The sequence below is a fragment of the Moschus berezovskii genome, chromosome 4 (genome assembly GCF_049115385.1).
Source record: "Moschus berezovskii isolate FMDL1 chromosome 4, NW_MosBer_1.0, whole genome shotgun sequence".
Classification (NCBI taxonomy): domain Eukaryota; kingdom Metazoa; phylum Chordata; class Mammalia; order Artiodactyla; family Moschidae; genus Moschus; species Moschus berezovskii.
Window position 1 is genome coordinate 116,439,112 of NC_142463.1, and position 135,434 is coordinate 116,574,545.

At 48.6% G+C, this 135,434-nt stretch overlaps 11 protein-coding genes across 38 annotated transcripts in view; 4 read left to right on the forward strand and 7 right to left on the reverse strand.

Annotated features, from left to right (window-relative positions):
• Positions 1–7,059, reverse strand: part of F11R (F11 receptor) — a 23,990-nt gene extending 16,931 nt beyond the window's left edge. The window contains exon 1 of the mRNA XM_055402552.2: positions 6,882–7,059. Coding sequence (XP_055258527.1) covers positions 6,882–6,942 — 61 coding nt within the window. The 5' untranslated portion in view covers positions 6,943–7,059. The remainder of the gene's footprint in view (positions 1–6,881) is intronic.
• Positions 7,060–27,326: 20,267 nt separating this feature from the next.
• TSTD1 (thiosulfate sulfurtransferase like domain containing 1) lies at positions 27,327–28,906 on the reverse strand. Of its 10 annotated transcripts, none has more exons than XM_088835956.1 (5): positions 28,452–28,906; positions 28,246–28,368; positions 27,960–28,044; positions 27,616–27,876; positions 27,327–27,519 (listed from the first exon to the last, which is right to left on the reverse strand). In XM_088835956.1, the coding sequence occupies exons 1-5, from the start codon at positions 28,762–28,764 to the stop codon at positions 27,468–27,470; spliced, it is 834 nt and encodes a 277-aa protein (XP_088692082.1). In that variant the 5' UTR covers positions 28,765–28,906; the 3' UTR covers positions 27,327–27,467. The 10 variants fall into 10 exon arrangements, with proteins under 10 accessions (XP_088692082.1, XP_055258986.2, XP_088692088.1 ...); XM_055403011.2 differs by having other exon boundaries at positions 28,578–28,890; XM_088835962.1 differs by lacking the exon at positions 27,960–28,044 and having other exon boundaries at positions 27,605–27,775; positions 28,578–28,880.
• A 57-nt stretch (positions 28,907–28,963) lies between these two features.
• Positions 28,964–36,645, reverse strand: USF1 (upstream transcription factor 1). 3 transcript variants are annotated; one of them, XM_055403007.2, is made up of 11 exons: positions 36,444–36,645; positions 32,933–33,025; positions 32,232–32,281; positions 31,954–32,069; positions 31,502–31,603; positions 31,069–31,264; positions 30,731–30,818; positions 30,538–30,596; positions 30,300–30,394; positions 29,923–30,051; positions 28,965–29,718 (listed from the first exon to the last, which is right to left on the reverse strand). In XM_055403007.2, the coding sequence occupies exons 2-11, from the start codon at positions 32,938–32,940 to the stop codon at positions 29,629–29,631; spliced, it is 933 nt and encodes a 310-aa protein (XP_055258982.1). In that variant the 5' UTR covers positions 32,941–33,025; positions 36,444–36,645; the 3' UTR covers positions 28,965–29,628. The 3 variants fall into 3 exon arrangements, with proteins under 3 accessions (XP_055258984.1, XP_055258982.1, XP_055258983.1); XM_055403008.2 differs by having other exon boundaries at positions 36,491–36,638; XM_055403009.2 differs by lacking the exons at positions 32,933–33,025; positions 36,444–36,645 and having other exon boundaries at positions 28,964–29,718; positions 31,985–32,069; positions 32,232–32,282.
• Positions 36,646–38,463: 1,818 nt separating this feature from the next.
• ARHGAP30 (Rho GTPase activating protein 30) lies at positions 38,464–53,744 on the reverse strand. Of its 4 annotated transcripts, none has more exons than XM_088835964.1 (13): positions 53,296–53,744; positions 48,422–48,524; positions 46,614–46,758; positions 45,353–45,435; positions 45,102–45,209; positions 44,194–44,321; positions 43,833–43,913; positions 43,553–43,724; positions 43,370–43,470; positions 43,214–43,291; positions 42,539–42,940; positions 40,932–41,197; positions 38,464–40,839 (listed from the first exon to the last, which is right to left on the reverse strand). In XM_088835964.1, exons 1-13 carry the CDS (start codon positions 53,390–53,392, stop codon positions 39,223–39,225), a joined length of 3,381 nt encoding a protein of 1,126 aa, XP_088692090.1. In that variant the 5' UTR covers positions 53,393–53,744; the 3' UTR covers positions 38,464–39,222. The 4 variants fall into 4 exon arrangements, with proteins under 4 accessions (XP_088692090.1, XP_088692091.1, XP_088692089.1 ...); XM_088835965.1 differs by having other exon boundaries at positions 41,103–41,197; positions 43,370–43,473; positions 53,296–53,741; XM_088835963.1 differs by having other exon boundaries at positions 43,370–43,473; positions 53,296–53,738.
• Positions 53,745–54,440: 696 nt separating this feature from the next.
• On the reverse strand, positions 54,441–70,783 carry NECTIN4 (nectin cell adhesion molecule 4). 7 transcript variants are annotated; one of them, XM_055402471.2, is made up of 9 exons: positions 70,407–70,781; positions 61,609–61,968; positions 60,085–60,375; positions 58,875–58,995; positions 57,791–57,939; positions 57,407–57,566; positions 56,943–57,018; positions 56,504–56,578; positions 54,441–56,163 (listed from the first exon to the last, which is right to left on the reverse strand). In XM_055402471.2, exons 1-9 carry the CDS (start codon positions 70,480–70,482, stop codon positions 55,939–55,941), a joined length of 1,533 nt encoding a protein of 510 aa, XP_055258446.2. In that variant the 5' UTR covers positions 70,483–70,781; the 3' UTR covers positions 54,441–55,938. The 7 variants fall into 7 exon arrangements, with proteins under 7 accessions (XP_055258446.2, XP_055258445.2, XP_055258447.2 ...); XM_055402470.2 differs by having other exon boundaries at positions 57,407–57,584; XM_055402472.2 differs by having other exon boundaries at positions 57,407–57,563; positions 70,407–70,780.
• A 10,235-nt stretch (positions 70,784–81,018) lies between these two features.
• On the forward strand, positions 81,019–82,752 carry KLHDC9 (kelch domain containing 9). The gene is made up of 4 exons (XM_055402163.2): positions 81,019–81,539; positions 81,825–81,984; positions 82,076–82,274; positions 82,531–82,752. Exons 1-4 carry the CDS (start codon positions 81,019–81,021, stop codon positions 82,695–82,697), a joined length of 1,047 nt encoding a protein of 348 aa, XP_055258138.2. The 3' UTR covers positions 82,698–82,752.
• A 257-nt stretch (positions 82,753–83,009) lies between these two features.
• PFDN2 (prefoldin subunit 2) lies at positions 83,010–92,377 on the reverse strand. The gene is made up of 4 exons (XM_055402173.2): positions 92,235–92,377; positions 84,140–84,228; positions 83,916–84,039; positions 83,010–83,311 (listed from the first exon to the last, which is right to left on the reverse strand). The coding sequence occupies exons 1-4, from the start codon at positions 92,307–92,309 to the stop codon at positions 83,135–83,137; spliced, it is 465 nt and encodes a 154-aa protein (XP_055258148.1). The 5' UTR covers positions 92,310–92,377; the 3' UTR covers positions 83,010–83,134.
• On the forward strand, positions 92,327–95,311 carry NIT1 (nitrilase 1). Of its 2 annotated transcripts, none has more exons than XM_055402164.2 (7): positions 92,327–92,460; positions 93,025–93,123; positions 93,391–93,645; positions 93,757–93,860; positions 94,068–94,201; positions 94,374–94,499; positions 94,768–95,311. In XM_055402164.2, coding segments are annotated over exons 1-7 (987 nt in total). In that variant the 5' UTR covers positions 92,327–92,458; the 3' UTR covers positions 95,035–95,311. The 2 variants fall into 2 exon arrangements, with proteins under 2 accessions (XP_055258139.2, XP_055258140.2); XM_055402165.2 differs by lacking the exon at positions 92,327–92,460 and adding an exon at positions 92,597–92,631.
• Positions 95,312–96,282: 971 nt separating this feature from the next.
• On the reverse strand, positions 96,283–106,562 carry DEDD (death effector domain containing). Of its 5 annotated transcripts, none has more exons than XM_055402170.2 (6): positions 106,270–106,344; positions 104,697–104,729; positions 98,275–98,663; positions 97,967–98,074; positions 97,525–97,671; positions 96,283–96,759 (listed from the first exon to the last, which is right to left on the reverse strand). In XM_055402170.2, the coding sequence occupies exons 3-6, from the start codon at positions 98,597–98,599 to the stop codon at positions 96,383–96,385; spliced, it is 957 nt and encodes a 318-aa protein (XP_055258145.1). In that variant the 5' UTR covers positions 98,600–98,663; positions 104,697–104,729; positions 106,270–106,344; the 3' UTR covers positions 96,283–96,382. The 5 variants fall into 5 exon arrangements, with proteins under 5 accessions (XP_055258145.1, XP_055258144.1, XP_088692094.1 ...); XM_055402169.2 differs by lacking the exon at positions 106,270–106,344 and adding an exon at positions 105,116–105,226; XM_088835968.1 differs by lacking the exons at positions 104,697–104,729; positions 106,270–106,344 and adding an exon at positions 106,427–106,562 and having other exon boundaries at positions 97,967–98,056.
• An 18,563-nt stretch (positions 106,563–125,125) lies between these two features.
• Positions 125,126–129,023, forward strand: UFC1 (ubiquitin-fold modifier conjugating enzyme 1). Its single transcript, XM_055402250.2, has 6 exons — positions 125,126–125,483; positions 127,298–127,365; positions 127,598–127,661; positions 127,965–128,041; positions 128,294–128,384; positions 128,583–129,023. The coding sequence occupies exons 1-6, from the start codon at positions 125,361–125,363 to the stop codon at positions 128,661–128,663; spliced, it is 504 nt and encodes a 167-aa protein (XP_055258225.1). The 5' UTR covers positions 125,126–125,360; the 3' UTR covers positions 128,664–129,023.
• A 148-nt stretch (positions 129,024–129,171) lies between these two features.
• USP21 (ubiquitin specific peptidase 21) overlaps positions 129,172–135,434 on the forward strand; it is a 6,613-nt gene continuing 350 nt past the window's right edge. Inside the window, exons 1-12 of one of the 3 annotated variants that reach the window (XM_055402234.2) lie at positions 129,172–130,073; positions 130,656–131,276; positions 132,066–132,125; positions 132,257–132,377; positions 132,602–132,713; positions 132,897–133,052; positions 133,563–133,627; positions 133,933–134,036; positions 134,218–134,304; positions 134,592–134,670; positions 134,915–135,022; positions 135,127–135,241. In XM_055402234.2, the coding sequence (XP_055258209.2) occupies positions 129,984–130,073; positions 130,656–131,276; positions 132,066–132,125; positions 132,257–132,377; positions 132,602–132,713; positions 132,897–133,052; positions 133,563–133,627; positions 133,933–134,036; positions 134,218–134,304; positions 134,592–134,670; positions 134,915–135,022; positions 135,127–135,241 (1,718 nt within the window). In that variant the 5' untranslated portion in view covers positions 129,172–129,983. The remainder of the gene's footprint in view (positions 130,074–130,655; positions 131,277–132,065; positions 132,126–132,256; positions 132,378–132,601; positions 132,714–132,896; positions 133,053–133,562; positions 133,628–133,932; positions 134,037–134,217; positions 134,305–134,591; positions 134,671–134,914; positions 135,023–135,126; positions 135,242–135,434) is intronic. The other 2 variants (XM_055402236.2, XM_055402235.2) reach the window with 2 other exon arrangements.

Sequence of the window (135,434 nt, forward strand, 5' to 3'; positions counted from 1 at the left end):
ATGAAATAAATTTCATTATTGCTCCCACCTTACATATGCATAACTGGAGCACAGAAATAAGTAATTTGCTCAAGGTCTCAAAGCTAGTATGTAGAGCTAGGATTCTAACCAGGTAACCTGGCTCCAGGGTACAATAAATTATACAACTAAGTAAAAACAAACAAATAAAACTAACCATATTGCCATGCCAAAAGTTAAGGTAGATCAATTTATTCAGAAAAATAATCCTAGTATACACGTAAATGTATCTCCAAGAATAGATTCCAAACCCTTGACAGTGCATATTATCTGAGAGGTGAGAACACAGGCAACTTTTCTATGTTCTACATTTGTGTAATGGCCAAGTATGTATTAAATATTTTAAGTTAAAGAAAAAAAAATGGGAAATGGGAGTTTAAAAGGAAAAAAAAAAAAATCAGATCACAAGAAGCAAAGAAAAATAAAACATAGCCAGAAAGGGGAGGCAAAAGCAAAGGCAAAAACAAAGGAAGAATGATCAAGAGTAATAAGAACACACTAGGAAGCCCAGGATGATGAAAGAAAACTGCGAAGGTGAAATGAAGCGGCAGATGAGCAAGAAACAGGAGACCACAGGAAGATCCGGTACATGAGTCTGATACATTTCAAGGACAGAAAAAAGGCAGGAAGAAATGGGAGAACATGCATTGGACTGTCTCATTAAAAATGTTTCGAAGAGAAAGAAAACAACCTTGAAAGGCAAGTATTATTGTTATCATCCTACTTTATAGATGAGAATACCGAGGCTTTTTCATAGCTGTCCAAATCAGTCTGCCTGATTCTGAGTCTCCGAAACTACTGTACTACAGTGTCTCCAGCAGAGAAGCCAGAAAACACCATTCATCCTTCAAGATTCTGGTCCAGTGTCCCTTGATCCATTATACCTTTCCCCAGTCAATCTCTCTCCAATTCTAGGAATATAACCTAAGAAAATAATCAAAGGTAAGCTTAAAGATGTATATTCAAAGACAATTTAATGTTATACAGCAAAAAAAATAAGTGCTCAGCAAAAAGTGAACAATTAAGTAAATTACAGGATAGTCATACAGTATAATACTATCGAATGGATTTTATTTAAAGCATTGCTTGCTTGGAAAAAAAAAAGGAAGAAAGAAAAAATACATATATGGCCATGGTTTGAAATAAATACACTACCATCACAGAACACATAGAACATTTATGTTCCTGTCCTCTGTCATGGAGGTAGTCACCCATTTCATTTAAAACTGATATTCAGTCATTAATAATCTAAATGAGAAAGGATCTATAATACAGTTTTGTTTATTCCCACTGGAATTCCTACCTAATCTGACAAACTGGCCATAGCTCAAAGTAGTTTAGTACACAACTTGGCTTAAACACTGGTATGTATGGATTTCTGTTGAGCTGGTGTGACCTAAATGAATATCTGCCCACAGGGCCAAGGCTTAAGGAAAAGTCAATGGCATCAAACAGCCATTTCATTTTTTTCCAATAGATTTTGCACAGTTCAGCTATACCACATATTAATCATAGAGGAAAGATTAGAATAAAACCAGCAATCAGTGTTATCGCTAGAGAACAGGATGGCATGTGATTTTATTTCCTCTATATCCTTCTGTTTTCCCATTTTCTGCACTGAATATCTATCATTTCTTAATAAAGAATTTATCATTTCGAAAAGTAACTCTTTTCCTACATTCCCCACACATTCTGTACTTCAATGACAGCCCCTGACACACGGTGCTCTGTATTCTACTTAGTAAATACATGTCTATAGCTCCTTAGAAACAGAGAAAAGAAGACACATTTGTATCCTCCCCTGTTCTTAGAGCTGTGCTTTGCCACCAAAGCAGTGCTGTGTTAATAAGAAGGTGGTCACAGAGGGTGGAGGCATCCAGATATCTGACAGAACCCACCAACCCGTCCCTGAAAACATAGGTCAAGCCCGCAACTGAAGAGCTACTTCCTTCTACCGCTGTATTAAGAAAACCTTGTTTTCGCTATGCGATCCTGTTAATAATTAGAATTTTCCTTACGGTGTTTTCATGCACTGACTTTGTTTTGATCCATTTAAAAACAAACAAACACAGGAAGGACGGAAAAGGAGGGAAGCAGGAAGCCAGCCAGCCAGCCTCTGGTTTTCTCTAAGAATTCAGCCAAACTTCCCCTCTAGGCAGATGAGCCTCACAGGACCCACCAGCCTCAGAATAAGCCAAAGCCTCGGAAAGCCCCCAGACACAGCATGCTCAGTTTACCTAACACCAGCTGTTGGCTAATGGTTACAAATACCTGACTGCCCTCAGAGTTTCTTAATAGCAGAGGTTATTCATTTTTTAATCCCTAATCTCAGCACAGTGCTCAGAACATAGTAAACACCAATGCTTGTTGGATTAACCATTGAATTTGACATTACAGTGCAATTAGAACCTGGACCCAGGGTTTCCACCCCCGGTTTGCTCTTTCCTTCCCACCACTCACCCTGTAGAGACTGAACTCACTCTTGGGGGTTGAGGTGGGACAGATAAGGAATGTGTGGGCAAGAGGAAGTCTGTGTGACCCAAAGACTGGCTAGGCTAAGTCTAAACAGTCAGGCTTGGCTGTACCTTCAATGACGTGGGTCAACTGACACAGCCCTCTGAGTGCAGCAGAAAGTGGTGATGGCTCTGCAGGACAGGAGAGCTTTCACTCCATTGCTCCCTCCAGCCCTATCTCAGCAGAATTTCCAGTTCTACCAGCTCGGCTCTCCTCCCCGCACCCATCTACTCATTACAGAGCAGGCTGTGCCTGCCTACCCAGGGCTCACTCCAAGGGCCTGGCATCAGACTTCTGGCCAGCCAGCTGCTTCCTCCCATCTGACCCTCACACTGTAAAACGAATGACACCAGACGGACTTTAGACAGAAACCCTGCTTATCAGGGAGTCCCAGGCAGATGAACTCTGAGTTTTCAATGCCTGGAAAACCCCAGTGTGCATCCACTCACTTTATTTCCCACAGCCCTCTGACAACACTGAAACCTCTTCCACAGTTATATTTGACAAGTGGCCATGCAGCTCTTTCCTGAACCTCTAGAGAGGAAGCTGGGCTGAGTTTAGAGTTCCCCAAGGTCTGCCCTCAATGCTAACAGAAGTGAAAAACAAGCCCAGTTTTTTTCCTAATCTCTCAAATAAAATGGACGTAGCTTTTAGATCTATCCCTGAGCAGGAGTGTCAGTCACTTCTGAACCCACAGAATTGATACTCCTTAACCCAGAGGACTTGGGGAGGAGGTGGGGAGAGGGGTGGAATATTCTAAGAGCCAAGGCCACACCAACAATATGAAAAGAACTCCAGGGCATATCAAATGAAATAAACAAGATATAGGATAGAACAGAATGTATAGAGGGTGCCTCCTTTTGTGTAAGGAAAGGGAAAAGAAAGCAATATATATTTATATATACTGATATCTGTATAACAAACCACTGGAAAAATACACAGGAAACTAGGGGAGGTGTGGAATGAACAGGAACCAGGTGGGAGTGATAACCCCCTCGTTTAATATTATTTTGATTCTCGAACCACGTTAATGTATTAACCTCTTCTAAACAAACATTGTTGTTTGCTTTTTAATTACAGCAGCTCCACCCCAAGCCAAGACTAGGCTGGAGAGGCCAAGCAAGCCCAGATCACAGGAAACTGAAGAGAAATGTCACAAAGTGGAAGTGTTCTGGAGCAAGGAGAGAAAAACTAATAAGACACTGGAATTCCACCACCACTCACTTCCTTGTTTCACCTTGCAGCGTCACTAGTTTCTAGGCTCTGGTTTCGAGGGAACAATTCTTTCAACCCCCCGCAGAGGGAGGGGAAAGGAGTGACTCACCAACCTACAGCTTAAGGTAAGTCTAACCCCAAATAGGAAAGCTAGAAAGGCTTGAGTCCAAAATATCGATATGAAACAGCCAGACTCACAGGTTGACCCAGAGGTCAGCAGTTTCTCCCTCCTGGAATGCCTCAGTGCAGACACTTCATGAAGGGGTGTGTGTGCAAACACCAGGGTTTCAACCAGGTTTCCACTTCCCCTGCGGTCACAGCAAAAGTCATCCTAGACACACACCATCTTGCTAAACAGAAATGCCTCTTCCTCCCTAGGAGACAGCTGGAAACTTTTTTAAGCACGGGCTCTCTAGGGGGTGGGAGGCTAGTATTCTTGGTCACCAGTTTTTCTTTTCCCAGGCCCAGTTCTCCCGGTGTTTAGTCTCCAACCCTGTCCTGGCAGGTTCAGGCCTTCTCCACTAGATTCCCCAGGCAGAGGCTGGGCCACTAATTGATCTTTTCTTCTTCCTCACTGATGACAGAGTCCACATGAGGAGCAAGGACATGCAGGCATCCTATATAAGCTTCCAATATCCCAAGGGCAGAGGACAGACTAGACAGGCACGAAAGCCCCTACTTTTTTGCTCTAGCCATTTGGAATCTTGCAGGGTCTCTCCCTGCTTTCTCTGACCTGCTCTACTACGGGCAGCATTCTTTCACCCTCACAAAATCCGAAGGGGGGTAATAGCTGCCCACTAATAATTGCTTTCATGTATGTCATGTAGCTATTATCCCAGTTGATCCTCAGGATGAGGTTAGGACAAGTATTATTACTCCTGTAATACTCTTGTATTACAGATAAAAAGACTTGAGTTACTAGACAATGATCACAAGTAAGCCAGAAAGTCAACCTAGAACCCAGGTAGGGGGTGACCTGGTTGTTATTTCCATTCTCACTGTGCTAACCAAATAAAATCTCCCAGGTCTAGCCCTATTTACATATGACAAGGTCAATTCCTCCATCTCCTGGACATGTTACTTCCCAGGATCCACTGTCCTGTCAAGATAATACAATATCATCTCATGTTCCCTCTAAAACACTGTTTCGGGGTTCCCTGAGCAGACTAGAGGACATTCCCAAGCTCAGAAGGGTGACATCACAAGGCTTTCAGTGTCAATCTGTGATAATATATTGTGGGGTTATTATAGAAAATGAGGGGGAAAGCGGAAAAGGGAGAAGGATGCAGTTCTAGGAGTCTTACAAGCCTGACAAATACTGTCACCAATACAGTTCTGACTCAGAAATTTCTAGGTTGGGCGGTGGGGCGATGAGTACGAGGGTTGACGGGACTGGTACCACAGACAAGAAAATGACTATGGGTATCAACAGCAGTTCTAAGGTACTGCTGCTGCTGCTACGTCGCTGCAGTCATATCCAACTCTGTGCGACCCCACAGACAGCAGCCGACCAGGCTCCGCCAGATTCTCCAGGCAAGAACACTGGAAAGGGTTGCCATTTCCTACAGACAGAAGTGGAGAAGAATGGGAGGGAAAGAACGGAAACTGAAGGGGGGAAACAGAGGAGTGGATCGAAAGGCAGAAGTGAGAAAAGGAAAACTTTAGTGAGAAAGAAAAATTGAAAAAGGCAGGTGAGATAGCGGACTCTGGAGCATCATCCCAAACTGGTGTTTTGATATGCTGGTTCCTGTGTCACAGGGTGCCTGAGATGGGCCCAGGAGTAGAAAAAGGAGAAGTGAGTCAGGAGAATTTGGTTCCAGTCCCAGGTCCTTTTGTCAGTCTTATCAAGTCATTTCCCCTCTTTGTACCTGTTTCCTGATCTGTACAATAGGGGGAGGGAGGATCTGACTTGTTACTGGTCCAGTCCATCCCAAGGGTTAATGTTTTCGTGATAAGAAAAAAAGGAGACCTCAGTCGTCCATCTGTCTAAGAGCACCCTTCACACTAAGCAAAGTGAATTATCAAAAAAAAAAAAGTGAATTATCTTGTAACCACCAATATTGGTCTTAATTGTTCATCTCTTCTACATTTCCTAAAATAGGGATCTTGAGGAGGAAGTGGAGATTCTTACAGACCCCCTGCCAACACAACTATTCACAGTAGCACACACAGACACTCAAGAATCAGATAAGTGTACAGGTGCTGACACGGGTAGACTAAGGCACAAACCATAAGCTCAGTCACAAACACAACTATAGACAGAGGCTTGCCCTAGCAAGTGAGCCTCATTGTTCCACAGGAAAGGGAGTTTACAAAGGACACAAAAACTCTCAAACATGGCCAGGGGGGCGGGCAGAGTTCTGGCTCTGAGAAGGAACCAGCCAACCAAAAAACAGGACCTTCCCCTGGGAATGGTCTCTCAGTCAACATTTATTAAGGACTCCTGAAGTACGTTATGCTAGAAAAGAATTTTGAATGCTGTGCTAAGAAATTTTAGATTTCAATTTCATGTATTTCCTTAAAAAAAAAAAAAGTTTTGCAACTGAACACTTTTCCTGGAGCAACCATGCAACCCAAAGATTCAGGGAAAGCTAAAACGACATTTCAGCAACAACCAGGGAAAGGGACTTGCACTCCAGTCGGCCTCCATTAGATTTTCTCCGAGGAGCCTTCAGGAGTAAAACATCCCAAGAGAGTCAGGGGACGGGAGGCTCCCGACTGATCTCGGATGGTTCGTGGATGTTGGAGGGGCAGGATGGCCATTCCCAGATGAGTTATCCCGGCTGGGCAGAGCCCCCGAGCCCACCAGCACTCAGCAGAAAGTGAGAATGGAGGAGAGGGGAACCAACCTTTCCCCGTTATTTTTGGTAAAAGTGCGGAAGAGGCAGCTCCCTCCGGGAGGATGTAAGAGGGAATCCTTATTCATAAATGTGGGGGAGGGGAGCCAGCCACCCACCAGGGGAAGGGGGAAGGGAAAAAAGAGGGACGAGTCTAGGGTGGAAAAGAGAGGACTAGGAGGGTGAGGCGGACTGATTTCAGAACCCCTCCCCTCTCGCGAGCCAGAGGTGTGGGGAGCGCCTCCCTCCAACCTCTGATCAGACGCACAGATTACTCCGAAAACTCCGGGAACTTACACAGGATCATCGACGTGAAGAGAAGCAACTCTGTACTGCCCACTTTCGCCTTTGCACCCATCACGATCAAGATCCCGATGCGACAGCAGTCACTGCGACCCTAGAAACAGACACAGCTTCGCCCACAGCAGCGCGGGGACTAAACTCCAGACGCCAGGTTGAGCCCAGCCCGGCCCTTCCCTTCACGCCCGATTGGTCGGCACCGCCCCTCTGCACTTTCCGATTGGTGGAGGGAGCCGCCGCTCCTCTGAATGACTCACCGTCGCCAGGTGCAGTCCCGCCCACTACTCCCCGGAAGGCGGATTGGAGCCTTTCCAAGCCCGATCCGCCCCTGATTGGGCCAGGAGACTGTCGCGTACGGAGACCCAGGCCTCACCTTCTGCAGGTGAGGACTCTCTGATTGGGCGGCGTTCCTGAAGTAGGGACTTTTTGACTGGCTAGGTTCTGAACTGGAGCCGGAAGATTAGAGGAACACCTTAAAGGAGGTGGTCGAATGGCAGTTGTTCTGTGGGACTCGAGAGAGATAGGCCTGGTTTTGTTTGTTCGTTTGTAGTGGTTTGTTTGTTTATTTGGCATGTAAGTTGGTCCAGTCCTTTGTCAAGTGAAAACCACGTATATTAAAACGTGAGGGTCGGGAGAGAAGCCCCTCAAAGTGTGTTCCTCTGTCCACTCCATTCGCAGGATTCAAGGCTGCGCTAGAGGAGGAAAGGGAAAAGAGTGGGAATGAAGCCCTCAGTTCAGTAGTGGGAAGGGCAGAATCGAAGCACCAAACACACCCAGATAATGCAAACTGACCTACAGACGCTCTATAAACATCACTGTGAGTGACTGTGGGTATGTCCTTTACACATGTTTAATCAGTCAGCAGAGGCCTGCATTTCAGCATTACTTATCTTCTCACTGTGGATAATTGCGTGCCTGCTAAATCCTCTTTCTATAGGCTATGTTGATACTGTTAATATTTATAGTTACATCCTTTTTATTTGAAACCCATTCTCAACACCTTTACTATTTCTAGTTTCTAATGTTTTACAATGATTTTACATTGTGATCGTAATACTTTTTTTTTTTTTTTTTTTAATTTTTTGGCTGCGCAAGGCTGCGTTCGGGATCTTACTTCCAGATCAGGAATTAAACCCACGCCCTCTGCAGGAAAAAAAATAGGGAAAGTCCCTATTTTTTTCTTAGTATATCCAGGTTGCCTGTGGGAAAACTTCCTGAACTTTATCTCACTGCAAGTAAGAAGTCCGTAGTGAAGTGAAGTTGCTCAGTCGTGTCCGACTCTTTGTGACCCCATGGATTGTAGCCTACCAGCTCCTCCATCCATGTGATTTTCCAGGCAAGAGTACTGGAGTGGGTTGCCATTTCCTTCTCCAGGGGATCTTCCCCACCCAGGGATCAAGACCGGGTCTCCGGCACTGTAAACAGACACTTTACTGTCTGAGCCACCAGGGAACATACTACTGCTGCTAAGTCGCTTCAGTCGTGTCCGACTCTGTGCAACCCCATAGACGGCAGCCCACCAGGCTCCCCCGTCCCTGGGATTCTCCAGGCAAGAACACTGGAGTGGGTTCCCATTTCCCATGAAGTTAAATACGACAGTAAAGAGAAGAGAGAAGAGCTTAGAAAAGGGACCAGGCACTCTGGACTGTGATTGTCAGAGAAAATTTTAAGATGGGCTAACTTAAGCAGGGATTTTATCTATTTACATGTACACACTGTTTTGTTGTTGTTTAACCCCTGAGTTGTGTCCTGCTCTTTTGTGACCCCGTGGACTATATAGAGCCCATCAGGCTCCCCTGTCCATGGGATTTCCCAAGCAAGAATACTGGAGTGGGTTACCATTTCCTTTTTCAGGGGACTGTCCTGACCGAGGGATCGAAGCTGTGTTGCCTGTATTTGCAGGCAGATTCTTTACCACAGAGCCATCAGGGAAGCCCTAACAGTGCTTTATTTATTTATTTTTGGCTGTGCTGTGTCCTTGTTGCACACAGGCTTTCTCTAGTTGCAAAGAGCAGGGGCTACTCACTAGTTGCAGCCAGTGGGCTTCTCACTGCAGCAGCCTCTCCTGTCTTGGAGCACAGGCTCTAGGCACACAAGCTTCAGTTGTTGCATCATGAGGGCTCTAGAGCGTGGGCTCAGTACTGCAGCTCACCAGCTTAGTTGCTCTGCGGCATGTGGAATACTCCGTCCCCAGGGACTAAACCTGTGTCCCCTGCATTGGCAAGCAGATTCATAGCCACTGGGCAAAGGAGACCCTGAAGCAGGGATTTAAAGGAACTCTGGAACTGATCAGTCTTTAGGTAGAAGAAATGTCTTAAAGGTCATTTAGGTCACTTTCTCACCCTTCTCAGAAAGGAATTCAGACAAAGTAATAGGTAGTAGATCTATTTAGGGAGAAACACTCCACAGTATATGGGCCATCTCAGAAGAGGCTCTGAAATAAAATGTGGTTAGTTTTTATGGGCTGGGTAATTTCATAGGCTAATGACCAGGAGGATTATTTCAACTATTTCAAGGAAAGGGCAGGGATTTCCAGAAATTAGGCCGCTGCCCTCTTTTTTGGCCTTTGATGGTTAACCTCAGAACTCTCATGGTGGGTGTGTCATTTAAATGCTAATATATTACAAAGGCTTCCTTGGTGGCTCAGACCATAAAGAGCCTGCCCACAATGCGGGAGACCAGGGTTCAATCCCTGGGTCGGTTAGATTCCCCTGGAGAAGGAAATGGCAACCCACTCCAGTATTCTTGCCTGGAAAACCGCATGGGTAGAGGAGCCTGGCAGGCTACTTTGCAGTCCATAGGGTCGCAAAGAGTTGGACACAACTGAGCGACTTCATTTCATATTACAAAGAATGTATAATGGGGCTCAAGGGCTTCCCAGGTGGTGCTCAGTCAGTTCAATTGCTCAGTCGTGTCCGACTCTTTTTGACCCCATGGACTGCAGCACGCCAGGCTTCCCTGTCCAACACCAACTCCCGGAGCTTGCTCAAACTCATGTACATTGAGTTGGTGATGCCATCCTGTTGTAGCCACATGTTCTGGGAAACAGACTCACTCAGAAGGACAATGCAGATAGTGGAGTGCAGTTTATTACACCTGTGGGCCCAAGGAAGAGTCTCCTCTTAGCCAAGGACCCCCACCAGTTTTTGTGAAAACCTTATATACCCTAAGCATCCTGCCCAAATCCACCTCCCCAAATTCCCTGAAACTAGTCTGAACAAAGGAAATTAAAAAGATTTAACCTGTGATTCATAAGCCTTAAGCCTAGGTAGTTAACAGTGGACAATTATCAATAGGCTTGTGGTCATACCCTAATAAGCATAATAGAATGTATGATTCTATTTGGTTACACAGATAATTAGGGTATTCTTTTAGGTGATAGAGAGCCCTGGGGCTCTTCCTTCTGGGGGCCTGGTTTTCCAGTGGTATGTCATTTCCATCAATATTGGGCTTATAACTCAAAGTCCACAGTCCGGCCCAAGCTAGAGTCCTGCTTTCAAGATAGAGCCTGTTCTGTTTCCTCCTTCAATCCAACCATCTCATCCTCTGTCATCCCCTTCTCCTGCCTTCAATCTTTCCCAGGTGGTGCTAGCATTAAAGAATCTGCCTGCCAATGAGGAGACACAAGAGATGCAAATTCCATCCCTGGGTCAGGAAGTTCCCCTGGAGTAGGAAATGGCGCCCCACTCCAGAATTCTTGCCTGGGAAATTCCATGAACAGAGGAGCCTGGGGAACTACAGTCCATGAAGCCACCAAGAGTCGGAGATGACTGAATGACTGAGCACTGTCCGTCTGTCTGTAATGGGGCTCAAGGTCCACTGGAAGTCAAATTTTCCATCTTGGACCTTGTGGGTTCTAATCAGTTTTTGTCAGGGCCGATGTCTATATCATTCTTTTAAAGGTTGTTCCCTGCCCCCTTCCTTCCTGTTTCATTTCGGATAGTCTTCATATTGTTACCCTAAAACTGGGTTCGCCTCTTGGTATCATACCAATAGACAGCAAAGCCAATGATCAGGAGAAGGAAGAATTTATGATCACCAGCAGTAAGTAAGGAGAACACTGGGGATTTTTCCCAAAGCAGCATCTCCCTGAAAAGCAAAACTGGGGAACTTTTAAGCTAAAAGTACACATATATTCAGGAAGGGGCTTGAGGAGAGAACTTAGCATAGAATTGGGGCAAAGGCTGACAGAGTCAGCCAAACTTTAGTTGATTGGAGTCTAAAGGGTCAGCAGCATCACTCCACCCTCCACCTGTGTGGAGGTGTTAGTTCCACACAGGACCTGTTATTCTGTACACCCCTTGAGGAGGAGCTGGAACTCTGCTCTTTCCTTGTTCTATTGTTTGCCTTTTCTGTGTTAGTGCATTTCTTTGTTCCTTAAGATCATTAATCACTGAGACCTGTTCAAGGGTAAGCATAGCTCCAGGCTTAGATCACAAAACGTCTTAGGCCAAGATGACTTCTCTTATAATAAGAAAGCCATTAATTGTTCTCTTTCTCCAGAGATTCCCCTAACTTACCTGCTTACAAAATGGCACAGATTCACATGTCCCCCAGTTAATCTCACTCCTCTGGATAACCCCTTGTTTATTATTTTACCAAGAACTGAACCAGGCGCTAGAGAAACTGTCTCTCTAAGGGATAGACAGATCTCAGTTAAAACCCAGTTCCCCAATCTAACTATCTGTCCTTGGCCAGCTCACATTTCTCTGAAATGTTCTCCATTCAGAAGGCAGTTATGATGATGGCAATATTGTCCTTTTTCTATTCTAACCTCTTAACAATATGACTTACCTTAGGACAGGGAAGCTGTCATGCTGCAGTCCATGGGGTCGCAAAGAATCAGATACAACTGAGCAACTGAACAACGACAATGGCAAAATAAGAATTAAATAATATAATAGATGTACTATGTTGGAGAAGACTCTTGAAGTCCCTTGGACTGCAGGGAGATCCAACCAGTCCATTCTAAAGGAGATCAATCCTGGGTGTTCATTGGAAGGACTGATGCTAAAGCTGAAACTGCAATACTTTGGCCACCTCATGCGACGAGTTGACTCACTGGAAAAGACTCTGATGCTAGGAAAGGTTGGGGGCAGGAGGAGAAGGGGACAACAGAGAATGAGATGGCTGGATGGCATCACCAACGCTGTGGACATGAGTTTGAGTGAACTCCGGGAGTTGGTGATGGACAGGGAGGCCTGGCGTGCTGTGATTCATGGGGTCGCGGAGAGTCGGACACGACTGAGCGACTGAACTGAACTGAACTATGCTTACTTAGCACAAGGCCTGGTACATTTTAAGAAATGCAATGGTAGTTATTTTCATCACTCTTATTTTCAGTCTAAGAACACATTTTCAACCCCATAACTATGTCAGTTAATCTACAACAAAGGAGGCAAGAACATATGATGGAGAAAAGACAATCTCTTCAATAAATGGTATAGAGAAAACTGGACAGCTACACATAAAAGAATGAGATTAGAACATTTCCTCACACCGTATTCAAAAATAAACTCAAAATGGATTAAAGACCTAAACATTAGACTTAGAAGAGAACATAGGCAGAACACTTTTTGATGTAAATCATAGCAATATATTTTAGATCAGTCTCCTAAGGCAAAAGAAATAAAACCAAAAATAAACAAATGGGACCTAACTAAACTTAAAAGCCTTTACACAGAAAAGTAAAAGACAATCTACTGAATGAGAGAAAATACTTGCTGATGATATGATCAATAAGGGGTTAATAGCCAAAATATATAAACAGCTCATATAACTTAATATCAATAAACAACCCAGTTTTATTTATCTTTTTGGCTGCACTGGGTAGCATGTGGGCTTAGTTGCCCCCAGCACATTGGGTCTTAGCTGCTCCACCAGGTCCATGTCCCTGCTTTGGAAGGCTGATTCTTAACCACTGGACCACCAAGAAAGTCCTTATTTTTAAATTTATTTTTAATTGGAGGATAATTGCTTTAAAATGTTGTGTTGGTTTCTGCCATACAACAATGTAAATCAGCCATAGGTATATATACATCCCCTCCCTCTTGAACCCCCCTCCCTAATCCACCATCCCACCCTTCTAGGTTGTCACAGAGCACCAGGCTGAACTCCCTACACCCGGGTTTTAAAACAGCCCAGATAGACAACCTTCCAAAGAAGATATACTCATGGCTAATAAGCACATGAGAAGACGCTCAACATCACTAAGTATTCAGTTCAGTTCAGTTCAGTCGCTCAGTTGTGTCTGACTCTTTGTGACCCCATAAATCTGTCCATCACCAACTCTCGGAGTTTAACCAAACTCATGTGCATCGAGTCGGTGATGCCATCCAGCCAACTCATCCTCTGTCATCCCCTTCTCGTCCTGCCCCCAGTCCCTCCCAGCATCAGAGTCTTTTCCAATGAGTCAAATCTTCGCATGAGGTGGCCAAAGTATTGGAGTTTCAGCCTCAGCATCAGTCCTTCCAATGAACACCCAGGACTGATCTCCTTTAGGATGAACTGCTTGGATCTCCTTGCAGTCCAAGGGACTCTCAAGAGTCTTCTCCAACACCACAGTTCAAAAGCATCAATCCTTTGGCGATCAGCTTTCTTCACAGTCCAACTCTCACATCCATACATGACCACGTGAAAAACCATAGCCTTGACTGCTGCTGCTGCTGCTGAGTCACTTCAGTCGTGTCCGACTCTATGTGACCCCATAGACGGAAGCCCACCAGGCTCCCCCATCCCTGGGATTCTCCAGGCAAGAACACTGGAGTGGGTTGCCATTTCCTTCTCCAATGTGTGAAAGTGAAAAGTGAAAGTGAAGATGCTCAGTCGTGTCCGACCCTTAGCGACCCCACGGACTGCAGCCTACCAGGCTCCTCCATCCATGGGATTTTCTAGGCAAGAGTACTGGAGTGGCTTGCCATTGCCTTCTCCATAGCCTTGACTAGATGGATCTTTATTGACAGAGTAATGTCTCTGCTTTTTAATATGCTATCTAGGTTGGTCATAACTTTCCTTCCAAGGAGTGTCTTTTAATTTCATGGCTGCAGTCACCATCTGCAGTGATTTTGGAGCCCAAAAAACCAAAGTCTGACACTTTTTCCACGTTTCTCCATCTATTTCCCATGAAGTAATGGGGCCAGATGCCATGATCTTAGTTTTCTGAATGTTGAGCTTTAAGCCAACTTTTTCACTCTCCTCTTTCACTTTCATAAAGAGGATTTTTAGTTCTAATAGTTCACTAAGTATTAGAGAAATGCAATTCAAAATCACAATGAGATCACCTCACACCTGTCATAATGATTATCATAATGTCTATAAACAGTAAATGTTGGCAAGGAATTGCAGGGAAGGGAACCCTTGTATGCTGTTGGTGGTAATGTGAATTGGTGCAGCCAGTATGGAAGTTCCTCAAAAAACTAAAAGTAGAACTACCATATGATCCAACAATTCCACTCCTGAGTGTTTAGCCACAAAAACAAAAAACCTAATTTGAAAAGATACATGCATCCCAATATTCACAGTTGCATTATTTACAACAGCCAACATATAGAAGACTGAACTGAACTGAAGCATCCACCAACAGGTGAGTGGATAAAGCAGATGTGACTGATACACTCACACACACACACACATGCACACAGGGGAAAGAATGAAATTAAATTTAAATTAAACCATGAAAAATAATGAAATTCTGCCATTTGCAACATCTTGGTGGACACAGAGAGTATTAAGCTTAATGAAATAACTTAGAAAGACAAATACTGTATGTTATCATTCTATTGTTGTTGTTCAGTTTTTCAGTCATGTCCAACTCTTTGCAGCCCCATGGACTGCAGCATAACAGGCTTCCCTGTCCTTGACCATCTCCCGGAGCTTGCTCAAACTCATGTCCATTGAGTCGGTGATGCCATCCAACCATCTCATCCTCTGTCGTCCCCTTCTCCTGCCTTCAATCTTTCCAGCATCAGGATCTTTTCCAATGAGTCAGCTCTTCATATCAGGTGGCCAAAGTATTGGAGCTTCAGCCTCAGCATCAGTCCCTCCAATGAATAGTCGGGATTGATTTCCTTTAGAGTTAACAGTTTGATCTCATTATATATGGAATCTGAAAAAACAAATGTATGTAACAAAACATAAGGGCTTCCCTGGTGAATCAGCTGATAAAGAATCCACCTGCAATGCAGGAGACCCCGTTCAATTCCTGGGTTGGGAAGATTCCCCTGGAAAAGGGATAGGCTACCCACTCCAGTATTCTTGGGCTTCCCTGGTGGATCAGATGGTAAAGAATCTGCCTGTAATGTGGGAGACCTGGGTTCCTTCCCTGGATTGGGAAGATCCTCTAGAAGGTGGCATGGCAACCCAGTCCAGTATTCTTACCTAGAGAATCCCCATGGACAGAGGAGCCTGGTGGGCTGCAGTCCATGGGGTCACAAAGAGTTAGACATGACTGAGCAACTAAGCACATGTAACAAAACAGACTCACAGATATAGAAAACAAACTAGAAGATACTAGTGGGGAGAGGGAAGACGGTCAAGATAAGGGGCATAGGATTAAGAGATGCAAATTATTATGTATAAAATAGATAAGCAATAAAGATATATTGCGCAGCACAGAGAAATACAGCCATTTTCTTATAATAACCTTAAGTGGAGTATAGTCTATAAAAATATTGAACCACTATGCTGTACATCTAAAACTAATACAATATTGTATATCAGTTCAGTTCAGTTCAGTCACTCAGTCGGGTCCGACTCTTTGCAACCCCATGAATCACAGCACGCCAGGCCTTCCTGTCCATCACCAACTCCCGGACTTCACTCAGACTCATGTCCATCGAGTCGGTGATGCCATCTAGCCATCTCATCCTCTGTCATCCCCTTCTCCTCCCGCCCCCATCCCTCCCAGCATCAGAGTCTTTTCCAGTGAGTCAACTCGTCCCATGAGGTGGCCAAGTTATTGGAGTTTCAGCTTTAGCATCAGTCCTTCCAATGAACACCCAGGATTGATCTCCTTTAGAATGGACTGGTTGGATCTCCTTGCAGTCCAAGGGCCTCTCAAGAGTCTTCTCCAGCACCACAGTTCAAAAGCATCAATTCTTCGGCGATCAGTTTTCTTCACAGGCCAACTCTCACATCCATACATGACCATGGGAAAAACCACAGCTTTGACTAGACGGACCTTTGTTGGCAAAGTAATGTCTCTGCTTTTTAATATGCTGTCTAGGTTGGTCTTAACTTTCCTTCCAAGGAGTAAGCGTCCTTTAATTTCATGGCTACAATCACCATCTGCAGTGATTTTGGAGCCCCCAAAAATAAAGTCAGCCACTGTTTCCACTGTTTCCCCATCTGTTTGCTTGAAGTGATGGGACCAGATGCCATGATCTTAGTTTTCTGAATGTTGAGGTTTAAGCCAACTTTTTCATTCCCCTCTTTCACTTTCATCAAGAGCCTCTTTAGTTCTTCTTCATTTTCTGCCATAAGGGTGGTGTCATCTGCTTATCTGAGGTTATTGATATTTCTCCCAGCAATCTTGATTCCAGCTTGTGGTTCCTCCAGCCCAGCGTTTCTCATGATGTACTGTGAATATAAGTTAAATAAGCAAGGTGACAACATACAGCCTTGACGTACTCCTTTACCTATTTGGAACCAGTCTGTTGTTCCATGTCCAGTTCTAACTATTGCTTCCTGACCTGCACACAGGTTTCTCAAGACGCAGGTCAAGTGGTCTGGTATTCCCATCTCTTTCAGAATTTTCCACAGTTTATTGTTATACACACAGTCAAAGGCTTTGGCATAGTCAATAAAGCAGAAAAAGATGTTTTTCTGGAACTCTCTTGCCTTTTCCATGATCCAGCGGATGTTGTCAATTTGATCTCTGGTTCCTCTGCCTTTTCTAAAACCAGCTTGAACATCTGGAAGTTCACGGTTCACGTATTGCTGAAGCCTGGCTTGGAGAATTTTGAGCATGACTTTACTAGCATGTGAAATAAGTGCAATTGTGCGGCAGTTTGAGCATTCTTTGGCATTGCCTTTCTTTGGGATTGGAATGAAGACTGACCTTTTCCAGTCCTGTGGCCACCGCTGAGTTTTCCAAATTTGCTGACATATTGAGTGCAGCACTTTCACAGCATCATCTTTCAGGATTTGAAACAGCTCAACTGGAATTCCATCACCTCCACTAGCTTTGTTCATAGTTATGCTTCCTAAGGCCCACTTGACTTCACATTCCAGGATGTCTGGCTCTAGGTGAGTGTGAGTGATCACACCATCATGATTATCTGGGTCATGAAGATCTTTTTTGTAAAGTTCTTCTGTGTATTCTTGCCACCTCTTCTTAATATCTTCTGCTTCTGTTAGGTCTATACCATTTCTGTCCTGTATTAAGCCTATCTTTGCATGTAATGTTCCCTTGGTATCTCTAATTTTCTTGAAGAGATCTCTAGTCTTTCCCATTCTATTGTTTTCCTCTATTTGCACTGACCCTGAGGAAGGCTTTCTTATCTCTCCTTGCTATTCTTTGGAACTCTGCATTCAAATGGGTGTATCTTTCCTTTTCTCCTTTGCATTTCACTTCTCTTCTTTTCTCAGCTATTTGTAAGCCCTCCTCAGACAGCCATTTGGCTTTTTTGCATTTCTTTTCCGTGGGGATGGTCTTGGTCCCTGTCGCCTGTACAATGTCACGAACCTCCGTCCAGAGTTCATCAGGCACTCTATCTATCAGATCTAGTCCCTTAAATCTATTTCTCACTTCTACTGTATAATCATAAGGGATTGGATTTAGGTCACAACTGAATGGTCTAGTGGTTTTCCCTACCTTCTTCAATTTAGGTCTGAATTTGGCAATAAGAAGTTCATGATCTGAGCCACAGTCAGTTCCTGGTCTTGTTTTTGCTAACTGTATACAGCTTCTCCATCTTTGGCTGCACAGAATGTAATCAATCTGATTTCGGTGTTGACCATCTGGTGATGTCCATGTACAGTCTTCTTTTGTGTTGTTGGAAGAGGGTGTTTGCTATGACCAGTGCGTTCTCTTGGCAAAACTCTATTAGCCTTTGCCCTGCTTCATTCTGTACTTCAAGGCCAAATTTGCCTGTTACTCCAGGTGTTTCTTGACTTCCTACTTTTTCATTCCAGTCCCCTATAATGAAAAGGACATCTTTTTTGGGTATTAGTTCTAGAAGGTCTTGTAGGTTCATAGAACCATTCAACTTCAGCTTCTTCAGTGTTACCACCAGAGAAGTCCCAAATAATTTTTTATTCACCAGCTTCTTTTTCCCATAAATTGATGAAATAAATAATTTTAAATTTTTGTTATCATTAACATTTGTTTTCTGTAGTCTTTTAAGAAAAAATAGATTTTGTAATCTTCAGATTGGTGAGTTTGTTTGCAAAGTGGAAAATTCTGGAAGGAAATATTAAATATAAATCTTGATTTGTCATCCAGTATATTAGCAGTTGAACCTGAATCTGTATTATAGGCCAGTTTCATAAGCATGCTCTCTCTGACCCAGTTCAAAAAGTTTTTTAAAAAATATGAAACAAAGGCAGAGTTGAAAACAGAATCCTCAGTGACCTCTTTCCAAGCTGGCAGAGTACACTGATCACACTCTAGCTATTGATTATTTCCAGAGGTTCCTGTTGAGAAATGCTGTGCTTCTGTCACATATTGATTGTATAGATACCTTACATTTATAATTGATCTTGTTAGTCATTTTCCTTTAATCTCTAGGAAGAGCAAGCCCAAATTTGCAATCCAAATTCAAATATTGACATGCATTCCTCATTTCTTCTGACTTTATCCTGACTTCATCTATGTTATTCAATTTTCTCTGCCCTGAGATTTCCTTCCCCTTCTGTCCTTTTTGGAATGTAGGGTTTTCTATACATACAAACATACTATAGTGATGCTGTGATGTGCTATTCAGACTCCCCTTCAAAAATGAAGGATGATTTTCCCAGCTGTTGGCCTCTTTGGGAACTACTTTCACCCAAGAGACTCACACAAAGGTGTGCCCCCTTCCCAGGGTGGGTTAGTCTTGTCCAACTCTTTCAACCCCAGAGACTATAGCCTGCTGGGCTCCTCTGTCCATGGGATTTCCCAGGCAAGAATACTGGAGTGGGTTGCCATTTCTTTTTCCAGGGCATCTTCCCAACCCAGGGATGGAACCCAGGTCTCCTGCATAGCAAATGGATTCTTTACCAACTGAGCTACCAAGGAAGCCTCTTTCCAGGGCAGCCTATATCTACTTTAATTCCTGTATATCGCTCCTGAGTCACCTTGAAAGAAGTTTCAATAGAGTAGTGGAATAGGCAATAAAACCTGTATGGAGTAGGCTGAGGAGAGAATGTAAACTGAGAAAATATAGACTATAACCACAGACAGTTCAAGAGAGATTTTGCTGAGAAGGGCAGCGGATAAAAGAAGCAGCAGCTGGAAGGGCGCTGGATGAAGGCAAAGTAGGTATTTTGTTTACAGGGAAAGGACTGTTTGCCAATGGCAGTGGTCCAGTAGAAAGAAATGCTGTATGAAAGAGCGGGTAGTTGCAGTACTATGTTCTTGAGGAGAGAGGAGATGGAATCCACAAGCTAAGGCTCAAAAGAGAGCAGAGACACCCACTATGACTAGCAGGAAGTGTTTGGTACCATTGGAACATTTGTGGTGGGAAGATGATAAAAATTCAGTCTAACTTTTGTTCTCTGGAGTATGAGGTAAAGTCATTAGCCAAAAGTACAGAGAAAAAAGGAAAGTTTAGGAGACTGAAGAGTGGGGAGAAGTAGAGACAGAAACGTATGTACTAGGGAAGTGTATTAGGACTGGTGAGCAGTAACAAGGGCCTTCAAGATATTTTAGACATAAATTTGAAGAGAGACCAGTCAAGCTGGTGTGACTTTTACTCCAGCTCTTTGACTGTAGAAAAACAGTAAGTGGTTAGTTGGATGTGACCATAGTTGGGATTTTCCTAAACAAATGGATGGAGAAGCATCAAGGATGTTAAAGTGGTATTTAAGGGAGTGGCAGTTTACTTAATTCTGTGTTTTCCCAGAGAGTTTTTTTGGGTTTTTGTTAGTCAAGGCTATGGTTTTTCCAGTGGTCATGTATGGATGTGAGAGTTGGACTGTGAAAAAGCTGATCGCCGAAGAATTGATGCTTTTGAACTGTGGTGCTGGAGAAGACTCTTGAGAGTTCCTTGGACTGCGAGGAGAGAGCCAACCAGTCCATTTTAAAGAAGATCAATCCTGGGTGTTCATTGGAAGGACTGATGCTGAAGCTGAAACTCCAATCCTTTGGTCACCTCTTGCGAAGAGTTGGCTCATTGGAAAAGATTCTGATGCTGGGAGGGATTGTGGGCAGGAGAAGGGGACGACAGAGAATGAGATGGCTGGATGGCATCCCCGACTCGATGGACGTGAGTTTGAGTGAACTCTGGGAGTTGGTGATGGACAGAGAGGCCTGGCGTGCTGTGATTCATGGGGTCGCAAAGAGCCGGACACGACTGAGCGACTGAACTGACTGACTGGTGGCTCAGACAGTGAAGAATCTGCTGCAGTGCAGGAGACACGGCTTTGATCCCTGGGTCAGGAAGATCCCCTGGAGAAGGAAATAGCAACCCACTCCAGTATTCTTGCCTGGAGAATCCCATGGAAAGTGGAGTTTGGCAGGCTCCAGTCCATGGGGTCGCAAAGAATCTGACATGACTGAGTGACTTACACTTTACACTTCTAAGGGCTCTTTATACAGTCCAGGAATTAGCCTTTTGTGTATGCAATGACTTGAATTTTCCCTTTGTCTTTTGACTTGTGTGATGTTTGTTTGTTTGGGGGGCTTTTTTCCTTCTGTTTTGCATTTTGATTTTCTTTTTTGGCTGTGACACACAGCAGGCAGGATCTGTTACCAGACCAGAGGTAGAAACTGCGCCCCCTGAAGTCGACTAAAGGGGAAGTCCCTATTTGTTTTGGGGTTTTTTTTCCACTCATAAGCTTGCTTGTTTTGTGTTGTTTTTTATTTTATCAGTCTTTTCTTTCATAGGTTCTAAATTTTTACTCAGAGTTAGAGATCTTCCTCACTCTTATTTCTGCAATTTGTTTTCTTATCATGAAAACCTTTACTATGTATTCTCTCAGCAACTCTCACGTACACAGTGCAGTATTATCAACTAAGAGTCCCCATGCTGTACACTACATTCCCATCACTTTAATTTCTTTTGGAATAGAGTTGTTTTACAATGTTGTGTTAAAACACTGTGTTAAAACTTTTTCTGCTGTGCAGCAAAGTGAATCAGCTATCTATATACCTACATCCTCTCTTTTTAAATTTCCTTCCCATTTAGGTCACCAGAGAGCACTGAACAGCGTTCCCTCTGCTGTGAGTAGGTTCTCATTAGTTACCTGTTTTATACACAGCAGTGCATATGTGTCAGTCCCGATCTCCAGTTCATCCCACCTCCCTCTCCCCCTTCGGTATCCGTACATTTGTTCTCTACACCTGTGTCTCTATTTTCTGCTTTGCAGATAAGTTCATCTGTACCATTTTTCTGGATTCCACATATAAGTGATATTTTATGATATTTTTCTCTTTCTGCCTTACTTCACTCTGTATGACAGTCTCTAGGTCCATCCACATCTCCACAAATGGCACAATTTCCTTTTTATGGCTGAGTAATATTCCATTGTATATATTTGCCACATCTTTATCCATTCCTCTGTTGTTAGACAGGAGGTTACTTCCACATCCTGACTATTGTAAAGTGTTGCAATGAACACTGAGCTTCCCCACTTTTAGATAATGAAATAATTCTTCTTGATAGTTTCCATTTTTACTTTAAATTTTTGATCAATTTGAAACTTATCTTGGTATAGATTGTGAAGTTTGGAACCCATCTATCTAATTGCAAACAACCACCTTATTATATATTGTAATAGCTGGTAGAACTTGCTCCGGCTCATGTTCTTTTTTTTTTTTTTCTGGCAGTTCTTAATTTCAACTAAATTGATACATTTATGGAGTTGAGTCTTCCTATCCGAGAATCTTCTGTTTTTTCTTTCATACAGGTCTTCTTTTAAGGTTTTCATTTTCTCCAATATGTTTTGAATTTTCTTTGTAAGTTTAGTCCCAATTATGCAGAATAATGATGATAATAACAGACACACATGGGGTCAACTGGAGAAGGAGGAAAATAAGGGCATGAGGAAAATAATAGTGAAACTGAGATAAGGTCAATTAATTGGAGGACTTGACAGGTTGAGGAATATGACTGGGACTGGAAAAACTAAGGGAATGAATGAGCTGGAAGGACTTCCCACTGGGAAATGCTATCAAGTCTAGGTTCTTGAGACCCAGCTTTCCTGACTCTGCTCGCCTTAGAGGCTTCAGCTGTTTAACGGGTCTTTTCTTTTAACTTAGAAAATGTGCTTTCCTAGAGTCCATTTCTTGTGTCCAGTTGTGCCCAGTGTTCTCTTCTTTGGTTAATATGAATTCCAGGAGACATGGCCTATTATTGCCATGTAAACATTAACTGAAATGAAGCTGATACAGTTGCAATAACAGCAGATAAAATAGACTCTAAGGTAGAACGCATCATCAGAGATAAAGAAGGATGCAATAAGAAAAGGATCCATTCCGGAGGAAGTATAGCAGTTCTAAATCTGGAACATCTAATAACATCATCTCCAAATATATAAATAAAAATGCCAGAAAAAAAGAGAGAAGAGACAAATCCAAATCACGATGAAAGATTTAAACATAACTCTGTAAGTAGCTAATAGAATAAGCAGGCAAAAAAAGAAAAATCAGCAGAGTTATAGATTTGAACTAAATAATTAATAAACTGGGACTGATATATTAATATATAGAACACTGCACCTCAAAACTGTAAAATATATCCTTTCAAGTGTTCATGGAACATATGCAAAAATCATCCACACACTTGGCTATAAAGCAAGTTTCAACATGGTTTGCTGCTGCTGCTGCTAGGTCGCTTCAGTCGTGCCCGACTCTGTGCGACCCCATAGACGGCAGCCCACCAGGCTCTCCCATCCCTGGGATTCTCCAGGCAAGAACACTGGAGTGGGTTGCCATTTCCTTTTCCAATGAGTGAAAGTGAAAAGTGAAAGTGAGGTCGCTCAGTCATGTCCAACTGAGTGACCCCATGGACTGCAGCCTACCAGGCTCCTCCATCTATGGGATTTTCTAGGCAAGAGTACTGGAGTGGCTTGCCATTGCCTTAAGTGATTCAAATCTCAGTATATGTTTTCTGAGCAGAAGCAGTGGTTAAATGAGTATGTAAAAAATCATCAAGCTGCACATTTATGTTATCTGACTCTTGCATTAAATATATTAAAAAGAAAAACACTTTTCCACTGCCAGTCATAAATTCCCTTCCATCAAGTTTCAGTTATATCTATGCTATTTGATTTACCTTCTTGTGTTTACTCACACACACGTCTCTAAATCTACACATTTTGAATGGCAGGCGTTTTTCATATGTTTACATACGCTATTCCAGTAAACTTTCAGAACCACCCAAACTGATGAGTCTTTAACCCCCCTTTTATAGATGAGGAAAGTGAGAACTGGAGAGTAACTTGCAGTGACCACTAAGTAGTGCTGAGTCAGAACTGGAACGTGGAACTCTGAGTCATAGCCTTGGTTCTTTACGTAACATGCTGTAATACCTTTCATGAGTATTATTCCCAACTTTCTCCCCTTGCATTTCCCTCCCTGGATTATTAAACACCTCAGTAAAAATTCAGCATCTATTGAATACCTACTTTATGCAGCTCTGGGTTCATTGTTGGCCATACAGAAATGAAATAAACAGTCCCTCCCCTTAAAAAGCTCAGTCCAGGACTTCCCTGGTGGTCCAGTGGTTAGGAGTCCACCTGTCAAAGCAAAGGACATAGTTTCCATCTCTGGTCCAGGAAGATTCCACATGCCTCAGGGCAACTCAGCCTGTGCGCCACAACTACTGAACTTGTGAGCCTGAGAGACCGTGCTCTGCAGAAAGAGGAGCCACCGCAGTGAGAAGCCCACGCAGCAACGAAGACCCAGCACAGCCAAAAATAAAAATAAAAGAGCTAGGTCCAAGGGGAAGAACCACCTAAATTATAATGTGTGATAACTGCTACCTAGAAGCGTGTACCTTCTCCACCATTCTTCTGTTCCCCCTGACCTTCATGAATCAGTTACATAATTTTATCGGGTTATTTTTCTTCCTTTTCCTTCAGTTTAAAAGCCGTCTGGATGAAGATAGCAAGCATCCTGCCAAATACATTCTTCTAATTTTTGTGAAATTCAGAGTGGCACAGAAGAGGCTGGAAGCTTCCCAAACAGGGTAAATGGTGAGTAAAGGCCAGGGTCAGAAGGGAGGAGGATCTACTTAGGCCACTAAAGAAACTAGCCTGATGGGAGCTGGCACTGAAAGATGTGTTTGAAAAGTCAGGGTGATGCCAGATCCAGACTAAAGACTGCTCGGAATGCTAGGTCAAGACACATGCTTGAGCCACTAGGCAACAAGGACCTATTGTAAATGATCAACTCTGACTGATAAGATTAAAATGTTATTTTAAGGTTGTTCAGGCAGCAATGTTTCAGAAAGACTGAAATTAGGAGATTCTGAAAGCTGGGAGTCTAGTAAAGCTCAACAAACACCTACTGAGAACTTGAGTCCCACGCAGTGGAGACAAGGAAACAAAAGCCAGTTCCCACCTCTGAGGAATTCATAATCAATTGAGAGAGAAACAACCAAAGTGTAATGCAATAGATACGACAGCACACTCATCACAAGCTTAGGGTAGGTACAGTATGATGAGGGAGAGGAGCCCGAAGCAGCATGGGGAGAGAAGGCAAGGGGAAGACAGAGCTGGCACACTCCAGCTCTTCGGCCTCACCTGCTGACACAGTCGGCCGCGCGGAAAGGGAAAGAGAACGTTAAAGGGCAAGGCGATAGGCTGGCACAGCCCAACAAGGTTATGGCCCACACAGTTAATGATGGGGAAAGAGGAATGTTCTCTTAACAATGATCAAGCCAGAGGGCATGGTCACTTAGTGGGTCAGCTCAGTTTACTTCCAGGATTCTCCCTAACCCTCATCAGCTGAACTGAAGAAAGCAAGTATTGTAGGTTGGCAAGCCAGGAAGAAGCTAGAAAACTAGGTGACAGAAGATAGAAAATGGTTGCCTAAAAAGAGATTAAGGATGGAACTGACTGGTCCCAGAGAAATTTTGGAGACTTCAGTGTTCTATATCTTGGTTAGGATGCTTGCTTCAAGTAAGTGTATAACTGTCAAAACTCAATGAAGTGAACACTTAAGAACACTGGATTTTAGGGAATCCCGGGGCAATCCAGTGGTTGGAACTCCATGCTTCCACTGCAGAGAGCACAGTTTGGACCCCTAGTTGCGAAGATAAAATCTCACATGCCATGTCAAAAAAAAAAAAAGCATTTTATTCTAAGTAAATTATGCTTCACTAAAAAAGAAATGCTATAATCAAATTATAAAATTTGAGGAGGGATAAAAAGACTAGAACAGTTGAGACTCAATAAGGGAAATTTGGGACTTCCCGGGTAGTCTAGTGGTTGAGAGTCTGCCTGCCAATACAGGGGACACGGGTTTGATCCGGGAAGATCCCAGGCTTCCCAGGTGACACTAGTGGTAAAGAACCCACCTGCCAATGCAGGAGATATAAGAGGCGCAGGGTCTATCCCTGGGTTGGGAAGATCCCTTTGAAGAGGGCACAGCAACCCACCCCAGTATTCTTGCCTGGAGAATCCCCATGGGCAAAAGAGCCTGGTGGGCTACAGCCCATGGGGTCGCAAAGAGTCGGACGTGACTGAGGCGACTTAGCACACATGCACGCTGGGAAGATCCCACATGCCAAAGGGCAACTGAGCCCACATGATGCAACTACCGAAACTCGAGCACTCTAGAGCCGGTGCTCTGCAACAAGAGAAGCCACCAGCAAGAAGAGCCCAAACACCGCGAAAGAGAAAATTAAAGCCCAGGAAAAACTTCCCAACCAGTCTGAGAACCAAAGGAATTTTGGTATTTGAGGAAAGAGTAACTGACATCTATTATTTGCCAGACCCTAGACTAGACTCTTTCACATATTTCAAGTTTATCTCTAAACCCAACAATGCCCAGCTAAATTCAGTATTGTGACTAGTTCAGGGAGAGAATGAAACAGGTTTGTGAAAGGAGGTGGAGAGCTCAGATGAATGGAAGATTTTATACAGAGTGCAGTGTAGACTGTGAGGTAAAAGATGTATAAGGGCTGGGTACAGTCCCAAAAGCAGAAGGGGGAGAGGAAAGGTGAGAGAACAGCAAGGAAAACAGGAAATGCCTCCAAGGAATTTCTCCAGAAACTTGAAAAATCAGAAAACTGGGTCCATCTCTGACTCTACCTTCTCTTCCACAAATTAAGGAGTAAAATTGTTTATAATCAGACTTAACAAGTCAGAACTCAGGGACTTCCTTGGTGATTCAGTGGCTAAGACTCCTGGCTCCCAATGCAGGGGGTCTGGGTTTGATCCTTGGTTAGGGAACTAGATCCCACATGTACCAATTAAGAGTTTGCATGCTTCAATTAAAGATCCTGCGTGCCTCAATGAAGATTCAGTACAGCCAAATAAATTATTTAAAAAAATAAAAAACTCTGACATTGAAATATTTAATAGGTCTGGAAGGATATGCATTAAGCCATGAACCATGACAGAGGGAAATTACATACCTACTGTATAGTGTTGCATTTTGCCTCAGTGAGTATGTGCTGTTTCTGTTTTTCTTTTAAACCAATTCAATTTTGTTAAATCTACCGTGGGATCAAGGAACTGTGCTGGTAAAAATTTGGACCTCTTTCTGGTGGCACAGGAGGAGCTCCTCATACCTGTGATCTATGCTTGGGATTAGAGGTGGCATCCATTCCTTCACCCAACTGCCTGGGAGAATCATTTCATTTCCTCAACCCAGTGACAAAGTCTGAGGGAAGTGAGGTTGGGGCTGGGGACCTGAAGACCTAGAGCAAGGGTACACAAGCTTTCTAGAAAGGACTAGATACTTCAAAGAACATATAGTTTCTGTTGCAACTATTCTCCCATTTTGGCACAGTAGTCACAGACAATGTGTAAACAAATGGTCATGGTAGCAAGACCAAGCGGGGCCATAGTTTACTGACCTCTGGGCTAGTTCTGGCTCCTGACTGCATATTAGAATTACTTGAGGGCCTTGTAAAACCAGGTCCCACAAAATCTGAGATGAGGCCCAAATGTTTTTTTTTAAGCTACCAGGTGATTCTAGATTATAGTCTTTCAGCAAACTTCTGGGTGTTTTGGATTTGGTTGGGGGGGCCGATGAATGCTGGAAGAAGAAGGACCTAGGGCTGAATTGAAGTCTTGGTTATGATTAGATCTGTTTTCAGTCCACCTGACAAATTAAGTGCTTCCAATACTTTGATTAAATGCTCTTTATTTGCTGCCTTTCATGCACAGCAGCTATAAGAAGTTGCTCAACCCAACAGGTCAGCCCCTTCATCACTCTTAGTTAAGGCGGCCCGTGGCAGCGGGGAGGGAGCATTCAGTAAGCCATTCTACCTAACCTTCTTTCTGGAGCCATTCTCTATAGGCCCCTTCATAGTTCCGAGCCCTGTGAAGAAAAATAGGGGTGAGGGAAGGACAGAGCCCAGGAGGCAGTCCCCAGTCACCACCGCCCCCACCACCCCCCCAGTTACCAAGCCCATACCCTTTGTATCCAAGGCTCCGGGCCAACTGCGTGGCCTGCAAGCCCCGCTTGCCCATCTGACAGAAGAAAATGAGATTCTCTTCCAGCTTTGGCTTCTCAGCGGAGTACAAAGCCTTGAAAGCTGCTGGCTCCATCTGCAGGGCGCTTTCCAACTCTGACACTGGGAGGAGGAGTCGAGAGGATACAATGGAAAGCCGGCAGTTGGGCAATCTCAGGTTCAGTGGTTGGGTCTGGAAGGACCGGTCCTGTGGTCGAACAAATCTCCAAGGGGCCCCGAAACAACATATGGTGACAACTCCTCCCACCCCCACCCCCACCCACTTCAAGGACAGGATAAGTCCTACCCGCACAGGAGGTCAGGCAAATCACCTCTGAATGAAAGCCACTTCCCTAGCTTGTGAGGAGGCGCGGGCAAACTCAGGCATCCAGCTTTGGGGAGGTCAAGCGTGTGAATCTGGCCTGCCCCTTCCTCAACCCTTCTTAAGGGAAATTTGGGGGGCGGGAGCCACAGGAATACCCGACCCCTGTAACCAGTGCCTTCCCACATCATCCTAAATGAGGTCCTATTGGCTAAGACCCTCCTAAACTGTCTCCAATCCACCACCAGGGCTTCCCCCCTCAACCCCGTACCCGGGATGTTGAGAGCCCCAGGGATGGTTCCAGCCGCCGCCTCCTCCCGGGATCTCACGTCAAAGAGCCGGGCCCCGCCAGAGGCCAGGAGCGAACGGAGTTCAGGGAGCGAGACCGTAGGCTCTGAGGAAAGGGGAGCCTTGAGGAAAGCAGGACTGCCGCCCGCCCGCCTGCCTCCGGGTCCCCTCACCTGGCGGCGCCCCAACCTGGCGGGGGATGCGTGGGGACCCCTCCGCTACTCCCCTTCGCGTACACCTCCACCGGGGGCGTTCCGAGAGCTCCTAAGGCCACAAGTTGGCCTAGACCGGGTCCCAGGGCTCCCCTGCAGGTACCTCCAGCCATGGTGCGCACCGCAAACGCGAGCTCCAGGAACTTGGCCCCGGCCCGCCCCCTGGCAGCGGGCAGCATCTCCCCGCCCTCCCGGAGCTGCAGCCGCGCTGAGACCGCCCGGAACCGGAAGCAAAGGCATCGCCTCCCGCACAGCCCCCTCGGCACCTGTTCCCGGTGCTCGCAACACATTCGCTAGAGAAATCCTCGCGATTGTGGGCGTGGACGGCCAACGACACATCGGCCTGGCCCAAGTAGTAGGACTCACTGTCTAACTATAGGAGCTCCGATACCCCACCCAACCTTGACCCAACCCTTACTGTTCAAAGCAGTGTGTTCCCTCCCTCCCAGCCTGGAGCCCACAAAGGGAGGAAGACCCACAGACAGTCATGGCTCTGAACATTTTATCTTAAAAAAAAAGAAAAGGGGAAAGAAAAAAAAAAAACCGTCCCCACAATGGGGTAAGGCCCCCACTGGGCCCTGCCTCTTATTCTCCCTGGTGCCAGAGACCTGAATAGGCCTCAGCTGCCTGCTGGCCAATCTCCGCTTCCTGGGGCAGCAGCCACAGCTAAGCCTCCGATCCCCACTTCCTGCTAAAGCCTGTTCCCCAGAGTCCTGAGGAGCACATCTGAGCTCCAGGGAAAGGAAGAAGCAGTGGAAGCGCCAGTCCTGGGCCAAGTCAGAACACTGCTTGTCAGCAGACCCTCTGCTGGTACTTTAAGCAAGCACAGGGCAAGCCCCCCAGTTTAGTGTGTCCAGTGTCCAGCATGGAGACAGCACATGCATTGTGCAAGAGGAGCACAAGGGCCCAGGGGCCGCATGGTAGGGTTGGTTGGACGAGACTGTCGGTGCACACCCACATGTGTGTTTCACACCACTGCAGGCTGCTAGATCACAGGGCCTTAATTCAAAGATACGCCTTCTGAACTCCCCCCAGCCCCATGCCAAATGTGGCCAGTGAAGGAAAGGGGCACGGGGTTATTAGCCTGTGGCTCCTGGGCGATCTGAAGTTCTCAGAAAGGGGCTGTAGAGCTTAGAGCCCCTGAGTCCCCAGAGTTAGTTGCTGTCACTCTTGATGACAACCTCTACTCCGTGGTGCCGCAGCTGAGCTCGTAGCAGCAGATTCTTGTTCTTAAGATCTTCTACCTGGACATGGGAAAGAGCAGTAAGGGAAACAGGTAGAAAAGTTAGCACACCCAAGTCTCTGAACTTACGCAGACACCCACCAGTGACAAGGTAAAGATAAAGCTCTCTCTATGGAAAACAAAATAGGGAGTCCCGAGTTGGGTTGGTGGCTAGGGAGGTCGAGGACAGCTATACTGAGGGGGGTGGGGTGGAGTGGGGTCTAACCTGCTGTCGGAGCACATCATTGTCCAGCTGTAGTTGGTCAAGTCCCTGCAGTTCTTCAGACAACCGGTGGTTACTCTGCCGAAGTTCCTGGATATAATCACAGGCTTTGGATAGAATTCCACCTTTACTCTGTTAAGAAAAAGCCAACACAATAAGGACTAGGATATAAAAATACCTGGCTTGCTTTCCAAAAGCATGTTCACACTCTGGACCTCGTTTTCCCTTAAAGGATGGTGGAATAACATCTCCCAGGGATTCAGGAACCTCAGAGACAGGAAAAAACTACTGCTGTGTGTGCCCACTCTCTACCATTTCTGGAAGCAATACCAGGAGACAGAATTCAGGCATCCTGCCCACTACCAGGGTCTTTCCATGACCTGGCCAGACTTGGTGCTCTCCATGGAGCAGTCTGGGATGATCTTGGACAGCTGTACGATCCAGTTGTTAATCTTGTCTCGGCGGCGGCGCTCCACTGTGGGGCAAGTAGAGGACACAGTGACTCGGGGAGAACTCACCAAAGGCCCCAGGGTAAAAGCACCTAACCTCTCCCTTCAACATCAGAGAGGTCCCGATTCCACCAGACAGCTCCAGGCTTCACATGCGGATCACGCCTACCTTCATTATGCTGAGCCCTGCGTTTCTCATCCCGAGTTGTCCGGGGAGCTTCTGACTTCCTAACAATAGAGCCCAGGGCGGCCAGAGTGAGGCAAGGTCAAAAACTGAGATTGGAGTTTGGGGTGAGGAACCGCACCAAATCTTTGGAAAGAAGACTATTCCCGGTAACTGAGAAGAAATAAGGGTTACTCACGGGGAATAAGGGTGGGTCCTGGGGGCAATAGAGCGCTGGCTTCCTCCCTGCAACACTTCTTGTGGTGACATCATCACAAAGAACTGACCTGTGAAGATGCAGGGGAGGTTCTGTCAGGACACGGGACTAGGACCCTCACCAAGCTCCAAGGACAAGGCCCTGGGATCCTCCTCTAAAACAAGACATACTGCCTCCTGCTGGAAGGGCAGCCCCAGACTCACTGCCTGCCCAGGTCTTAGTGATCACTAAGGCATCATGAGTAAAGGCCCACTGCCCACCAGCCATGTCCCACAGCCTAGCCTAGCCCCTCCAGCCAGCATCCTCACATAATATCTCACCAGTGCCAGGAGGGGTCGCCTGCCCCAGGAGTGCCTCTGAGCCCTGGGTAGTAACAACAGCTGCTGTACTCCCCGATGTGGTACCCCCTGCCCCATCTCCCACTGCAGTGCTGGGGAAGTAAGTATAGTGCGTCTCAGCAGCTGTCCCCTCTGTGTCAACTGCATCATCACTCGTGAACGCACCCTGGATCACAGCCTGGATGGGGAGCAAGAGAACAGAGACAAGTGACAGTCAGCTACTTCCCATGAGCTACTCTGCAGCCCTGTCTCTTGTGAGAAGACAGGGAGAAACATCCAGAGAGGAAGAGTCTAGTGCTTTGGGTCAGGGCAGCCCCAGATGTCTCACTATCCCCAGCCACGCCCATCCTATTGGTTCCCTTCTTCATCTTACTACTCAGAGCTCAAGTCCCCTCTGCAGCCCATGCCCCTGTACCTGGGTCATGGATTGAGTGGCAGGGTAGCCACTGATGGCACCAGTCCCCTCAGTCTGGCCATCCAGCTGCCCTTCAGACACCTGGATCACCCTGTACATCACCTAGATTCAGGGAAGGAAGGAGGAGAGGAAGAGAGAACAAGAGAGTGAGTGCTGGGGACTCCAGAGCCCCTCGCAAAGCTGCTCCTGGATAGGGCCCCCCAGAAAGAATCCTTCAGAGACGTATATTGAGCCATTCCCCCTCCTTTTCCCATACAGTGGTTTCAGCATAGCCCCCGCCCCATACCAGTCTCTGCTGTAAACCTCATATTCCACCCCCAACTCCCACCCTCCAGTTAGTCCACATCCTCACCTCATCCTCCAAACCAGGCCTCCCCATGACAGGTCCAACCACCTCCCTCAATCCCAGCCACCCCAGGTAACATCTGCAGCCACCTGGCCCCCTCCCTTACCTGGCCCCCATTTTCAGTGCGGAAGACGTACTTGACGTTGGGGTCAGGGAAAGTGGCAGCTGACTGGATGCTAGCTATAGCCACACTGGTGGGGTCCTCCCCAGTTGCCACTGCGCCTGAATTAAAAGGAAAAAGTCTATGAGTTACTGCTTTTCTCCCTCTGTTGCACGTGCGTGTCATTTAAAAGGAGAAGGGCACACAGGTGATGGGCCCGTGGGGCGTGGGGCGAGACCACAGTGGGCTGTCGGTCTCCACTCAGTTCTGTTTCTCCAACTCACCTTCCTGAATCTGCACGGTCCCCTCTTCGGTTTCTGCTGTTTTCTGCTGCCTGTTTGTGAAGGGACAAGAGGAAGAATAAGGGAAAAAGTGAATGAAAAGCTCACTGGCCCAGTAACATATGGCTCCCAAACTCATTCCCAACAGATGCTAGGGGAGGTTAGAATAACCAGAGCTGGTATTTACTTGGCACTGAGCCAAGCATTTAACAGGCAATATCTTATTCAGCACTAAGAACAGCAATTATGAGGAGGTAGCACTATTTGCGGGAGAAGGCAATGGCAAGCCACTCCAGTACTCTTGCCTAGAAAATCGCATGGACAGAGGACCCTGGTGGGCTGCAGTCCATGGGGTCGCTACTAGTCGGACACGACTGAGCGACTTCACTTTCACTTTTCACTTTCACACACTGGAGAAGGAAATGGCAACCCACTCCAGTGTTTTTGCCTGGAGAATCCCAGGCTCGGCCTGGTCGGCTGCCGTCTACGGGGTTGCACAGAGTCGGACACGACTGAAGCGACTTAGCAGCAGCAGCAGCAGCACTATTTGCATTTTATAGACAGAAAACCAGATCACATAGCTAGGTGATACAGCTGGGACCTAAACTGAGGTCTGCCTGGCTCCAGAGCCAGTGCTCCTAGCCATTCTCCATTCTCCCAGGCCTCCCATCTCCCATTCCAGGTCCCACCTCTTCTTCACTCACCCCTTCATCTCTCTGTGAGGAGGCACATCCGAGGAACTGGGCCTTCTTTGGAAATCTTCGTATCTCCTGCCTCACAGGCCTGAGTCCTAAGTCCTGGTAGAAATCAGGGAGTCTAGTGAGTCCAGGAAACTGAAAGCTCTCCTATTTCTAGAACCTAGGCTCCATGAAGACACATCCAGGAACATAACCAATCTTCTGCAGGGGACAACCAGCTTTCTCCATTCTGATGCTGAAGGCGGCCTACAGTGACTGAAAAAGCAATTCTACAAATAATGTTCCTCGCCTCTCCAATTCTCACTCCATCTCCTGATGGAGAGGGGATAATTATACTGAAAGACTGAAAAACAACATATTTCTGGATAGATTATTATTAAAGTTATTATGATCTCCCAGGATATCAGGATTAGGAAGGGCCATGTTTAGACCACATCTATCAAAAAGTACAGGACCATAGACCCTGATGCTTATTCCAGTTTCTCAGGCACACATACTGAACACCAAGAAATTCCTGTCCTCAGATCTAGGAAAAGAAAACCTCCAGAACCATAAAGGCCAGACTTGGCCCTTGGACCCCATTCTACTGATCCAGCTGTTGTTTCGGGAAGAGCAGATATATGTCATTCATTATTAAAGCCTTAGTGTATCATCTTCAGTTCAGTTCAGTTCAGTTCAGTCGCTCAGTCGTGTCCGACTCTCCGCGACCCCATGAATCACAGCACGCCAGGCCTCCCTGTCCATCACCAACTCCCGGAGTTCACTCAAACTCATGTCCACAGAATCGGTGATGCCATCCAGCCATCTCATTCTCCGTCGTCCCCTTCTCCTACCGCCCCCAACCTTTCCCAGCATCAGAGTCTTTTCCAGTGAGTCAACTCGTCTCATGAGGTGGCCAAAGTACTGGAGTTTCAGCTTTAGCATCAGTCCCTCCAATGAACATCCAGGATTGATCTCCTTTAGAATGGACTGGTTGGATCTCCTTGCAGTATAAGGGACTCTCAAGAGTCTTCTCCAACACCACAGTTCAAAAGCATCGATTCTTCGGCGATCAGCTTTCTTCACAGTCCAACTCTCACATCCATACATGACCACGGGAAAAACCATTGCCTTGACTAGACGGACCTTGGTCGGCAAAGTAATGTCTCTGCTTTTTAATATACTATCAAGGTTGGTCATAACTTTCCTTCCAAGGAGCAAGCGTCTTTTAATTTCATGGCTGCAATCAGCATCTGCAGTGATTTTGGAGCCCAAAAAAACAAAGTCTGACACTGTTTCCACTGTTTTTCCATCTATTTCCCATGAAGTGATGGGACCAGATGCCATGATCTTTGTTTTCTGAATGTTGAGCTTCAAGCCAACCTTTTCACTCTCCTCTTTCACTTTCATCAAGAGGCTTTTGAGTTCCTCTTCACTTTCTGCCATAAGGGTAGTGTCATCTGCATATCTGAGGTTATTGATATTTCTCCCAGCAATCTTGATTCCAGCTTGTGCTTCTTCCAGCCCAGCGTTCCTCATGATGTACTCTGCATATAAGTTAAATAAGCAAGGTGACAATATACAACCTTGACGTACACCTTTTCCTATTTGGAACCAGTCTGTTGTTCCATGACTGGTTCTAACTGTTGCTTCCTGACCTGCATACAGGTTTCTCAAGAGGCAGGTCAGGTGGTCTGGGATTCCCATCTCTTTCAGAATGTTCCACAGTTTATTGTGATCCACACAGTCAAAGGCTTTGGCATAGTCAATGAAGCAGAAATAGATATTTTTCTGAAACTCTCTTGCTTTCTCCATGATCCAGCGGATGTTGGCAATTTGATCTCTGGTGCCTCTGCCTTTTCTAAAACCTGCTTGAACATCTGGGAGTTCACGGTTTACATACTGCTGAAGCCTGGCTTGGAGAATTTTGAGCATGACTTTACTAGCGTGTGGGATGAGTGCAATTGTGCGGTAGTTTGAGCATTCTTTGGCATTCCCTTTCTTTGGGATTGGAATGAAGACTGACCTCTTCCAGTCCTGTGGCCACTGCTGAGTTTTCCAAATCTGCTGGCATATTGAGTGCAGCACTTTCACAGCATCATCTTTCAAGACTTGAAATAGCTCAACTGGAATTCCATCACCTCCACTAGCTTTGTTCCTAGTGATGCTTTCTAAGGCCCACTTGACTTCACATTCCAAGATGTCTGGCTCTAGGTCAGTGATCACGTTATTGTGACTATCTTGGTCGTGAAGATCTTTTCTGTACAGTTCTTCTGTGTATTCCTGCCACCTCTTCTTAATATCTTCTGCTTCTGTTAGGTCAAGCCCCTACTATTTTATTCACCAAGCCTTCCTGTAGAACAACATAGTTGCTAAAATGTTGCCATGACAACTCCAAATCAACTGAACCCAGCAAGAACCGAGAAAACTCCAGGGTTCGGAAAGAGGAGACAATGGGGGAGGAATCCATCAAGAAGGTGCCTGTCTTAAGACCCTAACCGGGGTAGGGGGTCGTGAGGGGGGTGGGAGCTGGGGGGGGTGGACGGGCAAGGGGTGGGGAAAACGGCTGGAGGGCGGCGGGAGGTGGGCAGGAGAAACAAAGGAAGGCGCCTCCAGAAGGAAACAGCTATACAGTGTAAAGCAATAAAATAATCTCGACAGGGGTAAGGTTTTTGTAAATTCTCTACCCATAAGGTCCCCCAAACCTTTATCTTCGGCGGATGAGTCATGGAAAGCTTGTATCCAAAGTGTTAACCCCAAAAAAGGAAGTGAAAGTGAAACCGTCCAGGGGAAGGAGCGCTGCAAGATCCCAGTCCCTGAGGGGGAAGTAGGACCAGTGTTTCAAGACCACCTACCGCTCCACCCTCCAACCTGCGGAGGAAGTGCCCCTGTGAGACTCGCAGCACTGACAGCAAAAGGAAGCCATCAGAGGGCAGGGTACAGGAGGCGTCCCTATGGCCCGCAGCTGTCAGCCAGGAGCAGCCGCTGAGGACAATCAGCAACGGGGTCAGGCTGCTTATTCAAATCTTAGTTGGACATCCGGAAGCATTTCCTGAGCTTTAGGGGTATGCGACACGGAAAGTGGGCTAGGATGTTGTGGCGTGCACGCTCCGAGAAGGAGGGCCCTGGGAGAGCTAGCTATGTCTGGACACAAAGGGGAAAATCAAGTCCGCAAAGAAGTCAGGCACCTAGACCTCGCCTGAGAACGCGGCGTCTCCCTGCAGGCCCACCAGCCAGCGGGCGCTCAGCAGCTGAGCGCCGGCCGGGCGCGAGCCCAGGGGCCCGCGCGGTGACCCGGCTAGCGCGGCCGGGCGCGCCCCCAGCCCGCGCTGCTCCTCGCGGGTAGGGAAGGACGCCGGGGGCTCAGCGGGCCCCGCGGGCTCCGGCCCAGCGGCCCGCGGCTGGCAGCGCAGGAGGGCGGGGACGTGCGCGCCCGGGGGCGGGGAGTGAGTTCGGCCCACAAAGCGGGCAGGAGATAAAGAACCGGGCACGGCCCCCTCCCTCAAAACAAAGACTTCCGCCCCAGGAGTTCCCGAACCTGAAAGACGGAAACAAAATCAGAGCTGCCGTGCCTCGCCGGCTCACCAGTCCCCAGACTCCCGCCGTGCGCTGCACTCGCCAGCCCGCGCCGCCGCAGCCGCCGGCCTCCCGCGACCGTGCTCCGGCCCTCCGGACTCGGGCGTCTGCGGGGACAGCCGCTCATGCGCACTCCCGGCCCGCCGCCCTGTTGGTGCGGGGCGGAAGCGTGACTCGCCCCCGCCCGGCTGTCTCTGCCTCCGGACCGCCACTTCCGTTCCCGCCCTGTCGCCGAGCTTGGGTGCGCGCTCGTGCAGGGTGGTGCTGGTACTGGGAAGCAACAACCTTCTGGGGTCCTGGCAGAAGGACGCTGAAGTCCAAGTGGCTTTAGGCAAGAACGGGAGAAGGACGATTAACCTGGTGCTGCCATGTTTCTGCTGGCCAGGGCCTTTTTAGTTCCAGGAGAAGTGAGCTTATATCAAAAGAGGGACATCAGATGGAGGCAGAGGCGCCGTCTTTAAAAAGAGCTATTTCGGAGGGCATCTTGGATGAGGCCACCTATTTGAAGTTTCCAGTTGGAGATTTCAGGACATATCTGGGCATACATATGGGCATACATAAATCGGGCTGTGCTCATGTGTGTTAGTGTTAGCCAGGCTTCCCTGGTGGCTCAGTGGTAATGAATCCTCCTGCCGGTGCCGGAGACGTAAGTTCCATCACATGGTTGAGAAGATCCCCTGGAGAAGGAAAGTGTTCTTGCTTGGGACAGAGGAGCCTGGAGGATCGCAAGGGGTTGACAGCACTTAGCGACTAAACAGCAACATTAGCCTTTGTAGTCACTCGAAGACCCCGAAGGCTTCTAGTTTTTGTGAGTCTCAGTTTCTGTGAAAGGTATCTTCCGTTCCGTTCCGTCGCTCAGTCGTGTCCGACTCTTTGCGGCCCCGTGGACTGTAGCCTACCAGGCTTCTCCGTCCATGGGATTCTCCAGGCAAGAATACTGGAGTGGGTTACCGTTTCCTTCTCCAGGGGATCTTCCCGACCCAGGGATTGAACCTGGGTCTCCCGCATTGGAGGCGGACGCTTTAACCTCTGAGCCACCAGGGAAGCCCGAAAGGTATCTTAATTGTGATTATTTTCAGTCAGGACCTACCTTAATGGATTTGAAGTAGTGTGGTGTAAGGGAAGAGTTCAGACCCTGAGCCAGACAAATTCGGGTCTCAGACCTACCTCTGCCACTTGTTAGTTCTGAGACCTTTGGCAAACATTTCGACCTAATTAACTTTGTAAAATGAGATACTAGAGACTTCCCTGGTGGTCCAGTGGCTAACACTTTGTGCTCCCAAAGCAGGGGATGCCAGGTTCCATCCTTGGTCAGGGAACTAGATCTCACATGCCACAAGGATGCGTTCGAAGGCAGCAACAACAACAAAAAAAGACCACATGGCTGCAGCTAAGATGGAAAATCCCACATGCTGCAATTAAGACCCAGTGCAGCCAAATAAAACATTTTTTTAATGGAGATACCAGTACCAACCTTATAGAATTATTAGGTGGACTGAAAATTAACAGCAGAGATTCTGCGCATGTCAGATACCTAGCATTACTGGCATATAAAGAGCTTTATGTAAATAAGTTTCCCTTCCTCATTTCCTGTCCACCATGAACCCAGCTCTAGTTTCTAGCTATAGGTCTCCTCCACGGCAATTGAGGAAGAACACCCAGACAATAAAAACAGAAGAACGCAACGTTTGACCAAACATGAAAATATGATAACTATGCATGCTAAGTCACTCCAGTCGTGTCTGACTTTGTGACCCTGTGGACTGTAGCCTGCCAGGCTCCTTAGTCTGTTGGATTTGCCAGGTAGAAATACTGGAGTGGTTTGCCATTTCCCCCTGCAAGGGATCTTCCAACCCAGGGATGGAACCCCTGTCTCTTACGTATCCTGCATTGGCAGGTGGGTTCTTTACTACTAGCACCACCTTGGAAGATATGATATCTATCATTCAAGACTTTAGTAAGAGTAAAAAGAAACCACACTATTTATGTGTAAAAATACAGCATTTATTCTGAGATATTGCCCCTTGGGACCTGTGGCCCCAACCTGTCCAGAGAAGCAATCCCAGAGCCTGAGTGATGCCATCCCTCTTCCCTAAAATAGGAAGTTATTCCAAAGGAGAAAGAAGAGGCCAGAAAGATCTATATAAGACCTCGGTTCCTAGAGATCCAGGGAGGCAGAGGGTTGGGGAGCTGGGAAGGGAACTAGTCCTGCCAACAAATATTGTGTATTCAAAGAGTTTCCTGGACATTTTTCTCCTAATCTGGAGTTAATAGGAGCAGGAGGTATCCAAGGGACCAAGAGTAGAACAAGGATAGGTAACCTCTAAAAGTGTTTGTGTGTAATAGGCTCCAACGTGGCCCTGACCCCGCCTCTACTCTGGACTTCCATGAAGAGTTCATTGCCTCAGAGGAAGGCAGGACCTTGGCTGGAGTTCCCCCTTCATTCTTCACTTTGAGGAACAGTTAAGTTTTCCACCTACTCTTTGTTCCCTTTGGCCATTGACCTCTCTCTCTGGGGACAGGATCTTGGTGACTTTCTCAGGAATTTCCTAAGGGATAAGTGCTTTGTGTCTGAGACAAGCTCAGGTAAACAGACCAAGACAGTGCTTCCCACAGTCAAAAAGAGAAGCTAGAGGGCCAAAACCTATAGAGTGGGCACTACAGCCGCTCAGGCTGCAGATGAAACGGTCCAGGACCCTGGAGACAACTACCGTCCCTTGTGCCCAGTGCTCTGGTCCTAATTACAGTCCCTCAGCTTTCCCAGAGTTAGCCTGTGTTTCGAATGCATACGATCGGCGCTGGGGGGACGTAAGGGGATCAGGAGGTTGGGGCTCTCTGGGGGGCAGGCTAAACCGACTCCGGGGTGCAGACTCTTCTGTGCCCTCAGCTGGGATCTCCAGGCAGCTAAGGGGCCGGGGAGCATAGGCAGGGATCATGCTATAGGGGGAGGTTTTGGGGATGAGGCTGTAGTCCCCAGCACCAGTACAGGTCTGGGTCCGCCGAACTGCCTGAGCTTCAGTCCTCTGGCGGTCCCGGGCCAGGGCCACAGCAGCATCAAAGGAAAGACTACCCCCATTCCTCCAAGAGGAGCGGGAGGCTCGGGAGCCCCAGGCCCTGTCCCCATCGAGCCGGCCAGGCTTTGGGCATGGATTTGCTGGTGCCACGTGGATCTTGCCACACATTGCACTGGGCATCTTGGCAAACTGTGGTTTGGGGGGCACCACGGGCACGGAACGGGCCTGTTGGACCTGAATGAGGGTGGAAGCCAGGCGCATGCCCACGCCGCCAGCTGAGCCGAGGGGGGTGGGCTGCCCCTCAGGGTCCGTCTCTTCTGGCCGAGGTGGCTGTGGGGCTGCCTGTGCTGTCCCAGAGGACTGGGAGTTGCCCTCTTTGGCACTGTCAACCTCCAGGGACTCTACCTGTGACCCTTCAGGGAGGGAACCCTCTTGTGCACGTTCCCCTCCAGCTCTCTGGTCTCCCTCAGCTTCTCCATGTCCACACTCCCCTTCCTTGCTGATCTCCCCTGCTCCTCCTTCAGCTGCTGCTTCTGGGATCCCGCTGTCTTCGCCGCCTCCTTGGTCTTCTCCTGCCTCTTGACCCTCCTCTCCCCTTTGTCCTTCGGCTTCATTTTCCCTGCCTCCTTCAGCCTCTTGTTTGTGTACAACCTCCCAGCTCTCTTCAGCAACTTGGTTTTCCTGGGCCTCATGCTCTGAGTCCTTTCCCACTGCTACCTGGGTTTCGTCTCCTTCCTCAGCGCCTTCCTCTCTCTCCGGATTTCTTTCCTTCCCCTTGTCTTTAGCCTGCTCTCCTCCAGTTTCTTCCACACCCTTCGCTTCCTCCGTTCTCTCATCCTCCTGCTGACCTTTGGACTCCTCTGCCTTGGCCCCTGTCTCCTCTGTCTCTTTCCCACATCCTTCTTTCAAACTGTCAATCACCTTCTGGCTTCCCTCAGCTTCTGCTCCTTCCTCAGTGGCCTCTCTGCCCTCCACGTCACTTTCTGGCCTCCCCTCAGCCTCCACCCTGGTGTCCCGTCTGCTTCCAGGCTCCCCCTCTGTGTCCTCTCCACCTTCACACAAGGCTTGCTCTCCCTCAGCCTGTCCCTGTCCTGAAGCCTCCTGTCTTCCAGACCCTGCCACCTTTTCCTCTTCACTGCCTGCACCCTCCCAGGTTGGGAGTTTGGGCTCCAGAAGGGGACTTAGGTCATCATAGGCACTCAGGAAGACTTCCTCCCCGCTTTCCTCCTCTGTTTCAGGCCTGGGGCCAGGAGAGTCCAGGGAACAGCAGCTGGGAGCCAGGACAAACTGTGCCTCATCCAGGGACAGGTCATCCAGGGGTGGCTCCACAGAGAACTCCTCCACCTGTAAATACAGCATCATGGCTTAGGACTAGGCAGCCCTGTCCACCCTCTGGGTTCCTTAACACCCCCAAACCCAGCACAGCGCCTCCTTACCTGAGGCCCAACTCCCAGGAGCTCCTCCAAGTAGCCCATCCCAGGGTCTTCCTCCCCGGGGGAGAAGGCTGCTCCTGCTGGTCCTGCCTTGGCCACCTCCCCGTCCTCCACCCCCACCCACTCAGGTTCCGAGCTGCTTGAGTCCTCTAGGAAGGAGAAGGAATCCTGCACCTCCTGGGACAGGCAGTCCTCCAGGGCAGGGGCCACGTCCACTGGGCCCGAGTCAGCCGAGGGACCTGGGGCTGGACTTCCCTCCAACTTCTCATCTGTTGAGAGAGAGAGAGTCCAAGGAATACTAAGGTCAAGACCAGCTCTGACCCTTTCCGAGGTCAGTCTTCCTAGCACTGCTTACAGTATTCCCAGCATAGATGCTTCCATGGCTCATCCTCTCTGACCAATACCCCTAACTCTTGGCTTATAGCCACCTGTTAGAACTCCTGCCAGGTGCCAAGCACTGTGCTGTATGCTTTATAATGCAGTGTTTTATTTTCTCCACAAGACAACTTTATAATGTCGAGTATGTATCCCCATGGAGAAGGCAATGGCACCCCACTGCAGTACTCTTGCCTGGAGAATCGCTTGGACGGAGGAGCCTGGTGGGCTGCAGTCCATGGGGTTGCAAAGAGTCGGACACGACTGAGTGACTTGGCAGCAGCAGCAGCAGCATGTATCCCCATTATATATACGAGCAAGCTGAGGCTCAGAGAAATTTGTCCAGGGTCACACAGACAAGTGGTACAGCCCAAACCTGAATCCCAGTCGACTTTACTCTGCAGCCATTATCCTTACCCACCACCCAGTGCTGCCTCAGCACTTCTCACTACTGACACTTAGGAACTGGAGTCAGAGCACAGGTCAGAGTCCAGCTGTGCCACCTCCTGCCAAATTGCTTAACATAAGTCTCAGGTTCCGCTGCTGTAATGTATGGACAATAACAATACCTGAGTCAACACCATGAGAAAATGAAATGAGCTAATGCCTTCATGTCATAAACTCCCAGCTAATGTTAGCTATTCTTATTCATGTTGTCATTATTAATTTTGTGATGCACGGGCTTAGTTTCCCTGAGGCGTGTGGAATCTTTCTGGAGCAGGGATTGAACCCGTGTCACCTGTTAATGTGTCTGTGCTCAGTCGTGTCCAACTCTGTGCAACCCAGTGGACTGTAGCCTTCCAGGCTCCTCTGCCCATGGAATTTTCCCAACAAGAATACTGGAGTGGGTTGCCATTTCCTTCTCCAGAGGATCTTCCCAACCCAGGGATTGAACCAAGGGCTCTTGCCTCTCCTGCATTGGCAGGCAGATTCTTTACCACTGAGCTACCTGGGTAGCCAACTATTATATCTCCCTACTTTGTACTTAGTAATCCCTACTGTATATATCTGACACAAATCCCCATTCTTGGGTGTATCAGTGATCTAAGGCTGCCAGAGAGCCTTTTTATGTGAAGCTCATACAACCTAATAATATTACTGGATTCCCTCAATCTTGAATTTGGAAAGGCAGCTAAAGATAACCACCCACAGACCAGGGCAGATTCCCAGCTTCAGAGCCTCAGCCTAGAGTTCTAGTCCCTTCTCATAGTCCTGGGCAATCCTTGGGTCCTCACCTGGGGGGCCAGGGCCAAGGCCGGGGCCAGGACCGGGGCCAGAGGCAGGGCTTGGCCGGGGCTGTAGGGCAGGGCGTTCAAGACCACGGGCAAACCCCGCCAAGGAGATGTTAGCGATGTTGTTTGGCGATATGTTGAGCATATTGCTGATGTGTGCTGGGAGGTTGACGTCGTAGGGCTCTGAGATATGGACGCCAGCACGGCGCTCTGCGTGGCTGCTGCCCCCAACACGGACTGCTGACCGCCCAGGTCGTGGTGTGCCGGGCTCGGAGCTCGCGCCACCCAGCACCTCTGGGTCGGGCTCCTGCTCACCCTCTGCCGCTTCCATGGAATCATTCTCCAGGCCTTCCGTCAGCAGTGGGCCTGGCCGAGGACTGCTGGATCCGACCAGCCCCTCTGGTTCTGTGGAGGAGAGAAAGGTAGGCCGTAACCTCAGCCACAAGGAGCCTGAAACACATCTCAGAAAGGCTCTGGAGAGTGCCGTCTGTTTTGTCTGTAGCCTGGAAGGCACCAGGCCCAGCTTCCCTTAGCCACCACTGCCAGCCCTTCACAACCAGCTGAGCAGAGGTCACCCCACCAACACATACTTAGGAACGCCCTCCCCTCCCTGGAGATGGAGTAACTGGCCATCCCTACCCTTCCCCCACACACACACGAGTGCACACCTATACTCACCATCACTAACCCCAGCCACAGCACTCAGCGAGTCCATGCTCTTGGCTGGCCGCAGAGTCCCCTTATCAGATTTGTCCTCTGCAAGACAGGGATGTGCATAGAGCCGGGACCAAGTGCACCCCCAGCAGAGCTCCCCCTCTATCTCCGCAGACTTACCCCTGTCCTCAGCCCCCCGTGGAGCTTTACGTTTGGTCTCATGGCCAGAGCGACCCAGATTGAAGATAGATCTCCACTTCCTGACCTTCAGAGACCCCTTCCTCCTGGAGGGAGTGGAGAAATCACTGCAGTTGGAGCCTGATGGCCAGTGCAGGGGAGAAGGGCCCAGGAAGAAGGCCTTACTTGTGCTCTGCAATCTCTATGATGGTGTGGTAGGGCCGCATCTGGGGGGGTCCGTCACCAGCCTGCAGAATGCTCGGCAGATTGTAGGGCAGGGACCGTGGCATAACATCCTCAGGGCTGCCTGACACCCGGACCCCTGCAAGTGATCGCCATCCACTTTCCACTTCACTACCTAGGAAAAGAAAGAGGAATTGGCCAGGCCGGAACAGAAAGAGGGCTTTGGGTACCCACCTCCTCACTGCATCCTCCCACTGACTAACTACCAAGGTAGGGGATATACCTGGAGATCGATCCTCTGTGCTCAAGAGGAAGTCCTCAGGGACAAAGAGGCCAGGAGATCCCAGGACATTCTCCCAGTGGGCTGGGGGTGGGAATGATCAGTCACTGGCCTCGAGAGCCGGGATGGGCGTTGATTAAGAGGTCAAGCTATGCCCTAGGCTGAGAGTGGGAGAGGCCCGCTCAGGTTCTGACTGCACCATTCTGTAGGGTCTTCTCCACATGACCGTAAGAACTTATGAGACTCAGTCCTGTCGTCTGCAAAGCGGGGAGACTGAACTGGATGATCTTGGAGGCCTTCTCTAACTCTGATGTGACTCCCCAGGCAGAGAGCGGTGATGTGGGGGGGTGGGAAGGACACTGACCAGAGAGAGCAGCACCCCCAAAAAGCTGGTCCACATGTGTGAGGATGAACTCAACGACGATGGACTGCACACGCACCTCCATGAAGGCTGCCGTCCCATTGAAGCCTGAGGCCTCTATGTCCTTAGACCTGTGGAGGTGTGGAGTTATGCCCCGCAGCCCCACCTCATTTCCCCATTCAAATTCTCCCTAAAAATACCTTATACCCTTTCCTCTGAATGCCATTAAACCCATCCCATCTTCTAATCAACATGCATGATTCAGGTCTCAAATGGCCACTTCCTCTGGGAAGCCTTCTTGGACACCCTCCTCAGAATATTAGTCTCTACCTCCTCTGCCCACCGGGGTGCCTGTGTGTAACACATCTCAGGACTTCTCATAGTCTACCATGCACCACAGGGAGCGCCATGCAGGCCACTTCTCCAAGATATTTGCGCAACAAACATTTGACAAGACCCATCCCACCCCACCTCCGCCAACCCCCCACAGCCCCCTAGCTCCCACTCTCTGCACCGCCCCCATCTCCTGTCCTGCTCCAGTCCCTGAGCTAAATGACAACAGTGTAAGGAAACATAAAGGCCCAGAAATTCCCTGGTGCTCCTGTGGTTAGGATTCTACCCTTCCACTGCAGAGGGCACATATTTGATCCCTGGACAGGGAACAAGGACCCTACGTGCTACTCAGTGTGGCCAAAAAGAAAAGAAAACACAAAGGCCCCATCCTTAGGGACTTTACTCAAGCTCAGACTTTACTCAGGCTCCCAAAGGTGAGCTCCAGACCACACCGCGTAATCTTGAGCCTTCCTGTTCTCACTGGGTGAGACCCCTCGCCAGCACCACACAGCCACACTCCATCATCAAGCGGCTCCCCAGGGGCTAGGCTCCGCCAAGATATCCACACACGCACCCACCTCAGCAGGTTGGGGGCCCAGACGATGGCCAGGTTGCGCGCGTGCATGTTGGTCTGGGTGCTGAATGAGGCCATGTGCACCAGGTGCCTCATGAGGAACTCCAGGGTCCTGCAGAAAGGGGGGCGTCACGGGGCAGAGCTCATACAGGGCGGGAGCAAGAAGAGAAGTGACAAGTCAAGGCCCCAGCTAAAGAGAGAGCCTGGGCTTAGCTGGGTTGGCCGGGACTTTGGTCGGGGAGGAGCCCCACACACCTGTAGTTGGGGACCGGAAGTTCCTGAAGCACATCCAGGATCTTGACCAAGCGCTCAGGCTCCAGCTGTACTGCCACAGCCTCCTGGTTGGGAGCAAGGGGCGGGAGTCGGTGACCCAGCGCTGCCCCAGCATCCTCCCCGGAGCTCCGAGCGAAACTCTCAGAAACGGTCTGTGCTCAACCCCACGCCGTCCCCCAACCCTGGATCTTCGAAGCACACTGAACTAGCAGACAGAACTTGTGTCCCACAGAGACCTGCTGCTGACTCTTGGCTGTGCCACTTAGGGCTTTGTGACCCTGAGCAGCTCCCTGCCACCTCTCTGCCTCAGCGTTCTCATCAGCAGTGCTCTGGTCCTGGAAAACACTCGGGGTTTCATCCTGTTTGCGCGCCAGGGGCTGTGGTTTATTTCAGGCTGTCCGGGAAGGCCTATGCCCACCCAGCCTGGTCTATTTGGGCTGAATGGCATGCCCTGGCTGTTTAGGATCTCTAAATGATGTCATGCTCAATAAAATGCAGTTTAATTTAAAAGTGTTACTCAAGGCAGTTCCCTGGCAGTCTCATGTCTCAGTGGTTGGGAAGGTCTCCCAGTCGAGGGCCAGTTCCAGTCACTGGTCGGGGAACTAAAATCCCATAAGCTAGAAGGTGCAACCAGTAAGTAAATAAATACTTTTAAAAATATAAGTAAAAATGTTACTCAATTCAAGATAGCGCTTCTGCCATGTATTTTCTTTCTCTTTAAAACATTATTTATGTATTTGGCTGTGCCGGATCTTAGTTGCAACATGTGGGATCTAGGCCCTTGACCAGGGATTGACTCCTGGCCCCCTGCACTGGGAGTGGGAGTCCTAGCCACTGGCCCACCTGGGAAGTCCTGTCATGTATTTTTGCATTCAAGAGTTGTTCAACGCACAAATCACAGTTCACAGAAGGGCACGTTTGAAAAACTTTTGGCTTCCTGAAAGTGTTCTCGTTCTCTGAAATGTAGGGAAGCTCTGGTCTAGGTGATTTCCAAGGGCTTTCCAGTTTCTGCTCTCCCCCAGCCTCACCCTGCACTGCGTGCAGTTTGCAGGCCTTGTGGAAAGGAGAGACGGGGAGGGCAGAGATGGCAGGACTAGGAGACTTGTAGGGAAGGGTCTTGTGTCCATGTGGTCTCTGTCACATGGGATCCCTAGGACTCTGTCTGGCATTAGACTCATCAGGGATGTCACATCAGAGCGGCCACCCTCAGCCTTCTCTTCCACCCCCCTTCCACTCAACTCACAGCAAACTTGTCATAGAGCCGGTACGTGAGCAGGGGGTCTGGCAGCTCTCTGAAGTAGGCCTTGCACAGGGAGGAGACACAGTGAATGTCCTGAAGGTAAACATCTCGCCGCAGGTCTGGCTTCCGTTCAGCCTCAAATTCCTGCCTGGGGAGGTGCAGAGTAGTCAGGAGTGGTGGGGGTCTGGGGCAATGTGGGGAGAGGGGGAGCTGGAGAGATGGGCTCCAGGCAGGGTCGAGGGTCAGTATGTACAAGAGGTTGGGGCGTGTGAGGCAGCAAGCTTAAGGCATTGTTCTTGTCGGCGTGCAGAGTTGATGTGAGGTGGATGAGTGGACCTATGCATGAACACAGATACCTGTCAGGATGTAGAGAAGGTGTGAGCGGCAGTACAGGGCTTTGTAGGAGTCAGTAGAAGTGGAGGAATGAGCCTAAAATGTGTGTTTCTGGCTACATGCAAAGATGGATGCGCCTAAGTCTTAGAAGGTAACTAAGTGTAAATCTTCACAACCTTGGACCTAGGCAACAGTTTCTTGGCTATGACACCAAAAACACAAGCAAGGAAGGAAGAAAACAGATACATTTAACATCAAAGTTACAAGCTGTTGTGTGAGAAAGGACACTATCAAGAAAATGAAGAAAACCCACAGAATGGGAGAACATGCTTGCAAGTCATAGATTTAATCAGTATCTAATATTCAGAATTCATGAAGAACTCCTACAACTCAAAACAAATAACCTATTTTTTTAATGAACAAAGTTTATGAATAGACATTTCTCCAGAGAAGATATACAAATGACTAGTAAGCACACAGAAAGTATTTGACATCATTAGCTATTAGGAAAATGCAAATATGGATGAAATATCACTTCACACCACTATGGTGGCTTATAATCAAAAAGATACACTCTAACAAATGTTGGCAGGGATGTGGAGAAATTGGAACACTCATACATTGCTGGTAGGAATGTAAAATGATACAACTGCTGTGGAAAATAGTTTGACAGTTTCTTTAAAAGTTCAACATAGAGTTACCATATGACCCAGCAATTCCACTTTTAGGTATATACTCAAGAGAATTGAAACCATATGTCCACACAAATACTCGTACACAAAATGTTTATAGCAGCATCAATCATAATAGCCAAAAGGTAGGAACAACCCAAATAGCCATCAACTGATAAATGGGTAAACAAAATGTGATAACACCACACAATAGAATATTTTTCAGCCATGAAAAGAAATGAAGTGCTGGTGCATGCAACGTGTATGAACCCTGAAAACACACTAAGTGAAAAAAAGCCAGCCATAGAAAGTCACCATGATATGATCCCACTTATGTGAAATGTCCAGAATAGGCAACTCCATAGACAGAAAGCAGACTCGGGGCTGGGGGAGAAGAGAAATGTGGAGTGACTGTGGGTACAGGGTTTCTCTGGAGTTGATGCTCTGGAATTAGACAGTGGTGGAGGTTGCACAACCTTGTAAATATACTAAAAACCATTGAATTATGCATTTTCAAATGGTGAATTTTATGGCCTGTGAATTGTATCTAAGTCTGTCTTTGAAGCTGGGTGGGTTCTGTGGGAGTGGAGGAGCGTGCGGATGTGTACCTGTGCGTGTGCACACACGTGCGTCTGTGCAGGCCAACCTGTGGGGACTGTGGGGCATGGTGTCAGCCTTTCCTGAGGAGACTAGAACTCCTCCCGCGGACAGTGCCTATCACCTATGTTTCCTTCTCCCCAGGTCCCCTCGCCCCTCTGGCTTCCTGGCCTCACGGCCGCAGAGCCCTCCCCTCACTGCCTGACTCACCGGAGCTTCTGGATGTTGGAAGAGACCCCTGAGAGGCGGTAGATCCCATCCACCACTCCATACTCCTCCACAAACTCCGCGCAGCTCCGTAGCACCTGGGGCACTGGCGACAGAGAAGGCGCAGAGAAAAATCAGGTTTGGGAGATGAGAGACCCAGAGCATCTGAGAGACGGACACGTCAGGGGAGGGGGCTGGGGAGAGAGGAGGCGAGGCTCACGGAACAAACGCCTGTCAGGGAGATGCGTGCAGGACATCAACCCCAGCCTGTCAACCTGTTATAATCTCACTGCCCATTGGGTCTAGAGTCTTGGCATAAATACCCCCAGTGAGAGTGAGATCACTGCCTCCCCAGACTGCTCATTCCCATTAGAAAGTTCTGCCTTTGTTGACCTGAAATTTCTCCCTCTGTAATTACTAGTTGCTACTACAAAACCAACCAGTCCATTCTAAAGGAGATCAATCCTGGGTGTTCATTGGAAGGACTGATGCTAAAGCTGAAACTCCAATACTTTGGCCACCTCATGCGATGAGTTGACTCACTGGAAAAGACTCTGATGCTGGGAGGGATTGGGGGCGGGAGGCGAAGGGGACGACAGAGAATGAGTTGGCTGGATGGCATCCCTGACTCGATGGACATGAGTTTGAGTGAACTCCGGGAGTTGGTGATGGACAGGGAGGCCTGGCGTGCTGTGATTCATGGGGTCGCAAAGAGTCAGACACGACTGAGCGACTAAACTGAACTGAACTGAACTACAAAAATTTTAGAGGGACAGCAATGCAGTTGGAAGAGGTAAAAAACTGGTCTTTAAAGTGCATTTATTAACACTCTACAGAAGTTAAAGGAACATTAATTCTTCCAACCAGAATGGAACAGAGCTGGTGGGCATTATTGTGAAGCACCTGCTCTGGTTAGTGAGTGCATGGATGTTAGATCTGTCATAAGAAGGTACACAAAATTGTAACAGACCTTCAAACTGGTCTGTTCATGAGAAAAGCACCTATGTGCCAAGCACTGTGCATTAGACATGAAAACAGAGGATCAAAGAAGTAATGAGTGCCCAGTATCAACCTGAAAGAGCCAGAATTCAAATCCAAGAATGCAAAAACCTGTGCCATCGCCCCCTGCCTTGGAGCCTTCCCCAGTTACTGGACTGTAAGCCCCTTAAGGACGAGATCTGAGTGTGGCCCATCTTGCTTTCCCTCGCCTTATCTGTCATGGTATCTCAATCATGGGAAATCCCTGAAAACCACACGTTGAATCTCATCTCCGCAAGGCCACAAAGTTATTTCTCTAAAGCACTTCCATGCTTGAAAGCCTTTGCTACGTATACACTCTGCTCCACCCCAATCTTTAATACTTAGCTTACAAACACAGAATAAAGTAAAAACTCCTCAACAGGTATACTGCATAAGACCCTTCACAAACCAGATCCAACTGCCATCCAGCCTTACCAGTTCCAGCCAGCCCCTTCTCTGCGTGCTTCCCTCCCCCCCAAAATAAATGCTATGGTCCAGCCCTTTGCTGTTCCTTGAACAAGCCTTGGTACCATCACTCATGTTTTCCCTTGCTTGGAATGCCTTCCTATCTGTCTCTGCCTGGTGAATCCCTCTTTGCTGTATCTGTATTATAGTTCCCACGGCCCTTTGTTTATATCTGTACCATAGTACTTATTGTACTTTGTTATGATTATTATATTTTGTATCTATACCTTCTGACAAATAGTAACATCCTCCCCAGCATCTAGCAAGGTGTTGAAACAGAGCAGGTGCTCAACAGATGTTTATTAAATTACTCAATGAATTAGTCAATGAATTGGAAATTTAATAGAGAATATTGCCTAAGACAAAACACTGGGTCCAATTAACTGAGACTCAGCAGAGAAAACCCTGTCTTGTGTGTGTCAGAAAAAGATGTGCTTCTCCTAAGCCACCTATATTTTTCATGTGGGCTTTATGAATTTTATATCTGATTATGTTTACCTCTTTACTTTAACAGTCAGGAAGCCCATATCTTGGAACCATACAGAACTACTTGAAGTGCATTTCTGGGCACTGAGCTCACCCTTCTTGTTTTCCCTTCAACTTCATTCCTTCAGTCATGTATTCTTTTTATTTGGCGTTTTGGAAGTCGTCCATCCCAAGCTCGTTGTGGAATTAAGTAAGTTAGAAATACAGATGAAGAAAATAATAAATCCATCAAACACTATTTTAAACCCTCCTTGTATGACCTGGTGTCCACACCCTTTACCCTCACGCACCCCAGAATGAGGACTTGGGTAGGAGAAGGAAAGCACCAAGGCTGCACAATTTTTTTTGAAGGCTGCAAAATTTAAGGAAGCACTCCCTCTTAGGGTCATGCCAGAGCCAGCTGTGCACACGAATTATCTTGAGAGTGAATGCCTCCTTAAGAAAGAGGCACCTAGGGCACTTGCCTGGCCCTGAGAGTGAGAGCTTCCTTAAATTTTGTGCCCTAGTCACCTCTCTTGCCTCATCTTAGTCGTGGCCCTACAGTTGGACATCCATCACTTTAGGATCTGGGCCCATTTGCCAGGGTCTCCCAACCTCAGGTTGCCAGCACTGAATGCAGAGACGGGGCAGACCCTCCGCATTCAAGCTGCTGCCTACTCTAATGCCACCCCAGCTCTTCTAGCCATCACTCTGTCAACGCATACATAGTTTGCTGCCACCTAAATCCCAAACTCTCTTCCCATGAACTGCAACCAAGTCAGGTCTTCCCCAAACTTCTCTGTTGATTTTTGAACCTCCAGAGGAGGCCTTGAAAGAAGACATTCAAGAGCCTACGGAGTCAAAGCCATATAGGAAATGGGTCAAGGAGATGGCAGAGGAGATAAGAGGATCAGAGTGATGGAGGAGTCAAGGGGACAGAGATAAGAGAGATGGGGTCAGAGATGAAAGATGCAGAGTTGGGGCAGTAGAGTCAGAGTTAAGGGTGGGTCAGGGAGGAGGGCCTGAAGCTTAGAAACCTGAGCAAGATCTCAAAGAGTTAAAGTTTAGGAAAAGGAAGAACTCAACACACATAAGGGCTTAGGAAGGACGAGACCTACCTGAGGCAAACAGCTGGGAGAGCTTGCTGAAATGGAGCAGAGCAGCAAGGATTTGGGAACCCAAGATAATCGGGATAAATTAACCAGAAACACAGCTTTCCACCGGCCTGGGCTTTCACTTTCGCTGGTCTTAGCTTAAAGAGAGAAGCCAGTCATGGTTTCTCTGTGTCCTTCAACTTTCCACCTGTCTGTGCTAGGAGGAGCTGGGGGAAGGGGAGAAGGCTGCCGCTGCTGCCCTGATGCCTAAGATTCTCCTCCACCCTTGGATTCAGACGTGGCTTTGGTGAAGGGCAGGAGGTGCTTTTCTCTCTCTGTCTCTCTGAGATTCATTAGGATCTGGACCCAGCAACCTGTCTGTCCCTTCCAGAGAACATGCCCTGCACCGTCTGAGGCCAGGAAGGTTACAGGAGTGGGATCTGGGTTGGCTGTGGGGTCAGTGTTTCAACATGAGGTTGGCAGGGGCTCCACAGGGAAGGACAGTGCCAGGAGGAGGAGGCTGAACTGAGGGTTTTGCAGAGAAGTGGAAGACCATCAGCCCCAGCTAAAGCACGTGCCCCTCGGCCGAGAGCCATCCTTCTCAAGATCGTGACTCCTCCTGTCGGCCCTGCGCTGGCTGCCGGGCTCTGCCCGGTGAGAAGACAAAGGCACAGAGAAACCACTTCAGCTGTTGGACACCCTTCCCTGGGGCCCGGGTTTTCCCTTAAGCGAGGCCTGTGGGGATGGGGGCCCCTGGGGGAGGAGAAAAGGGGAAGGAGGTGTCTGGAGACACAGGGGCGGGGCTGAGAGCAGGAAATGAGCGGGGACCCACCGTCACCCGCCCTCCACTGAGGCATCACAGCCCAGGACGGAGGACAAAGAGGAAATGACAGATTGGGGTGGGGCTGGGGGGGCAATAGAAATCGTGTCCTTCTTTGGGAGGAGCTCAAAGTACCAGAAAACAAGCTGGGCTGGGCAAGTCAGAATAAATGCATTCAACTCCAAGTCAAATCAAGAAATGTTTCTGAGTGTCTACTGCACACCAAGCATAGTCGGGGGCCAGTGTTGTTCTGGCCCCGCTGGTTCCCAAGCCCCTCCGAGGTAATCCAGGGAGGGTGCTGTCCGAAGGCAGTCCTCACACCCACCTTCCTCTGTACCCTCCACCCCCACCTTCAAACCAGGCGCAGCCGTCCCTCTTACTCTTCTGGTGTTCCCCATTTTAGCAGTTTCTCGCCTTACCCTCCACTCTGAACCTGCTTCTCCTTTGCACAGGGAGAACCAGAGAACCACGGAGACTGGGGGAGGGGACACCCCTACCCCACACCTTCGCCTGAGACCAGAGCCCCGTAACCTGCTCTCCTCCAACCAGGAAACCCCCCCATCCTTCCCAGGTACCACCGTCGCGCTCTCCAGGGGCCCTTCTACTGTCTTCGTTCATTCAGACCCAAGGGCTGTCCATGCTCCTCATCCGCTCATCTCCCGGCCCTGCCACCTCAGCCTCCCTCTCCTGACCCACAGCTGTCAGCTGCTCACCTCTGCTTCTTCTCCCTCTCCCGGGTTTCCAGTCTTTCCATCCTCTCCTCTCAAGTGTCCTCACTCTCATCCCCAGGCTCTTTGCCCCAGGCGGTCCCACCGAAGAGCTCCTCGGCCTTCTTCACTGAGCCACATTTCCTGCCCTGCCTGCGCATCAGCCTCCTGGGGGTGACCCCATACCTCTGCCCCTTCTCCGTGAGCTCCCAGAAACACTGCTTCTGTACCCTCACACTCAATCAGGCTGGAGGAGCCCCGTGCCGCCCCCTCCACGCAACAGCAGCTCCGGGCTGGCCTCCTTACCCTCCTGGCCTGAGTGCTGCAGGTGCTCCTGCAAGTCACACCCAAACACCCGCTCCTTGGAGCTGCCCTTCTTCTTTCCTTTCTGCCGAGACTTCATGGCCGGAGCCCCAGGGCCCTGGCCCTAGCCACCTCTGTCCCCCAAGACCTTTGCCCTACTAGTCCCCCATGGGATCCCAAGCCAGCCTCTGGGCTTGGCCTGGCCCCAGAGGGGCAGGGCTCAGAACTGGGGGTGGAGGGTGGCCTGGGCAACGGGCAGCAGCTCCTGCCTCTGGGGCCCCGGCCACACGGAAGTAGCTGTGGAAGAGGAAGCTGCTAGGACCCCGGCAAGAAGCTGTGTCTCGTGGCCGGGACTGGCACTCGCCCTTCTCGCCCTGCTCAGCCCTGGGGTGGCAGGAAGCCGTGCAGCTCCTTAAACCCGCTTCCTGTTAGAGCATCTTTGCAACCACAGGGCTGGGGTGGGGGAGGTAGCTGACATTCACATCCTCACCCATTGCTGGGCCTCTGCTCATTGGTCAAGAGGAGGTGATGTCAGAGCCCTTGGGTGGGGAGGTAGCGCCTGGAGCACAAGCAGGTGACTGGCACTCTTAGAGACCAGAATCCTGGGGTCTGAGGTTGATACCCCGGGATTGCCTGGGAGCAGAGCAACGCAGGGCTATGCAGGGCACACCAAGTAGAGAGGAGGCCCAGCCTCCGACTCTTACAGGCCTGTAGTGTCATTCGAGTCACATTACTGCGCTAAGCCTCGGTTTCCACACATATGAAACAAATGAAGAGTAGACTAAGATGATCTTTAAATCCTTCCAACTCTAATATCCTGTGGAACCCATCTGAGTTTTGGGTTCTTTGACCATAAACATTTTCCAGGCCTGTTGTAGTAAGACTCCAATAAAAGATAGGATATAAAATACTGCCCAACTGAGTTACTGCCTATCCTGGAAGGGGTCTTCCCTTCCACTGTCCTACCTGGGGACTCTCAGAGATGGCTCAAGGTCTTGTGGAGACCATTTCTGTCCCTCTGTCCCTCCCAGTTCCAGGCATCCTAGCTCTTCCCCAACTTGGAAGCACAGGAAGGATGTGCTGAGACGGAAGAGTACTGAGGTTAAGGATTTACACAGTTCAGGGAGCAAGACAGGAACCGGAAAGAACAGGTTTTATCTGTTTATTTAAAAACAGAATATCATTTATGTACACCTATACACATATTTACACAAAATGTACATACTAGAATTCCATTATCTTCAGGTTCCACATGCAAAGTCCTGGCTGGCTGGAGAGCAGGGGATGAGAGACCCTCCTTTGGTCAGAAATCCAGCAGAGTTCGGGCTGAGCAGGGTTTGGCACTAAATCTAGGTATCCTGGTTGAATGTATTTGGGTCAGGCAGGCAAAAACAGACCTCATCTAATCCCAGTCCCCACCCAGCGAAACTGCTGGAAGAGCCCCAAGTTAGTGACCCTGAGACCCCTGGGGAAAAGGGGATATTCTTGCTCCCAGAAGCTCCTTCACCTCACTTGAATGCCCACCCTCCCTGGTTCTATTATCACTATTCTCTCTTCCCTCCACCATGACTAAACCAGGAGCTCCTGTCACCAAGTCCTATCGACCCTCACCAAGGGGCCACAAACACCTGTGCACACAGGTAAGAAAACATGAGCCTGGGGGAGAGCTGAGGAACCGCTCGGGCCAAGGACCTTACTTGTCCTTCCGTTACCAGTAACTGGGGCACACACTCCTCCTTCAGACTCCATCAGATCTTAGTCTCCTTCCCATGAGGCTGTCTAGATTAAGATGCCTCAGAAGGAGCACCTTGAACCACAGGAATTAACCTCCTGGGGTCGGGCCCGAGCAAGGTCTAGCTTTGCTGAATTCCTGTGTAGGCTGATGACTCTTTAAGCAATCCTTGTAACGATAAAAATCCAGATGAATCCAAACTTTTTTAAAAAGTCTTTTCTCTTAATGAGTTTGGGGCAATTCCTTAAAGAAGCTCCCCTGTGCAGACTTTTTTACAGAAAATATGTACATGCAGAAGGGCCAGAGACCACCAGAGGGCAGATTGAGCTTCTGGCGGACCCCGGCCCACCGCTTCACACTTGCCCCAGCGGGTCCCAAGTGGTGGGAGCCCTGCTCCCCAACTCAGGAGGCCAGATTCCAGCTCCAGCTATGCCCGCACACCTGGATCTGGCCCAAGTCTCCACCTCCCGCCTCGAACCTCTGCATCATTAATACTGCTCTGGGGTCTGAGGAAAACACCTGCATTTTACAGGCAAAGGTCCCACAGCTGCACGATACACAAGCCCAGCCCCGTGACGTACCTCCCACGTTGCCACTGAACCAGGTGACACACGTAGCACAGTTCACTTGTGACGGCATGACGCACACCACGGGCGCAGTCCACCCCTGCACACACACACAGCACACACTCAAACAGGCACACATGCACACACGGTGACCTGCACACACTGTGGGAGGGACTCAACCAGCAGAACCCTTCCGTTATCCAACGGAAGGACTGGAGATCAAGCAGTCAGTGGGGTGGGGAGCATCTTCCTCAAGAAAAGAGTGTGTAGGGAGGCCCCCTGGGGATGAGCTGAAGGCTTCCCTGTCAGCAGAGGGAGCCAGGCTTAGGGGACGGAGGCAAGCCTGGGTCAGACCAGATGCCCCCGCCCGTTAATGTAGATGCCATTGCCCGTGGGCTTGGCCCGAAGGGTCCCATTCTCCTGAACAAAATGGTTCATGGCCTGCTTGATGCCTTCATCCCGATCTTCCTCCTCCTCTGCCCGCCCAGAGCCTGGAGACAGCAGCTCGGTCTGCGTTTCAATCTCCCTCACTGTGGTCAGCGTGGAGTAACTGCGGCCCTCCGGCTCTTCACTCTGGAGACCAAGGGCAGAGGGCAAGTCAGGAGCCCGGGCAGGGCGCTCACGTGTGAGGGGGCTGGCTGGGGCACGGTGGGGTCAGAGGTCAGGCACAAGCAGGGGTTACGGTTGCTCAGCAGCTCAGCGATGGGCACCAGGATTGAATGTTAGGTGTGGGGAAGGGGCGACTAGAGAACGAAGGCGTCAAGGCATAGCTGGGGGAATGGGGGGAGGCAGGCGGGCAGCACGAATCTCAGGCAAGAGGGGCTGGTGGAGGGGCTGCTGACGCACCACATCTGGGGCCAGGAGAGGGGCCTGAGCAGAGTGGTGGGGACACCGGTGGGGCCGGGGGCCTCACCATCACAGAGCAGCTACTGTTGTCCTTGAGACTATCAGGGTGGCCCTCGGCTCTCAGCCCTACACTCTCCTCCGGCTGCAGGGCCCGGACACGGGGAGGAGTCAGAACAGGGCTCAGGCGCCTCCCGTCAGCCTCTTCACCTCTGTCCTCCCCCAGGTTCCTCCCTAATCACCTTCCCCCAGCCCCACCTGTCCGTGCTCTCCTCCGCACAGACATCCTCGTTTCCCCCACCCTGACCTTGATCCCACCCTGAAACCAGCGCTAACGATGGCTTCCCAGAGCGACCTCGAGGCCAGTGATGAAGTGGGCTTTCCAAAGGAGCCAGCAGACCCAAAGAGGCACTGCCCACCCCTCCACCTCCCCGCAGTGCAACCCTCCTACGCTCCTGACCTGCAGAGGGGCCCCGGCCCCAGGAACACACCCGACCCTGCACACACACCTGGTTTCTGGGGTCCGAGTGATGGGAATGCAGCCTCCGGATGGAGTTCTCCCTGGTCAGGGTCAGCTCCTCCTCACTGAGAAGACACCCCCTCGTCAGGAGCTGAGGGTAGCGGTGGCCTCCCAAGGTGAACCTAGCCTGGCGGTGCCTCTCTGAGCTGGGGCTGGAGGGCGTGGGCACTAGGCCGTCCCTGCAAGTGTGAGTGCGCGGCTGCAGGTGGCGGTGCGGCCGCAGAGTGTGTGCGCCTTGTGCCATGTGTGCGCCCACGTGACGCCCTCGCGCATGGATCTGCCCTCACCCAGCTGTGGTCCAGGCCCCAAGGCCTCTCTCACCTCCCAGGAGACTCTGCCTACCTCTGGGGCACAAGCTCCTCAGGTGTGGGGCCACCCCGCCTCCTCTCGCTCCTCGGTCCTGGCCCGCCTCCTGCGTGTCTCCTCACCCGCCCAGGAGTGGCCGGTACTCACTATTTCTGGGTCATCTGCTGGGCCTTGCGCCGATGGTATCGGGACATAAGCACCACCACCGCCACCAGAAGGCAGAACAAGAGCGCGGCGATCACGCCCACCACCACCACGGAGGCCGACACCAGGTCCACCTGCTTCCCCGGGGTGTCCTCGGGGTCTGCTGGGGACAGGCCGCGGCCTAAGGCAGACGTCCAGGTCGCTGGCCCGCCCCACCCTGTCCCCGCAAGACACATCCCAAACCAGCCCCTCAGCCTGGCCCTCTGCGAAATACACGTCACCCCGCGCCCTCTGAACAAGCACTCTCCCAGTTCCCTCTCTGTCTGGCTCCCCAGCGCCCACCCCCAGGCCCCTGACCCAGGTCCCAGCCTTTGCCCCAGCGCTTACCAAGGACGTCCACTACCGCCTGAGAGTCCCTCGAGGACAGCTCATTGCTGACGCGGCAGACGTAGGTGCCACTGTGCTCAGTGGTCAGCGTGGGGAAGCCCAGGGTGTCTCCTTCTGCTCGCACCCCACTGGGCAGAGGCCCGTCCAGCCTGGAGGACAGGGAAGCTGATGGGCACCGGCCAGGGCGGGCTGAGGCTGCCACCATCCAACGTGCCCAGGCAGCTCTCCGCCTCCCTCCCCCATGACGTCACCCAGAGCCACCGGCTGTTCCCACGGTGCCCCTCCCTCCCCTAGGCAGGTCTAGGCAGAGGCCCCTTCTCCCTGCCGCCCAGCCTGACCTGGGCACCCCCACACACACTCGGGGAAGATCCACATGCACACCATCTCACATGCTCCTATGGGCGTCACGTCATCCAGCACTAAGTACCAGGTCCACATGGTATAAAGTCCATACGACAGGACTTTCCATTCCTATTTGGGCTCAGACATACTTGGAAAACATGACTGCATGCTGCAATACCCATGACATTGCATGGTAGGATCCATGAACAGAGCCCCAGGCACAAGGCCACATACATGGCTCATCTGCTCATATGTGAGAGCATGCCTGTCATGGGCTCACACGCATGTGCCCCTGAAGCCCTCCCTGATTCTCTGAACATCTCAGACCCTGGAAAAAAGCCAAAGAACTGGCAGAGATGGGAGGGTGCTTCTAAGGTGCTGGCAATGTGACAGTGGTTATAAAAGTGTTGCTTTAACAACAGTCACAGTCAGCTGTATCTTTTTGTCTTATCCACTTCAGGCACTTACATAAAAAGTGGTAACATTTAAATACCATGTTATGTTTCATAATGTTAAAGTTAAGGAGAAAAGCCAAGCACTTATTAGCTGACTGCCTATCCATCACCATGTATGCCACACTCCCTGGTGTAAGCCAATAATAATGTCTGGTGACCATGCATATTCTTGTATTGGCCTGAACATGTGCCCCAATTTATTTGGGGTCCAGAGTATACTGTCCCAGTTCATAATGAGTATGTGTTGGTCCCGAGGGAAGGATCCTAGTCTCAAGCTTGGCCCTTACCGTGTCCAGTTGTACGAGGGAGGGGGCTGCCCTTCACTCAGGCACTTGAGCATAGCCCCTTCTCTGCCAACCTGCCACAGCTTTCGGTCTTCAAGGCCCCTCACAGAGGCTTCCGCAAGGACTGGAATGAAAGGTGGGAGGTGAGAGAATGGGAGTGATGCTCTTCCTAGAAGACCCCCGGTCCCAGGTCTCACCCTGCCTGGAACGGCCGCTCCCTGCCCTTCCCTGTCCTGCCCATCTGCAGCCCAACCTAGCCCAGCCCCACTCTGCTGACAGCTCCGTCCCCTGAGTTCAGAGAGTCCACGCTGGTTTACCTGTGCGGCGAGCCTGTACGTTCCTCTGCACAGCAGCGTGGCAACACCTTTTGAATCCCGTGTGGTCCCCAGCATAGTGCTAGTCACAGAACAGGTGCTCAGCAAAACCCCTCCCTGATTCTTCAAAGGTTTAACCATCCTCCTAGTGCCCTCATTTCTTTTTTTTTTGTCCCCTGACTGTGCAGCACAGCTTGCGGGATCTTACTTTTCCCGGTCAGGGATCGAACCCAGGTCCTCAGCAGGGAAATCGTGCAGGCCTAACCACTGGACCACCAGGGAATTTCCAGCTCGTTCATTTCTTTAACAAACATCTGCTGAGGATCTGCTTTGTGCCAAATGCTGTGCTAGGATAAGTAGAAAACAGTGCCATCCCTCACAGAGGCTCGAAGTCTAATGCCAGGAAAACAACATCTGCCATTGACCTGGCACCATCCATACACTAAGCACCGTGTGAGAGGCTTTGCATTTGTGGTTTCTAATTCCCATCAGAACCCTGTGAAGTTGATATAATTACTCTCCTTCTGCTAATGAAGAAAATGAATCTTGACTGAACAACAGCTGGTAAATAGCAGAACTAGGGTGCATTCCAAGTCCATCTGTCTTCAAATCCTAAACTAATTCATACAATTCTTTCAATTCCATATTTATATCTGACCTCCCTGGAACCTGAAAAACAGGACAAGCTCCTTTGTAAACAGGAGGACTCTGAAGGTCAAGGAGTGATTTGCCAAGGTCATCTGGGATGGGCTCCAAGTCTTACACCTTGGACTAGTGCTCTCTTGGCCACACAGCATGCCCTGTAGGATCCAGGCTGGCCAGACTGGCGGGCCTCAGGGTCTCTCAGGATCTCACCAGTCTTCCTGGAGCCCACGGGGGTGCCCTACCCAAGTACTCACAGGCCACTTGGAGGATGTGGGTGATCCGTTGGTCCTGGAGTAGGCCAGGGTGGGACACCACGCAGGTAAGTGGCTGTCCATTCATGCTGCGGCTGGGCACCAGATGGAATTCTGAAGTGACGGCAGCTGAGCGGGAGTGTGTGAAGGAGCGGTGGGACGTCGTGCCCTTGACCTCTGTGTCCCAGGTAACGCTGGGGGCCGGGCTGCCCTCTGCCGTGCAGGAGGCTGCCAGTGTCAGGCCCTGGCCCTCTTCTAGCGGCGGACCAGGATTCAGCGAGGGCAAGGGAGGCACTGCAGATGAGGGGAGGCGGAGATCACCATCTGCACAGCCCCTGTTAGGAGGCCCCCACCCCATCCCAGTGCAGTCTAGCTTTTTCTTCTTTTATATTATCAACAGAGATGTCAAATGAGCGGCAGAATTTCAACTGACTTTGTACCTTTCTCCACTGTTTGAATTATTTACAATGAGTACAGGTCATTTTTTAAATAAAAATAATGAGGTAATTTTAAAACTAACCAGATAACATCTATATAATAATAATAGCCACAATTTTTAAAGCACTGACTATGTGCCCAGGACTGCGCTCAACACTTTACGAATGTTATTTCTTTTAATCCTATCAACAAACATGAAGTAGGTATTATTATCCTTATTTTATAGCTGAAGAAACTAAAGCTCAGGGAGGTTAAATGATTCATTCCAGATCATTAGCTATGGGGTGGTGAAGCCAAGATTCATACTCGGGTTTTTCTACCATGGCTGGCATTACTATATTTCATGTGGATAAAGGAAAACTATAAAGGTCTTTATTTTTATCTTCATAACATTAACAGTCCAAGCCCAGAATGGAAAAGACTTGACTTGACCATAAGTCCAGGGCATCCGTTGACCACAAGAGCCCACAGTGCCAAGTGGTGGTTTACCAGGCAACTGTGGCTTCCAACCGCATTCACCGAAGGTCAGGATCAGGGAAGGCGTTAGCCCCAGTGGCCACGCACAGCCACTCTGCTCAGAGCTGGGCCTGTGTGGCCATGTCCAGGCCCAGTACTTTAAAGGGAGCCCGGGAGGATGAGGGAGGCTCTGAATGAGTGTCTCTGGTAGAACTGTTGCAGAAGCTAGTAGCTTGCAGTAGCTTGAAGAAGAGATTTGAGTGAGGTATGACAGAGCTCCACAGCTAGTGGAGAGGCTGCTCTGCAGAAGCCAGAAGCCTGTGTCGTCTTGCTGGACACGGTGGAAGTGACCAAGAGGGAGATTTCAGGTCCACAGAAGGAAGACCAGCCTAATGAATGGATTCTTCCCCAAGGCTGATCAAGCCGTATCAAGCTTTTGGGGTCACCTGAAAAGAATTTCTGGATTGGGGTGGGGGTTGGATGGGCTAAATGCAGCTCTCTCATTCCCACGGGGCCCCACCTCTTCCTGTTTCGACCCCACCCCATTCATCTCTGCATCCCCCGGCCTCTGGCTCTGCCCTCCAAGAACCAGGGCCTGAGGTTCTGGCGCCTCTGGCAGCTGGCCTGACTTACCCAGGACGCGGAGCCGCAGCCGCGCCTGGAAGCTTCCGGCGGGGAAGGTGCTGACGCGACACTCGTACTCGCCCTCGTCAGCCTGCACCGCATTGCGCAGCAGGACGGCCCCGTCCAGGGGGTTCCGTGGGGGCGGCAGCTGCTCCACGCGGCCCTCGTAGGCTGAGCTCACGTGCAGCCCGTATTTGGAGTTCAGCAGTGCCAGTTCCCGGCCGCCCTCGCCCGCATCGACGCGAGCCCATGCCACCTGCTCCACCTGCTCGCCCGGATCCCCTCGGTAGAAGCAGGGCAGCTTGGCATCCTGGCCCAACACCACGGTCACCAGGTCCGAGGTCTCCAGCTCACCAGCAAGGCACTGACCTGCAGGGGGCAGACAGAAGCAGCCAGGATTAGGGGTGCTGCCAGAGCTGGGGAACACTTACTCATAATGATAATGTCAGCAAAGGCAGCCCAGAACTCCTGGAACATTTTATGCTTGCAGAGCGGTTCAGTCCATTACCTCATTAGATCCACAAACCATTCCCAAGAGGTAGGCGTTATTATCGCCCTTCAACAGATGAGGAAACTGAGACCCAGAGAGGAAGTGACTTGCCTAAGGCCACACAGATGGTATATGGAAGAGTCACACCCTCTCTCAGACCTGGATCCTAGCCTGACCAGTTGTAAGGTGGGCAGCTATAATAGGAGGAGACACCCAGCTTCTGCCCTCTGGGAGCTCAGGGAAATGGATTTTGTGCCACAAAGACCTGGAAGCCAGGGACAGACTCTCACAGAAGGCTTAACCTTCCAAGAGAGGGAAAGAGAATGCTTTCAGAAAGTGACCAGGAGCCAAGGCAAGGGTTGAGAAGACTTGGTGTCTGGGATGCGGCGTGTGGTGTAGGAAGGGTCCATCCCAACAGGCCCTTCAGAACATTCTTTTCATGGCTTGAAGATGAGAGGATAGGGACCTGGGTTCCCAGAGAGAAGAAGGTATGCTATGTGGGAGGAATGGCATGAACCAAGACTCAGAGACAGGAATGAGCAAGTCACTGAAGGTAGAAAGGCCCAGGGTCAGAGGCCCAGAGAGAAGAGGTCAGAACAGATACACAACAACAGGCTTAGAACCATCAACCAGACGCAGAGGACTGGAGGTGGGGACCAGTGTTGAAAGGTGCTATGTGCATTGATAAGGAACAGTATGAAGCCCTCAGGGAGATCTATCGTGTAGCCTTATCAGCAAAGAAGGACGCATGTCCTGCACTTATAGAATCTGAATTCTTCTGGGGAAGACGTGTGTGGAAACGTCTATGGAAATACATGTGATGGTTTCTCATTTAGTGGTTAGTGGGGTGTTGCAGTTTAGTTACGGTGGTCCCGATTCAGGCAGGAGGGCCTCATGCATGAGGTGGGTAGAACCAGCAGGGGGTGAGACCTGGAGAGGGTCCCAGGTAAGGGCCCAAGGTGGGCAGACCCCAGGGAGGTGAAGAGTCTGGCTGGTTCAGGAAGCCAAGAGGCGAGGACACAACTAAGCAAGGGGTGTGTGTTGAGTGGGAGTGGGACATCCGGTCACAGCAAAATCATCCAGGAACTTCCACACTAGGCGAAGGAATTCAGATTTGGCCACGGGAAATATGGAGTCACTAAAGCTTTAAGCCAGTGGTCATGTGTCCTCCGACTGGAACGTAGAGAGACTGAGGACAGGAGACACACTGGGACCCTGAGGCCATCCTGCACTGTGCTGCCAAGAGGAGGGGACGGTTCCAGGGGAAGCTTGGCAGGATTTGGTCATTGAGCAGAAAGAGGAAAGACTCAAAGACAACTCCTAGGATTCTAGGATGAGTAACTTATGAGGGAGGCAGGGCCAGAGAAGCTCGAGGCTGGGAAGAAAGAAATTTGAAGTTGTGGAATAAAGCATATGAAACAGGGTGGAAGGCTGAGGGCAGAATGAAGGCTCTCTGGGACGGTGGGAACGCCTTGCCTGGGAATGCATGTCCAGTAATTCCGAAAAGTTCAAAGGTGCTACCTCTGGCCAGCACTTCACACACCCCGCTGGCCTTCACCTTGCTCATACTGTGATCCTGCCTGGAACGCCCTCCTCCCTATGTCTGGTAGCTCCTACTCATCACTGTCTGGGTGACTCCTACTCATCCTTAAAGACTCTGCTTAGACATCACTTCCTCCCGGAGGCCTCCCTTCCCCCACCCCCACCTGAGGCAGGGTGAGCTGCCCTTCCTCTGTTCTCCCTCTGGCATCCTGCGTTGACCCATCACAGACTGCATTTGTTGATACCACAGGTTGTACTTGCTGTTTTCTCGTCTTCCGCCAGACTGAGAACCTCAAGAGTATAAAGTGGCTCTCACATCACACATGCAGATGGGGCTTCTGATTCAGTGCTCAGTGGTCTGCACCCCTGGCATGTAACTGAACTCAGTTATCATTTATTGACGGACTGAATGACTGCATGAGTGGAGGCAGGCGGAAGAAGGGAAGGGTAGAGCGTGGAGGAGCGCGCAGCCTTTGGTTGGGCTGGGCAGGGAGGGGGTTGGCATGGCAGCCTTAGGGTGGAGACACAATAGGCTGGCTAGCTGGGTTCTCTGCCAAAGGGAGGACCTCCAGACTGGACCTAGGGTCAAAGTAGGGGGTGGAGGGAGTCAGACATGGGGGTAGAAAGTGAAGCCCCACTAGAGTGGCCAGAGGGTTCCAGTGAGTCAGAGCCTGGGACAGAGGAAGGGGGTCCCACGGCCCTGCAAACAGGAAGAGGAAGGGAGGATGCTGTTGGGAGCCGGGAGGGCCCGAATGGGACGGGACAGACCTGCAGGGCCAGATACCAGGGCCCTGACCTGCCCAAGCTGATGTTGGTCCCACCCAGCCCGGCCAAGGAGTCCAGCTAACCACCTGTCACCCCTCCCAGGCACCTTCTCCTGGCACAGAGGGAGCAGGGCTGCCAAGGAAGGGCTGAAGGTGGGCTTGAGATTGGGGCTCCCTGGTACTTCCTCTGCTTCTAATCCCAATGTCCATGCAGGTCACAGGGAATCCAAGCCCTGCTCCACTGGGAGACACTCAAACCCTTCCAAAGCCTATTTCTGGAACAATGTCAGATGGCATCCTCATTCCTATACTTGTCAAGCAACTGGCCCCTCCCCACCACTAATCATATTTCCCCACCAAAAATACCTTCTTAGCATACAACATGCATCAAGTCCCTAGCACATGTCTGAGTCCTATCCTCCACATCCCTACCTGTGGCTCCATGATCCCCATGACACCAAGTGATAAACCCAAACTTTGCAGGATGAGGAACCCAGTAAAACTGGAAAGTCCCTTCTGGGTCTCTCCCACATCTCCCCATTGTCCTAAATTCACTATTTACTGGGAGCATCTCAGCTTGAGCAACACCCTCCTTCACTTACACACACACACACACACACACACACAGGCTGCAAGAGAAGGAAAAGAGAACTCGGGCTCAGTAGGTAGACCCAGAAGCTGAGACTCCCAGGGTAGGGCAGACCAGGACGGCCTCCTCCTTTTCTCCCCCACCCAGTGCCCGCCCGGCGTCAGCATGATGATGTCACCAGAGCAAAGGAGACACACCGCCTGCCTGGTGAGGTCACCCTGCGGGCATGTAGTGGCCAGGCCAAGCCCACGGACCCTTCTGCTGCAGATTGTTTGCTGAGGCTGGTGGACTCTGCTGGCTGAGCGCTCCTCCCTCTGACCCTCCCCTCCCCTCCTCCCGGGAGCACCAGGACGCCGGTCAGGAGCCTTGGTGATTCAGCCGCTGCTGCACAGCCAGCCTCGCCACAGCCGCCACCAGCCACCACCTTGCGCAAGGCAGAGAACAGGCCTGACTGGCCGGACGGGATCCCTGCCCTTGTCCTCCCCCACCCCTGGCCAGGCCCCCATGGGCCTCTTTGGGGCCCTGCCCTCCGTGTACCCCACCTGCTCCCAGACAGGCCCTCCGTTCCCGGCCTGCACTGACTGCCTTCTCCCTACCCTGTGCCTGGGCCCCAACTCTCCTCTCTGCGTGAGGCCTGGCCTCTGATCTCCAGAGGGGAAACTGAGGCTGGCAGTGGCAGGTGACGGCACCTCTTGGGCAGGAGGCTTTTCTTTCTGCGAAGCCTTTCTCCACCAGCATCCGCCACTAGTGCATCCAGGGGCATACAGTGGGGTCCCGGAGGCGGGTCTATGAGGAGGAGGAGGGGAGTCAGTGTGAGCTCTGTGCGTCTGCGTGTGCATCTTTGGGTGAGGGCTGGTGCGCCTCAGTGCCGATTCCCATGCAGGAGAGGCTGCCCCTCTGCGTGAACTCGGGGGCGCTTCCCGCATATGTGTGTCGTTTTCTCTCTTCGGGAGTGCATGTGCGCTTGTCAGCCTCAGAGCAAGCCGTGAGGAGGCATGCATGTGAACGTGCCCACATAGTAAACATTCTGATGCTGGCTTCTCTCAGCTTCCGCATAGTTGTCTGTCCCCGCTGCCTTTGGTCAGCGGTGTGTGGCTCGGGGCCTTTGTCTCTGCGCCCACTGGAGTGTCGCCCAGGCACCCCTCCCCTCTGCGCCCCAGACTTGAGGCAGATTCATCTCAGGCAGAGGGGCCCAGAGACGAGGCCACTGTCCCTCCGGGGTGATGGGAAGCTTCCATCAAGGACTACCCCACAGGACAAAGCAGAAGCTCTCTCTATCCTTGCTCCTCAGGTTCCTGCTGGAAGGACCCCCACCTTTCTCAGCTCCCCCAGTCACGGCCCCAGGTCCCCCCAGCACCTCTGGCCCCTCAGGGAGGCCTCTCCCTGGGAATCTCTGTCAGGTCTCTGCTGCTGCCGCCACCAGAAAAACCAGCTCTCGCTGCAGGCCTGGGGTGAGGGTTGTCTGGTGGAGGTTTGGTGGGAAGGAGGAGGGGGATCCTACCTGGGGCTGGGGGAGGGGGCTGAGCTGTCCAGGGTCTCATTCTCCTTTGTTAACTCTTGCCCACCCTCACCCCACAGCAGCAGCCTCCCCAAGAAAGCGCTGGAATGTGTGGGTGAGTGTATGGTAAGAAAGGACCTGCAAAGGGACCCCTGAAGCCCCTTATTCAGCACAGGTGATGTAAACAACCCAACTTTTTTTCCTTCCATCCTTCCCTCTCCCCCCATAACCTTGCCTTGTAGTGCCAAGGAACTTTGAAAACCAGCAGATTCTCTCTCTGCCTTCCTCCACCTCCCTCACTTACCCTCCATTGTCCTAAGCCCCTCAGCTTAGTGAGAGCTTCCCAATCCGGGCAAAGCGCCCACCACAGATTAGTGTCTGGGGAGGGGGGCCACACCAGTCACAAAGGAAGGTGAGAACAATGGGGGAGGACAGGCCTTGAGGCAGCCCAGGCTCCGGCCCAGACACGGCTCCCAGCACAGATAAGTCCCCTAAACCCCCCGGAGCCAGAGTCTGAGCCTGGCTGAGTCACCACAACAGCCACACTGTGGGTGGGAGACCCAGCCTCCACCTGCTCCCGAACCCCTGAGACCCTAACCCCCTCCCCAACCCGGCCAGCCAGCCCCTCCCCCACCTCTGCAAGTGTGGCCAGCTCTGCCCCACCCCAAATCAGAGCCTCAGCCCGGCTCTCAGGACAGCCAACCAGTTTTAAAGGCAAGGGGGGGGGGGTGTGGGGGGTGGCCTGAGAACTGTGGGGAAAGCGTCTGAAGCCTGAGGCTCCCCATCAGTGAAAGACTGATCTTGTCCCCTCCCCCTCAGGCAGAGCCCTCCTCCTCCAGCTCTGTGGCTGGACCCCAGTTCTGAACTTGACCTTCTCAGTTGAGATTCTGTTCCCAGATTCAGCCCCTAGGCTTCTCTCCTCCCTTGCCTCCTGACTCAGCTCCCCACCCCACCCCATCGCTTCTGTCTGCCTAGACTTTGGTCAGCAGAAGGGCAAGTCTGGGAGGCCAGAAAGCCCAGGCATCCTCTCTTCACTAGGCTTGCTCCCACCGTGGCTGACCTCCCTTCACTTTGCCTGGAGGGCCCCAGGATCCCGAGGCTGAGGTCTAGAGGCTGGGACCGTGGACTCTACTATGAATCCCTTACTGCCGTCTCTGTGGCTGGGGTCTCCTTGGCCCAGCTCCCTGAAACACTGGGGTTGGACCAAGGTCACTGGGGGCCACACGGCTTCCCTGGGATCCTCCTAGCGCTCCCCACCTTGGGCAGGGAAGCTTGCCTCCCTTTCTGGGCTTCCCCTGGGGTTTGGGTAGGTCCTTCAGAAAAGGGCCTGCCACCACCTCTGTAAATAGGAGTAGAGACGCAGGAATGGTGTCCCTCCCTTTCTAGAAAACTAACTTCAGGTAGAAATCTGATCCCAACCCTCAGAGGCCAGACTTCAGAATTCAGAGAACCCTGTGTTCTCCTGGATCCTGCAGGGCTCAGTTGGACGCGAACAAAGGTTAGGAACTAGGACCCTACTGGCAGGGTATCTACAGATTTGGGCCCCTCAGCCCCAGGGCAGGAGATGGGAAGGAGAAGGGAGGAGCTCACCCGGAAACTCATCCCATTAAGGAGAGACAAAGAGCTGTGGTTGTTGGGGTGCCTCCCCAGCCTGGGCTCCTCTCCCTAACAGGGGTGGGGCAGGGCCCTGGGGCTCAGAGCACTAATGACCCAGGACTTGGTGGGGGCACAAATCCACAGCCGTGCAGGGGCAGAAGGCAGCATCCAGGGCAAAGCAACCCTGGTCCCCGCTGAGAAAGGGAGTCAGGACCTTTCCCCCTTCTGTCACCATAGCCGGCCGGACCGCCTCTTCCAGCACCCAGCACCCTCCTTCAGTCAGGGCCTGGACGTTCACGCAGCCACAGGCTCTCAGAGCTGGAAGGCCCATAGAGATCATCTGGTCCTACCTCTTGGTCTCCTGAAGTCTAGATTCTTAGTTGCCCAAGGTCATGTAACAAATTAACTGCAGAAATGGGGCCAGAACCCAAAACTCCTGATTTCCCAAGGTTCCTGTCTGAGGCTTTCTCAGAGACAAGAACACTCCAGTTTCCTGGGGGCCATTAAGGAGATGCCTACAGGGGAGCCAGAATAGGGGTGGCAGTTAGGTGGGCCCACCTGTTCCTCAGGCTGGGAGCCTGGGATCTGACTTCTGGCCCTCAGAGCACTCTGTGCAGGCCACAGCAGCTGAGTGTGGCTCCCTGGGTGCCAGCTTCCCTGGAGCCATCCTGCCTCCCTGGCCACGGCACCCATCCATCAGGCACTGGACAAGGTTGGGGTGATGCCCTAACTAGAAGGGGTCTCCTCTCCCTGCCATGGGCTTCCCTGAGAAAGAACAGCTTTGTGTCCTGGAAAAAGGAGGCAGGGACTGTGTCTTGCTAAGTGTTGCATGTCCAGCATCCAGTGCCCTGGCTATCCCCAGTGAGCACTCAGAGGTGCTATGCTCTGATGAATTAGGGGTTGGAAGACCAAGACGCTAACCCCGATTATGCTTCTAACACTGAGTAATCTTGAGATCTCGCTGGCCTATTTCTTTCAGTTTTCCCTGGAAACTTCCCTGAGGGAGTTGGATCTCTTTGATCCCTTCTGAGTCCTGAGACATCATGGCTCCACTCTCTAGGTGTGGGTAGATCCTTTAGGTGTGGGTAGATCCTACAGGAAAGTGACTGCCGAGTTCCCTGGCCCCAGCAGCCAGGCCCCACCCTCTTGGCCTAAGCAAGTGAGAAGGTTTGTCTGGAAGATGGGAATTAAGATGGGGGTTGCGGAGAGGGAGAGATGGCAGGGCTTGGAACTCAGTATTCTGCAGTTGGAGGCTGGGCCGACGACCCTTCTATTAGAAGATCAGAGCAAGAACAGCCCCCACCCATCCACACATCTAGGTCTGACTCTCCTCCTGACAGCTTTAGGTGGGGATGGAGGTTGGGGAAAATCACCTCTGGACAACTGCGGCTCCGTCACCACTGCTCGTGGGACTTGGAGTCAAACTGTTGTATGTAGGTGAGGCCCTGTCTTTCGAAGGAGGAAGATTTCTCAGTTGTCCATTACCTTGGGAACAGCCTAAGGAATCCTACCCTGGTCTCATTGTGCATACACACACTTACAGACACACATACTCACACATTCTCTCCCCAACTCTGAAGATTATAAATTCCTATAATTTCTAATCTGTATATAGTGCTAGACAGGAGTGATACAAGACATCTAGTTGAGAAAATAGGACAACGAGGGATAAAGAAAAGAGGACCACGCCCTCTCTAGAAGGTGCCCTACTCTAGACCCCCCACTCATGGAACCAGCCCTCTTACTTTGGAAAGCACCCCGCACAGTGTGCTCAGAGATGGGGGGCCAGAGTGAAAAGAGCTTCCAGCTCCCCGACAGTCTCCCAACAGGTGCCACAGAACTGGTGTTCTAGGACATCATGGAGAGAGGAGATGAGAGAGAGACCCTGTCCATTCTCTGGACATCAGGCTTCCTACACCCTGATGACTGGGGAAACCAGCTCAGCCCTGAGTCAGCCGCAGTCCCAGTCAGCAATTCTGAAGCCCAGGGGGTAGGCGAGGGAATCTCTAGGAAACCCTGGGGTTAAAGGGTCCCCACCAGTTCCACCTCCCTGGCCACCTGTACTGGATAACCACATCTCTTCCCCCAGAGGCAGCTCCAGCCTTTTGGCTAAGGTGGTCAGGGAGCCCAGATCCAGAGACCTGGCCTGGGGCTGGAAAGGGACATGAAACAGAAGAGCTCCAGTGGCTCTCCTGAGGGCACTATTATCAGCTGGAGATGCAAGAGGATTCCTCAGCTCAGAGTCCAGGAAAGGGAATGTGGATGTTTGTGTGTGTATGTGCCTGGTCGGCTTGGGCTCAGGAACAAGGGTCCTGAAGGAAATCCTACCTGTAAATGACGCCAGGAGCAGCAGCAGCAGCCAGGCCTCAGGACCCCACATCTCGGCTCCCAGGGACAGAGGCATTGGTCGGGAGGCAGAGCTGCCCAGTGTTTCTGAAGTTCCACCGAGTTCTCCCTGGGAGCCGCTCGAGAGCTGGGTAGGGACCGACCCAGACGGTAGGCAGTCAGAGTCCTCGGGCAGGGACGCACCTGCCTGCCCCCCTGGGGTCTCTGCTGGGGGACCCAGCCCCCTTCCACCCACCCAGCTGTAGCTACCCCCAAGAAGCCGTGATCAGGAGCTCCGAGCTCCCCCAGAGCTGCTTCCCACGCCGTGGCCAACAACGAAGGCAGAAACTTGGGAACCTGCTCAGCAGGTCAGAACAGGTGCGTCTCCGGGGGCTGGGCCTGGCACGGAGACTAGGCAGCCGCCGCCCCCACAGCCCTGGCTGGCTAATGGGCGCCAGAGAGGGAGGGAATAAGGGAAGGACCTGGGGGGGTGTGGGATCCCATCATCAGCTGCAGGCTTTACCTGGCAGTGTGTGGCAGGGGCTGTGACGGGAGGAGCCAGGTGGGGGAGGGGTAGGAAAGGCCCAGGGTGGCTCAAAGAGGGAGGCACCTGGCCAGGAGGAACCAGGGCAAGGCCCTTGTGGGTAGAAGGCAAGTCAGTAGTCCTGCACCCCGGCCGGTCTTGCTGCCTTCCCTTGGGTTTTGCTGAGTTCCCCAACTCCCAGAGGGGCTCAGCTTTGGAGCCAGAATCAGAGAAGACCAGAACAGAGGACAGTACTGCCCAAATATCTCATCCACCGGATGAGAAAACAGAGGCCCAGAGTGGGGAAGGGGCTTGCTGGAGGACACAGCTTAGATAGTATGAGACATCTCTACCTCTGAGGTAGGGAGTTAGATCAAAGGCAAGAATACTGGTAGCCATTCCCTTCTTAAGGGGATCTTCCCGACTCAGGGATCAAACCCAGGTCTTCTGCATTGCAGGCTCTTTACCATCTGAGCCACCGGGGAAGCCCCAGAGACCCCTCAGAAGGAACTTAAGTGACCCCCTCCCCAAAGCCTCCCCCCAACATAGGAGAAGCCAAGGGATTGACCAAACCACAGATTGCTGGCCTCCCTAGCAGGACTCTCCATCAGCATCGACACCTCGCTACTAGCCAGGAGTCCCCACACTGCGCCAGCACTGCCTGAGCAGAGAGGGGTTCCTTTCCACCATCTCTGTGGTCGCTTTAACCATTTATCCCATGGTTACTGAACAAAGCCACATGTCTGGACTTTGCAAGGATAATCGATTTCAAATTCTTACCGGTCAGACCATCCTGTTTCCCTGTTGCCTATAAAGTAACTTCCAAGTTACACAAAACCTTACTGACCTATCTGGGATAGCCAGAGAAGGGGGCAAACTCAACTCCCTGAAAACTAAGGGAAGAGGAGGAGCACGGTCATTGACATGCTAGAGCTAAAATATATATCGATACAGGTAGACAGGAGAGAGGAGGAAATACATACGGGGTAAAACCTTGCAGCAGGATCCTTTTGTCTGGAGAGGGGCCGGCAGGAGGAGCCAAGGACAGCAAGGTGCAGGGCTGGGGGTCATTTCATGTAGAATATTTTACACACACACACACACACACACTCCTGATTCCACCTGTCAAAACCTTACTCATCTCTCAAAGCTGACCTCAGATGCCACATTTTCCATGAAGCCTTCTCAGTTCCTCCCACCTAAAATTAGCCTTTCTCCCTTCTGTTCTTCCTCAGCCTCTGCTAGTCCCTTTATTATAGCTTGCGTACTCATAATTTGTGCGCATCTTATCTCCTTAACTAAATTGTAAGCTTCAAATCAAGAAGCATCGATTGAAGCCTGCTGTGTGCCAAGGATTCAGTAAATGTGTTAAATGAGGGGACAGGATGAGAACTGCAGTCTGTGAACTCCTGGAAAGTCGGGCTTGTTTTGTAATCTTGTCTCAGTCATCCATGCTAGCGCAGTCCACAGCACTTAACGGGGACTGGATGCATTTTTGTTGAGGGCATGACATTATGGATAGAAAAGGTGGTCAGGTACAGAGTGGAGATCCTGACTCTCCTGAACCTGGTCAGCGACCCCGACTTTAACCCTGCCTCTGGACCATGAGCCCAACTCTGGACCATGACTCCAGGGGCTCTAGATCCCAAATCTCACAATGTTCATGGCAGTGACCTCTTCTTAGAGAACTATTTCCCACGAGGGCCAGGCTGAATGCCAAAGCTCCTGTTTCTCTCCACCTCTGCCTGGGTGAACCCCTTCCCCTCTTCAGGACTCACCTGTGCCAGGGGAGCAACCCCACCCCGATGTTGCTTTGAGATCCACAGTGGCAGGGGTGGGGTAAAGCCGGGGGGAATAAGAGGGAGGAGCAGCCTGTGTTATAATTATAATTATCACACTTGGGATCCTATCGCACGATTTCCTTCCCACGGATCCACCCCTCCTGGTCCAGGAAGCCCCAGGAGAGACTGAGGCACGGAAGTGGGAAGGCAGTGTGATCACTAGGCGGGTGCCCCGTCCCCCTGTCTCTTGCACCTCCTCCATTCTCAGTGCATCCATGCTGTGGCCAGCCAAGACGTCCAGGACCCTGGTCACTCACCTGCAGTTCCAGTCACACGGAGCACTGGGCTCCCGCTGGACTTAGCAGAGATGTCAAGGCCAGGCTGTGCCAAATATTTTTTCATGGGTATGTTGAGGTCCTAGTAAACACCAGAGGTGGCCTTGGAGGGAGGACTAAGGCTACCCTGAAAGGGAGCAGTTGGGCCAGGAAGTAAATTCAGGCCTCTGCTGGAGGTAGGGATCTTTCTCCTCCTCCAACAAGCATCTGTCTCCAAGTCCCTCTGCCGTCGTGCCTGAGTCCCGTATATTTCACATGGGCCATGCTCTTGGGGAACACGCCCTCATTCTTAGGCCTTGCCTGCACTCCTCTGGGATGAAGCTTGCAACAGGCAAATTCCAGGGTTGGGGCCAGAAGGAAATACTGTTTGGAGAAGACTTTGCAAACAAGTGCGTGATCTCTTGAGTTCTGTTCTTTCTCCCTCGTTGAATCCCCATTCTCCTCATGCCTCACTACCTACCCTCCTCCACCCACATCCTGGGCCCGAAGAATGGGAATAATTCAAGTCAAGGTGGCCTCCTCAGCATGTGTATTGTCCCAGGGGCATCACTGCAGGCATGCCCCGCATGCCTGCGTTCATTCAACAGACATTGAGTGAGCACCTCCTCACGCCAGGCCGCAGGCAGAGGGTAGAGACGCGTGATAGACGTGGTCCCTGCCTCAAGGAGCCCTCAGTTAGGGGAGACAGATGCATAATAACACGCCAGATCCCTCCATCACACGTTCCCTGCATGTCTCTGTATGTCCATACCCAGGGCTTTCTCTGTGTGCCTAACTTCAGATGTTCATTATCTAATGTGTCCAAGCATCCGCTTGTAACCTGTGTCTGTCCCCACGGAAAGCTGCACACCTCAGCCAAACCGGTTGGAGTGGGTTGTGCTGAAATTTTTATTTGTGTCAATGGGACTTGGAGGTGAGTCAGGGAAGACCAAGGATGGGTGGGGTGGTGTGGGGGAGAAGAAGAGTGAGAGTGAGGGTCAGACTCAGTGAGCAGGGGAAGAAGGGAGACGGCCAGGATGGGAGGGGCTGGGGGTGGGGTCTCAGGAGGACGGGCTGGGGGAAGGAGGAGATGAGAGAGCCTCTTAGTAATAGCCTGTTTGTCTGAGGTGAGATCCCAGGTCAAAGAGTCAGAGGCTGGCAGGGAGACCCTTGGGCTTTGCGAGGGACAAAAGCAGATAATAAAGCCGAGCAGAAATTGTTGGAAGCATGGGGGTGGACAAAATGTCTACAATCCATTTCTATACAGCTTTGTTTCTTTGTGTGATATTAAGCTATTCCTAATTAAGCTATTCACTGCCTTGGTTTCTGCGGTTTGTACAGAGAAGTGTCAGGGGGTTAACTGAGGCTGTAGTGGAAGATTACTGATAGGGGACTTGATTCCATCCCTCAGGACCAAGGCTATTTCCAGGAGAAGCTTCAAGATCCCTCCTCCTGCTCCTCCCTGGGACACTCCTCACCCACAGAGGGCTGGACAGTGACCCCGATGCTCTGGCAGCTTTTCCTCCACTGGAGAGCAACCGTGCTTTCCTCCACTGGAGAGCAACCGTGCTTCCCTCCAGCCGGAGCTTCACCGTGCCCAGGATCAGGATGATGCTGTCCTGCCTTCTAAGAGATCTCCTCTAAACATTGCCATGTGCTGTGCTGTTCCTATCTGGCTGTCCTGCAACTCCATTGATTCCCCAGTACCCAGCGCCATCCTTTCCTGTTGCCTAACAACAACCACACTTTCCTGTTGCCCAACAACATCCCTTCGAGCTTAGGGGGCTGGATTTGCTTGTTCCTAAAAAGCCCTGAAGCTGAGTGAGGAAGTAGCTGCGCGTGAGGCATATCTGGGTCCTGTTTCTCAGTGGGATGACGTGTGCAGAGCCCCCATCTCCTTGTGTTCATCCCAGGAACTCCCAAGCTTCTGTAAACACACAATCAGAGAATCAGGGACCACGCTGTGGGTAAAGAGAGATGCCTTCATTCTTTGACACTGTGGTCTCCAGGTGCTCCTGCCCAGCCGCTCAGTCAGGTCTGACTCTGTGACCCCATGGACTGTCACCCGCCAGGCTCCCCTGTCCATGGGATTTTCCAGGCAAGAATACTGGAGTGGTTGCCATTTCCTCCTCCAGGGCATTTTTCCTCACCCAGCGATCAAACCCATGTCTCCTGCATTGGCAGGCGGGTTCTTTACTGTGGAGCCCCCGGGGAGGCCCTGGTCTCTGGGTGGGCTAGCACTTTTAGAAGGTTCTGGAAATAGGTCCTGACTGGCCAAGAACAAGAGTAGGAGCCCTTGTGGAAATCAGAGTCGTACAAGGGCTGACAAGAGCAGGAGAAGATGGCAGTGGTTTAAAGGGCAAAGCTTAGGTGGAGACCAAAGAGTTTGGTGAGAGAATGGATTCTACTGATGACCCCAAACTGTGCTTCCCTGCATTTCCCCATCCCTGTCCCCACCCACGACCACAGAAAGAACCAGGCTCCTCCCAGGGAGCCTACCTGTTAGAAATCATGTAGACAGCCCCCAGGGACCAGCCCCACCTGCAGAGCCTATACCACCAGGGCATCTTCAGGTAATATCCGGCCTCTTAGTTTCTCAACCTTGTCTCCAGGTATCCAGCTTAGATACTGAGGGTGTGGCTCCTCTCTGCACCAGAGACTGCCACTTCCCAGCCATCAGCCTGGGTTTCTGACACCGCCTAGCTTGGCTTCCCCAGGGGAAAGCCTTCTGAGGCCCTGAGATATAGCATCACACTAGGACCAGGCCCTGGGGGTGGCAGGACAGCTGCAGAGCAGAATATGGGGCAGTGTATGGAGAAAAACATCATGAGACCCAGAAAGCCTGAAAGGACTGGGAGACTGGAGGGAAGGGCCTGAGGGGAGAGGCCAGTTGTTAGAGGAGTGGGGCAGAAGCTGAGGGGACATGAGCAGGAGGTGGGAATCAGGGCGGCTAGTAGGATCTGGGGATTCCTGTAACTGGGGGATGGATTTTAGTATGAAATTTCTTAGCAGAGTCCTAGAGTCCTTCTGTATGGTCCAGGAGTACTCACCTCTCTCTCACCTCAATTCAAATCCCCTCCTTTCCATGTGCGTGCTAAGTTACTTCAGTCGTGTCCAACTCTTTGCCACCCTACGGACTGTAGCCCACCAGTTTCCTCTGTCCGTGGGGTTCTCCAGGCAAGAATACTGGAGTGAGTTGCCATGCCCTCCTCCAGGGGATCTTCCCAATCCAGGGATCAAACCTATGACCCTTACATCTCCTGCACTGGCAGCTGGATTCTTCACTGCTAGTGCCACCTCAGAAGCCCTTTCTCTCCACACCAGGACCCAAAGTTATCCCAGACCTGCAGCTCCACCTGTTTCCACCATCCATGCTCAGCACTCAGCAGGCAGGCATTGCTGCCCTGGTCAGAGGCCAGGATGCCATGCAGCTGTAGAGGAGCCCTAGTCTAAGTGCCCTGGTTCTCTCTCTGCCTGGTCCTGGAAAGCAGGGACTGGGTCCTTCAGGTTCCAAGACACCCCCAAAGTCCCACTGCAGCAGGACTAGTTTTTAGTCTTGCTCCCACTGCACTCAGAGACTTGGACCTGTCCTGCATCAGTTTTCAGTCCCGGAGATCGCAAGGTGCGGAACTTTTCAGCTGAGGATGGAGGAAGTAAGTCCCAATTGCAGGAGAAGCAAGAGTGGAAGCCTAGGAAAAGCACTCCCCTGACTACCTCCTGAGCATCTTCCACCACACATTTCAAGATGTACTTAAGGCTTTCTGTGAAGAAATCCCTAGTAACTGCCTTCCAGCCTCATCTTAAAGCCTTCCGGCTGAACCTCAGCTTTTCCTTCAACTCTGGAAGCGGCATAGAGGAAGGGCTGGGGATCAAGAGACAGAGCAAGAGTCCCTTGCCTGTGATAACTAGTGAGATCAGGAAGCACTGGCCCATGGGCTATATGGAGAGGCAGAGGAAGAAGGACTCGAATCTAATCTCCCCATTCTAGCCGGCTTCTCTCCCTGGGCCCAGGCCTCCACACTCAAAGGTCCTCTGTGGAGAAACACTCCTCCCTGAACAGGCCCCATATACTGAAGCTCATTTAGGTCCCCATCAGTGATCAACACCCTATGACTGTGTCCAGGGACCGCAAACTGTTTCTACATTTCTAGCATACAGCCTAAGGGGAGAAGCCTGGTCACTCCTAGAATTCTGGTTCTAGATCTCCTTGCAGAACAGTCAGATGGTTGGCTCTGTTCAGCAGAAGAGAGAGGGCAGGGGACAAAAGACAGAGGTCCAGAGAGGAAAACACAGAGTAGAAGTGGTGAGAGAGACCTCGAGGCACAGCGATACGGATTGAAACTCAGACAAAGAAACAGAAGGAGAAACACACAAGTTATCGAAGGGGGAAATTCAAAGAGACAACAAACTGAGACAAAATCTGAGACAGACAGAGAGACCTAAAGAGAAACTTCTGGATGCCCGCTTGCCCACTGTTGGGATCACTCAGGTATCTCCCTCTTCCACCCTCAACTTCCACCACTCAGCATGACCCAGTGATCCTTTCCTGCTCAGTATCACCAGGGCTCAGGTTCTTCCCCATCCTATCCCACCGCTCCATCATTCTCTGACTCACTCCCCTCCACCCCAAGTCTGCTTACGGTCCTGCTTTTCTCTCAAACTCCTTTCAGCTCACATCTCAGTCCCGACTCAAGATCTGGCCTCTTGAAGTCTCTTGTCCTGGTCATCCCTCTGGCCTTCTGTCGGCGCATGTCCTTATTCTGGCTGGGCTGAGCAAAGAGTCCGAGGTGGGGCCAAGAAGGCATGCGGACAGGAAATCAACTAGTCAGAATGAACTGTGGGGAAAATGTGGAAAGGTCAGAGAACAAAAAAGGAAGAGCCAGAGAGAATGCCAGAAGGCTAGGACAGCCTGGGAGATGTAGGTAGAGGAAACTGAGGGAGTCCTGCCAGTGTGACTAAGACCCCTAGGGTCAATTGTCGGCTTTCTCTGTTTACTGGACAATGCTGAGAGCCAGGGATGGTTCCAGGGGCAGAAAATGGGGTTACGGAAAGGTGAAGAGAGACTAAGAGCTTTGTGAAGGTTTGAGACAAGCGGGTGTAGATTTAGGGCTGGGACAGGTATGAGACTAAAAAGCTGAGGTGCAGGGATCCTTGCTTACCAGAAATAGCCCACTGAGGAGACTGAAGTCATAGGGTCACATCAGGATTCTGAGACTTTCAGGATGATCAGCCCCACCCCCTACTCCTGGACAGAGGCTGTCCCTGTGTATTATTAGCAGATGGAAAGCAGGTTGACAGAAGGAGAAGCCCTGGTAGCCCTTCTCCCTCTCTCTCACGATTCTCTCACAGGTGTGCCCTTCACTTTATCTTAATGCCCTTTCAGTGTTTTACCATTGACGGGGTCATTATACACCACTTAAGATGCTGCCCTGGAGTGTCAAGTGTGTGTCAGACAAGTACAGATTGGTTTGTTTTCTTCCTCTCTTCTCTCCTTCTTCTTTCCCTCTTTTCCCCTCGCCAAGTTTTTTTTTTTTCTCTTCCTCCAAAATACAGGCTTGATTCAGACTAACCAGGGGAGGTCAGAGTCCTCCCCCGGGTCTGTGTTTGGAATGCCAATGGACATGTCAGACACCTCTGACTACTAGGTGGAACTGGAAGAGGTACAGAAGTGGCAGGGAGCAGCTAAGGAGCATGTGTGGGTCAGGGTACACGTTCAGGTGAGCTGCTGGGGACCCAGAGTGGAGGCTGGGAGGAGAAGGAAAACACAACGGGAGAGAGGAGCTGGGAAGGCGCCTGGGTGGGGAGTTCCCTGTTCCATCCAGGAGAGGCAGAAAGTGAGTCTGGCAGAGCCACCAACGACTTACCCAAAAGCAAGGGCCTAAAATGGGCATATAGGCCAGGACGGATAAAGCAAAACGACACCACCCCCCAGGCAGCTCCTCACTGAAACCTTAGGACAGATCTGAATCCAGCATTTGGGAGATTAGCCAGTTAGAAGCCTTAGGGAAAAGACTGATTTTCAGATTTCAGCCAAGGATGTTAGAAATGATTTTTTTTTTTTTAACCACGATCTGGAAAACTGAGGATCCCCTTTGCCAAAATCAGGGAAAGCTATAGTTGGGTGGGCAGAGACTTTCAAAGCTACTACTGGGTCTCGGCTTAAAGGTATAGGTATAGGTAAGGAACAGGTCCTCATACCTTCCTGCCCATACCCTCTTCATGCTGTCTTTCTCTAAGGACCGAGAGTCAGGATCTGGAATGGGAAAAGCCCTGCTGTGCTGTCCCTGAATGACACCTCCATCCCTACTGTAGCTCGAGTCACTCTCTAAGGCCTCAGTTTCTGGGACATGATGGGAACCAAGCTGATGCTATAGAAACCAAAGGCAAAAGTAAGCAGTCATCACTCCCATTTACAGCCCCGACCCAGGGGACACAAGTCCTGTTTCTGTCCCACCTCGGCGATGCTGGAAGTAGAACTCTGTCTGCATTTTCACCTGTAGCTAAAACTAGTCAGTGTGGATCTTGGCTTCTTCACTGGGTGTTGCAGGGATGAGTTAAGAAGAAGCTCAGGGACCTGGCTTGAATAAAAGGCCGATACCAGGGAGGGGCTTCCCTGGTGGCTCAGAGGTTAACGCGTCTGCCTCCAATGCGGGAGACCCGGGTTCGATCCCTAGGTCGGGAAGATCCCCTGGAGAAGGAAATGGTAACCCACTCCAGTATTCTTGCCTGGAGAATCCCATGGATGGAGAAGCCTGGTAGGCTACAGTCCCCGGGGTCGCAAAGAGTCGGACACGACTGAGTGACTGAACAGAACAGAACAGAACCAGGGAGGGGCAGGAGTCTGTTCTTCTCACTCCTCCCCCCCTTCACCTCTATCCAGCTTCTAAGGCTGGGCAGCTTCTGCCCTGGATCTTATCAGGAGAAACTCCCTGCCCTTAATTCTGAGTTCCAGACGCCACAGTATCTGTTTCCTTGTGCTGTATGAGTTCATGAGACAAGATGAAATCAGGAATTACTCTTCCTAGGACTCAATAGTGAAAAGTTCTCCGAAGTTCCAGGTCTCTTCCCTCACCCCAACCCCATCTCTCCTCTCGCCCTCGCCCCCTGCCCCCCGCACAGTACCCTGAGACTGGGCTCTACTACCCTCTAGTGGCCAGAGAGGAAAAGGCTGTCCCACCCGGTCAAGACCTTCCAGCCTTTACCACAGATCTCTGGTTTGTAAAACAACTAAGAGATTAGTCAACAATGTTTTATAAATGAGAAAGAAGAGGCCTCGAGAAAAGTAATCACCTTCAGAGTCAGGATATAGCTGGAACCAGAACCCAAGTCTCCTGACTCCCAGGTCAGTACTTAGTCTGCTTTCACTGTCTCCCCTCTGACTTTTGTCTCCTCTTCCTAACTCATCCCTGGGGAAATCAGAATCAATCAGAAAAATGCCAAAGCGAATTTCCCTGTCAGCCCAGTGGTTAAAACGCCAGGCTTCCACTGCCCGGGGCGAACGTTGGATCCCATGCCAAGTGGCAGGCCCCTTTACCCTCTCCACTCCGCCCCCCCCGCCCCCAAATACTCTAAAGTCAAAAGGACGTGGTTCCTCCTCAATCTTTGCTGAGCAACATCGGCACCTGCAACGTCGTAGTCCCAAGTGAATTCACAGCTTAAACAACAGGGGTCTTTCTGAAGAACTGGCTCTCCTCTGTCTGAGTTCAACACTCATCATTTTCATTGACCTAGCACAGTTCCTGTTGCCACGGTGAGAACACTGCTTCCCGGTAGCTCCCCGGGTCTCCTGTCTCCACGGTAACCAGTGCTTTGCGACCTTCAATTTGCAGCGTCGTGCTGCAGCCGCGGCAGTGGTTGCTGGGTGACGGAGGTGAGAGCCGGTGCCTTGAGGGGGTAAGCTGGAGGGGCTTCCGGTAGGGGCGGTTCTGGAGAAGCTTGGGCCCCCATATAGCGGGGCTCCGGGTCGCCGGCCCCGCAGCTCGCCTCTGCCGGGGCGCATGGCGGGGGCTGTGGGTGAGGCGCGGGGCTCGGGCTGGACCTGGCGGCCGGTGGCGCGGGACCCGCTGCTGGCGCGGGCCTTCCATTCATGCACTGAACTGCGGGGACGGTTCTATCTGGTGGGGGGGCTCCTAGCTGGAGGAGCGAGAGAGCCGAGCAGTGAGACGGTGGTCTTCGATCCGGCGGCGGGCCAGGCCGTGCGGGTGGCAGCACCGGGAGGCCCGAGGCGCAGCCACCACGACGCGGCGCCGCTGGGCGGGCGCTGGCTCTGCGTGGTGGGCGGCTGGGACGGGTCGCGCCGCTTGGCCACTGTGACCGCTTTGGACGCGGACCGCGGTGAGTGGGAGGCGTGGACCGCCGGCTCCGGCAGCTGCCCCCCTGCCGGCCTCAGCAGTCACACCTGTACCCGAATCTCCGACCGAGAGCTGCGGGTAGCGGGCCGGGAGGGCGGGACCCGCACTCAGCGGCGGTACGGAAGCATCTACACGTTAAGGCTGGACCCTGGCACCCGCACCTATTGGTATGACCTCCCCTGCCCTAAAATCTTCACCCTTCCTTCACCTGCACTCTGGAAAAACAGATTCGCAGGCAGTTTATCTAACATCCTCACCCTAGCACCATTCTTCCCTGGGAACCTTCCATGTCTAAGAGTTTAACTTTCTTTCAATATTACCCTGCATCTCAACTGAACTACATGTGGCCCTTTCCCATGTCTCCCTTCTATCGCTGGCAAGGGGAGTGGGGAAAAGGCAGTATACAGCACTTACACTTTCCAGAAAACCCAACTCAGGCCTGAATTTCGCAGCTATAAGGAAGAAGGCTGCCACACTGTTTCACGCTCGGGTCACTGTGCTGCTTTGCTTCAAAGTCCTGGGCCCCACCCAGGTCACCAGCTATTACTCTTTGGGGGCTGCAACTCAGCTGAACCAGAAGTAGCTGGGCAGTGGAGTCATGGAAAGATTAAGGTATTGTCTACCAACATCTCGCTAAGGGTGGAACACAACTAAACTCTGGATGCCCAAATCCCTCCAGACAGTCCCTTCTTTCTCCCTCAAGGAGGAACCACCTGTTGCCTCCCATTTGGTGGAAAAGCTTTCAAGGTTCGTGAGCAGCGGGCAGGGGTCCCGGCAGGGGCCTCGAGGACTACGCCATCACTCATGTTCTGTGGTTGGGCCCTTTGCTGTCCTGTTCGGTGGAGAAACTTTGACCAGAGCCAGAGACACCATCTGCAATGACCTCTACATCTATGATACCCGTGAGAGCCAGCTTAATGGTTGAGAAGGGGGAAAGGTGGGAATACAGGAAAAACTGAAGATTACAGAGAGAAAAAGGATGGAGTAAAGGGGCAGGGAGGAGGAAGAATTAGTCGACAACTTAAAGGAATACACAGAACATTAAATTTTGGAGAGGCCTGCAAGAAAAACAATGAGCAAGCCTTTGGGCTTCTTGAGAGCCCCATGGGGGCCAAAGTGCTGCTGCCTCAATAACCACCCTCTACCCTTACCCAACAGGAAAGTCTCCTTCTCCGTGGTTCCACTTCCCCTGTGCCGACCATGGACTAAAACGTGTGGGCCATCGGACCTGCCTTTGGAATGATCAGCTCTACCTGGTTGGGGGTTTTGGTGAGGATGGCAGGACAGCTAGTCCACAGGTTTGCATTCTAGACCTCTTTATCTAAAGAACAGTGCCAAGATACACTGCCAAGCTTCTGTTTTGTTGCAAACTCAAAGTATTATCACGGAGCTATCTTCCTCATTTCTAATGCTGATTAAACTGCAACCTGAAAGTCAACACTGTCTCTGAATCTTTTGGTGGGGAGGGAAGTAAATAAGGAGATGCATCTTTATTTGCAAAGGAAAGGATAAAATATAAGACCTAGTCTGATACTGGGAGCCATTAACCTGATAGAACCAAAACCACAAATCATATGCTTATCCATGCCCCATGCAAATTCTACCCCTCATATTGGGTGAAAGGTTCAGGCTAGAGCTAAGCATTCTGACCAAAACATTTAATTAACAAAAAAATATTACAATAGCAGAGAAAATAATAATAACAATAAAGAGAAATTAGAAGTGGGAATTAGGGTAGAAAACAATGCGAAGGCTTTGGTTTCTAGGAGACCAACACGCCCGCTGAGCTGGCCTTAGCCCCAGCGCCTTCTGAGTTTTCCTTGGCTGCTGGCTTCTCATCTTCCCCCATGAGACGAATGTTGTGCTTTTCCCGGAATTCATTGAGTTCTTTTCCCTTTGCCTGAAGCTGTTGTGTCAGTGTCTCAATGATCTTCTGTATCTAGAGGGCAAGCGACAGGGATTATATAAGGATTTCAGGACTCCTTCCCCCATCTGTTATGGACAGTGGTTGGGGAAGTGAAGGACAAATGATTCCTCTAACCTCATCTTTAACCAAATATTAATAGTAGAGCCCAGACACTAAAAGTATTCCTTTCTTTAAAACAATGGTTTAAAAATTTTAGTATACATGAGAATCACCTGGGCTGATTATTTTTAAAATGCTCTTCGTGGCTCCCATCCCCAGCAGTTTTGAATCAGTGGGTACAAGAGAGGGTCTGGGAAGCTGCATTTTAAATTAGTCCTCCAGGTGATCTGGATGCAGGTACCCATGGACTACACTGTGAAAAACACCACTCTAACCACCTTCCTTCTCCCAACTCAGCCAGGTCACAGAACCCACGGTGAGAGGCACAGTCAGCAACTCCTTTCTCTGAGGAGTTAGACTTAGCATAACATAAAGAGCATAGGCCAGCAGGCTCTTTATGCTGTCTTCAATGTGAGTCCCTACCCACACTTTCCTCCCCACATTCCCTAGAGTCCGAGCCTCCCCTTTCTTGCGCCGTGGTTTCTATGGCGGGGGGGGGGGGGGGGTTCTGGCTCACCTGCTCCTTGTTGCTCTCCAAGGCAGGCAGCACCTCTTTGACGGTCCGCTCCACCAGCACCCCTCCAACCATGCGGTAGCATTTGCGGGTTTCATCCACCTCCTTCAGAGTATCAATCACTAGGCTGAGGTAGAAGGACAAAGTAGGGTCTGAGAACTCAGTCCCACTCTACCGCAACCCTCGAAGAAGCAGCCCATCCAGCTCTCCTGCTGTTTGCGCCTCACCTGTGCTCATTCAACTCCATCTCCAGCTCAGCTGCTTTGGATGCCAGGCCCCGCTGTTCCTGCCTGAGACGGTTGAAGCCAGCAATTACCTAAGAAGATGAGAAAGAGACAAGGTGAGAGAGGGCACAGTGGAAATGGCAGAGGGTCAGCATACAAGCGACTCACTGGGAAAGACCCTGACACTGGGAAAGACCGGAGACAGAAGAGGACGGCAGAGGGTGAGACGGCTGGATGGCATCTCCGACTCAATGAAAACTAATCTGAGCAGACTCCAGGAGACTGCAGAGGACAGAGAAGCCCGGCATTCTGGAGTCCATGGTGTCGCAAAGAGCTGGACACGCCTTATCCACTGAACAGCAGCATACAACACAGCATGGCAGGCTTTACAAAGATGCAGTGGTAGGCACCTACCTGGCAAAAGGAGTAGAACACAGCCTGCAGTTTGTAACTTATGTCTGTCCGGAACTCCATTTAACCAACACAGTGCCAGCGAGGTGGCTAGACCATCCTGCTACTTAGTTTGGTGAGGACTGGGCATTTGTTATAAGAATGGAGGTGGAGAGCTACTGGAACACCTACAGGGGAGCTTAAACTTGCAGGTAAAGGAAAGGCTTTGTCGTGAGTAATTCTTGTTTGGGTCTATCCAGCATCCCTCTCGTTAGGGAACTGCCCCTCCTAATTCACTGGGGTTCTTGTGGGGCTACTAATTACAGGACCCTTGCTCCTTGACCACAGGGACAGTAACCTATTCTATACTAGAGTCTCTCTACAGGAGAGACAAACAGGTACAAAACGCAGCTGGAGCTAAGACACCTAAGTGAGTATTCAGTCATCTCTGACATTTTGTGACGTTATGGACTAGAGCCCACCACGCTCTTCTGTCTATGAGATTTTCAGGCAAGAATACTGGAGTGGGTTGCCATTTCCTCCTCCAGGGGATCTTCCCAACCCAGGTATCCTTTCCTGTGTCTCCACCATTCCCTGTGTCTCCTGCATTGCAGACAAATTCTTTACCATCTGAGCCACCAGGTAAACCCCAACACTGACAGTTGTCCTGTAAAGATTATCCTCTATTCCTTTCCTGAAATCCCTGAAGCTGCCCTAGTTCCTGAACTTTGTGTGGCCTAGATCATTAATGTTTCTTTTCACTGTGTTCAATTCTGTGTTCAGTTCTACCACCATCCTTCTAAAACAGTCCTTTAAAAAAAAAAAGTGGTCCAAAGCCCATATCTGCAGCCTGTAAATCCTAACTGATAACAGGTTTCCTGAGAGAGAATGCCTTAACTGAAGCCTAAAGGATGAGAAATTGGGGGTGAGGGTGGGGTGGGTAGTGGTGCAAAAGAAGCATAATAACATACTTAACAACCCAGAGAAGTGATTACGACCAGCTGCTTCTTCCCCAGAAACTGAGCAGAGAATTAAAACAGACTGAAAGTCAGCCTGGGTACTAATACCACCACCAGCAACACATCTAGTATAGCGCTCTGATGACTGTATTTGGAAAGAAATATCAGATGAAAGACAAAAGACTAGGTTTCAAGTTTTGTCTCTGTCACATACTGTGACAATTATACAATCACTGGGAGTGAGGCTCCAGGCCTCAGTTTTTCAGAAAAGATCTCCCATGAAATTCTGATGTGCAGCCAGAACTGAAAACCACTGGGTTACTCTCTCTGAGCCTTAGTTTTCTTACCTGTGATATGCAGATGATACCTACTTCATAAGGCTGCTGTATCACATGAATGAATTAATGAGGAACAGTTTTGTAAGCAGTGAAGTACGTTAATTACTATCATGACCTCTCTCCAAACGGAATGTCCCTTGGACCCTCACGGTCAGCTGAGAGCAACAGGCCCATTCATTCAAACCATTACCAAATCTCTCACGGTCACTTCCATCATCTCCATTCTCACTGCCATCGATGACTAAACACCTCATCTTTACTAGGATCCCTTATTTCTAGCTCTCTCTCTGCAAGATTCATATACAGCTAATATCATGATGTCCCGTACCACCTCTGCATCCCTTCTACTGCCCAATAAATAAAGGAATAGATCTAACTAGGAACTTGTCATTCCAGCAGCTTGTTTCCCTCTCCCAACCATCATCCTTTCATCTCAGTCTGCTTCATCCACTCATTTCAGCGGATGCATCGGCAATCTCACTCATCGACAAGCTGTTTTTCCTTCACTTTCATTCAGTTCAGTTCAGTTCAGTCGCCCAGTCGGGTCCGACTCTTTGTGACCCCATGAATCACAGCACGCCAGGCCTCCCTGACCATCACCAACTCCCGGAGTTCACTCAAACTCATGTCCATCGTGTCAGTGATGCCATCCAGCCATACATATACATTTGGAAACAATTAGTACAATAATATTAGTTAATATATCCATCACCTCAGTTACTTCTGTGATGAGAACTTTTAAGATTTCTGCTCATAGCAACTTTCAAGTATACAACACAGTATTGTTAACCACAGTCGTCATGCTATACGTTAGATCTCCAGAACTTATTCATGTTATAACTCCAATTTTGTTACCTTTTGACGCCTTCACTCATTCCCCCTCTTCCCACTCCAAAGCAACAATCTACTCTGTTTCTATGAGTTCAATTTTGTTTTTTTTATTCCACATATAAATGAGATCATTAAGTATTTGTCTTTAACTTATTTTCACTGAACATAATACCTTCAGGGTTCATTCATTTTGTCACAAATAGCAGAATTTCCTTCTTTTTTACAGGTTAATAATATTCTCCTGTGTGTGTATATATGTGTGTGTGACATTTTATGTATTCATCTACAGGACATGGTATTCTAATTTTTAAGGGCTATATAGCATTTAAACCTTATTGAATACATAAACCATCTAACCATTCTTCTCTTGTTGGGACATTTAGGTTATTTCCAATTTTTCTGTAATAAATAGCATAGATTTTACATATCTGGACAAACAGTACAAAAACTTTACAGTCATTTCTCTTGAATCATATTCCCCCAAGTAAGACTGAGTCCAAAGGGTCTTAACATTATCACAGTTTCTACTGCGTTGCTCTGAGCTTCTCCAAGATGACTGGATGGCTTTACAGTGCTACCAGCAATGTCATGGTTGTACCTAATGGGGGCTTACATTACCGATGTTAATCTAGTAATTTTTAGAGCAGGAAGAGATCTTAATTCCAGAAGCCTTGGAATCATCCTCAACTCACTATCCACCCTCAATCAGTTAACTTCTGAATCATATCTACCTACTGAATACCGCAAATCCATCCGCGATCATCTCTTAACTGTACTACTGAGCCTCCTAGGCGAGTGGCACACTTGCCTCCTTCAATTCATTCTCCACACTTCAGCACAAGTAACCTTAAATTTAAATCTAACCATCCTATACCTAAACCTTCCATTATTCCCACCGCTTACGGGATAAACCCAAACTCCTGAAGACAGCAGAAAAAAAGCCCTATAGACCTCGTCCTCTGTGGCCTCTCGCAATCAGCCCTTCTCCCACCCATCACTGTCAGGTGTCCGCGCTGCGGGCAGATTCTTTACCGTGAGCCACCAGGGAAGCCCACTGCTCAGCAGAACCACTTGCAATTCCCCTATCATTTCCCTTCAGGCATTTGCAGAAAATCTGCACCCTACCTAGCACACCCACCCAAACCTTTCTCACCACATTTTTCTCTGCCTAACTTTAATTCGTTCTTCACGTTTCAACACAGATTCTTCTGGGAAGCAGTTCCTGCCATCCCCTAGTCCCATATCAACTCCTTGTATGTACTCATATATAAGCGCCTATCAATTTCTTACACTTTTTGATAGAAAACTTTTTCTATTTTCACACACTATGTTCTTTGTTTTCCATCATAACGCCTACCTCTAAACTTTATTGTTATCTTCTTTGAAAATTTAAAATATGTAAATACAACTTCTTTTAAAATACCTGTATCTTTTATAGTCCTACAATAACCTGCCTTCCTTCCACCACAGTTTGCACAGTAAGGGTGCACTATTATGTGCCAGGCACTCTGCTAGGCTCTTTATTTCATTTAATTCCAAAACAAACAACAAAAGCAACAAAAAACATTCTAAGACATGTACCTTCATTATAAGACATTTTACCTTCCGTGAAACACAGATCATGAAGCCAAGGCTGGTGGCATGTTGGGGTGGATGAAGTAACACGGTGGACTGCAGGACTGCTGCTTTTACCACGGTCTAAGAATCCATTTTCTATTAATGTATTATTCCTGGCTTTCAATATAATAATCTTTTCATGAGTCAAACTATTTCCATTTGATTTATTTTTGTTTTCTTTCTTTTTTGTTTGATACCATATAGTTTTGATAAGTATGGGGGAAATCTATAATCATTATATTTATCACCCAAAAGTCTTATCTACATGATATTTACTCTTACTGGGTTTAATGGAAGAATAAAAGACGTAGAGAATTATGACTGGATGCATCTGAAAAAGCATTTTCTGGGCTGTCACTGCACTTAATATCTTCTTTTTAGTTCAGTGCCCCCTTTTCTGACTAACATGTGCTGTGTGCTTAGCTGCAGTCACGTCTGACTCTTTGTTATTCCCTGGACTATAGCCTGCCAGGTGCCTCCGTCCATGGGGGTTCTCCAGGCAAACATATTCAACTCTAAAAATTTTTCTGAGCTTATCAAATGATGATTCTCATCCTTTCTCTTCATCAGAGTTTTCAGGACCAGTCTATACTCACCGCCTCCACCTCCTCACCTCCCAATTCACTTTATTCATTTAAATGTTTGATCACGCCTTGAGGCTTGTGGAATCTTAGTTCCCTGACCAGGGATTGAACCTGGGCCACAGCAGGGAAAGCACCAAGTCCTAATCACTGGATCAGCAGAGAATTCCCAAGTTATGTCTTTTTTGAATCTAAGTTTTTTTCACCAAAAGATTGAAGGTATCTATCTCATACAATGTTGTGAGGATACATTAATTACATCAAGGACTTAGGACATTATCCAACATACAACAGATTGTCAATAAACAGGACCTGCTATTATTATAAAACAGCTCCACCTAAATGTCCTATAGATACCTTAAGCTCAGGTCATTCAAAGCTGAACTTTCTTTTACTCCTTTTTTCCCCCCTTTTTTGGCAACTCAAACAGCATGTGGGACCCTAGTTCCCTGACCGGGGTTCAAACCCGCACACCCTGCACTGGAAGCTCGGAGTCTTAACCACTGGGCCACCAGGGAAGTCCTTTTACTCCATTTTAAACTGCTCCTCTTCTTGTCTCCCCTCTTTCTGCTAATGACACAACTCCAGCCTGGTAGGAAACCCTGGTTTCATCTTTGAACACACCCTTATCCCATCAACTGCCAAACTTATTGCCTCTACCTCAGCAAGTTTTCTTAGGCTTACTGACATTGGTCATGCCAACTGAAGGCCTCGTTACCTCTTGCCTGAGGTTCTGCAACAGTTAGATTATCTCCCCACTTTTAGACTCTCTAAATCCATACTATACGTTGTTGCTAATTCTTCTAGTACTTGGATGACACAGAAAAATATTCATGATATAGTATTAAGCTTAAAAGCAGATTATGAAATAGCAAATAACTATTTAGAATACTATTTGAAATTAAAGATGTAAATGTGTAAAATACACGTGTAAAAAAACATAAAGGAGGGGAAAACCTCTCAAAGGATACATTTCAAAATGGTAAGAATAGTTATCTCTGGATAGTAGGGCCACGGGTAATTTATTTCTTATCTTGTACTTTTTCTTGTGTTTTCTACAATGAATATGTATTATTTTATGCAATAAAAAAAATCAATGGTATACTCACTGCTTACATCAAAAAGTCCTGAATTCTTTGCCACGCAAAGACTCAGTACACTTTAAGGACTATACCTTTCTAACTTATAACTCATGGTTTAGCTAAACAAAGTAGTCACTGCACTTCATGTCAATCTACCATTTCTCTAGATCTCCTCTTACCATATTCTCTATATTTTGTTTCTACTGCCATCTGTTCAAATTTATCCAATCCTTCAGGCTCAGCTCAAATATCTCTAATAGGATAACGGTATAAGCAGGAAAAAATAGGTCTGTCTGATTCTCAAGTCCCTCAATTAAAAACTCTCTCAGTCTGAGTAAGTTAAAGCCTCTGAAACGCAAACATTCCGAGGACAACACTGCTACTTCAAATGGCAGTAATTAAATAACAGAAGATAAGTGCCCGGCACAATGTGCCACTTGCCTCCATCCTGTCTCTATGGCTCAGAGTTGAAGCAGTGATAAATATTTTTTACCCAGTGTTCTCTCTGGAACACAAACAAAGGTCAGAGAATGTTAAGCAAGAAACAGCCTCAGAACTCAATTACCACAATTCTTCAGTCTGTTTTGACAGCCTCTTTTTCTCTATCATCCCTTAAAACTGGTTTCACTGTGTTCTACTTCTTTTTTCAGTTTCTGTATAAACCTTAGGTGATTTCACCCACAACCATGGCTTTATCTACCATTCATAAACGTATAATTCTCTGTATCTCCAATTCAGATTTCTTTCTGTAACCTGACATTATGAATCAAACTATCTACTAAATGTCTCTATCTGTATGTACCACAAGAAACTCAAATTCAAACTTATTTTCTCCCCAAACCTGTACATCTTCCTACATTCCCTAAAGGCACCATCCAAGGCAGAAACCTGAAGGACATCCAAGATTCCTCTTATGTCCCCTTTTCTCCACTTCCAAATGTTGCTGTAATCCATTAAAAGCTTTAAGTCTACCTGCATCCCAAACATATCAGGAAGTTTCATGCCACAGTGTTTTTAAACAAATTATTCCCTCTACCTAGAAAATCCTCCAGTTCCTTCTTTGAGTAACTTCTCCCATCCTTTAGAACTGAGCTGAAAGATTATCTTTTTTACAAAACAAAATAATTAATATTTATTATGCACATCAGGTACTTTGGCCACCTGATGCGAAGAGCTGACTCATTTGAAAAGACCCTGATGCTGAGAAAGACTGAAGGCAGGAGGAGAAGGGGACGACAGAGGATGAGATGATTGGATGGCATCACCGACCCAAGAGACAACTCCGGGAGTTGGTAATGGACAGGGAGGCCTGGCGTGCTGCAGTCCATGGGGTCGCAAAGAGTCACACGACTGAGCGACTGAACTGAACTGAAGCACACAGTATATTTTGTTTTATATCACTGTACAAAACACTTTGTATACGTTGTCTAAAAACTCTTCTCCCCTCCCCCAAAATTCCATAACACTTCATATCTCTCATACATATACTTCTGCCTCACATTAGCATTTTGTGTATGTCTTATTTTTCTCACCAGACTAAAAGCTCTTTGATTGCGGGAGTCAGTTTTAAAAATCTTTATGCAGAATACCTCTGCCTATAGTAACTGTTCAAGAAATAACTGATACACGAACCTATAATTAAAAGAGCTGTTGTTTTAATTACGTTTTCCTATTACACGGATTTCTTCCCAACCGTAACAGACACTAGCCCCACTATCAGCAAACCACGGTTCCCAAGCCACAAACGGCCTTCTGATTAACTTAGCAAACGTTTCCCGGGGCTAGGCACTGGGAGAAATGCATGCTCCAATTTTTAGTAAAGGGTTTCTGGTGTCTAAATTCAGTCTAGGAATGACTCTCAAATCCAAACAGTAAGAAGCACTAGACTGTTGGAGTATGTGAGTCACGTGGCTTTGCAGTGACGACGATTTTCAGGGCCCAGTAACAGAGTCCACTGCCCGTCCGTCGACTGACCCCCTAGGACTCGTCGCGACCCGCCCCACCTCGCCGTACCGCGGTCCACGGTGCGGGGGGAACGTGGGGCCAGCGGCCAGCCACCTTCCCTCCGCCCCGCGCCGTTCGCTCGCCGGGGCACCCAACCCGCCGAGGGGCGTGGCCCTCACCGACCCGCCCGCCGCCGTCGCCCCGGGGCGCGGCCAGCTCCTCCAGGGACCCTCCCCGGCGCGGACGGCCGCGACCGCGGGGCTGGAGCAGAGGCCGGCGCGGCCACGGGCGCCCCCACGCTCACGGCGGCTCTGGGCCCCGCCAGCGCGCCCCGCCTCACGCTCGCCGGCCCTCACCTGCTCCGCGGACAGCGCCCCCCTCCCCGTGCCGCTGCCGCCGCTCCGGCCGGCGCGACCGCCGTTCTCCGCCATCTTCGCCGCCCGCTGGGCTTCCGGCCCCCGCGGCCCGGCCCCTGCCCTGCGTCACGTCCGGCCGCGCAGACACCGCCCCCCGGCCCTGCGCCGCCGCCTCCAGGCCGCAGCTTTGTGCGGGTCCCGCGGACGATTCTGGCCGTGTCTTAATGTAGGACCTACCGCCTCTCCCGCCCGCCCGCCCCGATGAATGCCACCTGCGGTGCTGTAACTTGTGCAACAGAGACGCTGCCCCTGGGAGGCGCGGGAAAGACAGGGTTACCTGGAGAGCGGGGCGCTGGCTGAGATCGGGGTGCCAGCGCCCCCTGCCCACCACCGGGTGGTGAGAACCGAGGGAGGGTGAACTTCCCCCAAAGATTCTGCTGGGGAAATACGCTTTGCGTCAGTAAAACTGACCGTGCAGCTGCACAGTCAAGAAGAGACGCTGGGAAGACCAAGGAAGTATCTCGGACATGACTTTTGAACTGCGGAAACATTTGTCTGAGGAAAAAGGCTTTAATTTAATGTGACATCAAAGGCCTTTCCTCCATCTTCCCACTTTATGATCTCTTCCGGTAGCCCATAATTACCTGTGATAAAGAATGTTTTGACAATTTGGGAGGTTCTACAGGGAGGGTCCTGATTCAGCCTCACAGTATGAAGAGAGAAGTCAGGGGATCTTAGAAATTTATTGCTTGAGAGTGGAGTTGGTGTCCTGATTTTTCACTTTCTTCAGGCTGGGCTTCATCATCAGGCCTCCTCACCAACTCCTGTCCCTTCTTTCGTGTCCTGGACTCCGGATACCTCGATTTTCAGTACTTTGTTCTCCACCCAGGTAACATGTTCTGCTGTGCTCAGTTGCCTGGCACGTAATAGATGCTCAGTAAATGTTTGTTAAATGTATGGATGGTGGGAAACACTGGGGCACCAACCATCCACAGAAATATTTGATCAGTGGGTCATTATGCCATGGGTCAGTGTGCCCTGTAAGAGTGAAATCAAAGGAAACTCCACCCTTCCTGTCTCCCTATTTTAACTTCTTATCCTTAAACTTAGGTTTCCCCATGCTAGTCAGTCTGAGGCCTGCCTGTGTCATTTACAGACTCAGAACCATGGCCATCTCATCTTCTTCCTGGGAACTGCCCCTGGTGGCTGTGTGCCAGGTAACATCGACCCCAGACAAGGAGCAGAACTTTAAAACATGTGCTGAGCTGATTCGGGAGGCTGCCAGACTGGGTGCTTGCCTGGCTTTCCTGCCTGAGGCATTTGACTTCATTGCACGGGACCCTGAAGAGACACTACGCCTGTCTGAGCCACTGGGTGGGAACCTTTTGGAAAAATATACCCAGCTTGCCAGGTATCAAGGAAAGGGGGAGGGAGAGGTAGTTTCTTTTTGAGTTATGTCCTAGGATTGCCAGATATGAGGGTAGAACCTTGAGAAGAGTTGTCAGTGTCCCCTCCCCCTCAGGGAATGTGGACTCTGGCTGTCCTTGGGTGGTTTCCATGAGCGTGGCCAGGACTGGGAGCAGACTCAGAAAATCTACAACTGTCATGTGATTCTGAACAACATGGGTGAGACTCTTTAGCCTGCCTCCTCAGGCAATTCTACCTAAGATTCTCCAGAATTCTGTTTTCTCAACTGTTTCCTTGGCCAGGGGTTTTGGTGGGTATTTGTACTTCTGTTCTAGCCTATAAGCTACCTGCTCTTTGGGAGGAGAGGATCCAAGCTGGCTTTCTAGGGCACCAGCACTGACTCTTCTTTCTCCCTCTTAACTCTAGGGTCAGTAGTGGCCACCTACAGGAAGACGCATCTGTGTGACGTAGAGATTCCAGGACAGGGGCCTATGCGTGAAAGCGACTCTACCATACCTGGGCCCAGTCTCGAGTCTCCTATCAGCACACCAGCAGGCAAGGTGGGCACAGTGAAAGGATGAGGGTAGGAGAGGAACAAGAGGGAAGGGAACGGGAATACTTTAAAGTGGTGGTAGCGGACAGAAAGCCCTAAGGAGTAGGGTAGCAGCAGGGTTATGACAAAATGCTGTGACATAAGGGCAGGGGGGCTAAATAGGCTGTTTTTCATTCCAGATTGGTCTAGCTATCTGCTATGACATGCGGTTCCCTGAACTCTCTCTGGCACTGGTTCAGGCTGGAGCAGAAATACTTACCTACCCTTCGGCTTTTGGATCTGTTACAGGCCCAGCCCACTGGGAGGTAAGAGAATACTTCTTCAGAACATAAGGGCCTTTTCTTACTTCATTCTCCTTCCTTGGTTCTACCAGTTGAAAGATTTTCTTTCTTCTTCCCACCTAGTGGGAAAATTCATTTCCCCAGATTGTTGCCTCTCAAGAGTAGTAAATCTTTCACAGGCAGTTACCAGAATGGTCACAATGGGTAGACTGGGCTGTAATGTCCATGGCTTATCACTGCCCTACCAGCTGCTACATGCACTTCAGTGAACACCTACCTCCTCCACCCCTAGGTGTTGCTGCGGGCCCGGGCCATTGAAACCCAGTGCTACGTAGTGGCAGCAGCGCAGTGTGGACGCCATCATGGGAAGAGAGCAAGTTATGGCCACAGCATGGTGGTAGATCCCTGGGGAACAGTGGTGGCCCGCTGCTCTGAAGGACCAGGGCTTTGCCTTGCCCGAATTGACCTCAACTATCTGCAACAGTTGCGCAAACAACTGCCTGTGTTCCAGCACCGCAGGCCTGACCTCTACGGCAATCTGGGCCACCCAGTGTCTTAAGACTTCTGACTTCTGTCCACTGAGACCTCCATTGTGAGCTGGTGGTGTTGTGACTTGTAGGCAGGACCCAGGCGCAGCTCCCCTCACTTGGAGAACCTTGTCTCTTGATGGAACACAGGCTCAGCTTCTTGGAAAAGAAGAAACTTTCACCTGAGCTCAGATTTCAGTTTCAGAAAGGTGGAATTTAATATAGTCACTGTTTATTTCATGAAAACTGAAGTTATGCTGAGGGCTGAGCAGCACTGGCATTGAAAAAAAATATAATCATCATAAAGTCTGTGTCTGAATATCTCTTTTGGGAGCTGAAAGGGGAGGTGGTATTGTACCAGCTGGACTAGGCTCCAGTTCTAGGCCTCCTGCCTTATTCAACATGCCTCCCTACCTAAAGAAAAGTGCAACACTCAGTGCATGTCCCAGCCCCATGCTCCCAAGCCTGGGAGTGGGAGTGAGGGTAGAGGATGGGGAAAGAAAAAGAAGAAAGGCATTGAGACCGAATCACTTCACTCTCACCTATGATGCCCTTTGCCCAAGCCAGAAGAAAGCAAAAGGGGAAAGGGCTGCAGGGTACATTATTTATTTTCACTTGAACATGGAAAGAAAGTGTCACACTCCCCCTTCCCCTTTTCAGGGGGAGTGTATTTTAACCAGCAGCCGCTTCTCCACCCACCCTGTGTGTGTGTGTCTGTACACACACCACAGTTGGGACAGTGACGAGGCTGACCTAGTCCTCTTACCTATTACTCCTTTGAAGAGGGTTTGACAGAGAGGGAAAAGGAAGGAGCCACACCAGGCAGAGGTTTCAAGCCATGGAATGGAGGAAACGAGGCAGAGAGGAGCAGCACCAGAGGCCAGGAGAGAGTGGAAAGGGCCACAGCTTCTTTGTTTTTTAAAAATTCTATAATTTGGAAGAGGGTGGTGATTAATTTCCAAAATACACTTCAGAGTCCCACCTTCCACACAGCTCCCTACTGACAGCCCTTTGGTTTTTCAGACAAAGTTTAAGAGCCCTCATAAAGCCAGAAGTACTGATAACCCCTCAATGCACCCAAAAGCAGTGATCACTTCAATCCCTTACAAAGACTATGATCTATAGACTTTGCTTCTCCCTACACCTTTGTCTGACGGCTCAGTGGCAAGGTGACTGGAGACACACATGAGGGGTACGTGGAAAGGGGAACAAAGGGAAGCCAGGCACATGGGTGCAGGGAGGGGTGGGGACACCACTTCCATTTTGCTTTTGTCTTTTCCTTTAAAAAAAAAAAAAAGGCAGGGGTGTGATCGGTTGGAAGGGTAGAGAACAAACCCCAGAACAGTATGTAAGCTCCAGAGAAGTGAGAAGGGGAAAAGGTCAGGGCAATGCTTGCAGCATCAAGTTCCTCAGGAGTTTCTGTCGGCCCAGCTCATAGTCCTCCTCGTCCACATTCACCAGCAGCTTGATGGCTTCATGGCCCACAGCCTGCTTGAGGGAGTCTGTGATAAAGACGCCTTTCAGCGCCTCTAGTAACGAGCCATTGATGTAGTCGCGCCAGAATGCATCGAGGTAGGTGAGCTCAGAGAACTTGATGTCACAGATGATGGAGCCCAGGTCCCGGGACTTGAGGATGGTGTTGGCCTGGTTAAAGCGCTCAAACTGGCGCTCAAGTGGGTCCTGCTTGTTAGAAAAGACGTTGCCCTGCAGAGCAGTCTCATGCTGGCAGTATTCAGCCCGAACCCGCAGTCTGATATCTGTGGGGAAAAGAAGACACACAGAAGAGATTGCAGTGAAAGTTGCATTCACACCCAAGTTTTGAAAAGTTGAGAAGAACGGCAGAGTAGCACAGTTGGGAACAACACCTAACAGCTTCTCTACCTCTTCCCAGGACTAGTTCTCTTCTATGAAGCTCTGAAATCCTTGCCTCAATTCAAGAGGTTCCCTTAAAAGGGACATACCCAGGTCAGATTATCTCCATCACTCACAAGTAGCACTTGGAGCCTAAGAGAGATTTTCCTATTAACAGAGTTCACTTTAATACTCTACCATGACTTGAGCTGTACTACAATAAGGCTGTCATAACGGCATCCCTTTCATCTAGTTATTGCTTAGAAAAAGTTGAAATGTCCTCTGCCACAAAGACAGAGTTCTCCACCCGGAGACCGCAACATGCAACCTCGTTGTGCAGCAGCAACCACAGTGAGCCTTGCTCTAAACAGCATAAGCTGCCCAGTGTGCCGAGGCTTCCCAGGTGGTGCTGGTGGGAAAGAACCCACCTGCCAATGCAGGAGACATTAAGAGACAGGGATCGGGAATTTCCCCTAGAGAAGGAAATGGCAACCCACTCCAGTATTCTTGCCTGGAGAATCCCATGGCCAGAGGAGCTTGGTGGGCTACAGTCCCGTGGGGTTACAAAGAGTCGGACACAACTAAAGCAACTTAGCATGCCCAGTATTCCAGCAGTCCTTTGTATTTCCCCTCCAGTCTACTCCACCTCCAGAACCCTTGAACTTCCTCACCGCATGTCTGCTTTTCCTTGGGATCTGGTGTCACTGACTTCCGGCGTTTTCGCTGGCTCCCAAGTGTGGCTCTCCCTCGAGCTGGCCGCTTGCTACACATCTGAGGGCCCGAAGTAGGGCAGCACACCACAGGATAGTGGGGAGGCACTGACCAGAGGGTAAAAAGGGAGACATAGTGGGGGAAAAGCAGAAATTGAAACGATTCACTTGGAATGTGGAGGGATCACTTAGACTTAACACTATAGCAGGATCAATAATGTGACTTGAAGGGTAGACACAACATGGGAACCATTATAGGACCTAGATGAAGCAGTAACACCTCATCTGATTTTGAAGGAGGGGCAGATATGGGAGGGACAGTGTCCTTACATTTAGGCTGGCAAAAGATGGGTCCAGCGTCCTCTTTCTTGATCATGGAAATTAGGGAGAGTGAATATCTCACCTGTTTTAGGGGGGTGGGGAGGCCTCGGTTCTGGGTCGCTGAGGGCTCTGGGTGTCACATAGCGAACTGATGTCTCCTCCAGGTATTTGTCTACAAGATCAGGGCACACTGTAGGGGGAGAGGGACTCACTCAGGAAAAGATACACCCTTCCCTTCTCCTAGTCCAATCCTCCAGTGCACCGCAAAACACCCTTCTCAGGACTCCCCAGAGTCAATGCCTCCTTCTGCCTGGACTCCTACGCTGCTTGCTCAGGGCCGCCCATAGCTCTCCCCTGACACCAGTGTCCCAGCCCCGAGTGCGCCCTCACCAGCCCGTCTCCGCTTGAGAGTGACGTAGGGCAGCAGGTCATGGCGAGTGATGATGCGCAGCAGCTGCAGCACCTGGCGGAAGTTGCTCTCATCACAGCGGCCCTGGCGCTCCAGCGCCAGGAAGAAGTCACGTCCATTTCGGATGAGGCCACGCTCGTGGTCATCAATGACATCAACAAAGAGGAAGGAAAGAACACGCACGTCTCTGTGTGTCAGGTGGGTGCCCACGATGTCAAACATGCGGTGCAGGCTGTACAGCCCGTGCTCTTGCTCACCATGCTCTTCGGGCCACACCTGGCTTGCCCTCCGCTTTAGGCCCGCCATGCTGGGGGCTCAGGTACACAGTGCTCTCCAGAATCCCTGCTCAGCAGCTGCAATCCCCACTATACTGTAAGGACAAGGAAAGAACGTGTGAACCACTCAATGCTAGGAACTGGTCTTAGCCAATCCTATATTCTCAGAGCCTAACACAATGCCTGGCACTGTGTAGTGCTTAATAAGCATTTATTAACTTTTACAAAGTTGGTGATTTTTTTGGCTCACTGTGCAGCATGCGGGATCTTACTTCCCTTGATCAGCGATCGAACCCGCATCCCTTGCATTGGAAGCATGGACCCTTAACCACTGGACTGCCAGGGAAATGCCTATAAAATATTTATTAAAAAATAAAGCCTAGAACTCTCTATATGCAGCAGATGCTGCCCCAAGTCCAGATCTTACTAGAGAAAGATAATCACTTCCGCTAAGGAGGACTCACGAGCTGCAGGTTTAGTGCTACATATTCAGCAGACATTGCCCCGACTGTTGCTCTGGCCTCCAAAATACTGCTTTTGGTCCTGTGTGCTCTCCCTGACAGTGCTCCCAATCAATCCATCCCTTAAATGAGAGCAAAATAAAGAGAAGTAGAAAAGTCACTCTAAATGCTAACACAGAAGCTGCATCAGATAAACCCAGGGGCTGAGAGCAGGGAAACTGAAAGTCTGAACTAGTTTTAATTCTGCCTAAATCATTAACAAACTGTAGCTACGTGACCATAAGTAAGTCACTTAACATGAAAGCCTCAGTGTCCCCATATACAAAACAAGGAGGGAAGAAACTACTCCCCGGAGTTATTAGGAATCCAGTGAGAAAATGCACGTGAAATCACCATAAAACTTTTCTAACTGGTTAGGGGATTTCAAAGAGACAAGCATCCTTGGCCTCTGCAGCCCAGACTCATCCCTCCACAGACCTATCCTTATCTCTCCTACAATCAAACCACGTCCAGGAGAGTAACTGCTGGGAAAGTTAATCAAATATCCACCAAAACTCATGGATTTCAATCAACAAACATCACTAAGCTCCTACACTGAGCATTCATGGAATTCTCCTATGCCACCTGCACTCTCCTGATGTTCACACACCACTGGGATCTATGCCACCTTCTAACCTTTCCTCATGGTTGTCACTTACCAATCCCCTGTCAATGACCAAGCACAGTCCTACGTTTATTATGTATGCTGGCGTTTGATTCACAAATTTCCTCCATCACTGTGGGTAATGTCAGTGACCCAGCTAATAACCAATCCTCAAGTCAAACAGCTTTCATCTCCTCTCGAGCCACTCATAGTTACTACCCTACGAAGTACCGCCCAATACTACTACACCCTCTGACCACAACCTCCAACCACCCAAACAATTACAAATCCCTGTTGATGCTGCTTTCTGTTTCTGAAATGTGCCTCACCTGTCCACCCCTACCACTACCACGCTGGTTCAGGTCCCAATAATCTCTCACCCGGATCACTGCAGAAGCCTCTTTAAGGGCGCTCCTTACAACCAATCTTAACCTGTCTAAACCCATCCCTACCTCCAGCTGAATTACCTAAAATGCACAACTGACCACATCACTTTACATCTTAACACCTCGCCACAATTCTCTCCTTGAGTTTCCCAAGTGGTGCTAGTGGTAAAGAACCCACCTGCCAATGCAGGAGACATTAAGAGACAGGGATTGGGAAGATCCCCTAGAGAAGGAAATGGCAACCCACTCCAGTATTCTTGCCTGGAGAATCCCAGGAACAGAGGAGTCTGCTGCTGCTGCTGCTAAGTCACTTCAGTCGTGTCCGACTCTGTGCGACCCCATAGACGGAAGCCCACCAGGCTTCCCCGTCCCTGGGATTCTCCAGGCAAGAACACTGGAGTGGGTTGCCATTTCCTTCTCCAATGTGTGAAAGTGAAAAGTGAAAGTGAAGTCGCTCAGTCGTGTCCGACTAGTAGCGACCCCATGGACTGCAGCCCACCAGGCTTCCCCGTCCATGCGATTTTCTAGGCAAGAGTACTGGAGTGGCTTGCCATTGCCTTCTCCGACAGAGGAGTCTAGCAGGTTACAATCCACAGGGTTACAAAGAGTCAGACACAACTGAAGTGAATTTGCATGCACAATCCTCTCCTTACCAATAAGAACACTCCAGATTCCCTACCCAACACACCAAACCATCCAAGATCAGGCCTTTGTCACTATTTACTTCTCTAACGTTAATCATTTGTCTAGAGTTCACATACATCACACAATTCATTTCTCTGTAACTATCTTTAGACTATTCTCTTTGCCTGAACTGCCCCTCCCTTCTCTTCCATACGCCCCATTACACCTTTTTTCAAATGGCTAACTCCTCTCATCCTTTAAGAATCAGTTTAGGAACTTCCCTGGTGGTCCTGTGGTTAAGAATCTGCCTTCCAAAGCTGGGGACACAGGTTCAATCCCTGGTGGAGAAGTAAGATCCCACATGTCACAGGGCAACTAAGCCCATGTGCCGCAACAGAGGATCCTGTGTGCCTCAGCTAAGACCCCACGCAGCCAAAAATGTAATAAATAAATAAATACTAAAAAACAAAGATCAGCCCAGACGCCGTCTTCAAATCCATTCTCTGCACCCCGTGCTGGGGTTAAGTAGTCCTCTTCCATGCTCCCACGGAACACAGCACATATATTCCCATTAAACTGTTGATCAGAGGGCACTAAAATTACCTGTTCACCCGTCATATCTTAAGCAACTCAAGTAGAGGGACTATACTCATCTTTGTGTCTATACTGCCGAGCAATGGACAGGGGTTGGCATTCACTAGGAGCAACCTGCTGCTGAACTGAACTGAACCAAACCTCCAAGAGATCACCACAAGCAATACCAATTAAGAATAAACTCACATAATCCAAGAGTGAGAGGACCCCATGAAAAGTACATGCAGCTCAGGTAACATGCATATTCTCTAGCGTTCCCCATACTGCTAAACTACCCACACCATAGCAACCTGCTCAACAACAATACAGCCTGCTCTGTCCATTTTATACTCCAGGAAACTGAGGCTATGTTAAAAGAGAGAATAAAATGATACACAACTTCAGAAGAGTCAAGCAACTGGGGACTCAGAAAACTGAAGAGCAAGTAGGACCTGGTCCTCTCTTTTAATCCTGAAACGAACGCACAGAGAGACTCATACCCTTAAGAAAAGGGGAGGTCCAACCTGGAATTCCGTTCCGTTCCGTCGCTCAGTCGTGTCCGACTCTATGCGACCCCGTGGACTGTAGCCTACCAGGCTTCTCCGTCCATGGGATTCTCCAGGCAAGAATACTGGAGTGGGTTACCGTTTCCTTCTCCAGGGGATCTTCCCGACCCAGGGATCGAACCCGGGTCTCCCGCATTGGAGGCAGACGCTTTAACCTCTGAGCCACCAGGGAAGCCCAATTACCCAGCCCCATAACATGGGTTCAGAATGGGGACAGCAAACATAGCCCATATCTAGTTATAAGAACCAGATGTCCCACCCAAAGCAGGGAAACAGCTGGGAATACAGCCACTCAACCACTGACTGGGTTTCCTTGTCTCTTCCTCTCGTTTCACCTGCTGCAGTCGCTGGCTACAGAGGGGACTGAAGGAAAACAACTTCTCGCTAATGCAGCCACATGAGAAAACTGAGCCTCCTTAGAGCCCCTGCAACTTCGCCTTGCTCCCATCCCACCTGTTCCCCTGGCCAGCCGTCTATTATGTGAATTCCAGAAAAAAACAGATGGGCAGCTTTCACATCCAACCAATCAGAAGAAGAGGTGGCTCCAGACTTCCCTAATTCAAAGTGTCCTGACTATAAACCCCAGGAAATTAGGAAGTATTGTCTGAAAATACCTGGTCACTGGAAAATGAAGCAGAATACAGGAAAGCACTGTGATCCTAACTACATATCAATGGACGCAAATTCTACGATAGGCCTCAATTCTGAGGGTTACATCCCTAGATCTGAGGGGGAAACAGCCGCCTTTAAGTCATAGATCCTAGGCTGGATCAAAGTGACAGGAATTATCAAAGCTTCTAGGTCAGTGGTTCTCAATCAGGGCAATTTTGCCCACCAGGGGACATTCAGCAATATCTAGAGGCTTTTTGGATCGTCATGAGTGGGCAGTGGGAAGTGAGGGTGGTAACGGAGGATGCTAACTGGTGTGCAATGAGTAAGTGCAATGGATAATGCTAGACATCCTATAAAGCATAGGACGGCCTCTTACAACAAAGAATCATCTGATCCAGAATATCAATAATGCTCAAGATGGGAAAAATCCTGTTCTATATGGAGCATGATAAAGGGTCCAAAGAAGAGACAGCACTGTCACTTGCCATCTTATATCTGGAGAAGGAAGTCATCTGTTCCCTCCAACCAAAACCCATCAAACAATATTCCAGAAGAAGAGCCAGTCGGACAAAAACCCATTTAACTTAAGGAAGGAGTTTCATCCCGCTCCAGCTCTGGCTTCTCTATCACCGGCTGCTGCCATTTAGGTGAACAGCAGGGACAGGGCCACACTCCCTTCCACCCCATCCCAGGAGGCATAATCTGACCTAATTCAATCTCAATTGCTATGAAGATTAAAGAAATGCCATCCTCTGCAAGACAGAAAGGATCCTGCACTGAAACCTTGCAGCCATCTTTAAAGTCCCCAGATGAGACCAAGAGCAGACCCTTCCTTGTTAGGCTGCTGAGCAGACTTACAGCACTTCTGCAATAAACGAAAAGGTAGAAGAGGCAGAAGTTTCCCAAGGCCATGCTTGTCCTTGGGAGAAATGTCAGGAAGCTGGCGTGCAGGCTAATAGGCAGCCCTCCCCACTTAATTATCATCTATGATGGAGAGTTCACTCACTCAGCAATACACATGCGGGTTCCAAGAATCTAACTTCAGCACTGAAAGAACGTGGCCAACTTCCTCTTAAACCAAAATACATTCAGCTTACTGTGGCAGTGAATCGAGGGAACTCCCCAGAAATTTACAGAGATTCTCGATGAAAGGTATCAGAGCAGTGAGGAGAAGGTACACCCTCCAAACAGAAGATGAGAAAGAACTTCAGAATCTTGGTGCTTGAAATATTGCCAGACACCAAGAGACAACACTGCAGTAAACAAGAGTCCTGATCCTGCAGGCTGGTTTGGGTCTATCTGAAAGCCTAACATCTAGATCACCCCTAAGGGGTTCCCAAGACTAATTCTTTATTCTGATGAATTGCTGAATTTCCTGGCACTGTAGGAGTTTTTACTGTTTGTTTTCTTTAGGTAGACACAAGACAGCCAAGGGCCAACAGTCTATATGTATCTACAGGCCTTCCTCTCGATTAATTGTTGTCTGTTAGGTTTCTACTCCCAAGCAAAGTCTAGTTTCATTCCAAGCAGGAATGAGATCTGTATTCTTTGAGGTATCTGATTCTCTCAGAAGACCTTGGAAGTCACGTGGAAGAAATTAAAGAGTGATGTCTTAAAATGAAAACAACAGTATAGTTTCATCCCAACAGAAGTAGAGGTATTTGACTATCTCCAAGCCCTTTTGAGAGGGAAAATCTAAAAAAGGGTGATGTCTTAGAACTTGAAATGTAAAGGATATGGAAAACCTTAAAAATGACTAAGACTACATAAAGAAAGAGCTTTCGTGCTGGTAGGACGCAGAAAATGTAACCAAATATCTGGAAGTCAGAATTACAAAGTATGTTTTCAAAATGAAAATTCCACAACAACTAGGAGAAAGAGTAAACTGGAAGAAAAGACTGCCCGCAGCAGCCCGCAGCAGGTGTCTAAGCAATCCTCCAAGGGCAACATTTAGGAGACATTGTTATAGAGTACAGAATGCCACATGTTTACAAATGTTTCTCTCAGAGCTGACCAAGAAGACTAGACAGTAACAAAACGCTGCTGGAGGCTTGTCCTAAGACCCCTAATTTCTGTTCTCTTTTCCCTCCTATCAGTTTCCAGTGACCTAAAGAGACAATGACTGTAACAAATCGTATGTACTTGGTTGGGTGAGTGAAAACCCATTTTCCCTGTCATCTAACCCATTACTGCACTCAACCCTCAGTATGTCATTTCCATTCCCTTTCATTGTTTGAAAACAAACAAAAAGTTCCAGACTTACCTCTGCAGAAAACTTAATTTCCCAGGTCTCTTCCTAGCACAAGGTTCAAAGCCAGCAGCAAAACAAAAACAAATAAGGGGGGAAAGTGTCAATTTTCAAGCTTTACTTTGACACCTCAAAGGCCCAAAGAATCAATCTCAGCTGCAAAAATATACAGACAAGCCTAAAGCTATTTCAACTGTAATGATACACTCTAAGCTAAATGGGAGAACTCACTTCCAACAAAATCCCCAGGCTTCCCTAACCTTCTATTACCCAATTCACTAAACAATACCAGCCCTGAGACTGTCCAGTCTCAGTGACTTACGGCAAAAAAGGTCTCAAATTTAACAACTTGTGGGGAACCCAATTATGCTCTGACACCTCACTCCTCAATCTCTTGTGAGGCTCACCTACTTTGTTACACTATCAACACTGACCTCATCTTTAGATGAACCAGGAGGAAAGTGGTTACAGCGAAAGGCGGCACTTTCTTTTCATCACTTCACTTGTGAGACCGTAACTATCCTCCAAATTCTGTCTTCACCCTTTTCCTTACCTAGTACACAGTGAGAACGAAATATCCACTCGGGCAGCATCCACTCAAACATCTACATTTCACCAGAACATTTTTTTATACACGGGTACTGATCCTCCCTCCTAGCACTAAACAGCAAAATAAAGAGTCTGGAAACTAAAGCGCTCATTTAATTAGCATGGCTGCCTAGATGCCATCCTGTGTTTTCTGTTCCCTTTCTCAGACTTCAGAGCCTTGACTTTAGCATACAGAGGTCCAACACAGCATGCATGTTTCCCCATTCCGACATCGCTAATTACTTAAAACTAGGAAAGTCCTTTACTCCTTCCAACAACATCGATACCAGGGTCCTCCTTTCCCCTTCTTTTCGTAACCAGGAAAAACCAGGATGCTTTTGGAAATCCAGTTGAACCCTCATCCAACCCCAATTCGCCCGTCCCACCCTAGGAAAAGCTAAAAGGCCTGGCAATTAGAATTGGCTGCAACTGATGCTGCTTAACTCTGCGCTCTCTTCCTTTCCACAGGGGAAAGGGAAACCCCTGAACCTCTATCATTCGTGCAGCTCCACTGTCCTATCTCCCATCCCATTCCCCTTCCTCCCAAACTTTCCTCCTAGTCTCTCACTTTCTCCATTACCTCGTTACACCGACACGCTCTCCAGTGCCCAAAACTCCGTTTTCTCCTTTTGCACCCAAATTCTCCCCTAGGCCCTTCCCCCTCCCACCTCCAATTTAACACTTTCGGAACCTCCCCCAAACGTCTGAAAGCCAGCCCTCACCTCTCACCTCTCCACTACACCCCTCCCGTGAGTCCGGTTCTCCCCACCACTTGCCGCAGGCCCCCTTCGCCTTCACAGCCTCAGCCCCTCCCTCCCGCTGCTACCCCCAGCCCGGCGGGCTGCCCGCCCCGCGCCCCGCCTCGGCCTCCCGCACCCCCGGCCCGGCCCGGCCTCGGCCCTGTCTACGCCCCTCCCCTGCGCCTCTCCCCCGCCGCGACCCTACCTCCCGCCGGGTGCCCCCGCCCCCGCACGCCCCCGCGGCCGCTCCCCTCCCCCACCTCGAGCGCCCGCCGCCTCCCTCTCCCGAGGTTCTCGAGCCGGACGGCGCCACCGCCTCCCCTGCACTTTCCGTCCCCAGGCCCTGCGCGGCCCCGCCCGGCCCCGCCCCGGCCCGCTCGCCTCCCCCTCCCCACCCCGGCCGCCCCGCCGCCTCACTCTCGGCTCAGGCTCGTCGCCGCCATGTTGGATCCATCCGCGCCGCGCTCCCGGGCCTGTCTCGCGGCGCCGCATCCGGGCCGCCGCCGCCGCCGCCGCGGGCGTGGGGGAGGGGAGAGGCGGGCGGGGGTGGCTGCCTCCTGAACACCGCCTCCCGGAACCTGGCCGGTTCGAGGCGGCTTCGAGACCATAGTGAGGCATGAGCCGGGGCAGCCATGCTAGGTGAGGGCAACCTGGCAGCGGCATTAAGCAGGGAGTAGATAGCTTCACTTTGGTACCGGAGACTAGAGATTGGCAGCCATCTTGCTTTGGGGCAAGCTGGCAACGCAAGTTTTTCTTCTGTACGGCTTTAGGGCCGCAGCGAGGCCTGTGAGAGCTTGCACTCTCTAGTGTGGAAACGGTGGTGGGGCCCGAGCTGGCTGGTGTCGACTTCAACATACACTGAGAGAGTGCGACTGGCAGCCATGACGCAGAAGGGTCCGCTTGCCCTGCGAACTTGGGGGAAGGGTCACGATCTGGGTTTGACCTTTGCCCTGAGCTTCCTGGTAACCCGGACGTTCCGTAAACTCGGGTCCGGAACAGAAATCACTGGTCAGTTGCCCTCTCGGATTTCACTTTTTGAGCATTTGCTTTTTGAGCACCCGCTTCCTGAAGGAAGTGTCACCTGAGCTGAATCCTGGCCTTCTGGGAACTGGGGGTGGGAGACTGGGTACCTTCTGGAGCAGCATGGTATGGCTGAAGAGGGGTAAATAGATGAGTTCTCTGAGGTTGGGAGGGGCCCATTTATGCAAGGCCACGTAAATTATTTTTTCCTAAGGGTAATGAATAGGTTTTGAAGAGTCTTAGCAGAGGTGTGAACAAACATATTTGCATTTTAAAAAATCAGTGGTAGCAATGGCTAGAATGAATTGGAGGGGGGCGAAGTTAGAGGCTCTTGCCCCGAAGAGAGGCCACGGTGGCCTGTCCTGTAGAATGGCGTGTCCAGATGTGGGGGGAATGATCGGAAATAGATTTGAGGCCGAGGAAGGAATCCTAGGTATTTCCCAGTGTTCTGGCTTGGGCACCTAGGGACTAATGATGCCATTTTCATTATTTGAGGTCGGGGAAGGTGGGGGAGAGAATGAGTTTTAAGTGCCTGTGGGGTATCCGTTAGACAATGGAATGTTACCTAATGTGGGTTGGAGGTCCAAAAGGAAAGTTTAGAGTGTGTGTTGTTGAAACCATGGAAGTGGATAAGATGGCCTAGAAAGAGGAATACCCGCATTTAAGAAATGAGGTGAGGAAAGAGGGAAAAAGAGGACACCGAAAAGGGACAAGTAGAAAGAAGAAACCAGAAATATCAAGGAAATTGTTCAGTATTAAAGCAGATTAAAAAAAAAAAGATCACGTTAAGATGTAGACTACGATGTGTCCATGGGATTTTGCAACAAGTAAGTCGCTTAGTAATTTTGGAGAAAGCTGTTTCAAAGTTATGGTGGGGTAGAAACAACGAGGTAAATTGAGTTACTAGAAAGGCACAATGTATAAAGACAAGTTTCTTCACAGTGTTAATGGTAAAAAGGGGATAGCAGTAGGGTATAGCATATGGGAGAATTTCACAGAAAAGGAAGGAATTTTAGATAACTGTGGGACAGCCAGATAGAGATGTCCAAATGACACTTGAATGTACGAATCTAAAACATGGGAGAAAGTCATATTAAGTTGGAAAAAAAAAAGCAAGTGCAAAAGAATACATGCATATTTATATAAGCATTAGAAAATTAGTTATGAAGAGTGGGCTTGGGAGGAATGGAACATACTTTTTATTTGAGATTCATCTTTACTGTTTGAATTTGTTTTACTGTGTACATAACATACATTACTTTTATAGAAAGCTGCTTTTTAAAAACTTCAATGATGTATAGGCCAGAAATTCTGAATCATGGACATTTCAGTGGTTGTTGAAGCCACATATTTGAATACGCTTCTCCAGAGAGCAGCAGAGGGCTAAGCAGAGGCTTTGGTGAAGTCTAGCACTGAAGGCATAAGTAGAAGAGCCCTTGGAGAATCTTTGAAAAGGAACAGCCAGTGAGGAAGAAAAAACCCTGGTTCCTAGTTGTCACAGAATCAGAAGGAAGAGAGTGTGTCAAGAGGAGAGTTGTTGAAAGCGCAGGATGTCCCCAGAGAGGCCGCTAACAGGGAAAGTTAAAAGCTGACTCCAAACTCAGGTTTCCTGGACACTTGGCATAAAGGTAAAATCCATATCTTGAACCTTCACTAAATACCATTGAAATTCAACCTCTATGCTGTTCCATCATTGTATGTCACAGCTGACAACCCCAGTCTTTCAATGCATCTTCAAATAAATACTTGCACCATGAATGTTTTCACATTCAAGACTGCTTCCTCTCCCATTCTTTATTAAGGCCCTTAGGCTGCCATCAAGAAAACCTTGTGTTGCCAGAAATGGTAAAGTTAAGGAATTGAAAGTAGGAGTCTAGGCTGAGGAGGCCAAGAACTAACTACTGATCACTTGGATTTTCCTAAAACCACCCAGATAGGGCTTCCCAGGCAGCGCTAGTGGTAAAGAACCTGCCCGCCAATGTAGGAGACATAAGAGACACAAGTTAGAAACCTGGGTCAGAGGATCCTCTGGAGGAGAGCATGGCAACCCACTCCAGTATTCTTGCCTGGAGAATCCCATGGACAGAGGAGTCTGGCTGGCTACAGCCCATAGGGTCTCAAAGAGTTGGACGACTTAAGTGACTTAGCACATACATACACATACCCAGTTTGGCACAGAGGGATTATTTAATAGGCACAGGAGTTTTCAGTAAGCAGGAAGGATAAAGGACAGTAGAGCCAAATGGTATAAGCTTCAGAGGAGTAGTTTTTACAAGAGGATGACAGCGTGATCATCTGAAAGTAGCAGTGAACTGTAAAGAGAAGGATGATCCCCTGCCCCCATTTCCTGCAGGATTGGGAATAAACAGTCTCTACTTTACAAGGTTGAAAGGAAGAGATATCCATTAGAAAAAGCCAAGACTGTCTCTCCCCACTTTACCACCACCCCATGCTGGAACTATTCCCTTGTGAACAGCCTGCTCTCCATCCTCATTTTCCTCGAGGAAGAGTGATCAGGGCAGAGGTTGCTACCTGTAATGTATGGAATGGGGATGTGCCCCCACCCACATAAACTCATAAAAGAGGCAGACAGGCACTACTTCTAATTGTATTGTCTTCCTACCCATATTAGGAAGTGGTTTGATGCCTAGCAATCTTGACATCATGGTGGGAATTCCTTTCCAGGAGCCCATCTCCCTTCCAAACTTAAGCCAACCCCATTTAGAGGATTAGAGAGGAGAGGCCTTCTCTAGTGGTGTGGTGTCGTATCTGTTCAGTGCAGCCTCTGGGGAGATGACCTATCACCCTCTTCTTCGCTCACAATGGAAAGATAAAGAAAGGACTGGAATTTTTCTTCATTAGGCCTGCAAAGTAATCCGTCTTCCTCTTTAGGACTATACCTAATCCTTTTCCCTGGGGCCAAACCTTAACTAAATTTTACAGATTCCAGACATTGAGACAATTGCCTGGCCAGCTGTTCCTAAGTTAGTCCATTCATGACTGCATTCAAGACTGTAGGAATGTTTTTCCTTTGGGGGTGGGAGCTGGAAATATACTCTTAAAACATGAAGACTTGGGAATTCCCTGGCGGTATAGTGGTTAGGACTCCACACTTCCAGTGCAGGGGTCACAATTTCAATCCTTGGTCAGGGAACTTAATATCCCACATACTGCACTGCATGGCCCAAAACAAAAAAACATGAATCCTCAGGACTTTCCTGGTGGTCCAGTGGCTAAGAGATCATAATGCCCTTAACAGAAAGCTAAGCAGATTTCCTGAGGTGAAATGGAATAAATGCTAACCAAACCAAGGAGACTGGCACTTATGCCCAGCACTGAGAAAAACATATTTCAAACACTAAGATTTTTTTGTTCAGTCGCTCAGTGATGTCAGGCTCTTTGCAACCCCATGGACTGCAGCACACTAGGCCTCCCTGTCCATTACCAACTCCTGGAGTTTACTCAAACTCATGCCCATTGAGTTGGTGATGCCATGCAACCATCTCATCCTCTGTTGTCACCTTCTCCTCCTGCCCTCAATCTTTCCCAGCATCAGGGTCTTTTCAAATCAGTCAGTTCTTCGCATCAGGTGGCCACCGTATTGGAGTTTCAGCTTCAGCATCAGCCCTTCCGATGAACATTCAGGACTGATTTCCTTTAGGATGGACTGGTTTTTGTTGTTAGTTGTAGCTAAACAGTTGTTTCCCTTTTGCTTGAACTGTATGTCACCTCTACAGTTAAAGCAAAACTTCATCTCTTCTCTAATATTCTTTTTCCACCCTCTCCTTACTTCAACTAAAAACTAAAAAAAAAAAACTCTCTGAGAAGATTGAGAACCCTATATGGGACTCTCTTGTTCTTCCTCCTTTCATGTCCCTTTCTTTATATCCATCCCTACTCTTCCTTGGAGCCTCAGCTGAGAGAACATTCCTCCAGCTTTCAGGCAGGCCCCCAGGGCCAGGGAAGCCTGGTGGGCTGCCATCTCTGAGGTTGCACAGAGTCGTACACGACTGAAGTGACTTAGCAGCAGCAGCAGCCTCCAACTGGACCTTGGTTTCCATTCTTCTCTACTTCTCAGTACACTCTGTTCGCACAATTATCTCTCCCTGCATTCAGATCTTTAAACAAACCCTTCAGCTACCTTTCACATGATCTCATTTCCGGTATGTCCTGCACTTAATTCTCAATTCACTGTCATTTTCAGTAATTAGAAAAGTCCTTTTTTCTGTGCTTAAAAAAGAAAAACTCTTTGTAACTTCAATTTGTTGGCCCTGTCTTTTTTCCTCTATATCAACACATCAGAGCTAAATGTCAGCATTTCAGAGAGCTACAATGTCCCTACTAAGTATTTTTTTCCAAGTCCAATGGTCAGTTCAGTTCAGTCGCACAGTCGTGTCCTACTCTTTGCGACCCCATGAATCACAGCACGCCAGGCCTCCCTGTCCATCACCAACTCCCGGAGTTCACTCAAACTCATGTCCATCAAGTCGGTGATGCCATTCAGCCATCTCATTCTCTGTCGTCCCCTTCTCCTCCTGTCCCCAATCCCTCCCAGCATCAGAGTCTTTTCCAGTGAGTCAGCTCTTTGCATGAGGTGGCCAAAGTATTGGAGCTTCAGCTTCAGCATCAGTCCTTCCAATGAACACCCAGGACTGATCTCCTAGAATGGACTGGTTGGATCTCCTTGCAGTCCAAGGGACTCTCAAGAGTCTTCTCCAACACCACAGTTCAAAAGCATCAATTCTTCGGCTATCAGCTTTCTTCACAGTCCAACGCTCACATCCATACATGACCACTGGAAAAACCATAGCCTTGACTAGATAGACCTTGGTTGGCAAAGTAATGTCTCTGATTTTCAACATGCTATCTAGGTTGGTCATAACTTTCCTTCCAAGGAGTAAGCGTCTTTTAATTTCATGGCTGCAATCAGCATCCGCAGTGATTTTGGAGCCCAAAAAGATAACGTCTGACACTGTTTCCACTGTTTCCCCATCTATTTCCCATTAAGTGATGGGACCAGATGCCATGATCTTTGTTTTCTGAATGTTGAGCTTCAAGCCAACTTTCTCACTCTCCTCTTTCACTTTCATCAAGAGACTTTTTAGTTCTTCTTCACTTTCCGCCATAAGGATGGTGCCTTGGATGCAATCTTAAAAATGACAGAATGATCTCTGTTCGTTTCCAAGGCAAACCACTCAATATTACAGTAATCCAAGTTTATGCCCCAACCAGTAATGCTGAAGAAGCCGAAGTTGAACGGTTCTATGAAGACCTACAAGACCTTTTAGAACTAACACCCAAAAAGGATGTCCTTTTCATTATAGGGGATAGGAATGCAAAAGTAGGAAGTCAAGAAACACCTGGAGTAACAGGCACATTTGGCCTTGGAGCACAGAATGAAGCAGGGCAAAGGCTAATAGAGTTTTGCCAAGAGAACGCACTGGTCATAGCAAACACCCTCTTCCAACAACACAAGAGAAGACTCTACACAAGGACATCACCAGATGGTCAACACCAAAATCAGATTGATTATATTTGCAGCCAAAGATGGAGCAGCTCTATACAGTTAGCAAAAACAAGACCAGGAGCTGACTGTGGCTCAGATCATGAACTCCTTATTGCCAAATTCAGACTTAAATTGAAGAAAGTAGGGAAAACCACTAGGCCATTCAGATGTGACCTAAATCAAATCCCTTATGATTATACAGTGGAAGTGAGAAATAGATTTAAGGGACTAGATCTGATAGATAGAGTGCCTGATGAACTATGGATGGAGGTTCGTGACATTGTACACGAGACAGGAACCAAGACCATCCCCACGGAAAAGAAATGCAAAAAAGCAAAATGGCTGTCAGAGGAGGCCTTACAAATAGCTGTGAAAAGAAGAGAAGTGAAAAGCAAAGGAGAAAAGGAAAGATATAAGCATCTGAATGCAGAGTTCCAAAGAATAGCAAGGAGAGATAAGAAAGCCTTCCTCAGCGATCAATGCAAAGAAATAGAGGAAAACAACAATAGGAGAGACAAGAGATCTCTTCAAGAAAATTAGAGATACCAAGGGCACATTTCATGCAAAGATGGGCTCAATAAAGGACAGAAATGGTGTGGACTTAACAGAAGCAGAAAATATTAAGAAGACGTGGCAGGAATACACAGAAGAACTGTACAAAAAAGATCTTCACGACCAAGATAATCACGATGGTGTGATCACTGACCTAAAGCCAGACATCTTGGAATGTGAAGTCAAGTGGGCCTTAGAAAGCATCACTACGAACAAAACTAATGGAGGTGATGGAATTCCAATTGAGCTATTTCAAATCCTGAAAGATGATGCTGTGAAAGTGCTGCACCCAATATGCCAGCAAATTTGGAAAACTCAGCAGTGGCCACAGGACTGGAAAAGGTCAGTCTTCCATTTCAATCCCAAAGAAAGGCAATGCCAAAGAATGCTCAAACTACCGCACAATTGCACTCATCTCACACGCTAGTAAAGTCATGCTCAAAATTCTCCAAGCTTCAGCAACGTGAACCGTGAACTTCCAGATGTTCAAGCAGGTTTTAGAAAAGGCAGAGGAACTAGAGATCAAATTGCCAACATCCTCTGGATCATTGAAAAAGCAAGAGAGTTCCAGAAAAACATCTATTTCTGCTTCATTGACTATGCCAAAGCCTTTGACGGTGTGGATCACACTAAACTGTGTAAAATTCTGAAAGAGATGGGAATACCAGACCACCTGACCTGCCTCTTGAGAAACCTGTATGCAGGTCAGGAAGCAACAGTTAGAACTGTACATGGAACAACAGACTGGTTCCAAATAGGAAAAGGAGTATGTCAACGCTGTATATTGTTACCGTGCTTATTTAATTTATATTCAGAGTACATCATGAGGAATGCTTGGCTGGAAGAAGCACAAGCTGGAATCAAGATTGCCGGGAGAAATATCAATAACCTCAGATATGCAAGAGATTTGATTTAGGTCATATCTGAATGGTCTAGTGGTTTTCCCTACTTTCTTCAATTTAAGTCTGATCTGAGCCACAGTCAGCTCCTGGTCTTGTTTTTGCTAACTGTATAGAGCTGCTCCATCTTTGGCTGCAAAGAATATAATCAATCTGATTTTGGTGTTGACCATCTGGTGATGTCCATGTGTAGAGTCTTCTCTTGTGTTGTTGGAAGAGGGTGTTTGCTATGACCAGTGCATTCTCATGGCAAAACTCTATTGGCCTTTGCCCTGCTTCATTCTGTGCTCCAAGGCCAAATGTGCCTGTTACTCCAGGTGTTTCTTGACTTCCTACTTTTGCATTCCAGTCCCCTATAATGAAAAGGACATCTTTTAGATGACCATTATATGTACTATTGTGGGCAGGAATCCCTTAGAAGAAATGGATTAGCCATCATGGTCAACAAAAGAATCCGAAGTGCAGTACTTGGATGCAATCTCAAAAACGACAGAATGATCTCTGTTCATTTCCAAGGCAAACCATTCAATATTACAGTAATCCAAGCCTATGCCCCAACCAGTAATGCTGAATAAGCTGAAGTTGAACGGTTCTATGAAGACCTACAAGTCCAATGGTACTACCACTTAAAATTATAGTATATCTCTCATCTTTCTTAATCTGAATACTCTATTGAGATTGCTTGTCTCAGGCTGTGCTGTTCCTGTTTCTGCCAGATTAAAATCTCTTTTTGAGCCAGACGTTTCCTTAAATACTTCTATACCCTATTAGTAACCCATTGTCACAAGTATAGTCCTGACACTTCCAGGCCGACTCTGATCCCTGTGTCATTGCCTGGGCTTTACTCTTGAACTTTATCCTACAGTGACTTGCTGACCTGACAGTCCTCTCTAGTTCTTGGTTCCACATTAACTCTAAGCTGCTCCAATTACTCATTTTCATTTTCACCTAAAGCATCATGTTAGCTCTAATTTCAGTTGTACTTCTAGTCCAGTCGCTCAGTCGAGTCCAACTGTTTGTGACCTGGTAGACTACAGCACGCCAGGCTTCCCTGTCCATCACCAGCTCCCAGAGCTTGCTCAAACTCATGTCCATCTAGTCGGTGATGCCATTCAACCAACTCATCCTCTGTCGTCTCCTCTCCACCTGCCTTCAATCTTTCCCAGCATCAAGGTATTTTCCAATGAGTCAGTTCTTTGCGTCAGGTGGCCAAAGTATTGGAGTTTCAGCTTCAGCGTCAGGCCTTCCAATGAATATTCAGGACTGATTTCCTTTGGAATTGACTGGTTTGAGCTCCTTGCAGTCCAAGGAACCCCCAAGAGTCTTCCCCAACACCACAGTTCATAAGCATCATTTTTTCAGCGCTCAGCTTTCTTTATAGCCCAACTCTTACATCCATACATGACTACTGGAAAAACCATAGCTTTGGTTAGACAGACCTTTGTTGGCAAAGTAATGTCTGCTTTTTAACATGCTGTCTAGGTTGGTCATATCTTTTCTTCCAAGGAGTAAGTGTACCTAGCTGTAAGCCTTCAGCTAGAATCCCAGTGTCTCCTGGCTCCTGAATAGAAGAGTAGAGACCACAGTCAGTCACTGAATTCTAAGGATTTGCTGTCTAACATTCTCCTTAAGTTGTTTCCTTCCTTTGCCACCTCTGACCTTCACTAACAAGAATTTGGCTAAGTCTGTTAACTTCCCTGAGCTTGTTTTCTCATCTGTAAAAGGAGCATATATAAAATAGCATTTATGTCATAGGTCATTGTTTTAAAGATTATATTAAATAATATATATGGGCTGTCAACCCAGGGCCTCGCTCATTGTAAGCACCAGATAAATGTTACCTAATATTTATATGTAACAGTTTTGACCAGTGTTTCAGAAATTCAGGAGGTTCTTTGTTAATGCTCTCTGCTCCTTCCACAGGGATGACTTTTTCCAAGTCATTGGTTATCCTACAGGCAGGCCATGACCAGAAAAGCAGTCCTGTCCTACCAACCCCTCCAGCTAGTTAGAGATTTAACTGTCTTCAGTTGTTGCTCAGTCAAATAAAAGTATCTCTGTATTCTAGCAGATTCACTGTCTTTTTCAAAGAGCATATCAGGAAACTGTTAGTTTCTTTTCTGAAATCAAGATACGGTGTGTCTGTGATGTTCCCCTCATCTGCTAGTCTAGTAACACTGACAAGGAAAGTTATCCAGTCATTTCCTTAATATATATACATTAAGCGTGTACTAATGTCAAGTGCCATTACAGGCGTATAGGGCAGGATACATGGTGGTGAACAGACAGACATGGTCCATGTCTGCATGGGGTTTATTGTTTACATGGGTGGACTGCCTAAGGAAAGAAAACAGGAAATATACCATTTTAAACTGAGATGGTTGCATGAAGGAAAGAGCAGAATGCTGTGACAGAAAAGGAATGGTCAGGGAAAGCTCTCTTTGAGGAGGTAACACAGAAGCTGAGGCCCAGAGAACCCAAAGGAGCCAGTCTGCTTGCAGAAGACGATCCTAGAATGAGAAGATACATGCTAGAGGCCCAGAGGCGAGGAAGAGCCGGCACCTTGAGGGACTGAGTCACATCATGGTGAACTACTGCTGGCGTCTGGGGATCACTGCTTGCTTTCTCATTTATGAAATAATCTTTAATAACTTCCATAATTGTAAAATAATCAGTAACCTTAATTCTTTAGTTTCCAGAATTCACCATCTAGAATTTCCCTCTTTGAAAATGTGGACAGCTGCCACATTGTGAGTTCTTCAGACCACCTTTGCAGAAAACAATTTCACTTACAAAATATTTCTGATTTCTAGAATACCATGAACTCATTTAAAATGCTGAGAATCCTGTTATCATTTTAGCTAATCATCAGTGAAATTATAACTAACAAAAAGAATTTTCCTAACTTGTTTTACCTCATTTCTTCATGTTTTCTCCCAAGCTAACTACTTATAAACATTTTTATATAGCTAAAATAATAATGTAATTATCAGTATTGCAGGTGATAGCTTATTACATATAGAGATATAATCATGAAAATCAACTTTAAAATTATTACAAGTAATAGAATTTAGTAAAGTGATTCGGAGAGGAACTATCATGCAGAAACAAATATCCTTTATACATAAACAATAAACTAAACATATAATTTTAAAAAGACCCGATTGCAACAAATCAGATAAAATGCCTAGGAATAACTAAAAAGAATGGGCAAGATCTGCATAAATGAAATTTTCTTTCCCCTACACTTCAAGGCTTGCAGGATCTTAGTTACTCAACCAGGAGTTGAACCTGTGCCCTTAGCAGTGAAAGTGCAGAGTCCTTACAACTGTACTGTCAGGAAATTCCTAGTATGAATGAAATTAATGAAATTTTAGAATGCTACCCACATAAAAGAAAACTTGGTCAAGTGGAAAGTAACATCACATTCTTGGAGAGAGAGAATATGTAATGTCAATTTCCCAGTGTTATCTATAAATTTAACATCTAGATAAAAATGTCAGCAAGGTTTTTAAACAAATTAATTTTACCTCACATGGAAAAATAAGGAAAAAATGAAAGGGAAATTCTGAAAAAAGATAAGTAATGACTGAAAGTTAACCCAAATATTAACATGTATTGTAAAACTACAATAATTAAAGCAGTGGGTTAATGCCCTGTGAATAAGCCAACTGATGAAAACAAATGGAAGGTCCAGTGATAGACCCAAATACATAAGAAAATTTTGTATTGATAAATGTGTCACTTTAGATCATTGGAAATTTTATACATACCCTTTAAAATTAATTCCACATGCATTAATAGTCAATCATAATTAACATAAGATACTAGAAACTAAAACATAATGATACAGAAAAGGTTGAAAGTAAAAGAATGGGAAAAGATATATTGTGCAAAAATAAACCAAAAGGAAATTATGTAACAGATGTAATAGGCTTGAAAGCAAAAGCATTACTAGAAATAAACAAGAACACTTCACTTGAGTAACTAATGTACCTGGAAGTTTTAAAGCTGCATTTAAGTATGAAATTAACTTGAAATTATATAGAGCGACAGAGCTATAAGGAAAAAATAGACAAATTCACTGTCATAACAGGAGATTTAACACACTGCTCTTTTTCACTGATAGAGCAGACCTCTTTCAGTTCAGTTCAGTTCAGTTCAGAACCAATAAAAAATAACATGAGTTGCAAATTTAACTCAACAAGTATAAATATATATATACAGCCACTATACTCCTGAACTGCAAATTACAGATTTTTTCAAGCACACTTGAGACATTTGAAAATTGACCATATAGTGTATGCTCAGTCGCGTCCAGCTCTTTGCAACCTCATGGACTGTAGCCTGCAAAACTCCTCTGTCTATGGAATTATCCCAGTGAGAATACTGGAATGGGTTGCCATTTCCTCTTCCAGGGCATCTTTCCAACCCAGGGATCAAGCCCACATCTCCTGGGGCTCCTGTATTGCCCGGCAGATTCCTTACCACTGAGTCACCTGGGAAGCCCTATGGTATACTGCCATAAGGCAAATCTCAACAAATTTCAAAGTTCTGAAGTGATACAAAGTACGTTTCTTGACTTGCAGTTAAGTTACAGATCAGTAACAAAAAGGTAACTAGAAGTTATGAAATACACTACTTCTAAGTAACCTTCCCCCCAAAAAAAATCACAGTTGGAGTTAGAAAATAACTTGAACTGAATGATAATAAAAATATTACATACAAAATGTGGATGTGACTAAAGTTATGCTTATAGGGTAATGTATAGATTTAAATGCACATATTAGGAAAAAAGAAAAACTGAACGTTCAAAAGCTTTGCCTCCATCTTAAGAACCTATATAACAGTAAATTAAAACCAAACAAAGTAGAAGAAAAATGTGTGCATAGAGATGTCTAGAAGGATGTGTACTTAAAATGATAGTAGTTATTTTTTAATATGGGGTAGAATTTTGAATTAATTTTATTTTTCTGTACTATTTAAATAAGCTAGAACAAATAAAGCCATTTTCATTTTAAGAGAAACAATACTAGAGGAAAACATGGGATAATTTTTTTAAAAGTAATATAGACTGTTGTGGTGACTCAATACCAGAAATTATAAGCAAAAAAAGACTGGAGAAAAAAATTCCACATGGTTAGAAATACTATGAACAAAAACTAAGACAGATGACAAACTGAGAAAAATATTTATAACTCATCACAAATGACTAATCACTTTAATATATATTTTAAAACTCATAAATCAGTAAGAAAAAAATTTTAAAGGAGCAAAGGATGTAAGAATTTATAGAAAATGAAATGCAAATGAATCCTAAACCTATGAAAAAATATTCAACCTTACTCAGAATGAGAAATAGACTCTAAAATTGTCTTGAGATTCTACTTCAGTCATGAAATTGGCAAAAACAACTCTTGTTAACACTGACTTTTTTTTTTAAGGAGGGGAAACTTGTCATTTCATAGATTGCTAATAGTAATACAAATTGGTTTAATTTTTATAGAGGACAATTTTTAACAAATTACCTTTTATAGAGGCAATATTTAACAAATTTTAAAAAGCACAAATCTTTTGAGGCAACAGTGCTATATCTAGGTATTTATTACATGTGTACAAAGTGATGAGTAGACAAAGCTGTTAGCTGCAGTACTGTTTGTAATGAATAGCAAAAGGCAATCTAAATGCACCTCCTGAGGGTCTTGCTGAATAGATTACGGTAGATCCATACAATGGGATGCATCTACAGAAGAAGAAGAAAGAGTGGGAGGGGAAGAATGAGGCAGTTTAATTATGTATTACTACCAAACAGCCTGCAAGATATTAGTATACTATGATCGCCGAAGAATTGATGCTTTTGAACTGTGGTGTTGGAGAAGACTCTTGAGAGTCCCTTGGACTGCAAGGAGATCCAACCAGTCCATTCTAAGGGAGATCAATCCTGGGTGTTCATTGGAAGGACTGATGCTGAAGCTGAAACTCCAATACTTTGGCCACCTCATGCGACGAGTTGACTCACTGGAAAAGACTCTGATGCTGGGAAAGGTTGGGGGCGGGAGGAGAAGGGGACGACAGAGAATGAGATGGCTGGATGGCATCACCGACTCTGTGGACATGAGTTTGAGTGAACTCCGGGAGTTGGTGATGGACAGGGAGGCCTGGCGTGCTGTGATTCATGGGGTTGCAGAGAGTCGGACACGACTGAGCGACTGAACTGAACTGAACTGATGACTTATATAAAGAGCTTTCGAAGAACGGGTGTGTGTGTGTAAATGCACACTATATCTGGAAGGATACACAGAAAGCCAGTTGCAGAGGAGACCCCTGGGGAAGAGGACTAAGTAGCCAAAGAGTGGGATTAGAGGGAGACTCACATTTCACTCTATGGCATTTTTTATCTTTCAGATTTTGAGCAGGTGCCTGTATTTGTAAGTGTCTTGAAGCCACATCTATGTATAATTTTGTTTTGTGATTTTATGCTTATTTTATAAATATTTCTATATAGCATATTGCATATAATAAGTCCTGCTAGGTGCTTTCTTCTCTCTTCTCTTATAAACAATGATCTGGATATTTGCTGTCCTTAATATACTACTTTATTCCCTCATGACTTCCTGACTTACAGAATGCTCTTCTTTCTGCCTAGAATGTCACATTTACCCTGTTCTCTCCTTTTCTGCATATTCAATATGCTCATCCTAAGGGATCCAGTTCAAGTACTATCAGCCTTACCTGATTCTCTCAGGCATATGTACTTGGACTGTACTTTGAACATGTCCAGAATAGAGATTTATTATTTTATGGTAATTGACTGCTTATTAATTTCTCCTCCCCAAAGAATATGTATTTTCATCTTTATTAACCAAATCCTCTGACATCCCCAACTCTTGCGAAGATCTCGGTCTGAAGTCAGAGTCCATAGTTGTGTCATCTCTAGGGGTGATGTTGGCACCTCAGAGTCCTGTGCACACCTCAGCCTACACCAGCGAGGGAGCTGGTTGTCCCAGTTATGTTTTGCAGCTCTGCTCTTTGTTTCTGCAGTCTCACTTTGTGTTTTGATAACTGTCTCGCAGCCCTTTAAGGGTGATGAATAGCCCTCTAATACCAACTCTGACCCCTCAGATCACTGCTGCTAATTTCACATTGGCCCAGAAATGGTAGAAAGCTGGTTATGGATGTGATCTCTAGAGCCAGACTGTGCTTGGGACTGAATGCCAATTCTACCATTTAGTGGCTGTGTGATATAGGGCTTTCTTTCATTGAGCCCAACTTCAGTTGGGTTCTTCAGTTTCTTCAAATGTAAATGAAGCTAATGAAGTAACTATATTAAGATTGTTGCCAGAATTAAAGGATCTAATTTTTTTTTAATGTTTAGGACAGTGCCTAGCACATTGTAAGCATTGTATAATTTTTTTTTTTAAATCATTCTCTCCACCAAGTTCTCTGAGTGTTATAAGAATTCTTTGCTGAAGTCTCCAGAATAATTAAAGGCAACAGCAAAAGGAAAAAAGTTTTCCAAACTGGTTACCCATTTATACTGATCCTCTATAGGATGGCTCCCTCTCCTCACCATTCTGAGCTATATTCTCTGAGAATATTAGAGTCCAGACTAACCCCTTAAAGATCGGAATGAGGAAAAACTTAAATTCCTCCCCTAGTCCAAAGTTTATTTCCCTAATACAGTATTTCTCCTTTTGTCCCAGGGGCTACCTTTCTCCATGATGACTGACAATGGGCTTTTCAACTACTTTCAGGGGCACCCTTGTGTACCCAACAGTACTATCCCATCAAAACCATGGTCTGATGTCAGTGCATTTCCCAGAATTGAAATTTCCAGTCATTTCTGTCCAATTCCTTTTTATAGCTGTTTTAGGACAATTTCCTTCAGGGCAAGTACCCTGCCTGCCTTATGCACTACTGTATTTCCACACCTGAATGTAGGAAGAGCTCCACAAATGCATGAATTGTGCATGAATGAGCTTTTCCTTTGGAAAAAACATGAAGCTCAGGCCTACACACTGTTTTCAGTCTTCTCAACCTTACCTTCTGATCTCTTGTAAGAAGTACTTAAACAAAAATAAGCTAAATTGAAAATTTTAAATGAGACATTTCTCTAAAATATACTTTACAGAAGTGCAACTATGCCTACAATAGAGACAGCTTTTTATCATGCGTTATGAGCTCTGCTTTACAAAGTGGTCTAATAAGGTGAGTTGTTTTAAAAACGAAGATACAGATTTAAGGAGACAGCTTTTCTGATGCTTACCTAACTCATCAAGAAATTCTTTTATTTTAAAAATACTGGTTGAGCACTTAGCTTGTGCCAGGCACCACAGTATTACTGTATAAACAAGATTGACACACAGTCTTTACTGTGAGTTTCCACTCTTTCACAGCAATTAAACAATAAAGTGTGATAAGTCGTTACCATAGAGGAAGAATTCTAAGGCTAGAAGTCTCTGCCTGCCCTTGAACAAGACCATCTCTGCATTGATCATTTTTGTATTTTGAGATTCCAAGTGAGAGTTTGCTTGTTAAACTAGCTCCAGTATTACAAAAAGTTTGAAAATCACTGCCATATATTTAACGTGAATTTCATCCTGAAAGTCTATTATGTGAATGCATGAAGAGACACCACACTCATGCTACAGCTAGAGTCCACGTAATACAATGTAAGATCCCGTGTGATGCAACGAAGATCCCACGTGCCACAACTAAGATCTGACAGAACCAAATAAATAAAAATAAGTAAATAAAAATGAAAAGCTCAGCAAAAAAGAGAGTGAGAAAGAGATTGCACATAGAGTTAAAATCACCCTATAAATACTATCCTTTCATCGGTGAGGACATACAGTTCACAGAGATAAAGGAACTCACCAAAGTCTGGCCCTCCCCTACTTTATTGAGGAATAATTGACAAATATAATTGTAAATTTTTAAAATCATGGCTTGATATACATCTGCATGTATATATCATATACATGTGGTGAATACACACACACACGTGAGTGCATATAGGAATGATTACCAAAATCAATATCCATATCCATCACTTCACATAATCAACACATGTGTGGTTAAGAATGTTTAAGACTGGACTATCCTGGTGGTACAGTGGATTAGAATCTGCCTGCTAATGCATGGGACATGGGTTCAGTCCCTGGTGTGGGAAGATTCCACATGCCATGGAGCAACTAAAGTCCATGTGCCACAACTACTGAGCTCACATACTACGACTTCTGAAGCCCATGCACCTAGAGCCTGTGCTCCACAAGAGAAGCCACTACAGTGAGAAGCCCATGCCCCACAACAAGAAGTAGCTCCTGCTCACCCACACACTGCAACTAGAGAAAGTCCATCTATAGTCACCATGCGGTGGTGGTGTTGGTAGTTTGGTCACTAAGTTGTATCCAACTCTTGTGACCCCATGGGCTATAGCCACCAGGCTCCTCTATCCATGGGATTTCCCAGGTGAGAATACTGGAGTGGGTTGCCATTTCCTTCTCCAGAGGATCTTCCTGACCCAGGGATTAAACCCAAGTCTCCTGCATTGCAGGTGGATTTACCGCTGAGCCAGCTATACATTAAATCCTCAGAATGTATTATTTTTATAACACTGTGCATCCAATTTGACCTACATTTCCCTACTTCTCTCTCCTCCTTCTCCAAATTCTTATGACAATCAAATTGCATGCCTCATTCCAAATCTCTGCTCTCCACCACACCACAAAGCCCACACTCAAAATGGAATAAATCTTTCTCTAGGAGAGAAAACTCTAGTGAGATACTACAAAGTTTTGCCTTAGCCTTATCCGATATCTAATATTTTAAAGAAACATATTGCATGCTAATAAAAGACAAAAACTACATCATCTCAGGGAATAAAGAAAAAGCATTCAGGGAGGAGGGAACACTCCCACTCAGGATAAAAACCTTCAGCACTAGGAAGAGAAGGGAACTGCCTTAACCTGATAAAGGGCACCCATGAAAAGCCTATAGAGAACAGCATACATAAAGAAGAAAGACAATGCTTTCCTCCCTGAAATCGGAACAAGAAAAGGGTGTCTGCTGTCAGCATTGGACTGGAGGTTTCAACCATAAGAAATTAAATTTGTAGATAAACTATAGAATTTAATGATTAATAGGATTTGATCCAAAATTACAGCTAAAGGTTGCAATGATTAACACTGCAAACAAGATGTGTAAGTTAAGGCCAAAAATAATGTGCTTCTTGCTTATAAACCAACTGGAAGATACAAAATTCTGAAAAAGGATTACTGGGTACCTACTGTGTGCCACGCACTGGAGATAAGAGACACGATTCCCTCCTAGATTTGTTAATTCCAGACCCAAAAATGACTAGGCTAGACTGAGGCAAGTTTTCTAGTGGCCTTTCAACAACTTTGGCATTTATTAAGAATTCTGTAATTCAATTGTGTTAACTCTTTCGGGCTGAGACTGTATATACTTTGATTCTCCATGGTTTCCAATAACTTTCAGGAGACTAATACCTTCCTAATGGATGACTTTTGATGCTTTTGAACTGTGGTGTTGGAGAAGACCCTTGGGAATCCCTTGGTCTGCAAGGAGATCAAACCAGTCTATCCTAAAGGAAATCAGTCCTGAATATTCATTGGAAGGACTGATGCTGAAGCTGAAACTCCAATACTTTGGTCACCTGATGCGAAAAACTGACTCATTTGAAAAGACTCTGATGCTGGGAAAGATTGAAAGCAGGAGGAGAAGGGGACGACAGAGGATGAGATGGTTGGATGGCATCACCAACTTAATGGACTTGAGTTTGAGTGAACTCTGCGAGTTGGTGATGGACAGGGAGGCCTGGCGTGCTCCAGTCCATGGGGTCGCAAAGAGTCGGACACGACTGAGCGACTGAACTGAACTGAACAGAACTGAATGGATGACTACAGTGGCCCCCTGCTACCTCAGCGTAACTACAAGGAAGTTAAGGAAGTTTAATCAAAGCTGAAACAGGTGACTCGCGCATTTTAGGATGACAGGAACCAGAAGAGCGCCTAAAACTGCCTGAAATTCTAACAATTCTTCAAGTGTCCAGAAGGGTTTTCTGAGATTACGTCTCTGAGCATGAGCGGAAGTCACCCTTTGAGCAATCTGCAGTTAAATGATAGGTGCCATATTCAGGACAGAGTCATCCGTTCCCATTCTTTTCTCCTCGTTGCACCCACAAGCAGGTGATCCGGTGACAAATTTGTCTTCGTTACTAGAAAATAAAGATCGTATTCAGCGAAGTTTTAAGGCAGCCAACTCCCCATCTTCCCATAGTAAAGATGGAGGCGCCCTGAATGTAAACTACAGGTAATACCACTTCCGTATTTCTCTTGTGCCCTGGCCTAAGATGGCGGACGAGGCCACCCGGCGTGTCGTGTCTGAGATCCCGGTGCTGAAGACCAACGCAGGACCTCGAGATCGGGAGTTGTGGGTGCAGAGACTCAAGGAGGAATATCAGTCTCTTATACGGGTCAGTTGTGCTTCTACTGTCAACCGAGTCGTAAAAGGGTTGCTGGTAATCAGGTGTCCATGGGAATAGGCTCCGTGTGGAATCCACTTCCGGTTTTAAAGTTTAATTTACAAATTCAAAGATACTGGATGACTTCGGGGCTGGGGGATTTAAGGAGCCGCGGTGGGGAGGAGGCAGAAGAGACTCAAGTTAGGAACCACAGTGGGGCCAGATTTTCTTCCTGAAAGCAGCAGTTATTTTAGGGATACGCGGCCCAGGAAAATGACGTGTCCTTCTGGCCCCAGGTGATTTCTCTCCTGGATGTAGGGGAGGTGGTCTTAAGGATTTCCTAGAGCCCTAAGTCCGGGTTTGAGTCCCTCCGCTCTTTCACTTGTCCTAAGGTAGGAATACATGTTAGAGCAAAAAATTAAACTAGTTATTAGTTGCAGAGAGATGAGGAGCTCAGCTCAGTTAGGAACTAACCGTTTTCTCAGCTAATCTCCCTTCTGTGGAAAGAGAATTTGACTTCCCTGCGGTGGTCTCTGTCTGCTTCAAAGGTTTCCTGATGCATGTATTCACTAAAAAATAAATTTAAAAAATAATGTACATCTATTACCTAGGAAGGGCATCCAAAGCCGAATAAAGTGGAGCCTACCGATAGACAGAAACATATTATTATAATACATAAGGTGGAGAAAGAGGGAGAAGGCATCTGAGAAATTGCTAGGATGTTTTGAAGCAGGAGGTGAGATACCTAAATCTGGCGTGGGCCTGGTCAGGGAAGGCTTTCTAGAAGAGGCAGTGCTTGAGCTGAGACTGAAAGGGTAAACATAAGTTAGCCTTATACCAAACAAGTGGAAGAGAAGAACATTCAAGGCAACAGGAACAGCATGAGCAAAGTTATGGAAGCTAGAAACACATGACACATATGAAAAAACACCAGTAGTTCAGAGTTGTTAGAGCATCAAGGTGTGGCAGGGAGTGGTAGGTAAGAATAAATAGATTTGAGCACTTGAATCCTATCTTGGAGGCATTGGGACACCTTTAAAGGGTGTTAAGCAGAGGATGTTAACATGATGAGATTTGGGCTTTGATCAATCACTGGCAGAAGGGAGGAAAATAGAATTGGCAGGGCTAAAGGCTGAAGTTTGGAGGCTGTCATTAATCCAGACAAAAGAAAAGTGATGCTATAAATTCAGCAGTTATGGTAAAGAGAGAGAAGAGAGGTAGACTTGAAGAATATTCAGAAGGTAAAATCAGCAGGATATCATAAAAGATTGGTTTGTAAAGGAGAAGGAGGCTTAAGGATGATTTCCAGGTTTTTAGCTAATACTGCCAATGGAGGTTGGTGTGGTGGAGAAACAAGTCTGGAGGACCCGCGGGAAACTCGCACTGCCAAGTTTGAATTGTACCTGTGGAATGGAGGTAGAAGTTTCAATGTACATTTGGATCTAGACTTTGAAGCTCTGAGAAAAGCTTTAGTTTAAAGATAAAGATTTAGAAGTCATCAGCATATGAGTGCTAGTCAAAATCAGGACAAAATTAAGTCTTGGGAAGGAGTATGCCATAAAATGAGTTGTCGCTGACATTGTCAGAGTGAGAAGAAAAGCCAGGCAACATCATAAAGTGTTTTGTGCCTGTTAAATTGAGTAGAACCCAAGCATTCAATTCTCAGTTCTGCGGAAGTCCCCTACTTACCAATATGGCTTTGACTTCAACTTATGTCAGAAAAGTTGGGTAAACATACTAAGAGAGTAAGTAATCGCTTCTTTTGAGGGAAGGCGTACTGCCCTTGGCCCCAGTTCCCCCTCAAAGACCTCGTTCTCTGCTTTCAGTATGTGGAGAACAACAAGAATGCGGACAACGACTGGTTCCGACTGGAGTCCAACAAGGAAGGGACTCGGTAGGCAGACCCTCTCGGTGTGGCGGTGGGGATCTTACAGAGCTTAAGCATTCCGGTGTCCCAGAATCCACCCTCAGGCCTTTCCTGCCCCCTTCTAGTCTTCACTCCCACAAGTCCAGAGTTCCTATTTCCCAACCTATGAGTCTCTCAGGCTGGTCACCTAAGCCAAAAAGATGTCATATGAGTATTAGAAGAATGAGAAAGTTGGACTGAGGTTTGGTTTCTGTTATAGGTGGTTTGGAAAATGCTGGTACATCCATGACCTCCTCAAATATGAGTTTGATATCGAGTTTGATGTGAGTATGATTGAGTGGTAGTTAATGAAGGTTAGTTGAGGACGAGGGATTAGGTGATTGTTAACAAGCTAACCTTTCTTGGAGGGCCCAAAGAAAACTTTTTAAATGGGAGGGAAAATCTTAATAAGGTTTGAAACAAGCATAGGTTTAATTACTCATCTCCATGTCCAAAATCCTGCTGTGTAACTGCTGCTTGGGGGAGTTTGCAGAACCTTTCATTTCAACCAAGAAATGTGCATATCTGATTAGATTAGTTCCTTTCTATTCTGATTCTGTCATATTAAAGCCTTGTAATTGTTCCAGATTCCTATCACATATCCCACTACCGCTCCAGAAATTGCAGTACCTGAACTAGATGGAAAAACAGCAAAGATGTACAGGTAGGACTGAACAGGAGATGGGAAAACGTCGAAGAAGGCCTTGGTGAAGAACTCTCCAAGGCAGAAATTTTCCCAGAGTCTGCAGGACTAGAGAAGTTCCACATCTTCCTCTGCCAAGCCTGGGCAAAGCACTTAGATGACCTTGTTCTCAGTTCTGATCCCCAGTGGTCTTTCTGTGATCTCAAGAATTTGTTTTGCTTTGTGGTGTACCTTGCATGTCAGCATCTTCTGATCATCTTTTTCCTCTCATAGGGGTGGCAAAATATGCCTGACAGATCACTTTAAGCCTTTGTGGGCCAGGAATGTGCCTAAATTTGGACTAGCTCATCTCATGGCTCTGGGGGTAAGTTTGGAGTATTTGGTATATAAGAGGCGAGGGGGTTTGGTCCTGAGCGATATAAGAAAAGTGGGAGTAAACATGGAATAACAGTGTTTTCCTCTGGGTATGTTCTCCTAGACTATCTCTAGGAAGGAGCTTCTGGTGGAACACAAGGCATTGACTGGCTGGTAGTAATCTCACAGGGTCTCCCTTGTATTTCAGCTGGGTCCATGGCTGGCAGTGGAAATCCCCGATCTGATTCAGAAGGGAGTGATTCAGCATAAAGAGAAATGCGGACAATGAAGGATCAAGCCACTGAGGCAGGACAGAGGGACCTTTGATAGGCTACGGTCCCTGTTTTCCTGTGCATCATTTTTCTTACTCATCTTACTGCTTTCCCTGACACCCCTTCATCCATCATTGTTACTAAGTAGCTGCAGCAGACACTGCTGAAAAAAAAAAACAGCATTGCTGCTGAATTTCTTAAGTTGGGCTACACAGGGAGAGGAAGGACTAGGGCCTTGAAAAACCAAGAGGCAATTTATATCCCTTCCCTAGGTGGAGCACTGCGAGGTCTGGAGGGGTAGGGGGTGACCAAAAGTGGGTACATAGTCTTTCTGGTTTCTGGAGATAACTCATCAATAAAAGCTGCTTTCTCTGGTGGCTTGCGGCTCTCATTGGTGGCTGTAATAGTGGGTGAGTAGCCGAAGAGTCAGCAGGCTACCACCCAAAGCACATGTACCATCCTAGTTCAGGAGGGAGGGGGAAATGGAGGAAGCCCTGGTCTGGACCAGAATGAAAGGAAATCCTGACTGCTGTCCCTGCTGCTGAAATCTGCTCATGTGCTTGATCAGGGAGCCTCCTGCTTCGGCCTGCAAGATGACTGAGGACTGGTTTTGCAGGGCCAGTATTCCCTGCCCTCCGGGGAGCTTCCCATCCCTATGTGGATACTTCTCTGGTCTGTGGGCTGGGCCTGGACCCTGCATTCGCCTCCCTGCTCCCTGGGAAGGTCTGTGCTGCAAGCCGGGGGGCCATACAACGATTGTCAGGTTTATATCCCTTAGGGCCGCGAGATGGGGCGATGGGACTCTGTACTTTAGGGACTTGCTTTGGAGTGATGGTTTAAAGAAAATTTTTGGCGGAGCTGGGAACCGGCGGTCCTAAAGTTGGCTGTGTTTCCATGGTGTCAGCGGCGGAGCCAAGGGGGCGGGCTCACGCAAGCGCCGAGGATGCAGGTGGGTGGATTCTGAGTGTGGGTGCGCAGGCGCTCTGAGAGACAGTGAAGCCGGTGGCCGGTGGCCGGGCGGGACCAACAAAGATGGCGGCGGCCCCTGCGGCGGGAGAGAGCTGGGCAATAGCTGCGGCTAAAGCTGCAGCCGGGCCCGCGGGGGCGCTGCGCGAGAGTAGTAGGGGGTGGCCCTGAGCTGAGGCCTGACCCCGGCTGGCCTCCCCCACCGCCTCACTCGGGGACAGGTACGGTCCGGGGCGTATGGCGTGGGGGGTTCCGAGGGAAGACTGCTCCAGACTCGAGAGATCGCCCTCCACAAAGGCAAAGCCGCTGGGGACCTGGCAGGCCTGAGAGAACTGGGCTGGAGGGACCAGCATCGTTGGATCGTGAAGAATATGCCGCTGGACCCCGTAGCCAATCAGCAGCCTCGGCCTTTCTGCCCTCGAGGGGGGCGGACCCGGTTGAAACCTGCTGTGGTGGGCGAGGTGCAGAGCTTGAGGGTCAGGGAATTAGTTATTCGTCCTCCCTGCTCGCCACTGCCCCTAAGCCCCAACATCACTTTGGAGCTCAGAGGCGGGGGGAGGGAGTGATTCGCAAGTCACCCTTTTAATCTACTTCATTTGCTGCCCGGAGGGGCAGAGGTTTGAGAATGGAATGCTGTCTTTGGGGCTGTTACACTTGCATCCACACCCCTATTTGGCCAGAGGTTCTAAATGACCCAGAGCACATCCCACTTGACTAGCCAAGTATGGGGGACCTTCATGAGCATTTAGATTATAAAGACAGACGAGATAGGAACTGTCTTTCCACTGGCTCTCCAGTAAACTGTATTCTGTAGGAAGAGGGTAAGGAATGTAGAGTCAAAGCTCTGGACGGCTATCATCCATTCATTCATTTACTCAGTGGTTACTAAGTGCTTACTTTGTGCCAAACACTATGCTAGCTATTGGGGATACAATGACATATGATAGATATGATTCCTGCCCTCCGTGCATATAGCCAGGTAGGGTAGCCTAGGTTCCCACCTCCCTCCATGTTCAAATGTTGACCCTGTCTTCTTCTCCCAGGTCCAGCCTGTGGCGTCCACAATGCCCCAGGCTTCTGAGCACCGCCTGGGACGGACCCGAGAGCCACCTCTTAATATCCAGCCCCGAGTGGGATCCAAGCTACCATTTGCTCCCCGGGCCCGGAGCAAGGAGCGCCGAAACCCAGCCCCTGGGCCAAATCCCATGTTACGACCTCTGCCTCCTAGGCCAGGTCCCCCTGAGGAACGGCTCAAGAAACTGGAGCTGGGACGGGGACGGACCTCAGGCCCTCGTCCCAGCGGCCCACTTCGGGCAGATCATGGAGTTCCCCTGCCTGGCTCACCGCCCCCAACTGTGGCACTGCCTCTCCCATCCAGGACCAACCTAGCCCGTTCCAAGTCTGTGAGCAGTGGGGACTTGCGTCCAATGGGGATTGCCTTGGGAGGGCACCGTGGCACTGGAGAGCTGGGGACTGCACTGAGCCGCTTGGCTCTCCGGCCTGAGCCATCCCCTTTGAGACGTAGCACCTCTCTCCGCCGCCTGGGGGGCTTTCCTGGGCCACCCACTTTGTTCAGCATACGGACAGAGCCCCCTACTCCCCATGGCTCCTTCCACGTGATATCTGCCCGGCCTTCTGAACCTTTCTACTGCGATGACAAGATGGTGAGGATTCGCCAGCGCACGTGGCCTTCCATGCCCATGTTCCTCCATGCCTCCAGCTTTCTTGCCATCATATGGCTTTCCTTTCTCCTTTTCCCCCAAATTCCTTTTTCACCCCTTCATTTAGTGTGGACTCTCTTCTCCCTTACTTAAGTACCCTTGAGCCTCATAGACCCTTTTCGGGCTTGTCTGTGACTCCCCAGCATGGTTTGCCATTTCATTCTCCAAGGAATTAACCATTTGGAATTATTTGGGTCCCCAGGCCCTTAATTTCCCTTGCTGTGCCTTCTCTCCTAGGATGCTTGCCTAGGTTTAATTAATCTCTGGAGCCAAGGAGGGGCGGGCTCAGAACATCTGAGCTAATGTGGTTGCCCATTTCCCGAGCTAAGTGAGCTAGGCTGATTGCAGTTGGAGCCATCAGGAGAGGGTGTAGAAAGGGGCCACGGGTGCAGGAGGGGGCCTTGCGGGTAGCAAGGTCGGGGTGGGGAGCAGCTGGGCAACCATGCCAGTGCTTGGGGAGTTGCCCCAGGAGTTGCATCGCCGGCTAGCTGGGCAGAGGAGTAAGTGGGGAACAGATGGGACAGCCATGGCTGAGACCGTGGTACACTCAGCTGTGATGGGCTTACTGCTCATGGCCAGTGAGGTAGGGAGGCCCTGATACTCAGTGAGGGAAAAAGTGTAGAGTTTGGGGGTGAAGGGATGGGGAAGGCAGTGGGCAGCATGCTATGGAAAGGTTAAAGTGCCAGGTAGGGTATACAGGAACCTGTTGACTATACTGTACTGATCTTCCAGGCTCATCACACACTGCTTCTGGGCTCTGGTCACGTTGGCCTCCGAAATCTGGGGAACACGGTGAGAGCCATTCTTCCATCCTTCCTAACAGGAATGTGGACTGGTGTTGGGGACAGGCATGGGTAGGGAAACTTGGAGAAGGACAGCACTGAAGTTCTCCTAAGGCTTCCTGTGTCTCTCCTGCTCCCCAGTGCTTCCTGAATGCTGTGCTACAGTGTTTGAGTAGCACCCGGCCTCTTCGGGACTTCTGTCTGCGAAGGGACTTCCGTCAAGAGGTGCCTGGAGGGGGCCGAGCCCAGGAGCTCACTGAAGGTAGGGCAACAACTCCTCCTCCCCCCTTTCAAGTCCTCTTTTCTCCAACCCCGTGTAGGTTCATCTGCCAGTGAACTCGGTGACCCCGAGCCTGAAAGCTGGCAGTTGTATCTGTTTTTCCCTGTCTGATTTCCTAGAGGTTGTTTTCCACCCTCTGGGCCTCCTCTTGCTTCCCCCTTGTAGTCATTAACTTTTGTTTCCCTTCCCCACTCCCATCCTAACAGCCTTTGCAGATGTGATTGGTGCCCTGTGGCACCCTGATTCCTGTGAAGCTGTGAATCCTACTCGATTCCGAGCTGTCTTCCAGAAATACGTTCCCTCCTTCTCTGGATACAGGTGGGAGAGCTGGAGGGTATGGGATTTCTCTCTGGCCTTGTCTGGGGGTAGGGAGCCCTGCCAGCCTCATTCTGAGCCTTGAGATGCTCTTCATCCGGGAAATGGGGACAGATGTCTGGGCAGAGATTAGTGGCTGTGGACTAGGGAGGAGTCAGTTGCCCATGTTCTTTTGTCTGGCTGCAGCCAGCAGGATGCCCAGGAGTTTCTGAAGCTCCTCATGGAGCGGCTACACCTCGAAATCAACCGCCGAGGCCGCCGGGCTCCACCAATCCTGGCCAGTAGCCCTGCTCCCCCCTCAACCCGCCTCGGAGGGGCTCTGCTAGAAGAACCTGAGTTAAGGTAAGGTTGCTCTCTCTCCCTGTTCTCCCCAGTAGTTTATCAGCAGCATTCATCCTTCATAGAAGTGACTTAGTCACGGCTGAGGCTGTAGGGTCCAAGGAAATACATAGTTCAGAAAATGGTTTCTGAAGCAGTGCAGAAGTAGGAAGAAGGAAGGAGGCGGCTGAGGGGCGCAGATGGAAGCAGAAGATAGTGCTGTTGCTGTCACCATATTGACGGAGGAGGGGATAATTAATTTATAAGGTACAAAAGGGGTTTGGAGCCAGGTGGAGGAAGACGGCATGTTCTTCCCTTATCTACATTCCTGTGTTTTCCTGTCACCAGAAAGTCCTCTGAAGGAGGACTCCTTGGACTCTTTCTTGAAATTCAGAGAAGGAGCTGGGGCACGGAGGGGGTAGGGTACAGGGTGGGGTGGGGTACAGGGCTTTGTGGATCATTTCAGTGGTGTTGGGGGTGCCCAGCGTTCCTGCTGTCTCATGGATGCTTCCCACTTTCCTTGCTCTGTGGCAGCGATGATGACCGAGCCAACCTAATGTGGAAGCGTTACCTGGAAAGAGAGGACAGCAAGATTGTGGGTATGGAGTGAGACAGAGTGATGGGGGAAGTGTGTGTGTGTTGGGGGCAAGATCATGGGTATGGAGTAAGACAAAGTGATGGGGGAAAGTGTGTGTGGGGGGGAGGTGCAGGCTTGGCAGAAAAAACCAATACTATGGAGGGGTATGGGAACAGGACTGGGTGGAAAAGTTGTTAGGGGTTTGTGAGGAGTGTTGGTGGTGGGAAAGGAAAGGTCAGGTAAGTGGGTGGGAAGAGATGGGATTCCAAGAAAGCACCTTAGGCATCGCACAGTGACTGTCTCTCCTGCCCCTCTGCTTCTATCTAGACCTTTTTGTGGGCCAGTTGAAAAGTTGTCTCAAGTGCCAGGCCTGTGGGTATCGCTCCACGACCTTCGAGGTTTTTTGTGACCTGTCCCTGCCCATCCCCAAGGTGGGATTCCAGAAGATTCCAGGGGTGGATGGGACATGGGTTCTGTGATGCAATTCTCCCACCCCTAGTGTGGGAGGGAACCCTGTGGGTCTCTGGAGCAGAAATGAAGCTTGGATTACTTGAGAAGAATTGGAAAAATAAATTCATACCATGCTGACCCTTCACTCCCCTTTCCCCCCAGAAAGGATTTGCTGGGGGCAAGGTGTCTCTGCGAGATTGTTTCAACCTTTTCACCAAGGAAGAAGAGCTAGAATCGGAGAATGCCCCAGTATGTGGGGGTTCACAGGGGATATAGTAAGGGTGGGAAACCTGGCGGGGGGAACTCCGTGTGTGTAAAACGGGTTGCATGGTGCCTGAGTATGAAGAGTGACGCACGTGTCAGGGTTTGTGAAGGAGTTTCAGCTGTGTCCTGGTGCTTCCAGGGCAAAGGGCAGCAGCCCAGAGGATGCAGAAGTGTATACAGAGCACAGTGAATTTGTATGAGTCAGGATGCCAGAAAAGCTAGCTGAGGTGAGGAACACATTAACCTTATAACGTTATTTGACATTTATTTAGGTGTGTGACCGATGTCGGCAGAAAACACGAAGTACCAAAAAGTTGACAGTACAAAGATTCCCCCGAATTCTCGTGCTCCGTATCCTAATCTTCAGATTATTTCTCCCACAGATTATTTCTCCCATTCATTCTTTTCCCACATTTTCCATGTTTACAGAAGCTGGATATTTGGGAATTCAGTTTGCCTTAGGAAAAGCCGGCCACTCCACCTTTCCCTATCTTGCTCCCCAGATGTGTTCAGGGAGGGATGGTGGACAACGTTCAATTCCTCAGCCCCCGTCAGAGGCCCTCTGCCTCCCAAATTCTCCTTAACCAGAGCTTAGATCTTAATCGATTTTCCGCCTCCCGAGGCTCCATCAAGAAAAGTTCAGTAGGTGTAGACTTCCCACTGCAGCGACTGAGCCTAGGGGACTTCGCCAGTGACAAAGCCGGTGAGTCTGGTAGGGAAGGTCCTGAGGAGCTCCATAAAGGGAAGGGAAAGAGTGGGAGGGGGCACAGCTCTGACTGTAGGATTTGGTCGTCTCTAACCCTGAAGGAAGCCCCGTGTATCAGCTGTACGCCCTTTGCAACCACTCGGGCAGCGTCCACTATGGCCACTACACAGCCCTGTGCCGGTGCCAGACTGGTTGGCATGTCTACAATGACTCTCGGTGAGAAGAGCCTGCTACTCAACTCCTGCCCTATTCCCACAGCAGCCCTGACACCTGTCCCTAATCCAAAGCCCCAGGAGAGCACAGTGCCAGGTGGTGGTGGGGGCGGGGTTGGTATCCCGATCACTACCTGGGCGCTGTGAGGTTGATCTTGTGGGGAGGTAGGCATAAGCAGAGATGATCACACCCCTTT

Excerpts from the sequence above, each read along its gene's own strand:
- DEDD (XM_055402168.2), bottom strand. The coding sequence starts at position 98,599 with ATGGCGGGCCTAAAGCGGAGGGCAAGCCAGGTGTGGCCCGAAGAGCAT. Across the intron at positions 98,075-98,274 it reads TCTCAAGCGGAGACGGGCTG|TGTGCCCTGATCTTGTAGAC; the intron begins GTGAGGGCGCAC and ends CTCCCCCTACAG. Across the intron at positions 96,760-97,524 it reads CAAGGAAAAGCAGACATGCG|ATATCAGACTGCGGGTTCGG; the intron begins GTGAGGAAGTTC and ends TTTTCCCCACAG.
- TSTD1 (XM_088835956.1), bottom strand. The coding sequence starts at position 28,764 with ATGTGTTGCGAGCACCGGGAACAGGTGCCGAGGGGGCTGTGCGGGAGG. Across the intron at positions 28,369-28,451 it reads CCCCACGCATCCCCCGCCAG|AGCCTACGGTCTCGCTCCCT; the intron begins GTTGGGGCGCCG and ends CCCTTTCCTCAG. Across the intron at positions 27,520-27,615 it reads CGGAGCCTTGGATACAAAGG|GGCTCGGAACTATGAAGGGG; the intron begins GTATGGGCTTGG and ends TTTTCTTCACAG.
- PFDN2 (XM_055402173.2), bottom strand. The coding sequence starts at position 92,309 with ATGGCGGAGAACGGCGGTCGCGCCGGCCGGAGCGGCGGCAGCGGCACG. Across the intron at positions 84,229-92,234 it reads GGGCGCTGTCCGCGGAGCAG|GTAATTGCTGGCTTCAACCG; the intron begins GTGAGGGCCGGC and ends TCATCTTCTTAG. Across the intron at positions 84,040-84,139 it reads ATGGAGTTGAATGAGCACAG|CCTAGTGATTGATACTCTGA; the intron begins GTGAGGCGCAAA and ends CTTCTACCTCAG.
- UFC1 (XM_055402250.2), top strand. The coding sequence starts at position 125,361 with ATGGCGGACGAGGCCACCCGGCGTGTCGTGTCTGAGATCCCGGTGCTG. Across the intron at positions 127,366-127,597 it reads TCCAACAAGGAAGGGACTCG|GTGGTTTGGAAAATGCTGGT; the intron begins GTAGGCAGACCC and ends TTTCTGTTATAG. Across the intron at positions 127,662-127,964 it reads AGTTTGATATCGAGTTTGAT|ATTCCTATCACATATCCCAC; the intron begins GTGAGTATGATT and ends TAATTGTTCCAG.
- NECTIN4 (XM_055402470.2), bottom strand. The coding sequence starts at position 70,482 with ATGCCTCTGTCCCTGGGAGCCGAGATGTGGGGTCCTGAGGCCTGGCTG. Across the intron at positions 57,585-57,790 it reads GGCGGTAGTGGACGTCCTTG|GCCGCGGCCTGTCCCCAGCA; the intron begins GTAAGCGCTGGG and ends CGTCTGCCTTAG. Across the intron at positions 56,164-56,503 it reads ACAGTAGCTGCTCTGTGATG|AGTGAAGAGCCGGAGGGCCG; the intron begins GTGAGGCCCCCG and ends CTTGGTCTCCAG.
- KLHDC9 (XM_055402163.2), top strand. The coding sequence starts at position 81,019 with ATGGCGGGGGCTGTGGGTGAGGCGCGGGGCTCGGGCTGGACCTGGCGG. Across the intron at positions 81,540-81,824 it reads CCTGGCACCCGCACCTATTG|CTATAAGGAAGAAGGCTGCC; the intron begins GTATGACCTCCC and ends TGAATTTCGCAG. Across the intron at positions 82,275-82,530 it reads CCTCTACATCTATGATACCC|GAAAGTCTCCTTCTCCGTGG; the intron begins GTGAGAGCCAGC and ends CTTACCCAACAG.
- NIT1 (XM_055402164.2), top strand. Across the intron at positions 93,861-94,067 it reads TGTGATTCTGAACAACATGG|GGTCAGTAGTGGCCACCTAC; the intron begins GTGAGACTCTTT and ends TCTTAACTCTAG. Across the intron at positions 94,500-94,767 it reads CAGGCCCAGCCCACTGGGAG|GTGTTGCTGCGGGCCCGGGC; the intron begins GTAAGAGAATAC and ends CTCCACCCCTAG.
- ARHGAP30 (XM_088835963.1), bottom strand. The coding sequence starts at position 53,392 with ATGAAGTCTCGGCAGAAAGGAAAGAAGAAGGGCAGCTCCAAGGAGCGG. Across the intron at positions 45,210-45,352 it reads CTTCCGGTCCCCAACTACAG|GACCCTGGAGTTCCTCATGA; the intron begins GTGTGTGGGGCT and ends CCCTTTCTGCAG. Across the intron at positions 43,292-43,369 it reads ACGGGGGGCTGAGGACAGGG|AGGACAAATCTGATAAGGGG; the intron begins GTAAGTCTGCGG and ends CCTGTCTTGCAG.
- USF1 (XM_055403007.2), bottom strand. Across the intron at positions 30,819-31,068 it reads GGCGACCCCTCCTGGCACTG|GTCAGTTCTTTGTGATGATG; the intron begins GTGAGATATTAT and ends GCATCTTCACAG. Across the intron at positions 30,052-30,299 it reads AGAGCACCAAGTCTGGCCAG|AGTAAAGGTGGAATTCTATC; the intron begins GTCATGGAAAGA and ends TTTTCTTAACAG.